General features: G+C 42.4%; 1 long non-coding RNA gene across 1 annotated transcript; it reads right to left on the reverse strand.

The window, feature by feature from the left end:
- Window positions 1–18167: 18167 nt before the first annotated feature.
- Window positions 18168–77359, reverse strand: LOC311517306. The gene is made up of 3 exons (XR_014710655.1): window positions 77238–77359; window positions 52761–52920; window positions 18168–18327 (listed from the first exon to the last, which is right to left on the reverse strand). It is a non-coding gene; the product is annotated as an uncharacterized lncRNA (long non-coding RNA).
- Window positions 77360–144179: the final 66820 nt, after the last annotated feature.

Below are 144179 nucleotides of genomic sequence, written 5' to 3' on the forward strand. Positions count from 1 at the left end.
TTTGTTTTAAACCTGCTGCCTATTAATTTCATTGGGGGGTGTCTAGTTCTCCTGGTAGGCGAAGGGGTAAATCACACTTCCGTGTTCACTTTTTATAAACCTCTAGCATATCCCGCCTTAGTTGTCTTTTTTTTCTAAGCTGAACAACCCCAGTCTTTTTACTCTCTTCTTGTCTAGAAGCTGTTCCAAGCCCCTAATAATTCTTGTCGCTCTTCTGTGTACTTTTTCCATTCTAATACATCTGTTTTGAGATGTGGTGACCAGAACTGCATGCAGCATTCAAGGTGAGGGCATACTATGGATTTGTATAGTGGCATTGTGATATTTACTGTCTTATTATCTATCCCTTTCCTAATGTTCTGTCAGCTTTTTTGACTGCTGATGCATATTGAGTGGATATTTTCAGAGAGCTATCCATAGTGACTCCAAAAAATCTCTCTTGAGTTGTATCAGCTAATTTACACCCCATCATTTTATATTATATAGTTAGGGTTATTCCTCCCCCCCGCTCACAAATGTGCATTACTTGGCACTTAACGTTGAATCTCATCTGCCCAGTCACCCAGTTTAGTCACTCTATGCAGCCAGCTTTGGACTTAGTTATCTTGAGTAATTTTGTATCTTCTGCAAGTTTTGCCACCTCACTGTTCATACTCTTTCCCAGATCACTGATGAATACATTGAACAGCATGGATCCCAGTATAGAAGCTTGGGGGACCCTGGTGTTCACCTCATTCCATTGTGAAAACTGATAATTTATACCTACCCTTTGTTTCTGGTCTTTTAACCAGTTACTGATTCATGAGAGTACCCTCCCTTTCATCCCTTGACTGCTTATTTTGCTTAAGAACCTTCATAAGGGTTGTCGAAGGCTTGCAGAAAGTCTAATTACACTATATCCACTGGATTAGCCTTGTGCACATGCTTGTTAACATCTGCAAAGAATTCGCGTAGTTTGGTGAGCCGTGAGTAAACTCATGACAGACTGCCATTAAAAATAATAATAATAAAAAAAAACCAAACACACACACAGAGTCGGAGCAAAACCAGGAAAAAAAATGAAGAGAAAGTATATAGGTCAAAGCCCAGGTGGCTAGCCTGAGCCACTACCGGTGCTTCAACATCCACACTGCTACTTCTAGCATGTCAGCTCGATGAGAGCTAGCGTGAGTTTGTCTACCCACACTGGGAATCCCACCTCCTATCTGCAGCGTAGACATATCCTTACCAGTTTGGCTTGTCAAAAGTGACCTCAACTGTTGGATGCCCATCTTCACGTGCCTTGAAAAAACCTGATCAGGTGGTGTGATTGCAGCCTGCATAAACATACTTCTGATCTAGCTAGGTCAAAGCTAGCTGAACTAGCTTGAGTAACAGCAGCACTGGGTGTCTAAGCATGCTGCAATTGTACCTCCCAACTGCACTGTAGACATACCCATACATAGGGTGACCAGATGTCCCATTTTTAAAGGGTCAATCCTGTTTTTTGTGACATTTTCTTTAGGCGCCTATTACCCTCCCCCCCACTGCCTGTCCCATTTTTTCCACCGTTGCTATCTGGTCACCCTCCCCATACAGTAACTGCTAAGCATCTACTCTCTGAAAATAAGGCCCTGCAAGCTGCCTCAGGTTGGGAACCCAAAATCACTAGTCATTTCAAATCTTCAGTATGTTTAAGTGAATATATTGCTCATGAGAGATTCCAGTTTGATATCTCTGTAGAATAAAGCCCACCATTCATCCTCCTAACTCACACTTCTGCTGTACAAGTTTCTTCACACTGCCCTGCCAAACCACCACAATGCTTTTCTACCCCCTTCCTGGTAGTTCGGTTTCCATGGGCCATGCAGTTGGCTTCTTCAGTGGGACTGCTAATTGTGGTGCATTCCTACCAGCTCATTCCATGTAGCACACCCAACATCTGATAGGAACAAGTTTAGCTCACAGCTTACCAGGGATGTAATTTTGAAACAATAACTAGAGGTAAAATTTTCCCAGATTCCATTGCCAACCTGCTGAGTCATCCTCTTTGCAATGGAAATGAACATTATTTATACAATACATCTGCACACCCACTGTTCATACTGTAATATAGGAATTCTCTTTTCCAACCATTGACTTGACACTATTTGAGCATATATTTCTCTGTGTGGGGGAAGAGGGCTCAGTGGAATCTCCAGCATGATCCAGAACTGAGCTGTGAGAGCAGGGTGAGGATGAGGGCTTGTGGGGGCAGAAACCTCCCAACCTAAGAACTGAAGAGGTCTAATGGAGGCAGCATGGTCTGGGTGTTAGGGCATTGGCCTGAGACCAGAAGTCCTGGTTCTCTGCCTGGATCTGCTGTGTGATTTGGACAAGTTACTTCACTTTTCTGCCCTTTTTTCTCCTCCCATCATTTGTCCTGTCTTTTTAGGTAGGAGCAGAGACTGTATCTCACTGTGTGTTTACACACTGCTCAGCACAATGGATCCACTGTAATACAAATAATAAATAATAATAATAAAGTATGTCATGTAGGACATTGGCCTTGAACATGTTGAAAAAAGTTTGCTCCAGTGTGTCTAAAATATGAGCAGTTTACCTATTCATAGGTTTTTCCTATAGTGCTTATCACTCTAACATCTGAAAGCCTCAAAAATATTTGTCCTAATACCACTTCTGTGAGGTAGGCAGTGTTATTACCCCATTTTACAGGCATGGGACTGCCTTCGGAGTTCACTTTTGTAACATCAGTGTTGCTATCTGTGTCTGAAGAGTGATGGCTATTCAGGAACAAAAAATAAAAAATGAAGGCATCCATAAATAGAGTCAAGTTACATTCTCCCTTCCCAAAGAAAAACATGTGGGGGACGGGAGGAAAGGTGCTTTGAAAACTGTATTGACAGAAAAAAATTGCCTGACACATTTAAGAGCAATGCCTCCCTTTTTTCCTGAGGTGATTTCTACTTGAAAACTTGATGCATATGCGTGGGCACATACTCCTTACTGACTCCTATAGAGCACACAATTCTCAGACAAACATCAGCTCCACAGCATTTGTACTGAAGGGTATGCCCCGGCACAGGGGTGGGAACTGGAACATGTTGCGTTCGCTCTGCTCCCCCGTCAGAGATTTAGAGACTTTTATGTCCATTCTTCCTCCCCTCTAGCTGCATGATGCAGAGAGGAGCAAAGGGAACAAAGAGCCTGTAAGGATGACAAAATAAAATATGGTGCCCATTCTCCCATTGAGGCACATCTGTCACGGGAGGAGCATACCCCGCTGCGGCTAACTGAGCAATTTGCCTCCGACAAGAAATGTTTTCCTGCTTAGGAAGTTAAGCTCATGGAACCTGATGTTGATCTTGCGCTGGCTTCACACTGTGCAACTGTGAGAATCCAGTCCAATATATTGAACGGTAAAATTATTTACGAACATGTCAGTTAAAATATATCACAAAACATTATATGCAGTATTTTATATTGCATTTTTAGAGGAGATCATTTCTGGCCTTCAAAGATAGGGGCTACCAAGATCATTTTCTGGAGACACCTCCGAAGGAGTTTTCGGTTAGTGATGGAAAGATTTAAGCAATTTTAGTCCATGCTGTTTAGTGAGTGCTGAGACATTTTGGGCACGGTAAGTCTAACTCAGACTTAACGCAATCTTCCAAACTAATGATAGCATCTAATTAAGATTTCCATCAAAACCATCAAATCTTAATTTAAAATAAATTGAAAGGCTTTAATATTACTTTATTAGATTTCCCTGCTAACTTAATTTTTAAATAAGGGATTTACAGAAGCATCTGAGTTGGTGAAGTGGATCAAGCTGAGATTTTTGAGTGCACTGATTCTGATATTAAACAACCCCCTCACCCTCAGTCTGGTGTTTTAATGAGTCCTTTAATTCCTGTTAGTGGTGCCGTACCTTCCTAAAGGCCAGCCATGCTCTCAAGTGGCTGTTTTCATAGTTTCCTCTACAGCCTTTAAGAACCTGATTAGACCTTCCATTGCCAGCTTTGCCTTCCTACTCCATCCTGTGCACCTGTCAGTCATCGAACCCAGGAATTAAACTTTCTGCTTGTTGGGGAAGACAATGCAGAGACACTGTATCTCAGTGGCATTTATATGATAACGGGAAAGTTGACCATTCTACCTCTCTTCCAGTTGCTATTCAAGTGCGCACTGCCCAGAGTTGTCATTAGCATTCTGACACTATTTTCAGAGCCCCCACCACACACTTAACCAACTTCTCTTCACAGTGATCATGCCATAGAACTCACCCATGGATTTGGTGAGTTGATCCAATGGAAATGCTTTCACTGAACCAGGGGATTTTGGATCAGGAAGAAATCCTGGGTTTCCAAATATGACTGGTTCATTCTATATGAAAGAAAACCAGCATGGTGGGATCTTTGGGCAGCCCACCCAACAGGCTCCTGTGCTGCTAGAGAAAAGCCCTCCTGCTGGCACCCATACTGTGTTATGCTAACTGGATTGTGGTTTCTTTCCATGAAGGAAGTATTGTCATAATAAACAGTGGTGTGGGGACTGTTATGCTTCGATATATGTGCGGGCTGGCAAGTTTCAAGATATTGTTTCTCAGTTTTCAAAAAGACTACTGTTAAAACCTTTTGCAAGTAGACATTTTATTTTTAATTTCTCATAAACAAAATATATTTTATTTTTGAGTTAACCCCCCTGCAACCCTTCCCCAACACAGCAACCAGGAAAAAAAACCTAGCACAACCCCCCCGCCCTCCCCTCATTTTCAACTGAAAACAAGCATGAACATTTTCAACCCAGACATGAATATTTGGAAAGTTATGCACCTGTGAAAAGAAGGTTAAAATGTAGATCAATCTGTAACCTTAGTTATAGCGGGTGCAACAGGTCACCTCATTTATTAGAGCAAGATGATTTATATGCTTTATTTTTGCAATAAATAAATCCCTCCTCCCTCCCCCCCCCAAAACAACAACAACCACCACCACCACAGATGGAAAGGAAAGTGCTCCTCCCCCTTGTGGAGAAGTAGGCCCTGATACTTCAATTGGCTCCTAGCAGGCCAACCTCTGCACCCACTCAGAGCCCCATTGATTCACTGGAGCCTGCTGCAGTATTATGCCCCTGTTATTTTAGAATTTGTCCTAGTTCATTTAGGTAGACAATGGGGATAATCTAGCAATCTGAGAAAGACACTGGAGTTTTTTAAGCTAAGGAAAAAAAAGTCACCACTTTTCCCTCTACGTGATTCCACTGAAGCTACTCATCAAAAGTGTTTATCTTGATATTGCTTGTGTTTGGCAATATACTGTATGCTAATTAGGGAGAAAACAAAACGGAAAGGACTTACAGTTTTCAGTCTATCCTAATGGTTTCTGATATCAATATTATCATAAAAACAAAATGGCTGAAAGCCCGCTAGGAAGGAGATTGGCATAATAGCTACAGGGATTTCTCTACAGAGGAGTCTGTGACAGGTTGCATCACAGAGACCCCTTTGGGACTGCTACCTGAGGTGCTGAGACTATCTCTGAACCCATTTTCCCTGCCAGCTTGGGATTTCAGTACCCTGTCTTGTTGAGCCAGACACACTAGCCTACTGCAAACACAGACCCAGGTCTGAACCACGTCCCTGAAAGCTGCAGACTTTAACTGAAAACCACTTAGCACGTATTCCTGACTCCAGCACCCAGTTCCCAATGGGATCCAAAACCCAAATAAATCCGTTTTACTCTGTATAAAGTTTATACAGGATAAACTCAAATTGTCCGCCCTCTGTAACACTGATAGAGAGATATGCACAGCTGTTTGCTCCCCCAGTTATTAATTGCTTACTCTTTTTGTAGGACATCAAGAAACCAGATCGTGATGATTGGGAGAATGGGTTGACAGCAATGGAGTGTGCCTTGCACCTGGAAAAGAATGTGAACCAGTCACTCCTTGATCTGCACAAGCTGGCAACTGAAAAGAATGACCCTCATTTGTGTGACTTCATTGAAACTTACTCTGGGTTAATTTATAAGCAAAAGTGATTTTATTAAATATAAAAAGTAGGATTTAAGTGGTTCCAAGTAATAACAGACAGAACAAAGTAAGTTACCAAGCAAAATAAAACAAAAACATGCAAGTCTAAGCCGAATACATCCAGCTTGGTCTACAACTCCTGCCTATGAATTTTTTCCTCTTTCTTGAGATGCAGGCTTCCGATAGCTTCTGTAGCTTTGACTTGAAGTAATCCCAAGCCCCCTCTGCCTTTAGATCCATAAGTTCTTCAGTCCAATCCACTTCCCTAACTAATTTCCTTAATTTTTGAAATTCAGCCCTTTTGAAATCAAAAACCCTAGTTGCAGATTTATTTTTGTTTATCCTTCTGTTCAGTTTGAACTGAATTAGCTCATGATCACTTGAACCAAGATTGTCCCCTACAACCGTTTCTTCTATGAGGTCCTCACTACTCACCAAAACCAAATCTAAAATGGCATCCTCTCTAGTCGGTTCAGCAACTACTTGATGAAGGAATCCATCAGCTATCGCATCTAGGAAAATCTGAGCCCTATTATTATTACTAGCACTTGTCCTCCAGTCTATATCTGGGAAGTTAAAGTTTCCCATGATCATGCAGTTTCCATTAGTATTTACTTCATTAAAAACATTAAAGAGGGCTCTATCCATATCCAAATTAGATCCTGGCGGTCTATAGCACACCCCAAGCACTATCACAGGGGAGGCTCTAGTAGTTTTCTTCCCCAATGTGATTTTTGCCCAGACAGACTCTGTCTTATACATTCCATCGCTTCTTAATTCTTTACATTCTACTTCATCATTGATATACAGTGCTACTCCCCCACCTTTACCTTGATTTCTGTCTTTCCTAAACAGCACATACCCTTCAATAGCTGTAGTCCAGTCATGACTAATATTCCACCTTGTTTATGTTATCCCTATAATATCCGGTTTCACTTTTCTGCATCAGTAGCTCTAGTTCTTCCATTTTGTTACCTAGGCTCCTCGCATTGGTGTACAAACATCTTAATTTTTGCTGTTTGGCCTCACTCACATTCTTTACCCAATTAGGAACGGACATTCTACAGCCAATATGACCTATTAGACTGGCATCCACACTACCCTTCCTCCTTATGTCCATTCTCCTACCCACGGCTGTATCCTTTCTTACTTTGTTTTCTTCCCTCTCAATGCTAAAATCTGGCATGGAGATTATCTGGACATCTCCCAACCATCTCCCCCAAATTCCTAGTTTAAAGCTCTCTTAATCTGTTGTGTCAGCCTCCATCCTAGAAGTCTATTTCCTTCCCTGCTCAGATGAAGTCCATCCAGAGAGAACTGTCCTCTGTCCATGAATGCCTCCCAGTGGCCATACATCCCAAAGCCCTCCTTATAGTACCACTGCCTGAGCCATCTGTTGATAGTCATAATCTTGTCACACCTTTGTTGCCCTTCTTCAGAGGGATTCTGCCTGTTCCTAGAGATCGCCTGAGCCTCGGATTCACTGAAAGTCCCAAGATTTTGGAGGCAGTGGTGAAGACCTCAAAAATCTCCCACAAACCTGAGGTTAGGCAACAAGACAATGATCCAATATGCCTCCCTCCTAGTACAATGTGAATTCATATTAAATCTCACCAAATATGGGAAACCTCCGTATCAGACTGTGGATGAAATGGTACTGAATGCAACAGGGTTGCCAGTCAAGGAGATCGAAGTCTTCGATTTAGCCACATAAGAATTACAGCACGTACAGCTGCAGAGCAAGGTGCTCCTTCATCACCCTTCCAATGTGTTTCAATCCCTGGTGTGGGGGTGGCAGACCCCAATATAATTGAAGTATTTGCTTTCATTCTAATGCATTGCCATTTAGAAATTAAACTGTCTTGTTTCCTAATTGGTTCACATAAACTCTGACATTCCTGAGTTAGCTCTTTAATTCTATTTATTCAGGGTCATGAAGCGTAGAGCCAATATTCAGAAACTTTTTTTTTTAAAAAGCTATTAAATAGAGTTTAAGCCTATGCTGTGGAGAACAGACTTGTCCCTCTGTTCCCTTGATTACCACTGCTTCACTGCCTGAAACAGCCTGGCCCATAAAACTCTGTGGGTTTCCCAGGCTACACCGATATGGAGACTAGTCCTGAATCTGAAGAGTTATTTGCCTGTTCATTACAGATGGTTAGATCCTAGACTAGTAGCACTGCCAACCCCAGGCACTCAAAGATTGTGAGTCAGCTCCAAAAATCATGAGATACCTTTAAAAATTTCATGGTTTTTAAGCCAAATAAACTTTAGGGTCTTTATTTGGCTTTTGGTGTTGGAGCCTTTAGGGTTCATGTTTTCCAGCTTTTCTCTGTAACCACAAAGGCTAGAAACTTACTGTATTTTTTTTAAATGAAAGCAGAGATTCTCACCATTTCACATGACTCTAAGAACTGGCGCTATCAAAGAAATACTAACTCCTGCGTGAGACGACAATGCAGGCCTAGGCACTATATAAATACTTACAGCCAATCCCTTCTCACAGCTGGAGTCTGTGGGCCAAATTCCATTCACTTACTTTGATGTAAATCAAGAGTGACTTCACTGATTGCAAGTTACTCTGGATTTACCCCTGCATAACAGAGAAGAATAGGAATCCAGGACTCTACCACTGTCAAGTGCCATTATGTGGCAATCAAGCTCAAAGAAGTGATGATCAACCTGGGGTCATAATGTGTAGGTGAATGGGACAATTATTTTCTATCTTCAGAAGATGTTTTAAAAGGCTGGTGGCCAAACAATATAGCTTTGATTAACCATTTTGTGCCTGGTAGCAAGGGATAAGAAGAAATGCACCACCCCAGTCTCAGGAGACTTCTCGCCTCCCACACAAGAGGGCTGATCCTAGTGAAGAATGTGGTGCCTCCCAAGATTATCTCAGATGGAAGTAAATTCTCTGAAGGTTTGAGACAGAACAAATGCCACTTTCCACAGTTTAAGGTAAATTATGCATTACTTTGCCACACATTGTACCAACAGGTGCAACATTAATGATAAGATGGCAACAACTTATATCTGCCCTTCAATGTGTGGATCCTGTAACATAAGCAAAACCAGTCTGGCTATTTCACAACCCACACCAAATATCACCGGGGAATAGAACTTCATCCCTTCAGCACCTAAAGAATAGGTCTCTACAACTTGAGTTAATGATATAATTCTGCTGGCTAGAAGCAGTAGTAAGGTCTTATTCTCTGTGGACTAACCATTGAAGATGAATGCAACACATCTAGGGCTGAATTGTAGCTTTGCAACAAGCCCTGTGGAAGGAACAGCATATACCTATATCTCCCCAGGAGCTGCTCAAGAAATGAATTGTGCCTCTCATAAATTCCTTCCCTGTTTCTTCCCTGCCTCAGGGAAAGAATAATTTGCTACTGGCCTAAATCAGCAGTAAATTGTAAAACCACTGGCCAATGAGACCTCCTCCCTGCCCCCTGCCTCAGTGGAAGGGAAGTAATAGGCACACAGCACCAGTTTATTCCTACATGTCCAGATACAAGGTCAGGCTAGCCTGCACAAGAGTGTAAATGTGATTCTTAAACCCATTTATACCCCTACATGGTTGTGCAGTCTAGGACTCAGTTTGCCCACAGCCAGGGAATTATAGCTATAGAGGCAGTTTTTCACAAATACCTTTGCCTGTTTCCCTTTGATAAATTGTAACTGGCTTGCACAGCTGCTTTCTTCACTACACAGCTGCCTGCTACATTGTCAGTGCACAGAGGTTTCTGTAGCTAGCATGGCTTGAGGGCTACAGTAACTGTGGCAGAAGAGGCCCACAGTAATCTCTCATGTGGCTCTGGTAACCTGCCAATTGAACATGGAGATCTTTATATTCTGGATCTTTTTTTTTTAATCTGATTTTCCCCTCAAACTGAATTTTTTAAAAACTTGAAAATTTAATGTCTTCCCCCTTTTTACAGATGTCAGCTCTACTGCCTATTCCAAGAACATGGAAGAATGTCTTGTTTTATCTTACCGCCAAGTACAGTGAGAGAGAATGAAAGTGTATTCAGCCTTGAGTAATCTGCAGACACTCTAAGAAGCTGTCTCTGTACCCGTTACTCAAGCAAACTCCCCATGAATTCCCATTGCAGAACTGGCCTCTAAATATATTGCAAGACTGAAGACAATGAAATCACAGTTTTGCATATGTAAACTATTTCAGTATTCATAAGGAGAGGTTTGCAGAGCCAGTTCTGTTATCTTGGATTCAGTGTGCAGTTTCATATGGTGGATTAAGTTTCCAGTAAGATCAAGACATTATTTTGTGTAAGGCATCTAGAAAAACAGTGCTTCTCCAAGCAATATGTTAGCAAGGCTTGCTAATTTATTTAGAAGTCATCTGCTTTGGGTGATTGTCTCAAGTGTAGAAATATTTTGAATAAAAATGCTGTAATTTAACTTTTATTTGTCACATTCGTGTATAGAATGCATTTCACAATTTTGAATGGGGTTTGAGGTGGGAGGGGTTATTTTTTTTGGTTTATTTTGTGTGCAGCTCAGTATTCAAAACTGAACCTTGCTGTGTAGAGAAACTGATGTAGGAGCGGTGATCTGAAACAGTTTGTCAAATGCTTAAAAAGTTATTCTAGTGAGAAAAAATATTTTGTGAAAGTGACATATTGGTATTGTTTTATATTAGAACATTGCAAACCCCATAAGTTCAGTTCAACATATACTGAAAAATATCAGCACCTGCACTATTTATTGAGAGCACAAAATACTGTCTAAGCAGTTCTCTGAACTTCATTGGTAGAAGTTGAACTATAACACCAGATTTTCAAAATGTGCATTAGGTTTACATCAAATGAACTGCATTTTCTAGCCCAAACCCAAGCATTCTAGTAGTAGCTCAAATCAAGATAGAAAGAAAGACCTACCATTACTCTACCTATGGACCTGAGTCACAAGTACACAAGCATGTGTCTAACTTTAACAACTCGTATTCTTACAGTTAGGCACATATTTAAAAGATCTGGGGAAAAATGATAAAGTGATTTTATGACAAATGTTTGAAATTTTCACATGATTTTGTTTAGAAGGATTCTCAAATCCATGTTTCAAAATTAATCGCTCATTTTTATGTTTGAATTCTTTATCAAAAAGATTGAAAACTTTACTGAAATGATTATAGAAATGTTTCATTTTCTGAAAACCTTGTTTTGGTAAATAAAAAAAAAGTAACCATTTTGATATTTTCAATCTATTTTAAAATAGCACACATTTTAGAAGAAAAGGAACAATTTTGACAATGCTGACAAATTTTGCAAAACATTTCATTTTAGAAAAAGACTTTGGTTAACCCCTGCTCCCCCTACCCCACACGCACACCTCTTTTTGCTGAAAAATTTTTGACCAGGTTTTGTGTTTATGCACCCTGCTGAATCAGGACTGTTATTAAGCTAAACTTGATGGAGATCTAGAAGTTTTGCCTTGATATCAAGAATTGGATTTAATTCTAGTCTCCTATTCAGGGAGAGAAAAATTTTGTCTATATGAAGGCCCCAGTCCTTCAAATGACTCTACATGGGCACAAAGGTTTCCCTGCAACCAGCTGTAGGATTCAAGCTATGGATTCTTCATACTGATACTTTTTGGATTGATAGAGCTTATGCCATATAACCATCTACAACTGTGAGTGACAGTGATCAACATTAACTCTGAAGTTAGAAATTCAAATAATATAAACAGTTATTTTGAGCCAGATCACTATTCCTACACTTGTGACCAGTTACTGAAACAAATAGCCCCAATGATATTAAGGGAGATAATCTACAGGGAGGAGAATCTACCTCCACAAACTAGCAGGCAAGTCCAAGGGCTGAAACAAAGGTCTCCTTTGTGACCAGTCATCTACTCATGCCAGTGAATATTATCAAACAGAATATGATCAGATTTCACTAGGAATTCACCCCAGTTATATGTCCCAAGTGCACAGCACTATGAAATGGACTGAGAACTCTTATTAAATGGTAGCCTCTTTTTGTGAATTCAGTAGATATACATGGAGTACCTCCATAAATACATAGCTACAATATATGTAATTAACAAAGCTGTGCCAGTTCTTGACCATATTCATTTGCTTGCATATCGTAGTCACCTCAATGTTTGTGTCTTCAGATTGGTTCTCAGGATTTGGCTCAGTCTGATTTATAGTTCTCCATGTATTATTAATAAGAGTAAATATTTTTGGAGAACAAAGACCTGTATATTTAGAGATAGGTAAACAGTTTATTAGATAATTTTCACCTCTTTATCTGTTTGCAAAGCATCCACTCATGGATTATTTAAAAATTAATAACCCATGAGTGGGGTTCCCAATACCTGTGGAAATTTTTGGCAGATATGAGTCCCAAGAAGTATACTTACAATTATTATAGGAGTTACAGCAGCAATTTGATTTTAAGCAGTTGGCTGGCTTGTTCATCCACTACAAGCAGTCAATTGTGTCATTGCTTAGTTCTTTTATACTTGTCAACCATATTCCTATAGTGAGTATTTATTTTTGCAATTACATTCATTTGGGAATGTTTCTTTGAATACGACTCTTGCATCAGCTTTCTATATCACCGGTAGTTTTTCAACTAAGGGTTTCTCAGAAGATATAGATATAATTCCCTATGTGATGGTGGCACAATCCTGGTTAAGTTTCCCCTTCTGGACACTCACCGAGCCGCTGTGTTTGGGTCCCAGTATGCTAGATCCATGTGCACTTAAGCTTCCCTTGGTCTGAATAGGCTTCAGCACTGTCTCTTTTTGCCTCTCTTGAACGCTTCCTGGGCACAGACTCTGTCTGTTACCCCTTCATAGAATTGTGACTTCTTGGTCCAGCTGCCCTAGGCTTCCAGGACCATTGCCCACCTCCAATACCCCACAGGGCTCCAACATTGTGGGTGCTCTGGTTTACACTTTACCTCTCCAGGGACTTGTGATAGTTGAAGCATGTAACACTCAGACTTTGCAAAAATTCCAAACGCAGTCATCTTTACTGTGGACAGCATCAGTCCATCAGCTTCTTCAGGATTTGGATTAGTGTCATTTCAGAATTCTGTGTCCCCTCTCCTGGATCTCTCTCCTCATGGTTTCTGCTCTGGAACATGCAGTCTCCTCCAGCCATCTTCCTTTGACTTTGGCTGGTCCCACAGTCAAATAAATCCTCCTCTCTCTCCAAATGCCTGTGCCTTTTTTCTCTCTCATTCAACCTGATGACTTCAAAGGCCAGCACTAACACCTCATCTCTTTGTTTCCCCTTTCTGTGGAAATTCCCCTCAGTTCAGACCACTTGGTTTCCCAGGTCACGCGAATTCCTTAGCATACCCATAGCCCTGTCAGAGCACAGTCACTAAGGTTAACGACTATTTGTTTCTCTATAGCTTCATGCAGACAGGGTGGGCAATAGGTATCAGGAACCTTGTCAGCCCATGACTGAATCACTACACATTGAGGCATTCAGTGACACAGCAATTTCATAAAATTAACCAGACTTTGTTAGTTATACATAGATGTATTCCCCGGGTCATCACAGATGGCACCTCCTCCAGCATTTGTTGTGAATTTTGCTTGTATAATTTCCCATTGGCACTTGTACTATTCAGTGGCTAGCATTACGTCTTCCAATACTCTGAAGAGATCTGTACACCTTACATTCTTATTTCTGCCCTGTAGTTCTGTAGAGAAAGGTATAATACATATTTGTTATTTATCTGATTATCTGTACTGAAGCTTCAACTCAGCAAGCCATACCTATTCAGCAAAGCACTTAAGAATATGATTAAATTCAAGGGTAGTTAAGCACATGTTTAAGTGATTTGCTAACCAGGGATGGATTTAATTCTGCTTAAAAGACATTGCTGAATTGGACCCATAAAGCACAATCCTCCCTCCCACGGAAGAGTGGAAGTTTTACCATTGATATCAGTGGGATTGGGTTCATGCTCATAGTCTAGTAGGGCTCATTTCTTTAGGGCAGAGGTTCTCAAACTGTGGTCCGTGAGCTCCATTCAGGTGTTCCACGGATAGTTCCCTCTAAGGTGTGTGCCTGAACCCCCTCCTTCCCACTCCCAGCTCGGGGGCTGCTGCGGCAGGGGAGAGAGGGAGAGACTCCTTCTCCTTCCCAGCCCCAACTTGGGGGCTGCCATAGTGTGGGAGAAAGGGCACATCCATCGCATTAGAAAGGTAAGACTATTGATATTAAAATATGAGTCGTGTGCTTTTATATGTAGAACAAAAAATGTTAAGTATTAAGGGTTTTTTTTAATATAGCGCTTTTAAACAAAGCACTTTACAATAGTTAGCTAATGGTACGAACAACATTTGGAAAGATCATTAGGTGGTCCACTGAGACCCTCAGCAATTTTCAAGTGTTCCATGAAAAAAAAGTTTGAGAACCGCTGCTTTAGGGCACTGAGAACTCTGGCTCTGATGCAGCAAAGTACTTAAGCATATGCTTAAATTTAAACACAAGTAGACTCATTGAAATCAATGGAACAGCTCACAAAGTTAAGCACATGCTTTGCTGGATCAGGGCCACAGCACTCGGCACTTTGCAGGATCAAGCCCCTATTGAAGATAGATTTTGTTTAAATGTTTTCCAATGCTTATGATTTTGTAAACTGTATTTTCTACAGAAAGATTAAAAAGTCTAGATTTTCTTAATGGAGGTTTTTAGCTGAGTTTTGTTAAATAAATATTTTCTCTATGTTAATCCTGTGTGTGTCCGCATTTCTTTCTTTTGTGAAATATAATATAATTAATAAAGATAATCTTTGAAATATCCAGCAAAAATACTAATTATTTTATCATATTTCACATCTATTCTCTTAATTCACTGAAAAGCCCCAATTTAGCAAACACTTAGATTCTGCACATCCCGTTACATTCAATGTATTTTAGGCATGTGCTGAAGTGCTGTGCCGAATGGGGCTGGTTTGCTGAATCAGGTCCCGAGTCACATGTGGCAGTGCTCTGTTTTGTATGAGCTTTCCACTTCTGCCATACTTCACCACACCCTGCTGCGTTTCCTGACCTTCAGCTCCTTTCACCCATTCCTTAGAACAAAAGCAGACATTGCACTCAGGTGAATGAGACTGTTATCATTAATGAATCCCACTGGAGAGAAAGGAGACATGGAATTCTGGACCGTTAGGCTTTTATACAGAGATGGAGCAAATTCATTTTTGTTGTAATTCCATAGATTTATGGAATCTGGCCCATCTCCATTGACTTCAATAGAGTTTCACTAGATAAGAATTTCACCCACATGGTTATTGTAAAAGCTCCAGAAGAGGGATCAGGCACCTTCCTCACAATTCCTGCTCTTTTATGACATTACTTTCAAATAATTCAGAAGTGTTGTAAACCACATTTTCCATTACAGTTCAAGACTAAGGCTAGGATTTCTGTGTAAAGTGGTAAGAATTCCATTTGTTCGGGCCTATCGGGCTAGAGAGTCTGGCAAGCTCATGGCAAACACTGTCACCTAAACTGTAACACTTAACTCCAGTGAAGTCCTTAGGACTTGACAAATTGTGGTAAATACATGGATCACTTCATCCATCTATAAAATGCAGCCACCTCTAAAGTAAAACTTGACTACAACCTTATAGTGCACAGCAACTCTCCATGATAGTTTAGGGCACTGAAGAACGCCAATACATCTAATGTAAATTTAGGAATGCAGAAAATAATTGTGCTAGAACTGTGGCCCTGTCACCACCAGACCTGGAAGAAGTGGCGTGTGATTATTAATGCAATTGTGATAGATATGGCAATTTCCTCTAATATCTTTGGGAAATCTTACTTAATGAATTTTAAGTACCTTTGGAGTCCAATGTATTAAATGCACAGGTTATGATTTATTGTGGGCCTGGATGATCAAAGGATTATATTGAACAACGTGGCAGACGAGAATGAACTTTTGGGACAATACATGTAAAGTAAATTTCCTGGAAAATATCTAGGGAAAGGTAAATGCAAATTCTCCCCATCCTGCCTCCCACCTTGAATTATGCAAAAACCCAGCCCTTTTAAGCTACACCCGAGCAGAGAATGATTATCTGCTGAGTACCTGTTCACAGGGTCCCAAGATCAAGGGCCCAAACGTATAAAGGAGTGACTCATAGATTCATGGGGGTGCTTGTTCTGAGCTAACAGCTGTTGTAAACTTGTAACTACAGAAGAGACCCCTTGGTAAGGTTTAAAGGATTGATCACTTACCAGAGCCTTTGCTGGAGTTGGGAGTGATCTCTGGTAAGCCTATTAGTATGCAGGTAGGTTATTTTATTGTTTTTAATATGGTTTCTCTGTAGTACAAGAATAAGTGCACTTGCTTAGAAAGGGCTGTGTGGTAATATCTAACTGTGGGCAACTGTGCTGTTTATAGCCTCTGAGGAGAAAGGAAAGCAGACCTTCTTAGGCAGTTTGACTTGCTGGGGAACTCACAGTATAGGCAAGGAAATGGGCAGCCTGGAAGAAGCCTGGTCAGGAGGGAGAGAGACATAGGTCTCCACCCAAGAGAGGTGATAGCTGGGGAGCCAGGTGTAGTTGCCCTGAACTGTCAGTAACTGTCTTACAAGGAGTAATAATACTCAGCTCATCTAAGGGTCCTTTTCATCAGTAGTGGTCAATATGCTTTGCAAAGGTGCATAAGTATTATTAGTGCCATTGACAACTGGGGGTCTAAGGCTCTGAGAGATTAAATGACTTCAAAGGTCACACAAGTCTCCTGAATCCCATTTTGGTGCCCTTTTCATTGGATTATTACAGTCAAATCTCCTGTTTCCTATCCTAAAACCTCGAGTAGCACAGTGAGCCCAGTAGGGTAGGCAGTAGTTCAATACTGACTCAGAAGCAAGAGTAGCATCTACTGAATCATCACACTACTTCCTGATTCTCCTAGGTGGCACTGGGAGAGCTCCCATTCATTTAGTGATCCAGCCTCACCTAATTTAGCTTGCAACTCTGAGAGAATAACCCCAAATGGCAAAGCCATAGCCTTAAATTTACTCAGATTCTCTGTTTAAATGTTAAATACCACATTTCCTGCTGCAGTGGTCTGCTATTTTTTTTTTTTTAAAACATAAGCCCAGTAGCCAAGTAACATTCCCAACAGCAATGATATGAAGGGATAATACTCAAAGCCCAGCAGCACAATATTCTGCCATTCCCTTCTCCCTAAATGAAGTTGTAGGACATTTGCCAAGGAAATACAATATGATGTAGAAGCATGAATAAAACAAAACTCAACCTGAAAGTTACGCACCGTGCCTTACATTTCTTTCCCCATCTCTTTATTCCTGTTCCTCTTCCTGTTTTCCCATCATCCTTTTATTCTTTTCACTTTCTATTTCCTTATCTTTCTCTTTATAACCTTTTCTCTGCCCCCCCCCCAACTATTCTGGTGTGGTTTTTACCTTCACACATTTTTCTCCTAGTTTGCATTCTAGAGAATATCTTTTTCCTTGTTCTACTGATCTCTTTTCTCTTCTTCCTTGATCTTCCTCATAAGAGACTTCTGGATTAGGCCTTTAAAAAGTACTTTGAGATCATTGGATGAAAAACTCTAAAACCAGTGAACTAGTGAAACTAAAATCAATGTAAATGATGAATAAAATGGGTGAAATTTTCAGAGCTGCACATGGATTTAGATATCCAATTACCATTATTTGCACTTGGGGATCCATATCCCTTAAAGTCACTGAAAATCTCAGTCAATATGTTCAACTGCTATGGCACTAAAGAAGTGTGATCATCTCTCAATAGTGGCTGAAAGGTAATGTATTGTATACATATGTACACGAGAAAAAGTCACAAGAATCTCACAGAAAGGGTTACAAGAATCTTTAATAATGGAAAGTGTTAGACAACCTAACGTGGGGAGTGCTACCATCTCTCCCTACATAACAGTGTATACTTGTTCTTTTTATTCCCTTCCACCCATTCTTTCACATTCTCATGTTTTTATTGAAAAAATTATGGAAAGTTACAAATTGAGAGTATCATGCTAGGTATTTAATACAAAGCACTATTAAAAAAGAAAAAGAAAGGCACTATGTAAATGCTATGTATTATCATGCTAATTATTTAGCACCTGTGAACCAGCGTTATAGTTATAGAGTGATCAGTTCACAGAATGTCCATTTGCCTCCTCTCACCTTGCCAGATATTCAGTGCACCAATGCTGCAGCTGATGCTACTCATCTCTCTAGGGATCGGAACAAAAGCCTTCTTCACTGGTCTTCTTGAGAGCACTCTTCACAAAGAGAGTTTAATAAATTCATCTGGCCCCAGCTGTTCATTTTAGAAACAAACAGAATAAAGAGCAGTTAGCAGAATACATTTCAGCACTGCAAGCAGAAGATTTTAAGAAACCTGACTTTTATATGTAAGGTCTTGGTATGGCAGTGGACTGGAATTCAAGAGAGCTAGATTAAATCCCCAACTCTACCAAAGACTGCTTTGCGTGATCTCCAATAAGACACTGGCCAACATTTTCCAGATTGGGATACAAAACCCTATTCAGGCACCTGCATATGACTGGCCTGATTTTTAAAAGTGTTAAGCACCTGTATTTCCTAGGATGCTAGGTGCTTCTGAAAAATCAGGCCACTTTTATTGATACAGATTTAGAAGCCTAACTTTAGGTACCCAAGTCTGACTATTTTGCATGTACTCTGTTTCCCACCCATAAAAGGGGAAGATAATTCTTTCCTGCCTCAGAGAGGTGGATGAGCACAAATTCATTAATGTTTTGGAGGAACTCAGGTACTAGAGCAATGTGGTCCATTAAGTATCTTGTTTGAGAAGTCATGAGCTACCTCCTGTATCCATTATTTTTGACACAGTATTTTTCTGCATGGTTTAGCATTGCAGACCTATTTATAGAAATCACAATCTAGTGTTCTCTTCTTTTTTTGTTTGTGAGGGGAGGGAGGTTTTTTTTTCTTAAAAAAGCAAACATTACCTTTCTTGTTTAGAAACGGTCTGTTTTCTATGCTATAGACAGTACTATGCTATAGATATTTATAGAAAAAAATACATTAAAATATTTTTTATTACTATACAAAAAGCTAGTACTGTCCCCTATATTGTCCTGGTCAGATGGGAAGGCAGATAAAATGCAAGGGATGTGGCTGAACTCAGCCGCAACTTTAACTCATCTGGGATCTGTCCAGGAATAAACCAGTACAGTGCAGGTCATCAATCCTTCCTCACTTGTTTCCATCTAGTGGAGGGTCTGCAGTCAGCCCTCTATTTCCCCATACCTGATCCCAGCCGACTGCTAAGACCCCACCGCTCTCCTCTTATATGAAGTGTGACCACTGTATGATTGAGATATGACCATGAATATCACTGTTATACAATTGCAACAAATCTTCTACAAAGTATGTTATATAAGGTATCAATGGAAAAGTTTATCTATCAAATATAATTATCTTGTTTATATGCATATATCATCTTTGTATCTAAAGTTATGAATATTGACTATGTACCTGTATTTCAAATGTGTCTGTTCCTGGAGTAACACCCACCAGGTAAAATCAATATTGAAGCCAGACGGCTTTACGTTGATGGCCCATCAAACACAATTGACTCTCATAATGGGCCATAGTAGAAACTCATTCCACCCCAATGGCTCTTCCTGCAGGCACCTTAGCCTCCGAGTGGCCAATGGCTTGCCCCTGTGACTCAGCAAGCCATGTAAGGGCATGTGACTTGCTCACATGACTCTGGACTCCTTCTTGTGCCTGTACTTTTCCACAAACTGTGCTGTGGGCTTTGTTTGGGACAGTAAACTTCCATCCACATGGCAGAGGACATAAAAGACCCTGGAAACATCTCCATCTTGCCTCTTTTCTGCTCTGACTCTCTGGACTATGGATTTACAACTGAAAAGAGCATATTGACTATGGACTGAAGGCACAGGTGCTGGCTTCCTCTTGGCCCTGGGGGTGCTCAAGCCCCGCCTCCATCCCAGGCCCCACTCCCACCCCGCCCTGCCCTCTCTGCAACCCCACCCTGCCTCTCCCCACCCAGTTCCACTCCCTCACCCAAGCGCACCCCATCCCTGCTCCTCCCCCACCCCCCACAGTGCCTCCTGCAAGCCATGGAACAGCGGATCACAGCAGGCAGGAGACAGTGGGAGGGAGGGGGAGGAGTTGATCAGTGGGGCCACTGGCAAACGGGAGGTGCTGGGGGGTTGGCAGGGAGCTGGTGGCTGATTTGTGCTAAGCACCCACACTTTTTTCCCCCTGGGTGCTCCAGCCCTGGAGAACCCACATAGTCAGTGCCTATGACTGAGGACCCTCCAATCTTTTGGAAGTTATCAGAGACTTTACAAGCCAGCAGTTTATTTCATCACTGCTTCAAACCTGATTCAAGAAATTTGCAATGATTGTATGTATATGATCTATTAACCATTTTAACGCTCTTCTTTTCTCTTATAAAAGAACCTTTAGATTTTAGTTACTAAAGAATTGGCAGCAGTGTGATTATTGGGTAAGATCTGAGTTATATATTGACTTGGATATGTGGCTGCTCTCTTGTCTCATGAAACTGGTTTTCAAGAACCACTCGTCATATAATCGAGAGTCGGGGGTCTGTGTGTGAAAGAAGGGCTGCAATGCCTAAGGAGACTGCATTTTTGACTTTTTGGGTATGTCTACACTATGGAATAAGGTCAAATTTATAGAAGTCGGTTTTTTAGAAATTGGTTTTATATATTCGAGTGTGTGTGTCCCCACAGAAAATGCTCTAAGTGCATTAAGTGCATTAACTCGGCGGAGCGCTTCCACAGTACCGAGGCTAGAGTCGACTTCCGGAGCATTGCACTGTGGATAGCTATCCCACAGTTCCTGCAGTCTCCACTGCCCATTGGAATTCTGGGTTGAGATCCCAGTGCCTGATGGGGCTAAAACATTGTCGCGGGTGGTTCTGGGTACATATCGTCAGGCCCCCGTTCCCTCCCTCCCTCCGTGAAAGCAAGGGCAGACAATCGTTTCGCGCCTTTTTTCCTGAGTTACCTGTGCAGACGCCATACCACGGCAAGCATGGAGCCCACTCAGGTAACTGTCACCCTATGTCTCCTGGGTGCTGGCAGACGCAGTACGGCATTGCTACACAGTAGCAGCAACCCATTGCCTTCTGGCAGCAGACTGTGCAGTAGGACTGGTAGCCATCCTCGTCGTGTCCGAGGTGCTCCCGACCATGTCGGCTGGGAGCGCCTGGGCAGACATGGGCGCTGGGACAAAATTTGGAGTGACTTGACCAGGTCATTCTCTTTAGTCCTGCAGTCAGTTCTATTGAACCGTCTTATGGTGAGCAGGCAGGCTATATGGATTGCTAGCAGTCGTACTGTACCATCTTCTGCCAGGCAGGCAAGAGATGAGGATTGCTAGCAGTCATATTGTACCATCTTCTGCCAAGCAGGCAAGAGATGAGGATGGCTAGCAGTCGTACTGTACCATCTTCTGCCGAGCAGCCATGAGATGTGGATGGCATGCAGTCCTTCTGCACCGTCTGCTGCCAGCCAAAGATGTAAAAGATAGATGGAACAAGAACAAGAAATAGACCAGATTTGTTTTGTACTCATTTGCCTCTTCCCCTGTCTAGGGGACTCATTCCTCTAGGTCACACTGCAGTCACTCACAGAGAAGGTGCAGTGAGGTAAATCTAGCCATGTATCAATCAGAGGACAGGCTAACCTCCTTGTTCCAATAAGAACAATAACTTAGGTGCACCATTTCTTATTGGAACCCTCCGTGAAGTCCTGCCTGAAATACTCCTTGATGTAAAGACACCCCCTTTGTTGATTTTAGCTCCCTGAAGCCAACCCTGTAAGCCGTGTCGTCAGTCACCCCTCCCTCCATCAGAGCAACGGCAGACAATCATTCCGCGCCTTTTTTCTGTGCGGACGCCATACCAAGGCAAGCATGGAGGCCGCTCAGCTCACTTTGGCAATTAGGAGCACATTAAACACCACACGCATTATCCAACAGTATATGCAGCACCAGAACCTGGCAAAGCGATACAGGGCGAGGAGGCGACGTCAGCGCGGTCACGTGAGTGATCAGGACATGGACACAGATTTCTCTGAAAGCATGGGCCCTGCCAATGCATGCATCATGGTGCTAATGGGGCAGGTTCATGCTGTGGAACACCGATTCTGGACTTGGGAAACAAGCACAGACTGGTGGGACCGCATAGTGTTGCAGGTCTGGGATGATTCCCAGTGGCTGCGAAACTTTCGCATGCGTAAGGACACTTCCATGGAACTTTGTGACTTGCTTTCCCCTGCCCTGAAGCATATGAATACCGAGATGAGAGCAGCCCTCACAGTTGAGAAGTGAGTGGCGATAGCCCTGTGGAAGCTTGCAACGCCAGACAGCTACCGGTCAGTTGGGAATCAATTTGGAGTGGACAAATCTACTGTTGGGGCTGCTGTGATGCAAGTAGCCCACGCAATCAAAGATCTGCTGATATCAAGGGTAGTGACCCTGGGAAATGTGCAGGTCATAGTGGATGGCTTTGCTGCAATGGGATTCCCTAACTGGTAGGGCCATAGACGGAACCCATATCCCTATCTTGGCACCGGAGCACCAAGCCGCCGAGTACATAAACCGCAAGGGGTACTTTTCGATAATGCTGCAAGCTCTGGTGGATCACAAGGGACGTTTCACCAACATCAACGTGGGATGGCCGGGAAAGGTACATGACGCTCGCATCTTCAGGAACTCTGGTCTGTTTCAAAAGCTGCAGGAAGGGACTTTATTCCCAGACCAGAAAATAACTGTTGGGGATGTTGAAATGCCTATATGTATCCTTGGGGACCTAGCCTACCCCTTAATGCCATGGCTCATGAAGTCGTACACAGGCAGCCTGGACCGTAGTCAGGAGCTGTTCAACTACAGGCTGAGCAAGTGCAGAATGGTGGTAGAATGTGCATTTGGACATTTAAAGGCGCGCTGGCGCAGTTTACTGACTCGCTTAGACCTCAGCGAAACCAATATTCCCACTGTTATTACAGCATGCTGTGTGCTCCACAATATCTGTGAGAGTAAGGTGGAGACGTTTATGGTGGGGTGGGAGGTTGAGGCAAATCGCCTGGCTGCTGGTTACGCACAGCCAGACAGCAGGGCGGTTAGAAGAGCACAGGAGGGCGCGGTACGCATCAGAGAAGCTTTGAAAACCAGTTTCATGACTGGCCAGGCTACGGTGTGAAAGTTCTGTTTGTTTCTCCTTGATGAAACCCCCCACCCCTTGGTTCACTCTACTTCCCTGTAAGCTAACCACCCGCCCCTCCTCCCTTCGATCACCGCTTGCAGAGGCAATAAAGTCATTGTTGCTTCACATTCATGCATTCTTTATTCATTCATCACACAACTAGGAGGATGACTACCAAGCTAGCCCAGGAGGGGTGGTGGAGGAGGGAAGGAAAATGCCACACAGCACTTTAAAAGTTTACAACTTTAAAATTTATTGAATGCCAGCCTTCTTTTTTTTGGGCAATCCTCTGTGGTGGAGTGGCTGGTTGGCCGGAGGCCCCCCCACCATGTTCTTGGGTGTCTGGGTGTGGAGGCTATGGAACTTGGGGAGGAGGGCGGTTGGTTACTCAGGGGCTGCAGTGGCAGTCTGTGCTCCAGCTGCCTTTGCTGCAGCTCAACCATACACTGGAGCATACTGGTTTGGTCCTCCAGCAGCCTCAGCATTGAATCCTGCCTCCTCTCATCACGCTGCCGCCACATTTGAGCTTCAGCCCTGTCTTCAGCCTGCCACTTACTCTCTTCAGCCCGCCACCTCTCCTCCCGGTCATTTTGTGCTTTCCTGCACTCTGACATTATTTGCCTCCACGCATTCGTCTGTGCTCTGTCAGTGTGGGAGGACAGCATGAGCTCAGAGAACATTTCATCGCGAGTGCGATTTTTTTTTTCTTTCTAAGCTTCACTAGCCTCTGGGAAGGAGAAGATCCTGTGATCATTGAAACACATGCAGCTGGTGGAGAAAAAAAAAGGGACAGCAGTATTTAAACAGACACATTTTATAAAACAGTCGCTACACTCTTTCAGGGTAAACCTTGCTGTTAACATTACATACATAGCACATGTGCTTTCGTTACAAGGTCACATTTTGCCTCCCCCCACCACGTGGCTACCCCCTCAACTCTCCCCCCTCCCTGTGGCTAACAGTGGGGAACATTTCTGTTTAGCCACAGGCAAACAGCCCAGCAGGAATGGGCTCCTCTGAGTGTCTCCTGAAGAAAAGCACTCTATTTCAACCAGGTGACCATGAATTATATTTCACTCTCCTGAGGATAACACAGAGAGATAAAGAACGGGTGTTGTTTGAACGCCAGCAAACATACACTGCAATGCTTTGTTGTACAATGATTCCCGAGTACGTGTTACTGGCCTGGAGTGGTAAAGTGTCCTACCATGAAGGACGCAATAAGGCTGCCCTCCCCAGAAACCTTTTGCAAAGGCTTTGGGAGTACATCCAGAAGAACTGCGAATGCCAGGGCAAAGTAATCCTTTCACATGCTTGCTTTTAAACCATGTATAGTATTTTAAAAGGTACACTCACCGGAGGTCCCTTCTCCGCCTGCTGGGTCCAGGAGGCAGCCTTGGGTGGGTTTGGGGGGTACTGGCTCCAGGTCCAGGGTGAGAAACAGTTCCTGGCTGTCGGGAAAACCGGTTTCTCCGCTTGCTTGCTGTGAGCTATCTTCTCCTTCGTCCCCAAAACCTGCTTCCGTATTGCCTCCATCTCCATTGAAGGAGTCAAACAACACAGCTGCGGTAGTGGTGGCTGAACCCCCTAAAATGGCATGCAGCTCATCATAGAAGCGGCATGTTTGGGGCTCTGACCCAGAGCGGCCGTTCGCCTCTCTGGTTTTCTGGTAGGCTTGCCTCAGCTCCCTCAGTTTCACGCGGCACTGCTTCGGGTCCCTGTTATGGCCTCTGTCCTTCATGCCCTGGGAGATTTTGACAAAGGTTTTGGCATTTCGAAAACTGGAACGGAGTTCTGATAGCATGGATTCCTCTCCCCATACAGCGATCAGATCCCGTACCTCCCGTTCAGTCCATGCTGGAGCTCTTTTGCGATTCTGGGACTCCATCATGGTCACCTCTGCTGATGAGCTCTGCATGGTCACCTGCAGCTTGCCACGCTGGCCAAACAGGAAATGAGATTCAAAAGTTCGCGATCTACCTGGCCAGTGCATCTGAGTTGAGAGTGTTGTCCAGAGCGGTCACAATGGAGCACTCTGGGATAGCTCCCGGAGGCCAATACCGTCGAATTGTGTCCACAATACCCCAAATTCAAGCCGGCAAGGCCGATTTAAGCGCTAATCCACTTGTCAGGGGTGGAGTAAGGAAATCGATTTTAAGAGCCCTTTAAGTCGAAATAAAGGGCTTCAGCGTGTGGATAGGTGCAGGTTTACATCGATTTAATGCTGCTAAATTCGACCTAAAGTCCTAGTGTAGACCAGGGCCTAGTTAACCAGTGTGGTGAGACAGATGTTTACTTTTGTTACTGGCTTGGTATATCTAATGGTAGAATAACTGCCAGTCTGGGGTGAGTCTATCCTATTTCTCAGCAGTTTGTCCTGAATCTGACATCCTTAGCTGTGACTCACTGAGAAATGGTGACAGAGGTCTAAGAGGGCTTTCTCCTTGCTGCACCAGATAGTAGAAGCCCTAACCCCATTCCCCAGGTTCATTAGAGAACATGGGCAGTGGGTGAACCACAGGCCAGGGGCTAGCCTCCTCAAGCCCATCCCTTCAGCCTGAGACACCACTCTTCCCACCCCCTTTCCCTGCCGAAGCCCAGAGGGCCGCCGTGGCTGCCAGTCCCCCGAGCCTCCCCCAGCCTCAGGCTGCCTGAGCACCTCCAGCCACGGAGCAGGAGTAATGCACAGGTGCTCCCCACCCAGCCCCAGAGAACCGGGTGGACGTCTACCAGTGCATGCTCCTCCCCAGCCCTGGAACACTGGGTGGTGCAGCCTCTGTGGCCCCAGGCCTGGAGCGCTGGGCAGCACAGGTCCAGCGTCGGGGGGCCTCCCCAACCCTGGGCAGGTCCAGCCCCCCCGGCAAGTCCCAGCCACCCTAGCTCCAGAGACCAGCCCCAACCCCAGCAGGTTTCCCAGAACTTGGAGCAGCCTGCCTCAGCTGGGGTAAGCAGGAGGTGGCCTTGGGGGCAGGTCCATGTGGGGCTGTTTGCGGAGGCACAGCCTTCCCCAGCCTATTATACATGCCACTCACATTGGAGGATGCCTTCCTCTATGTCTACTTTATCAGGGGCCTGGACACCTGCCACCATGAGGCACCAGCCATTAGCTTGGCTGCCTCTACCCCATCCCCAGCTGGGTTCCCATATAGTTAACTGTTCCTTCCCTAAAACTGGCCAAATTTGTTTGAAAGCTGTGCCCTACTATCCCTGAATACTTAGGGTATCCAATATGATATTTGTGTGGGTAATTACTGATCCCCCCTCCCCCATTTCTGATGATTCACAAATCTTCTGGCCTTGTCAACTTATGGAGGCCTCGCGGATCCCTGCCAAACCTTATACTGCAGTATTTCAGACCAGTTTACAATCTCTTTTGGGAAAAGGTCTGGAATCTCCCTTAAATCTCTGTCCTGAGGATTAAATAGACCCCTTATAATAGCCTAGATCATTGCTTAACAATGTAAGTTGTTCCAAGAGCATGACAGTCTGTATTACATAGTACTATACTGGGATATTTATACATAAAGATATTTTTCTTATTACAGAGGGTGCTAGCTGTGACCCCTATATTTAGGTTGCACACTTTCCATTATACAGGATTCTTGCTACTTTTTTCCCCTCTGCTTAGAGAAGCTCTTGGGGTGCTATTGTTTGCGGCAAGCCTTTGAAGTTTGGCAGGTAGAATGCCCTGCGGCTAGAGATGTGTCTTTTCTCTTTGTCTCATGAAATTCCATTCATATTTTGCTGAGATACCAACCATTATAAAAAACTAATTAAAAAAACCACCATTTCTCAAGGCCAGTTTTGCATGGCTCATCTCCTACTTCATCTCTTTAGAAGAGGCTAGCCCCACTCTCACTGCTTATCTGGATTGGTATTTGCACTTGGTGCCAGGACTGTTGTTGCGTCTGGTCTTGAACAGAACTGCAAGGGGATGCCTGAAGGTTGTTTGTAACTCTTCTTCCTTGTGCACCATTGCATGGTCGGACACAATCACAAGATATCTCCACTCCATCCCATAACAATCTATTCCCACACCTTATTGCAATAACAAAACAGGGAATGTTCTGTTTGACAACTTGGCTCCAGATAACATCTCTTATCCCACTACTTCAACCAATTCCCATTTCATCCAGCTATCTCTTCCTTAGGAAAAGTCTGGGTCAACAAATGGCTCTTGCAATGCGTTGTGAACGTCAGGAAATCTGGGCTCTGGTGGACCAAGAAGTGAAGAAAGTTCCAGAGCCAAGGGTCCTTCAGCAAGAACACACTGCCAGCAGCACCTTCTTTTGTATTCCTGGGATGCACTGCTAGCTTGAGTTCCTCAGAGAACGGTGATTTGTTAGGGAGGTTTCCAGGTAACTGCTCAATGGTTGTGGAGTTTCTTTCTCTCCATCCAGAAGTGGAACTCTGCTGGTTTGTTTTTACTTATGATGCCTGGTCTCATCAGCAACAAAACATTTAAGAATCTTTCTTGAAGAGCTAAGCACAAAAGGACAGACAGTTGCACTAAAGATTCATTGAAATGCTACAGGGAAACATTTTGTTTTGAACCAATTGCTTGGAGACAGCGAAGGGCATCTTTGCCTTCTCTGCCTGAAGTATAGTATCTTTCTCTGCTCTAAGTGACTGTTACTGACCGGGTTATTCAGTCCTGATGGATTTGAAATATGCTTTACAACTACAGAGAGCTGGAAGATGTTGTCAGTTGTTGCTAGATGCCAGCAAGTGAGCATCAAAAGTTAGTGGGCAAGAGATGGAGATTTCAGTTAATGTGACTAGGCAGCATAATGCACTTTTCCTAGGAAAGCTATTTTTGAAAATTTAAAATGTTCTCAAATATGGAAAAAGCTGACTTCCTCAATATTGATGGCATCTAATTTATTCAACAATGGATGCCACGAACACTTTAACAAATGGAAAGGTGCCAGGGTTAGCTTCCTAGCAGAGTATTATAAATTACCCCTGGGTAGCAACAATGCTGCTTAACAGATCTATTTAAAACAATACTTGAAGAGGAGTTTCTACCTGACACACGGCTAGCAGCCAATTTTTGGCAAGTCCCCAAAAATAGGAAGGGACAGAATTTAGTGTATTAAAAAATACCACTGACTGGTCCTTTGGAGACAGAAGGAAGCAGAACTCCGTGTGTTCACTTTCAAAAATTTTTAAGGTGCTCATTTGGCCCAAACCCAGAATTGTTTCATACACTTTCGTATGCTGGGTACTTGAGGTTTGCACAGCCTAAGCCAGGGGCAGGCAAACTTTTTGGCCTGAGGGCCACATCAGGGTTCCAAAATTGTATGGAGGGCTGGTTAGAGGAGGCTGTCTCCCCCCAAACGGCCAGGCGTGGCCCAGTCCCCGCCTCCTATCCAACCTCCCCCGCCACCTCCTCTTCTTGCCCCCTGATGGCTCCCCTGGGACTCCTGCCCCATCCAACCCCCCCTGCTCCCTGACCACCCCTGGACTCCTCACCCCTGACTGCCTCCTGCCACCCCATCCAACCCCCCCCCCCTCATTCCTGAGATGACCCTGGGGACCCCTGCCCCATCCAACCACCCCTGCTCCTGACTGCCCTCTGCTCCCCTATCCAACCCTCCCCTTCCTGACTGCCCCCCCAGGACCCTTGCCCCATCCTACCCCCATTTCCCACCCCCTGACCACCCCAACCCGTATCTACACCCCTGACCACCACCCTCAACTCCCCTGCCTTCTATCTAACCTCCCTGCCCCCTTATCGCGCAGCACAGAGCACCGGTGGCTGGCGTCACTATAGCCGTGCCGCCCCGAGCACCAGGTCAGGCCGCAGCTCTGCAACTACACTGCCCGGCCGCCCAGAGCATTGGGCCAGCGGCGCAGCACGCTGAGGCTACGGGGGAGGGGGGACTGCAGGGGAGGGGCCAGGGGCTAGGCTCCCAGGCCAGGAGCTGGGCAGTAGGGTCCCACAGACTGGATATGGCCCATGGGCCGTAGTTTACCCACCTCTGGCCTAAGCAGTGGTATCTGTACAAAGAAAAATGAGTCTCTCTCGAAGAAATTATGCAAAAAAAAAAATCAATCACATCTTTGATCAGGTTTCTGTTTGAAAGGCTTGTTTTAAAATATCCACAGCTTATCCATAAGGATATTTAGTTTCTCCCAGTGCCTTAAGATATCAAAGCAAACAGCAGAAGGAAGCTTTAGGCCCAACTCCTGCAATGTACAACACAGACCAACTTCAGTGGGGCTCTCTCTGGGCACACAAGTCATTCAGCACTCTATGCTGCAGGATGGAGGCCTTGAGGAGTTCTGAATATGGACCAAATTCTACAGTCAGTGTCACGGTGCAGGACTCACCCCTGCAGCACCTCCTGCGGGTCTCTCAGGGAATTAGCTCTTCCAGCCTCCAGAGTGCCCTCTGCAGGCCAGTGTCTTGCAGCTGCTGACCCCCCGTATCCCTGGGGTGCTGCCCCCTGGCAGTACCCCCACAGATCTGGGTCTCCCCCTCCCAGAGGAACCCCCACCCACTATCCCCACCTCACCTCAGTCTTTGGCTACTGCCAGTCACCACTGAACCCCCGCACGCTAGGGCAGACATAAGCATATAGACCAATCATCACAGACAAGGGGGGTTGGATCTGCTGCCTCTGACTACTCATGGGCTGCCCTGTTGCAACCCCAGTACCCGTCTGCCAGGTCTGCAGCCTGGGCCTTTTCCAGTCTGGAGCCTCCCAGCTCTTCTGGCCTTCCCCAGCCCTGCTTCACCTCAGGTACCCTAGTATGCTCCCCAGCAGCCAGGCCCATCTCTCTCAACACCTAGAAGAGACTCTATCTACTCCTGGTCCACTGCCCTTTTATAAGGCCCAGCTGAGCCTGTTTCCCCTAATCATCCTGGGAACTGCTTGCTCCCAGCCACAGCCCTCTCCCGGGCTGTTTTAAGCCCTTTAAGGCCAGAGCAGGTGACCACCCCGCTACAGTCAGACACACAACAATACATCTGAAGTAACACCCCTGCAATCATTTTAAAGGGTCAATATGTCATAATTGAGTTCTGGTAGTTGAGGAATCTGGTTTGAATAAAAGAGTGTTCAGAATTGCAGGGAAATGGATCAGATTGGTCTTTCCCCATCTCTTACAGATGATTCTCTCACACATACACATAACATCTTCTCCTAAATCATCTATGAAGACCCACCTCATTTATCATACATCAATAGAAAAGAGAATAAAGGAAAGCCGACTCCCATCTTGCCAGCTTCTCAGACGCTTCTCTTTAGAGAGGTTTCTGATGTAATTGATTTCTCTACCTTACAGTTTGCATTATCTGAACCAGCACCAGTTCTCTGTTTATTACTATTTTCTTCTTCCTCGGTCTCTCTTTTAAATTTGGTAGCTACTGGGAATAAACATGGTACCTTATAGCAGAATAGCTATGTGAAAAGAGATTCAACTTCTGTAGTGGTGCAAAACATATAGCAACATACGAGAATGCAGCCAGTCAGGAAATACACCCCTAGGTATCTATTCTAGATGGAATGGGTACAGTGTATCCTGATTTCAGACAGCTACCAAGACATGCACAATCAATCAGCAGTGACAAGCCAACACATGCTATTTTATCAACATTTAATTGATCACACAGCAAATGAGGCATCCTTGCCTTTCAAAATGTTATTTTTCCCCTTCCCCTTGCAGTATGTCAGACTGGTTTAAGTACCAGGATAAATGGATTTAGATGGGATTGTTTAGTAAAACATTTAGAAAACACAAGGGGCCAAATCCTGAAGTCATTATTCTGAGTTCACTCATGCCTTATTTTAAAGAAAACTGCTACTGTCTTCATGGAGAGATTGTTTCTGAGCAAGAGCTGGGTAAAAACTGAGTCTAGAAAAAGCAAGAGTGCAACAATGAATGTCTACAGCCAAATCCAGTGCCAGTTTATACCAGCTGAGAATTTAGCCCCTATTTTTTATACTCTGCATATTGAAAAGAATGAAGATACAGTGCAGTGGAAAGAATCCTTAAACAGCAGAAAGCAATCCTGAACACTAGGAGCTTGCATGTGGCTTTAAGCCACAACTTGCATTGGGGAGGAAGTAAAGACAGTATGGGCACCAACTAGTAAACTTGAGCTGGTCAAAACTTGGCAAATTCTGACATGTCAAAGAAGTTTAATTCTGAACTGGCACAAGAACTAGACATTTTGAAATTTCCCACTAAAAGGACACATTGAAAATAGTCATTTCCATTGGATTTTCCCAAAAGGAAATGGAGCAGCCAGCTATCCTGACTCTGGGGAACTCTCTGGGATGTCCCGTACTCCAAGGGACTTTCTGGGTTGCCCCAGATTCCCTGTAGAAGAGGGGTCAACACAAACATTCTTTGAGAATCAGAGGAGTCCTCCTGCTGTGGAGTGGGGAGCCTAGAAGACCTGAAAGCCCTGGCTGGAGCTGAGGCTCTCAGAGCTTCCAGGCTGTTGGACCCATGGCAGGGAGCCAGGAAATTCTAGGGTCACTAACTCAGAGATAGTCCATATGACAGGGCCGCCCTGTAGCTGCAGACCCTGGTGGCTGAGGCTACCAGTATCCTACAAAACAAGCTAGCAGAAGGGCAAAAAAGAGGGGAAAGGAAGACATGGGGAATTAGAGACCAGTCAGCCTAATTTAAAAACCCAGAAAGATATTTGATCAAAGTATAAACAATCTGTTTATTCAAACTTGGAGAATAATGGGGCAATAAGTAATAGCCAGAATGGATTTGTCATGAACAAATGCCAGACCAACCTTATTTTCTTCTTTGATGGAGTAGCTAGCCTAGTGGATGGGCAGGGGTGGGAGGGGGGAAGCAGTAGACATCATATATCTGGACTTTTTGATACAGTCCCAAATGACATTCTCATGAGCAACCTAGGGAAATGAAGTTTATATGAAATTAATATAAGGTGAGTGCACACTTTGTTAAAAGACCATAGTCAAAGAGTAGTTTTTAACAGTTCACTGTTATATTGGGAGAATGTATCTAGTGGGGTCCTGCAGGGGTCTGTCCTAGGTCCAGTAGCATTCAATGTTTTAATAGATAATAGAGTGAAGAGTAGGCTTATAAAATCTGTGGACAACACAAAGCTGTGAGAGTTGCAAGCACTCAGGATTAGAATTCAGAATGATCTTGATAAATTGGAGATTTGGTCTGAAATCAACAAGATAAAAACAATGAAGACAAGCGCAAACTATTACACTTAGGAAGACAATAAGCAAATATACAAATACAAAATGGGAAATAACTGGGCTGCAGAAAAAGGATCTGGGGGTTATAGTGGATCACAAATTAAATATGAGTCAACATGTGATGCAAAAAAGGCTCATATCATTCTGGGGTATATTAACAGGAGAGCCATATGTAAGACATGGCAGGTAACTGTCCTGCTCTATTCAGCACTGGTGAGGCTGCAGCTGGAGTATTGTGTCCTGTTTTGGGTACCACACTTTCGGAAAGATGTGGACAAATTGAAGAACGTCCAAGGAGAGCAGTCAAATGATAAAAGGTTTAGAAAATATGACTTATTAGGAAAGGTTGAACAGATTGGACATATTTCCTCTAGAGATGAGAAGGCTGATGGGGGACGGTGACAGCATATACCCTCCTATGTTTAGACCCTACACACTATTGTATGCCTTGTAAGGTATCGTTTGACATCTCATAATTTGCTTGTCAGTATTCTCCTGATAAAATGTGTGGCAACATTGTATATGAAGTTATACGATTCTACTGTATGATGTTAAGTATCAGAGGGGTAGCCATGTTAGTCTGGATCTGTAAAAGTGGCAAAGTGTCCTGTGGCACCTTATAGACTAACAGACGTATTGGAGCATAAGCTTTCGTGGGTGAATACCCACTTTGTTGGATGCATGAACACATGTTCCAAACCCCATAATCCTGCCCAACAAAAGTTGGCAAACAGGTCTGTCCTAAACAAAGGAATGTGTGCTCTGCTTAATTTGCATTTAAGCAGTAAACAGAGTCATCAAGAAGGAGGGGTAACAAAGGAAGCTTAAACAGGTAAGGAAAAAGCAGCAGGGAACATCTTTCTATTTAGACTTTTTGTGGCCTGGTGTCCAGCTGGAAATGTTTTTCAAGAGGGGGACTGAAACTATAAAAAGGGACAGACAAACAACCCAAGGCAATCCCCCCGCCCCTCCCTGCCCATCACATACACTGCACTTGAAGCAACAAAGGAAACCATCATTGGACTCTGGGAGAACGGATCCTGACTGACAGGGTTTGGCTAGTAAGACCGTTGAAAGCATATGGTGAGAAACTTTGCTTGAATCTAATCTAGAAGGTTAAGTTAGGTATTAGTAAACATCTTATCTTTATTTTTCTTGTAACTGTTTCTGACCTTTATGCCTCATTGCTTGTACTCACTTAAAATCTATTCTTTGTAGTTAATAAACTTGTTTCATTGTTTTATCTAATCCAGTGTGTTTAAATTGAAGTGTCTGGGAAACTTCATTTGTGGTGGCAAGTTGTGTACATATTATTCTTTTAAAAGAAATAACAGATTTAATAGAACTTGTATTGTCCAGGAGAGGACTGGGAAGTACAGGACATATATTTCTGGGGGGAAATCTAAGACTCAAGATGTGCTGGGGTCACCCTGAAGTACAACCAAGGCTGGTGAGAGGCAAAGTGAAGCTGGCAGGCTGCAGTTATAGACACTCAGGGTGTGGCTTGAATGCTGGAGGCTGTTTCTGAGTGGCCCTGGTGGGAGCTACTTCAGCAAGGCATTGTAAGGCACCCAAGGTTGCAGGGCAGGGGTGACACACCTGCTCATTAGTCTGGATTGCACCGTGGCATGTCACAGCAACATGATAAGAGTTTTCAAATATGTAAAAGATTGTTATAAAGAGGACTGTGATCAATTGCTCTCCACATCCAGCGAAGGCAGGAGAAGAAATAATTGGCTTAGTTTGCTGCAAGGGAGATTCAGGTTAGATATTAGGGAAAAATCTTTCTGACGATAAGAATAGTTAATTACTGGAACAGATTACCTAGGGAGGTTGAGGAATCTGCATCACTGGAGGATTTTTAGAACAGATTAGACAAACACCTGTCAGGGATGGTATGCTTTATCATACTTCAGTACAGTGGGATAGACTAAATAACCTCTTGAGGTACCTTCAAGCCCTACATTTTTATGACTATCCATCATGTCAAATTACGGCGCACAAGCACTTTGTCAGTCTGTCACTATGGCAGTCCTAGAGTCCTTAAGGATGGGGCAAGGGAAGTTTGACTGTAACAATAATTGTAGCATTCATTACTGTAAGTCAATTTGAGCCAGATTAAATGAAGTCCTGAATTCAGTGGAAGTTGAAGGTAATCACCACCTTCCAGGTTCAGGCTCTTAATTTTTATAGGGGTGAATGTTGCAACTGCTGTTGTCAGAGTACCACTGACAGCCCTGCCTCAAAACAGGATGTGAAACAGAGGCTGTTAATTTCTAAATTCTACCCAAATTGAAGTACTTCAATGAGTTCATTTAATATCCAAAGTTTTTTTCATCCACTAGGGCCAGATGGCCCTTAATATTTAAACAAGTGTGCATAAATGTACAATGCAATTCAGAGCTGCAACTCCTGGTTTATTTTTTGTCTTCCTCTTTCAACAAATTCAGTTCCTTTTCTTAAAACAAAACAAAACACACACAACCCTAAAGAATAAAGAGGGGATTGATTTTGTAATCAGTCCATGCTCCCTTCCTCTTCTTTCACTCTTGAAAATACATTGGTTGGTTTGTACTTAATTAAGTCTGTCCCCTTCCCACACACTGCCTCTCAGGTCACTATTCTGTCCTCCAGCTCATTTTGAACCACCCCTGTCTCCCCAAAATAATATATGTTCAGCTCACGCTCATGATGGAGTGATCTCAGTCTAAAAGCGACATTTAATTTCATCTGCACTGTAGAATCCAACTTGTGAAGTGTGCAATTTTCCACTCAACCACCTTTTAATGCTTCCTTTAGGCTTGTTCTTCATGGTAGACCCAACCGATGCATTTAAGCCCCGCGGAAACACCACGGCTATGCTAGACAAGACAACTCCCAAGCTACGAAGAAGCTGCTAGCTATACCTTATCTGTGTGAACAAATAGTTTGTTGCTATGATAATGTGTAGAATGCTCTTCCAGATTATTCAGACATTATTTAATCTTTGGCAGTATTTTGATTAAAATACAGAAGTAAACTGCATGTCCCTCTTCTGTTTCTTCATCATCATCATCTCTTTTTTGGTTAATTCTTGAAAATATCTATCTACAGATCACAGAGAGAGACATGAAGAAAAACATATTAAGTGTGCATGTTTAATAGATAAATACAATATATGCATTTGTTTATTAATACACAGTCTATATTAATTAACACTAAGGTTGCAATTTAAAGCATTCAAGAATCAGGAAATTAAAATATTGAGGTTCTCCTGTAACAATAGCTCAGGGGCATGCGCAGGAGTTTAAATTTGACCACTTGGTGGGGGCACAGAAGCTCGCTCTCCCCTCTCCCCATCCCTGGCCCCAGGAGTAGCTCACTGCCCCCTGTCTGCTCCCTGCCTTAGCCCCGGGAGGATCTTGCTGCCCCCCATCCCCACCCAGCCCCTGGGACGAGAGGACTCCCCCAGCCCCAGCTGAAGTGGGGAGAGAGCCGCATCCCCAGGGCAGGGGGAGTACTGCATCCCTTGCTGATTACTGGGAGGCGGGGGCGTGCTCCTACTTGCCCCCCTTGTGCATGCCCCTGCAATAGCTAGAATTATGGATTATTACCCATGTAGTTTATTGTATATCTTGAGCCACAGCAGATAAAATTCAGTCCCATTGTACCAGGTGCAACTGCCATTGACATCAATGTGAAATTGTCATTGAGTTCAATGAAAGGTGGATCAGGCTCTGCAACTGGTCATATGCACTCTATCATCATCTTATTTATATACAGGGCCAGTCAACAAAATTCACTGATTTCTACTACCGGAGAATCTGACCTATAATCTAATATTATATTATATATATATATAGGATAATGAAACAGCGTTCAGTTCCGTATATAAAGGACTCATAGCCTGATTCTGTTGCCACACAACAATGTAATTAAAGCCAAAGATATATGTAGCATTCATGCAAGGCTCATGCACTTGGCAACATTCAGGGCACACCCGGAGTGTTGTGTAGGAGCAGTGAACACACGGCTCCTCTCAAGGGCATGAACCTTGGAATCTCGCCCAGATGACATGAACCATGGGAAGCCTCCCAGGACTGGGCTCAAGGCCCGAGAGCAAGGAATGCGGTAGATAGATATTGGTAAATAAGAATATTAAACAAAGCCAGTGTATTCCTTTTATCTGTTGGAGTATGTAATGCGTGGGGGGAGAGAAAGAATAAAAGAGAGGGTGGAAAGCTAACAGGAAACCAGCCCGTTGGCAGACCAGCCTGCTTGCTTGCTTAAAGCCTTGTTCTGTCTTGTATTTGAACCGCAACAGATATATAACCAATAAGAAAATGTAAAGTAGAACAATACTATAGAAAGTACGATGGGGATGTGAAGCAAGACTGCAGTGAGCTGGGATACCGATGACCATCTGAAAGGAATTTTTAATGCAAAAATATGTCAGAATATTTAAAACATGACATGATCACAGCGTACAAAAAATTACAACTATAATGTTGCTGTGTTGTTATTAGTTATTGTACAGTTCCCAAAAGTGCTGAGCACTTAGCCGGATAGGAAGAAATAGTCCCTGTCCTGGATAGAGTACAGTCTAATTTGGCAGAGATGCACAAAGGATGGGGGTAAAGAGAAGCAGCAGATCAACAAAATTATCTCGGTGATGCTAGGTGCACTTCTTCCTAGGGATGCATAAATCCATCTTTCCTCTCTTGGCCCACACATTCCCCGGGCTAACTATCATTAGCAATTTTATTATTGCCAATATACAAAAAATCATGAGATTGGTATAATTTTTTTTTTAATCTCAAGATTTTTAAGCCCTTTGAGTTGGTATTTTTGTTGTTTGTTTTTGGTTTGGGGTTTTTTTTTTGCACCTACTTTTTTTCCTGAGCCTTTAGGTGACACTTGTGCCCCATTGTCCAACTTTTTGGGGACTAGGAACTTATTTTTAAAGAAAACTGAAAACAGAGATTTTGTTTCATAATTAATGATTCCAAGGGCTGGGGCTTTTAGAAAAACCCCGGAATGTCCAGAGAGTCACGATAAAATCACCCATGTTGGACAACACTGCCCTGTCCTCCTCCTTTTCACTTCCCATTCCCCCTACCTTTCTTCATCCATAAATACCTTCCCCCTTCCGAACTAGAGTTGCCAACTTTCTAATCGCACAAAATCCAACAGCCTAGCCCCACCCCTTCCCTGAGGCCCCACCCCTACCCCACCCCTTCCCGAGGCCCTGCCCCCCATTCATTACCCTTTCCTGAGGCCCTGCCACCCACTCACTCTCCCTTGGGGGCTCGCTCTCCCCCACCCTCACTCACTTTCACTGGGCTGGGACAGGGGGTTGGGGTGTGTGAGGGGTGAGGGCTCTAACTGGGGTTGCGGGCTCTGGGGTGGGGCCAGAAATGAGGGGTTCAGGGTGTGGGAGGGGTGCTGGGCGGAGGCAGGGAGTTGGGGTGCATGAGGGGGTGAGGGCTGCGGGGTTCAGGAGGGAGCTCCAGGCTGCGGGGTGGGACAGAGGGATTGAGAAGTGGGAGTGGGCTGCGGATTGAGGCAGGGGGTTGGGGTGTGGGATGGGGTACGGGCTCTCGGGTTGGGCCAGGGATGAGGGGTTTGGAGGGCAGGAAGGAGCTCTAGGCTGGAGGCGGGCAAGGGATTTAGAGTGCAGAGGGAGCTGTGGGTTGAGGGAAGGGGTTGGAATGCGGGAAGGGGTGAGGGTTATGGGCTGGGGCTGAAGGGCTTGGGGTGCAGGAGGGGTTTCCAGGCTGGGGGGGTCGGGCCGAGGGATTCAGAATGTGGGAGAGGACTGCAGGTTAAGGCAGGGGTGTGAGGTGCAGGTAGAGTTAAGGGGTCTGGGATGGGGCCGGGGATGAGGGGGTTGGTGTGCAGGAGGGGGCTCCAGGAAGGGGGTGGGGCCAAGGGATTCAGAGTGTGAGAGAGGGCTCCGAGTTGAGACAGGGGGTTGGGGTGCAGGAGGGGGTATGGGCTCTGGGGCGGGGCTGAGGATGAGGGGTTTGGGTTGTGGGAGGGGGCTCTGGGATGGGGCAAGGAGTTGGGATGTGGGGAGTGAGGGCTCCAGCTGGGGGTGCAGGCTCTGGGGTGGGGCCAGGCATGAGAAGGTTGGGGTGCAGGAGGAGGCTCTGGGTTTTGGTGGGGCTCAGGGCTGGGGCTTGGGGCCTGGACTTACCTCAGCAGATCCCAGTTATCAGTGTAGTGGGGCTAAGGCAGGCTCCCTGCCTGTCCTGGCCCCATGCTGCACCCCAGAAGCGGCCAGCAGGTCCAAATCCTAGGCGGCGGCGAGGGGGAGGGGGGAAGGAGTCTCCACACACTGCTCTTGCTTGCAGGCACCACCCCCCAGCTCTCCTTGGCTGCGCTTCCTGGCCAAGGAGAGTGCGGAGCCAGTGCTCGGGGTAGGGACAGTGCACAGAGTCCCGTGTCCCCTGAACCTAGGAGCTGGACCTGGTGGCTGCTTCTGGGGCACAGCACACTTCCAGGACAGGTTGGGACTTGCCTGCCTTAGCTCCGCAGCAGCGCCGACCAGACTTTTAACAGACCAGTTGGCAGTGCTGACCAGAGCCGCTAGGGTCTCTTTTCGACCAGGCATTCTGGTCGAAAACTGGACACCTGGCAATCCTATTTAGAACCCAGGGTAGAGAATTAGTGAGTTGGAACATTAGTCATATTAAATTGATGAGAAGGCACCCTTAAATGAACGAAGTCAGTGGCAAACTTGCCACTAATTTCAGTGAAGCCAGGATTTCACCCACTATTAATTTACTCCATGACTAGCCCCACTGGTTTCAGTGGGACATTTGGCTGAGCAAGGTACTACTCAATATGTATGTTACTAAAAGAGTGGAATTCTTATTTTCAAAGGAATGTTTTCTACAATTTTTTTTTTGTTCCTGTCACTCTGCTTGGCTTCTTTTCATTATGGTTTAATACCACAGGTGAATCCTGGCATCAGAATAGGTGACTCACATCTGCATAATGGAATTTGTACATTGTAGGAGTCATCAAATGGGCAATGAAGGAAGGTTCTCTCAAAGTTCAATGCAGTGACAAGTGATTGCTCTCTCTGGCAGTCTCATCAGTCCCAGGGTCTCTCTAATACTTATGGAGCTCCATCAGATAATTCTTGTTTTGAATCATCAGCAATAAACAAACGAACCTTCAAAATAGTCTTGGACTGTTCTTTCTTTTCAGCAAAGGCCAACACACTTTTTTTGTTGCATAAAGTGCCTTAGTTATCATTATTAGCATAATGGTTTAAATGTTTATTGGGTTATGGCCCTTCCTTAGCTATTAGTCTAGGGAAAACCTTATTAACTACTCTCTGCAGGGCAAGTTTGACCTGCAAAGCAACCTGTGCAGAATTTAAAAATACCAAGATATATTTTAATTTCAGCAGGTTTTGATGTTTTAAGTCACACTCAGAAATCCTGCACTTCATATGGATGAAAGCTGCTCAGTATCTAATGTGGGTAAGTGTCACTGATTGGCCATAAGGGCCTTATGTAGGTGCATTGTGTGGGGGGAAGGGAGTAAATGGCTTCCCTGTCAGGAACTCAGGTGGTTCTGAGAGTGGTCGCACAGCAACTCAAGGAGATCGATTTGGCCCAATAAACCCCCACTAAGAGACTGTGCTCCCTGATTGGACAGAATGGCCAACAGAATCCTATTTAAGCCTTGTAGCAACAGCAGTGACTGCTCAATGCGTTTCATACCCACAGCTGTGTCTAACCAGCTTCCTGTATTGGCCTTTGCTCTAACCCATGCCTTCAACTGTTCCAGCCCTAGTCCCCACTTTCCTTAGAACTCCTGGCTCCGACCATTGGCTTGTCTCATGACCACAACTCCAGTTCTGCCCTTTGGTTCTGTTCTGACCACTAGGTCAGACTCCTGTTCTGACCACTACTTCCCACAACCTACACCCCAGCGTGTCACAGTTTGACTTCGTCCCACAGCATGGAGCTTCACTCTGGAAGGGCCTCAACAGGAGCCCAACCCATCTTCTCATATGTTGTTGGGTCCTACAGGAACTGTAGGCTTAGGTCGCTGCGCTACATGACAGGAATGTATCCCTATAGGTCCAGGTAAAAGCCCCAGCATCGTCTTCTGTCCCCACAACTCTCGCATCCTTTCCATAAGCCCAAGCTCCCTTTACCTGATAAGTTCAGTGGGGATGGATCATGCCAAATTTTGCAGGTTCCTAAGCCAATGTCATCACCAATTTGCAGCCACAGTTGTACCCTACAGATCAGTCCAGAGTGGGATTAGTACTTAGTCTGCTCACTGTAGAGGTCTTTAAATGGGCATCCCCATTCCTGGAGGGGTCCAGTCCTTTCTTTGAACACTTAGAGAACTTTGAACAAGCAATAGTGGGCATCTTCGATTATCCTAACTGAGAATGTATCACAGAAGCTGCTCTCTATGCCCTCCAGCAGGTTCCCAGGTCTGCCACCAAATATGCAGCAGAATTTCCATGTCTGGCTGCAGAACCACTGGAATGAGGTCTGGCAGCAACGCTACTTCAGGCAGAGACTCAACAACTCTATTAAAGGTGAATTAGCATGGGTGGAACCTTGACCAAGCCTGGGAGCCTGTATTAGGATTGGTGATCGGGTACTGGAAAGAGCCCAAGAAAAACAACACGCCAGATAAACCTCACTGGCCAGAACTCTCATCTTCCAGGGCCCCAGTTGCCTCACTAGACTTCAAACTGATGAGCACAGCCCCACCTGTCTGCTGACTAAAAAGAATTGTTGTCAACATTGGAGTTGTGCCTTCATTGTGGGATGCCTGGGCACATTGCAGCAGAGTACCTGGCCAAGGTACAGCCCACCTCTGGATCAGGAAACACAAGAGCCCAGTCTGAAAGACTGCATTTCAAACCTGCATTTGGTCTACGTAATACCCCCACAATCTTCCAGCATTTCATGAATGACATCTACAGCAATATCCTCAAACAATTTATGATTATCTACTTTGACGATATTCTTATTTTTTCAGAGAATCAGGTACTCCATGACTACCACATGCACACAGTTCTTAATTGGCTTTGTCAAAATCAACTTTATGGGAAACCTGAGAAATGTGAATTTGACAAGGATACCATGGGAGTTTCTGGGCTATGTCATCTCTCTAGCAGGACTTGCCATGGACACCCACGAGATTGGTGAGGCTGGTGAGTCTTGCCCACATGCTCAGGGTTTAGCTGATTGCCATATTTGGGGTCGGGAAGGAATTTTCCACCAGGGCAGATTGGCAGATGCCCTGGGGGTTTTTCGCCTTCCTCTGCAGTGTGGGGCACGGGTCACTTGCTGCAGGATTCTCTGCACCTCGAAGTCTTTAAACCACAATTGAGAACTTCAATAGCTCAGACATAGGTTAGAGGTTTGTTACAGGAGTGGGTGGGTGAGATTCTGTGGCCTGCATTGTGCAGGTCAGACTAGGTGATCATAATGGTTCCTTCTGACCTTAAAGTCTATGATTCTATGATTAGAGCCATTACCAAGTTTTAAGGTTCCTTCCCCACTCTGAACTCTAGGGTACAGATGTGGGGACCTGCATGAAAGACCCCCTAAAGCTTATTTTTACCAGCTTAGGTTAAAAACTTCCCCAAGGTACAAACTTTGCCTGTCCTTCAACAGTATGCTGCCACCACCAAGCGTCTTACACAAAGACCAGGGAAGGAGCCCACTTGGAGACATCTCCCCCCAAACTATCCCCTCAAGCCCTACACCCCCTTTCCTGGGGAAGGCTTGATAAGAATCCTCACCAATTTGCACAGGTGAACACAGACCCAAATGCTTGGATCTTAAGAACAATGAAAAATCAATCAGGTTCTTAAAAGAAGAATTTTAATTAAAGAAAAGGTAAAAGAATTACCTTTGTAAAATCAGGATGGTAAACACCTTACAGGGTAATTAGATTTAAAACATAGAGAATCCCTCTAGGCAAAACCTTAAGTTACAAAAAGACACAAAAACAGGAATATATATTCCATCCAGCACAGCTTATTTTACCAGCCACTAAATGCAAGGAAATCTAACGCATTTCTAGCTAGATTACTTACCAACTAACAGTTGTAAGGCTGCATTCCTGATCTGTTCCTGGCAAAAGCATCACACAGACAGACAAACCCTTTGTTCCCCCCACCTCCAGATCTGAAAGTATTTTGTCTCCTCATTGGTCATTTTGGTCAGGTGCCATAGAGGTTATCTTAGCTTCTTAACCCTTTACAGGTGAAAGGGTTTTGCCTCTGGCCAGGAGGGATTTTATAGCACTGTATACAAAAAGGTGGTTACCCTTCCCTTTATATTTATGACACCAAGTGGAAAGCATCATCGAATATACATGGAGTGCAGCGGTTCTCAGATTTCCAAATTTTTACCTGCAATTCTTCTAAGGATTCTCTATTGCTCCTATAACAAGCCCTTCCTCAAGAAGAGAACTAATTTCACCTGGTTCACTGACATGCAGGCAGTTTTCAACAGCTTGAATTTATTTCTACCCCTGTTTTGACCCATCTGGACCTCCCAAATGCCTTCATAGTCAAAACCAACACCTCAGACTTTGCAATAGGCCTGGTTCTCTTGCAATTTACAGGCCCTCACCAGTTGCTTTGTCCTTGAGCCTTTTTTCTTGGAAACAGATTTCAAACTTATGATATATGGGACCAGGAGCTCCTAACCATCAAGGCTGCTTTTGAAGAGTGGCACCATCTTCTTGAGAGGGCCCACACCCTTATACAAGTCTGGACAGATCACAAGAATGTGGAGCATCTATAGACAACATGATCATTCAACCAGCATCAGATTTGCTGGGCCCTTTTCCTCTCCCAGTTTGACTTTACAGTTATGTACCATCCTGGAACTAAGAACTGAAAGGTGGATGCTTTGTCCCACAATGCTGAGGACTATGAAGTGGGATAGGAGGCTCATGCCACTGGTCTTAGTACTTCCCACTTTGTCCGTGGGACCAGCACTAGTCACGTGATGACCATTAGCTGTTCTTTCCTTCCAAGTGACCTTTTTGTGGTTCCAATCTTCCAGACTCTAAGTACTTCCCCAGATTCAAGTTTTCATTTGCAACAAGACTTCTTTTATCATGGAGATCATCTGCACATTCCCAAGGGCAACTCCTGGCTTTAGGTGCTAAGGTTGAGTTATGACTCATCCATGGCAGGACATTTCAGCCAATTCAAAATTTGGAACCAGATCACTCGATATTTCTGGTGGCCAACCCTACAAACTGATGTTATAAACTATGTTAGGTCATGCAATCTCTATGCCTGCATGGAGAAACCATGAGAAAATCTGCAGGCCTTCTTCACCCCACTCCTCGCCTCTGCTTCCTTTGGTCCACCCTCTCAATGGACTTTATAGTGAAGTTACTGTGCTCCCAAAGGCACTCAGTTATCCAGACTGTATTGAACCTCCTGACCAAGATGGCTTATGTAATTCCATGCTGCATCATGCCATCTGCCCATGAAAGCATGAAAACCTTCCTGGAGCACATTTTTCAGCACCACAACATGCCAATGTGTATCATTTCAGATCAAGGATCTCACTGTGTTTCTCAGTTCTGCCAGGAATTTCTTTGCCTTCTCAGTTTCTCATCTTGACAGTTTCTTTCTATCCACAGACTGATAGCCAATCTGAAAGAGTCAATCAAACCCTCAGGAAGTCTCTCTGTTGTTCTCTGAATTTCCATCAGGATGAATGGCTCCTATTTCTGTGTTTGGCTGAGTCTGTGTACAACTCAATCCACACTTCAACACAGCAGACCTCATTGTTCACAAATTTTGTTTTTCACCCTCACCGATTCCATCCAGATCTGTGTGAGGGCTCTGCCATCCCAGCAGCCATGGACCTAGTCCTCCACCTCTAGCAAATGCACCAGGAACTCATATTTGCCACTAAAGAAACTCACAAGTATTATGTAGAAAGAAAGTGACAGGCCACCCCTAACCTTGAAGCAGAGGATAAGGTTTAGCTCAACTCAGAACCTGAAAATGGACTGTCTTTTGGGTAAGTATAATCACCAATGCCCGAGTCCTTTTTGGATCACTGATCAAATTAACCAAGTTGCCTTCAAGTTTCAGTTCTCAGAATCCCTCAACATTCATCCCACTATTCATGTTTCTCTCCTCAAACTGTTCATTAACAATGCTTTCACCGACCAGATCCTCCTCCACTCCCACTAATTGTATATGGGCAGGAAGAATCTGAAGTCCATCAGGTGCTCAATACCCGATGCGCTGGAGCAATCTCCAGTATTTAACAGATGGGAAGGGTGTACAGGCCAGAGGAATGATCCTGGGAACCAGAAGAAACTGTTCATGCTCCTAATATCCTTCAGGAATTTCACCAAAGACACCCTGATCTACCCAGGACCATCGCTAGGAGGAGCTCTCAGGAATGGGGAACGGTATTCTCAGGAACAGAGCTGACTCTGGGTACAGTTGCTTAGCAACCCAGTGATCTTGCCTGGACCCAATAAACCCCCTCTAAGAGATTATGCTCCCTGATTGGACAGAAAATCCTACACCTCACTATTCAAGAGTTGCAGAAACAGCAGCATAGTAGCTGTTCAATGCGTTCCATGCCTGCTTCCTGTACTGGCCCTTGCTCCAACTCACACCTGCTCCTGTTCCAGCCCTAGTCTTTATCTGCCTTAGAACTCCTGGCTACAGCCACTGGCTTGTCTCCTGGCCACCACTCCAGTTCTCCCCACTGAGTCTGCTCCAACCACTAGGCAAGACTCCTATACCAAACACTAGAATCACCTACACCCTGCTGTGTGACCTGTGAAAGGGCTGGCAGAATGGTAGCCCTTGAGTGCAGGGACTTCCCCCTCTCAGCTCCCCTGGCGAGCAGAAGGTGGCTGGAGCCTTAGCATCATCTCCACATTAGCTGGTCACAGAGCTGGCTGGCTGTGCTGTGAGGGGACTGGGAGAAGGGCTGTGCTCTTTCAAGGGGAATAGCAATGTATATAAGGCCTCTGTGCATCAAGGAGTTTCAGAATGCCTTTGGGGCTGCACCTCAGGTGGTGGGACTCCACACAGTGTCACAGTGCAGGGCTGTGTCAAAATAGCACAAGTGAGCCCACATTAAAAGAAAATACATTCATCTCTTTTTGAGTAAAGTATTGTGTCATTTTAAATCAAATTCATGGCTCTCTTTTCCCCTACACCAGTGTAAATCCATAGTAACTCCACTGAAGTCAATGGGAGTCATGCCCATATAGCTAAGAGCAGAAGTGGGCCTTACATTTTGTATTTCAACTGCCTCATTCATAATGCAACGGTTGTGCTAGTCTGTGTAATTAGAACCATGGTGTGGCTTCACACTATGTACAGTATCCTATCGGGGCATGCATGTGTGTATGTAACTAAAGTATATCAGTGCCAGCATTGAGTGTAGATAAGCCTTATTCACCAGTGCCTCCCTCCATGCTCTGTATGCAATGCATTTGAGGGTGCTGTTGATAGCACATTAGTTTTTGGAGGTGTCATGTACACTCCCCAGTGCCAGAAGACCTCCTCTTCTAGTTAGCGGGAAAGGAGAGCAGAGTTTCACTGATGGGCTCAGATCATGCTTGGTGCATAAAAACATACTTACTGTGTTTCTTTTTAGAGGAATGGGATCTATAAAATGCAGTTATTGATTTAAATTAAATCAATGTCTGAATATGCTTCATGAAGATTTACAAGGGCCATGTCTTTGTAAGGTAGCAAAACCTGATTAAAACATTGTGTGACATTGTGAACTGAGACACTGAGACCAGATTTGTAAAAATATTTAGATACCTACAGATGCAAATACATGCCTAGTAGGATTTTCAAAAGCACTTAACTCCCATTGATTGAAAATTTCAAAACTCCTACTGCATCTTTAGGCATCTAAATATCTTTGAAAATTTGACCCTGAATATGGAATGTAGGGCCAAGACTCTAAACCAGATGGTCTCCTCTCACTTAGTGTTGATTATGTGGGATGAAGCAATGGGTGGCTAGGGCCTTTCCCTGCTCAGGATTGACCCTGAGTAGTTACTAGTTTCTTTCATATGATATACTTTAATATGTTGTAGCAATATGTGCTACATTCCATGGTATATATGCTTGGTAAGTGGCCATTCATTTATTAAGTGCTGCAAAATAATTTCTACCTCTGTCCAATAGAACACATTTTAAAAATTGATTTTACACAGCTACTGCATTTCTCACTTAAGCCCCTTTATTTCCTGCTCTCCATCTCAGTTTCATGCAGCCATGGAAAGTAGCAGCATTTCCCCGAAGTGCCAGTGTTTCATGGGAACGTCAGCACTTCCTGACTGGCCCAAGGAGAAACACTGGCAGTGTCTTGTTCAATGCACAGTATCAGGCAGCACTGAAATAGTTATTATCAGATATTATAGAAAATCTCTTAGTGAATTTCTAACATAGTAAAAAAAAAAAAAGAAGAAACCCTCACATGCAGTGGCAAACAACTTTTTAGCTGGAATTGAGAGAATGTGTCTTTAAAACACACACATACCCTTTTGAGGGGAAAAACAAACATTAAACAAGTAGCCCCAGATTGTCCCTGGCACTGACATGTGCATGCAAAGGAGGGAGGGAGCATGTACTATACACTTTGTACACACTGTGTCAGTCCCAGGGCCAATAGCATTTGCCAAGTTGAGGGAAGTACAGGGACAGGCAATGAGGAAGCTGGATTATAGGGCAATGCAACGTGCCAGAGAAGCACTATTCATCCCAGAGCTCCCACAATACCTCCTGCTCATGAGTATGGCTAAACTCTATACTCCAGCTCCTGGTGTTGGCTGAATTCTCAGGATCCATCAAAAGTCTTATATAAATCTAAACCGGGACAAAAATACTGTGAAAGGAAAGGCAGAATACCTTTCGATGGATTTATTTCCTGCATTTATTATGCCATGGTGAATCCACACATCAGAAAGCATGTGAACACAGAGTACATTTCCATAGAGATGGGCTCATTAACTATTACCAAGCCCAAATGGTACATGAAGTGCATTCTGAAAAAGAGAAGAAAGACTTGGCTATTGTCAAGAAATAAGCTGAAGGAGGAAAAAAAAAGATATTGCCTTATAGCTTAATAATATTCCTCTTTGTTCATTTATTAGCTGATACCCTTCCCTGAATCCAGCCATTTTTTTTTTTAAATTCTCAAAAGGTTCTCTTCAATTATCTAACTACCACTTTAAAAAGCAAACATCTCTCTCTACTTGTGTAGAAGGTATATTCTTTACTTGGAGCCCTCACTAATGTTCAGCTACAGTATCTTAGAGCAAATAAAATAAGATAAAATAAAATAAATCCATGTATTTCCTGCCAGTCCTTTCCCCTCACCTATTCAATAGGTTGAACAAAGATTGCACTATATGCATTCTTTATAGCTTGGGTAGATTAACAGCTTCTTGTTTGTTTGTGTTTCACAAAGCAAACATTGAAATCTGTGGTCAGGGCTGCGGTAGGGTGTTGCTCTTTTTCGATCTTACCATTTTGATATAATGCATAGATGGGTAGAAGTACATTTCATTGCATGTAGGATCTGTTGAGTCCATCAATATGCATTTTAGTAGGGTTCAATATGTTCATCTCTCTCCTCAACTGCAGCAGATATTGCGAGTGCTATGTGGGACGATACTACTGCAATCAAGATAAAGCTTCTGACCACAACTCCAGTTTAGTTGGTATTTCAAATCTAATAGGACATTGTGTTCTTTTAAGGCTCACATACAAGGGGAGCAAGAGGTTTCAGGAGACGACTTACACTCTGCACAAGCTACGCACTTTGCCAGAGCCTGCACCGTGGAAAGAGCCACCACCACAAGGCTGATAATCTCTATCCCCCACAAGTGGGCAGGGATTGAAAGGGCCCGCTTCCACTGCCCCAATGCACTGGCCTGAACCTCTGCTTTGGACCAGTGGAGGGAAATAGTCTGCACCAGCAAAAAAGGCTGGCACAGCTTACTTTTCTCCCCCACACTTCCCCAAACAAGGGGGAAGCACCAGATTGTGACTGTGGGTGATGAAGTTACATGCTACCCCTTACTTCAACAGGGCTGTAAAGTTACAAAGCAGCCCTTAGTACCTTATAAATATTAATTAAGCCTCCCATGTCTGTGAGGTATTACTACTCCTATTTACTTGGTAAACTGCAGACCAGTCTACACTAGAAGCACTACATGGGTGCAGCTGCACTGCTGTAGTGTGTCTGGTGAAGATGCTCTGTGCCGACAGGAGAGCTGTCTCCCATCTGCACAATTACTCCATTTCCATGAGAGGCAGAAGCTATGTCGGTGGGAGAGTGTCTCCCGCCGACATAGCACTGGTATGGACAGCTCTTAGGTCTCTGTACCTTGTGTCGCCCAGGGGGGTGCCTTTTCACACCCCTGAGTGATGTAAGTTATATCGACTTAAGTGATAGGGTAGGTCTGCCCTGAGTGTTTACCTCCCTACTCCAAACTGCCCTAACTCTGCCCTGATAGCAACTCTGGCCTGAAATCAATCAGGAAAATAGACTGCCTTGTCCATCCATGACAAACTGTTCTATTGTATCCAGGGCCACAGCAGCCAGAATGCCTGAACCGTCATCATAAGGGGGTAGAGCACTTATGGAAAACAAGAAAACATTCGTGTGATGACAAGCCACAGTGTACACTGGAGACTTACATGTACAAAACAAACTATAGAATCAGTGTTCTGTGGTACCATTCTGAGACTGTTCAGGAAAGGATACATGGGCAGTGGTGCATCTCTGTGGAGGCAATGTGATGGTTGTTGTGTGCCTTAGCTGAGAAGTACAACTATGTTTGTATATGTGGGCAACAAAATGATTATATTAAATTGCCCACAGATATTTTACTATATCATTGGTTATTAAACACCGGTGATTCATTCTTACCGTGACAAAAAGGTATGTATGTCTGTGTATGGGGGGAGGGATAACTCAGTGGTTTGAGCATTGGCCTACTAAACCCAGGGTTGTGAGTTCAATCCTTGAGGGGGCCACTTAGGGATCTGGGGCAAAAATTGGGGATTGGTCCTGCTTTGAGCAGGGGTTGGACTAGATGACCTCCTGAGGTCCCTTCCAACCCTGATATTCTATGATTCTGAGATATAAGCCCACACATTTTCCTCTTCTGTTACATTACATCATATTACATGGTAAGTCACATGATATAAGCCCCCATCCAGAATGCATTTTTCTTTTTCTCCAAGACGTGCTTCTCTGGGACAGATGGATATAAAGGTCAGATGCTAGATAGAAATACTGCTAGTTATTCACCCTGTGAATCATCACCTTTTGCCTCAATCATTTCACAATATATGGATCAAGCTTTAAGTTTTATGTGGAAAAAACATCCGCTCTCCGTGGGTGAAAGAACAGTAGAAAACAGGATACCACAGACCAGTAGCCAGCTCTGTTTGACCTACTAATATAAAATGTCAAAGATTAAGATTTCAGCCATTAAAGATTAATGTGTGATCAGCTACCAAATATGAAGCCCAATGTGGCATCAACTTGCAGCTCTGACTTCAAGATATTTCTGACCTACTTCCCAAACATTTTATAGTAGAAGGATAAGGCTAAAGATCTAGTGGGAATGCACTGTGCAATCGTGTAGGAGACCTGTGACTTCCTGTCCCAGTTTAACAAAGATTATGCAGAGAAAAGCAAAATTCAGCTTGTCTTAATTTCGGATCAGAGGTTAGCATTCTTTCCATCTACCATATACCATTCTTTCATTTACAGAAATGCAACACAAATTTTCTGTACTTCCTATGTGTGTTCACTTGCTACCCAGTTAACATCCTATTCCCCTGTAGTAGTTTTGTCCTCAGACCAATACACTTGAGCTTTTAATCTTTTCTACCTCATCTGTATTACACTAGAAAAAAACAAGGTGTGTTTTTAAACACACATTAGGTAACATGTTACAAACCTAGTGGTGACAGCATGTCATAGGTTTAACATGTGTTAGTGACTCAAGGAAACTCTACACCCACCCCAGGTTTCACCCCTCCCAGCTAACACATGAAAAATACAAATTGCTTTAACATATTAGCTAACATGCTAAAAACACTTTTCTTACCACTGAAGACAAGGCCTCAGTTCCTGATATTTATCCCCTCCAGGTCTGCCTAATGCCACTGGAGGATGAAGGAATGGAGTTGGGGAGCTCACCAGAAGGCCTTTTCGCTATCTGGGGGGACAGGGACTGTGATGCAACTTCCAACATAGAAGGCATAAAGCTTGGTAAATGCAGGATAGAGAATCTCAAGGGCTTCAAGAGAGGCATGGAGAAGCCTAGGGAGAAGTGCTGAAACATTTCTTAGGGCTTGATCCAAGTACCATTGAAGTTAATGGAAAACTCCTGTTGACTTCAATGGTAGTTGGACTGGTCTCGGCACTATTTTTCTTTGGCAGTCTCTAAACCAGTACAACCAAGGCACTGGAGCTAGCTGCACTATGCATTTCATATATCATTACTGGGCAGTCTAATTTCTTGCTGGGCTAGCCTGTCCCCCCAGCCCCTTCATTCAGTCTTTGAAAAAATATAAAAGGCCCTGATGCACAAAGTTGCTCTAATTATAAAAATGAAACCAAAGAAGGTTGCTAACATGCTTAGACTCTGGTGTGAAAGTCACCCTGGCATGCCTCTCTGCAGTCAGATCTGGAACTGCAGGTAAGTTCTGCTTTGATTTCCCTCCACCCAAACTATAAACACCTCCAGACTAGCTTTGGGAATTAAAGAGCTCCCTCCCCAGAGAGTTTCCTTTATTTAACAGAAAGTCTCCCACAGGCATACATGACACCTTTATATCTCAACTTCTTGGCTGAGGGACTCAGTCCCAGTCTGTCTATCACACGTCTTGATTTCATCTAGGTGCCTCATCTAGATGCTCTGACCTCGGGTCTTCTGATGCTACCTGCGTGGAGTCTTCCTCTGATGTTGGGATCTGTGGAGGTCTCTCAAAGATTCCTCCAAATACTAGGTGAGCACATTATAGCTATCTCACTAGAATCCTCCCCTTTTGTGAAGCTCTTCTTCCAGGTCACCTGACCTGGTCGGCACCTTAGGAGACTCTCTGACTTCAGAACTAGCATTCTTCTTAACCCAGATTTCCTGTTTGGCTCAGGATCTCTGGGATCTTCCCTAGTCTAGAGCTTCCGTTCTTCTCAGAATTCTCCCTCTAACTGAGATCTGTAGCCTTTTATCATGCCCAGCTGCTTCCTAGCCTAATTAACTACCTCCCAGTTACTCAATGAGTTAATAACTCCCAGGTGGAGCTGAGTTGGCTCATTCCCCCAGTTGAGCCTGTCAGAGAGAGGCTGGGCTCCTGACACCTTCACAGAATCAGCTACCCTTTGACAGAGTAAATTAAGAAATGATACTCAGAATAACAGTGATGCATAAATTGTTTTCCAATGACAATTTACAGAGGCATGCTGTGTACAGTACACTATTTAATTGAATGCAGAATAGCTAATTCTAGAATTGTAATCACATATTGGTCCTATTTTTCTGTTCCTACTCACACACTAGCAACATAATGGCTCAATCCAGAGAATTCTGGTCCCGATGCAGCAAAGAATGTGAGCATATGCTTAATTTCAACTAAGTATGTAGTTCCCTTGAAATCAATAGGTCTACACACATGCTTACATTTAAGCACATACTTAAGTACTTTGCTGAATCTAGACTCAGCACCTTGCAAGATTGTGTTCTTAGATAGCTAAACTATTTCTGAATATTTTCTTAATGGTTTCTAATTAATTTGGCAGCTCTCTGTTCACTCTCTTGGTAACAATTACTTTATTACACATGCCCAGTAGCTTTGAATAAAATGGTCAAGTGCGGAGGATGTAATTGTCACTTGATGCATTTCACAGTACAATGCCTTATTTTATACTTTTTGCCTTTTATATAATTTGGTGCCCATTCTCACATTAAACAAATGTGGACTATGTTCTTTTTCGGTTGCAATCAGTAGGTCCAAATGGCAAATGAATGCTTTTCCTGCTTCAGTGTTTAAAGTAATGTCATCTGTGGACATCTGTTTTTGGAAATGAAGATGCCCTTTAAGTATAAGATTTTCAGATGTACTCAGCGTTGTCTTAACTCAATTCACCCTGAAAAATCTCAGCTGCAAAAGAAAAGCTGCAGTGATTTTTACCACTGCCTTAAATGGGTATAGAAAAAATAATAATTTAGTGTTATCCTAGAAATAAATATTGCACCCCAACATAATTATGATGCACCTACCAGAAGCAAAATGGCAAAGAATAAAGTGATAGATATTGCCATTGCTGTATCTAAATTTCAGCTCCATTAATACAGCCCCAGGTTCCTCTGATACCTTCTGTCAGATGTGTGCAGTTCTCAACTCAGTCCTCTCTGAACGATGGTTCTTTGGTTCCATCACCTGCAAGGAAAGGATGGAAAGAATGATAAGCACAAAGAGAAGCATTTATTTGGAAACTCCTCCTCTCACACTCAGCCATTCAAAGGACAGGTTCTATCTGTTGTTTCCTTAACTCCATTGGATTGGACCAGATGTCTCAAGATGCCTGCAGAATCCAGGATTTAAGAGGTTGGGTCTTTAGCAGTCACACACATGGGACATTTTAGGCTTCCATGTTTATTAGAATATTGTTTTTAAAGAAGACCAAAAAGTCATTGCTCCTCAACGGGACCCTCTGCTCATGCTCTCTGTTCTGTGGAGGCCTGGTTCTAAGTAAGCCTCCAGATCCACACCAAGGGCACAGGAAAGGCAGTGATGCAATGTTTCTTCTGAGCGTGGACAGTGATATGGCAATCAAAGAACAAGTAATGTGAGCAAGCAACACCTGTTTTGTCAGAAACTGAACTGCTGAAGGCAAAGCTGAAAAAAACCCCCATCAAATTATGAGAAACATAAAATAACATATATGGTTGATTTTGTGCCATTTTATCTCTGATCTGTGAAATTCTTAAAATGTTTGCTTCCACCCTGAGATGTGGCAAACGCAAATATAAAGATCTTACAGGCAACATTAAGACATAACAAAACCACTAGCCATTAAATTGGTACCTTCGGGCTCAAATCCTGAAGTCCTCATTCAATTTAATTTCTACTCAGTCCTTACTAACCAAAGCTGCCACTGGCCAAATCTTGAGAGGTGCTGAGCACCCACAATTCCCATTTAAGTCAATGAGAGTTTTGCTTGAGAAAGGACTGAGTGAAAATTGAGTAAAGTCCAAGACTTTGTTTATTCTATTAAATAAATGCATGCCCCCAATGATGCCTTCCAACAATTAGTCTTTCTGCTTGATTATGGAACTTTTGCCACTCTGTTACTGTATCTTGCCATTAGATACCCAGATCCATTTGACCCCACATTAATTGTTTTGCTTCTCTCTCACTGGAACCTTGCGTATAGTTCCAACAGGCAAAGGCATCAATAATGTTACATGTGACAACCTAGTTTTCCTCTCAGGAGGGCAATGGAAAAGGGAGTCTGTTCTCTTACAGACCACAGATTTGTTATTTTGGAAATCACAGGCAGCGAAGCCTAACATCGTGCTCTCAATTAATACATCACAGTTGGTTGATAGCCTTGTAAACAAGGCAGTCTAGTGGACAGAGTAGCTCCCTGAGAACAATTTAGAAAGCAGGTTGTTAGAAATGGTGGGGTAGAAAGGCACAGGCTGTCACAGTGACCGTATTCGATATGCTGACAGTTTGAAAACTGTTGCTGAAAGTGTGATGGATTAACTGTTTTGTTACTGCTCTGCAATTGCTACACTGGACACAGTGACCTGAGGAGTCAATTTCATACAAACGACTTCACTTCATTATCTTTTGGATACCTCTGTGTAACTCTCCTAAATTCTAGTGGGAACTGCACATGCAGAAACAGCATACATCTTTCAGAAGCATGCAATAAATTGCTGTCTACATTAAAGGCCACATCAAATATTATTTTTTATAGTTCTATAACGTCTTTCATTCTGAAGGAATCCACAGTTCTTTACAAACCATGGGCCTGATTCTGATCTCACATACTCTGTTTCTACCAGTAGTATCACCCTAGAACAGATTTTCAAGTGTTCAGCATCCAAAACTGGACCCCGATTTGCAAAAGAGCTGAGTTCAAATGTAGGCACCTAAATAAGGACCAGACTCCAAGGTGCTGGACTCTTTTTAGAAATTTCACCACCTGCTTTGATGCCCAAATGGGAGCTGAGCTCTTTTGAAGCTCTGATCCTTACTGACTTCAATCGAGTTATCACTGCAAGGGAGATTAGAGTCTATGTGTCGATATATACTCTCCATCCCAAAAGAATAGTAATGGGGTGTGTGGGAATGTACACACACAACTAAAATGCAGCATCTTTGTAACAGAGACTGGTAACTAACCAGCAGACAGTGTGCTCCACAGTATTATAGGAGAGGAAAAGAGTCAAATCTCTATTCCTATGAAAAACAGCATGGCAGCATTGAACATTGAAGGACTTTTTAGTATAATCAGACAGAGATTTCACACAGTAAACTGCCTGGTATCTACCTTTAGGATCCCTGAAAGGAAGGAAAGTAATCTACCCTGCTGGGTTATAAACATAGTTAGAAACATAGGAACTGTCACACTGGATCAGACCCAAGGTCCCTCTAGTCCAGTATGCTAGCACCAACAGTGGAGCACCAGATGATTCAGAGGAAAGTGTAAGAATCCCACAGTGGGCAGATGTGGGATAATCTGCTCCCTGCATAGGTTACTTCTGTTCCCTGATAGATAGAGTTTGGCTTAAGCCATAAAGCACAAAGTTTAATAACCCTTACCAATTTTTTGTTTTCATTAAAGCAGAAAACTCTATTCTTCATATCCCTACAAATATTGCATCCTGTTTTGAATCTTGTTAAATCCTTAGCCTCAATGACCTCCTGGGGCAATGGGTTCCATGTTAAGGGTTATGCAGTTTTGAATTTATTTACAAAATGTTTTATCAGTGAAACACCTGGTGAGATTAGATGGGGATTTGGATCTAGCTTCGTTTTCAATTACAGACATATAGGGCTCAATTCAATTCAGGCATAGTTCAGTGATGGATTTCTCTCTTATATTAGAGCATCATCAGATCCATGCACTGATGGATAATTATCAGCTATATCTTTAGATAATTCCAGTCCATTCTGAGAAAAGAAGCGAAACTTCATCCTATCCCCTTCTTTAGGCAGATACTTCCATCAGCTGACATTCATAAAAGAGTCAGGAAAACTCAGACTCAGATAATAGATACCAGGAATCAGTCAGCACATAGCTAGACTCACAATGGCATCAGGACACAACTGTTCCCTGCACAATTTAGGGCTCCCATCACCTACCCTCCCTGGGCGCTGGGTTGCAATGCCCCTCTGTGGGTTAGTGGAATCTTTTCCCAGTGAAAGAGCCTTCACACAGTGTCCTTAAACATGTACATGTATTTATTAGAAATTAATTCATCAGCCGAATATACATGCCAAGCATCTAATGCTCAACACTCCCAATAAAGCAGACTGACTTCTTTTGATGACCAGTCAGGATCATGACTGATCTGGGGCTCCACAGTATGGTCCTGCAGGGATTAAGAGTTCTGGCAGCTCTGGTCTTGAGCTGTGTTCCAGAGTTATGTTCCAAAGAGCTTGTCTTTTGACCCTCATTATATAGCTGAAATGAGGGTTTCTCTTATTTATGCCTTCACCAATTATTTTAATTAAAGCATGACTATAAAATAAATTTCACCAAGCATAAACCCCAGTGAGCTAAAACCATTTTCCTAGCAACAGCAAAACCTTTTAATTTCTACTTATCAGCAAAAGCAACTTTTAACAAAAACTCACACAGACACTAGTAAGAAACTTTCAGAAACTCAAGGTTAGCTTGCGTATTCTATTGCGAATATGGACCTTCTATTCCCATGAACCTGTGATTTTACTGTATCTGTCCCTGTTAGTAATGCTACATCTGATACTTCTCTAGCTGGCTAAGCCTAAGCCAAAGCCAAATTCTCTTGACTCTATAGTTTTGTTTCAAACTTAGGGTGACTGAGCATACAAAATGGCTGTGGGTTATGCCAAGTCCAAACACAAGATGGCCATGGAGCATGTGAAGTCCAGGCCTCTCATTACACAATCATGCTTATCTTAAAAAATAAATAAATAAATAAAAATCATGCATTAGATTTACTTGATTTTTAACATTCTTGGCTGGGTGTCTCTAATTTGCTAAATTGATTAGTCATAATTACTCCTGTACCTTCTAGGTATGACTGCTTGCTGCTAAGAGGATTGTCTGGCTGGGAACACATGAACCATGTGTGCTATACGTTATGTTTGTTGAAACTTTAAACAAAAGCTGAGCTAGATTTTAGACAGGTAAAAGTTTTGCCTCTGCCACTAATTTGGTGTGTGATCTAGGGCAAGTCACTTACATCCTTTGCGCCCCGCCCCCAAGTCTGCAAATTCTGGGGATCACAACTATGTCACAATACAGAGTACCAATTTATGTTAATTTTTGTTGTGAGTTCTATGATGTGAACACCTCTGTACTAGGGAACAAACTGACACCACCAGCTGTGCTTTAGAAGTGTGTAGCCAGTAATGACTTCAGTCCCTACATGTTCTCAACAACACATACTATAACTAGGTCACATAAGATTTGCTTAAAGTTCCACAGAATCCCAAAGGTTACTATATACAATACTGGGTAAATAAGGACTTAATAGGGAAGCAGATCAACACCACACGGAGGAATCATTTTAGATGTCCATGACCAGGGAGAATGGGAATGGAACAGGAATACACACATGATCAAACAACAGCACTTTAAGAGTTTAAATGAGATTAGATTGGATGTTGCGATTACTGCTGACATGTAAACTCAGTGATGTAAGCAGAAAAAATACACCTTTGGGAAAAGCATCCAGCTATTCACAGAAGGATAATAAGAAAGGACTGGGCCAGTTTGTGGATAATACAAACCAAATAGATAATACTTTCAAGCTGAATGCTCTTGCTTCAGTTTTGTAAACTGAAGCTTTGCTTAGGCATTTTCTTACCATAAAAGTGATTAGTATTTGAGCCAGGGATCCATAAAAATCTAAAACTGTGCAGATCAATTTGTAAGGTAATTAAGTGTTTTCTCCAGGATTCTATGATAGCTATATAAATGCTAAGTGATGTTGTTATTATTACACATAGGCGCAACACATAACTTTGACCATTTTATCTGTACTCTGCCTACTAATCCATTTTATCCAGGAATACTTCTAATTTCTAAAACTCTGAACAGTTTCAAACAACTACTATAAAAAAACCACAAATGAAATGAATGCTTCCTGTCCCCAAATGCTGAATTTCTAACTGAAAATTACAGTGGTTGGAGACTGAAAGACTCCATTCAGTCCTGGAGAAGAGTCAGATTAGTGGATTCCCTCCCCCCCCACACACACACACATACACAGTTGCTGTTTTACTTTTTCAGTGGATAAAACAAGAAAAAAGTAAAAATAGTGAAGAAAATACGTGCCAGCATGCGGGGTGGGGTTCCTCACCCAAATGAAAAAAAATTCTTAGGACAAAAAAAAACCCCTGTAATTTCTTTTGAAATTTTTAATTACATACTTAATATTTTTGGCCACTAATAACGAACTCTTAAAAATGCCTAAAGTGCTCCAAAATGCTTCCAAACTCACCTTTCTCTAAAATAAGTGGACTGTAGAATACATAATGTAGTGGTATAATTGGAAATGACTTGCATGCCTCATTAGCTTATAACACATAGTAACACCCAGGTATTCTGTCTGTGATGTAGCAGTAGGAGTGAGGATGGAAGGCCCACAAAGGTACAGGACTGTGAAACAGGTATGGCAAGGATGGCCACACTGTGGCTTACGAGCTACATGCAGCTCCTTAAAGTGCAGCTCACGGAGCCCTCTGCCCTCTCCCCACATTCTCTACCTACCAGACTGGGGGAGGTGAGCTTGGGACCTCTGCTTTCAAGCAGGCTGGTGGAGTAGGGACTTCTTCCCAATGGGGATGGGGGTCTCGGAACTCCAGCCCTGTGGGGCACACCTGCTGGGGCTTGAGGCTTCAGCAGGAAAGGGGCTGAAGCCCCGAGTCCTGGCAGGTGTGCCCTGGCTCTCGAACTTCTGAAGATTGTCATATGTGACTTGGAGGGTCAGCAAGTTTGGCCACCCCTGAGATATGGTCATGGCAGGAGTTGAGACTCTGTGCTTTTGGTGAGATGCAGGGAGAGACCTTGAGTGGATTGTTTATGATGTTTGTGTAGCTAGAGATCTGAACATCTCTAGTGCTATTGCACAATGATTTCAAGAGATGGAGAACAATATAATTAACTGAAACTGCAGTAAGTTGGCATTTAGCTGAGATGCTGTGGCTAACTCTACGCTTGGGAAATTTTAAAAGAATCAGGTTGTAAAACCAAACTAATTCTTCAGGGTAATTCCTTCCTTGAGAATGTAATAAATACAAATACAATTCTTCAGGGTAATTCCTTCCTTGAGAATGTAATAAACACAAAGGGCAGGAGATTTTTCAAAACAGATTGCATTCTTATATTTGCAATCTCCTATACTGGCACACATGTTCCCTCCGGCATGCTACAGTCGTATTACAATGCTGTATGACAGAGCATGATGGATGAGCCTCAGAGAGTTCAGAGGCTTGGTTCAGATATGCTCAGATGCGCATTGGAAGCTTAAAAAAAATCTTTGATCAAGAAGCTGGACTGATAACACATTTTCTCATAAGATTTCCAGTATATACAAGACAAGAATAAATGGGCTTAAATTGCAGCAAGGGTGGTTTAGGTTGAACATTAGGAAAAACTTCTTAACTGTCAGGATGGTTAAGCACTGGAATAAATTGCCCAGGGAGGTTATGCAATCTCTGTCATTGTGGGTTTTTAAGAGCAGGTTAGACAAACACCTGTCAGGGATCATCTACATAATACTTAGCTCTGCCATGAGTGCAGGGGACTGGACTAGATGAGCACTCCAGATCCCTTCCAGTCCGATGAGTCTATGTCCCAGATTTGGATGGACTGAAAATTTCTCAGTTATTGCATTTCATGCGTTAAGTGCTGAGAAATGCAAATTCAATTAATTTGACTTTCAGATATTCAGGTCCAGATTAAGTTTTCCACAAAGGATATTGTCAGGTTTTATGGAATCAAGACCAATTTGTATCATTACATTCTGTTCTTGGAGGCACATGTATAGTTCCTATTGAATTTCAGGGGAAGCGGTCTTCTCCACCAGAAGGTGAAATTGTTATTTCAATGATCTCTCTAAACAGAATGGTAAGAATATGAAAAAATATTTTTAGACTTAAATTATTTGCATCCTTTAATAAGCTGATAATTTAGAATAACTGATCTCTTTGGAAATATTTATCAGGCCAGGTTTTAAGTTAACACTCATGGGAAATTTGTAAAATGATTCAGTTTCCATGAGCATTTAAACCGACCTTCATTTGAACAAAGTATTTGCTAAATAGTATAGCAGTGTTAGTGTCCACTTGGGAGCAAGCTAAGATTATCTAATTACTTGAGCTAGTAACCTAAACCAGATTTGAGTCCTTGGAGATCAAAGTGACTCAAAGTCACACAATGATTTTTTTGAAGAAATGATTTAAATTGTGAGCAACTATTTTAGGTCACTGTTGGAAAGCTAAATTTTAAATTAAAAATATTATTGGTAATCCCCTCTACAATGCATATTTTTAATTTGTAAAAAAACAAAGAAGAAAAAAGAAAAAAGCCTCTAATTGGAAACTTATGCAAATGCTGTGCTCTTTGCTTTTAAAACAGATTTTACTATTTTTGATGGGTAATTAACACTAACAGTTTGATACATTTGTAAAAGATAACATGTTAAACTTTTTAACTTCCCAGTTGTCCTTTTGTGCTGAGGGTAAATGTGAAATATAAACACACATGAAGCTTCCTTTCATCTCAAAATAAAGAGTATTACTGTTTTTCAAAAGGATCAATGTTACTTCATTGCTGATATAATCCAGTTAATTTGCAAGAAATATTGAAAAACAGAACAAACACATAAACCTTAAGATATCATGTACCTCCATCTTTCAAGGTCTAACTATACACGCAGCAAGGGCCAGATATTGCTTCTATTATTCAGGCAGATAGCTCCACTGAATTTCATCAGAACTACTGCCTAAAGTCAAAGCAGGATTTAGCCTTAAATACACACCGGTAACCTTTGGAGGTTGATCTTAAGGGTGTGTCTATATTTCAATCACAGGGTGTGGTTGCAACCTGATTCTTGACCAATAAGCACCTGTCCCACCTTCCTCTCTCCCATATGCCCACTCCACCCCCCATAAGGTAGGTCTACACTGCGATCAGAGGTGTCAGTGCAGCACTTGTAGACATCCCCAAGCTAGCTTTCATCTAATTCGCTTGGGCCCAGTAGCTCTGCAGGTAATTAACCAGGATTCTGGGTGGTACTGTAGGAGTGAAGTTGTGAAAGGACAGGCTGTACAATCCTGTCCAGGATGCTGAGTGTATACATGAATGGCTACCATATGCTGCCCCTTGCGTGGCTTCACTGCGATTGTTACTTGAACTAGTTAGATCAAATATCTTATGTGGGGTGGAATGGGCATGGGGGAGAGAAAAAGAAGGTATAACAGAGAGGTTGGTGCTTATTGGTCAAGCATCAGGTCTGAAATCCTTAACCTCCCAGTTTTCCTGCTGCAGGATACTGAGCAACTCCCTCTGACTTCAAAGGAAAGAGAAAAGCAGCAGCAGCTTTTCTGTAGTTTTATGGCAAGATGTTCTATTGCCGTCACTCTTGTCTTTAATATGATTTGAACAAATCATGGATGTCGTCTTCTGATCTCTGAGCATGAAGCTATAAATAAAGTAAGAGTGAGATTCCCTTTCCACCGCCCTTTTCATGAAGATCAGTTTTAGGGTCTTACTTTTAATACAATCGAAGGATGCGTTCGTATGAAATTATCACAAAAATAGAAGGGGCGGGGAGCAAGGGGTTTTCTAAATCCACATAAGGCATTGGTGTGAAATGTAATTTTTCCACTGTGTTTACAGCACGCCTGGTGAGAAATAAAACTCATTCTCACTGAATCAGCAGCAGGCATTTCAGAGCTTCTTGATTCAGCTCCAGCAGGTAAATAAGCATTTCTTAGCTGAAACTCTTATGCTGCTACTTTAAGGACCAACGCCTCAATCCTGCAACTGACTCCACACAGGCAATTCTCTGTTCTCAAACTGCATTCAAGAAAATAGGGTTCCATGGAAGCTGAGGAGTTGACATATATAAGGCCAGTTGCAGGATCAGGGTCTAGTTCTCTCTCTTGTGAATTGATTTTTGCATAAACGAGCAATACGTTAGAAAATGTAAATTTCAGTTTTTATTTCAACTAGTTGAAATTGCATAGATTCATTATAGATGGATACATTCTTTGCAACACTCATGCAGCCATATTAATTTCAAAGGAGCTGCAGAGTGTAAGACAGCACAGAATTTGACACAGTGGAATTCCATGGATATAACTGAGGGGACATTTAGGCTCTCAGTGCTCTCTGTTTTCTTGAAGGGGAGAGGAAGAGGAATTTTGTTTTACTTTGTGCACCTCTTCTATTCTATATATGTTCTTAAACCATCCTCATGGCTGTAGTATCCAAGTGCCTTCCAGTAACACTAAGTGACATGACTAACATCTGTCACATGGGGTTTGTTTTTAATCCTAACCTCTCCCTGGGCATGGGATGGGAGAAGGGGAGGGGAACAGTGTGTTCAGTGTAGCATTTTGTTTTGGTATGTTTTTTAAATACTTATGTGTTCATATCAGAGAAAGCAAGGTCAAGGAAATGTGTCTTGCACTTGGAGTGGAAGGTGATGAAGGTTTGTGATGGTCCTTAATTCTTGGGGAAGTTCATTTCACAGTCTTACAGCAGCTTCTGTGAATGCTCTATTTCCAGAAAAGATGAGCTTCACCCTTGTGGCATATCTCTACTGTGTATACATACAATATATGACAATACTTTTTTATTATATATGGAATGTAGTTAAGGTTGCACAGAGTAAATATTTCTAAACTACCACTATGGAAAAAATGGAAATATATTAGATTCATAATTGGACCTTTGGATGAACAGATTATGAATACAAAAGTATCATTGCACCCCCTTCCAATTACATTTTTAGCTGCTCATGTAGAGTACAACTGTGACAACGGATGGCTTGTGAGCAATGCAATTTGTTCGGGTTGTTGTGTTTGAAACTCTCAGGTTAAAATCTAAACTTTCTTTGTTCCATCTTGGGAGTTTCTCACAATTTTTCAGTTGACGTGACAGCTATCAGGTTTGTTCTGTGGAACCCATGGAATCGTAGATGCCACTTTGGATTTGAACTCGAAAAAATGTGTCACTTTGGCCATTATTAAACCTTGAAACGCTTGTGTTGGATTATGGACAGATCTCCCCCACTCTCAAGAAGAAGAGGCAAAAATCAACCACTTCCATGACATCCTCTAAAGCCAACGGAGGGTTCTCTACACATCATCATTTAGCGAGGAAGGGACTTGAAGGTCTGAAGACAGGGATGGGTGGGCCAGGATTACACATCACCCCACACTGGTTTTATGGAAATTCCCAAACAATTTACAAGTATATTTGGCCCACCATGTCCGGTAAACTGTTGAAAATTCACAGTTCCAAGGAAAGTCTAAAAGTGGACACAGATGACATAGCTAAGGTGTAAGTACCATCTTAAATATAAAGCATTCACCCATATAGGTGTAATGTGAAATACTAGGAATCTAGTTCAAGCATCTCAGCTGCCTTCCTAAAATTCTATTTCCACTCGCCCTATAACAAAGGACACAGATTAGTATCAGTACACATCTTATATTTTCCTCATTGTGTTTCCATTCCCCACCCAGATTCCCTATGTCGTGGGATGTAAATTTTACTGCTCTTGTTATATTTCCACTAATGTCCTTCAAAGAACTGGACAGCATTTAAGTCACTCAGAGAAAGGGTAACAGACCGTGGTTTTTTTAGGCTCTCCTGTGAGTTTGGAATGGTGTCCAGAAGCACTGCCCTAGTAGAGGCTACAACAGGCATTGTCCTCAGATACAGAACAAGGCACCGTTACTCTGCAACTCTTCCAAATGTATTTTTGAAGTCACTGGGACTGCTCACATTTCTAAAGATACCCACATGCTAATGTACTTTGTTGAACTGGGGTCTTAATGTATTTGACTATGCTGGTGCTATAGGTACCCTAGCTGTGGATGGCATAACAGGGTAGCCATTTACACAAAGCAGAAATATCAGAGATTTGGGCTGACTGTAGTGAAAATATATTCATAATATTTGTACAAAGCATGTAGACCAAAATTTTTTGCATAGCAATAACCCCAGTCTTCACAATAATAAAACACAGCCAAGACTTATATCACTCAAAGAGGCAATAGTGACTGACAAATGATTGCCACATTTTTCTTTTCTGGGGGGTGCTAAAATCTCCTTTCACTCTTCTCTATTGCTCAAAGTAGCATTGTTGAGTTCTCTATCTAATTTAGGGCTCAGTCCAATCAAGTGACTTGACTGCATTGTTAGACTGAGTCTTAAAATTGTAAGATCTTCTGGGCAATGACCTTAATTTTTATATGGGTAAAACCCCATGTACACCAATGGTGTAATACGAATGCCTATAAAAACCTCGTCAACAGTTAGGCAGCTGCTGTGCCAAGCTAGTGTTATCATGTTGACCAATATTGTCTCATTATTTCCTAGTGTCCGCTCCTCAAGTCTGTGTGTAAATACCTGTTGTCTCGTTTTATCCTTAGATTCATACATTCCAGGGTCAAAAGAGACCACAGTGATCATATAATCTGACTTCCTGAATAACACAGGTCATAGCACTTACCCAAAATAATTCATTTTTTTACTACTGTATATCTTTCAGAAAAAAAAATCTTGATTTAAAATTGGGAGTGATAGCTCATCTACCACAATCCTTGGTAAATTGTTCCAACAGTTAATTACTCTCACTGTTAAAAATGTACACCTTATTTCCTATCTGAATTTGTCTAATTTCAACTTCCAGTCATTGGATCTTGTTATACCTTTGTCTGCTGGATTGAAGAGTTCATTATTAAATATTTTTTTCTCAAGTAGGTACTTACAGACTGAGATCAGATCACCCCTAAACCTTCTCTTTGTTAAAACAGACTAAGCTGCTTAAGTCTATCACCATAAGGCATGTTTTTCAATCCTTTAATCATTCTTGTGACTTTTCTCAGAACCCTCTCCAATTTTTCAACATCCTTCTTGAATTGTGGACACCAGAACTGGACACAGTATTCTGGCATCAGTGACACCAGTGCTAAATGCAGAGGTAAAATATCATCTATGCTCCTAGTCAAGATCCTGTTTATGATTATTGACCAGGACCCCCAAGTCTTTTCAAAGTCACTGCTTCTTAGGATAGAGACCCCCATCCTGTAAGTATGGCCTAAATTCTTTGTTCCTAGAGGTTCAGAGTAACAGCCGTGTTAGTCTGTATTCGCAAAAAGGAGTACTTGTGGCACCTTAGAGACTAACCAATTTATTTGAGCATAAGCTTTCGTGAGCTACAGCTCACTTCATCGGATGCATACTGTGGAAAGTATAGAAGATCTTTTTATACACACAAACCATGAAAAAATGGGTGTTTTCCACTACAAAAGGTTTTCTCTCCCCCCATCCTACTCTCCTGCTGGTAATAGCTTATCTAAAGTGATCACTCTCCTTACATTGCGTATGATAATCAAGGTGGGCCATTTCCAGCACAAATCCAGGTTTTCTTCTCCCGCCCCTTTTTCTTTTAGAAAGGGGGGAGGGAAGAGAAAACCTGGATTTGTGCTGGAAATGGCCCACCTTGATTATCATACGCAATGTAAGGAGAGTGATCACTTTAGATAAGCTATTACCAGCAGGAGAGTGCGGAGGAGGGAGAGAAAACCTTTTGTAGTGGTAAACACCCATTTTTTCATGGTTTGTGTGTATAAAAAGATCTTCTGTACTTTCCACAGTACGCATCCGATGAAGTGAGCTGTAGCTCACGAAAACTTATGCTCAAATAAATTGGTTAGTCTCTAAGGTGCCACAAGTACTCCTTTTCTTTTTGTTCCTAGAGATATACATTTACATTTGGCCATACTAAACATGTTATTTGCTTATGCCCAGATTACCATGAGATTTTCTTACCAAGATTGTAGTCTCTTTGTGGCATGGACCATTTTTTTGTTCTGTGTCTTCACAGCTATGTTAAGTGTCTACCCCACCCAAAGCCTGACTACACAGAAAGGGCCATCTAAGCCCATGATAGGCTGCATCTGAAGGGAAGTCAGGGCTGATAGCTCTAAATGATGTTGAAACCCAGTTAGGCTGGGGCCAGCTGAGTTGGTATAAAACCAGGAAGTGATGAATGAAAAGGGGATGCAGGAAGTCACTCCTTAAAGAAGAGACAAGGATGGGATCTGGAAAAGAGTAAGCCTTGGGATCCTGCCTGGGAATACAGACACTGGCAAGAATCTAAGAGGGGGTGAAATAGCCACAGGGAGCAGATGAAGCTCCAGTGATAACCCAGAGGGGGCCAGATCTAGAGAAGAAAGGTAGGAAGGATCCCAAAGAAACAGCAACAGGGTCTGGGATTGCATAGACCATGGTTGATAGACATAGGGTTCCTGGACTGGAAGCTGGAGTTGGGGGCGGGCCCAGGTTCCCCTACCAGCCACCAGGGAAGTGGCACAATTGGGGCAGTGGATTGGTAGATTGCATGAGATAGTTCATACAGCGGGATTTTGATACCCCTTAAAGGAAAAATGACACTGAGCTGGCTGAAGGGCCATGCCACAAAGAGGGAGTAACCTGAGTCTGGAGAGAGAGAGAGACACCCTGGGGTGAGCAACTGATAGAGGGGCGTCAGACCAGTTAAAAGCTAATCTCTAGATGAGCAACAAGGAGGCACCCCAGTGGTGAGTGTACCCCATGACAACGGTGACTAACATAATGGGGGCCTAGTCCATCACTCTGACTCTTAGGCACTACTACAACACATAATAATTAATAAAGTCTTTCAAAATTAATCTATCTACAGAAGAAGGGTTTTTTTGCAAGTCTCTATGCTAAAGACTAATACATTAACAATGAGTTATGAGTGAAGCTGGTAATTTATAAAGTCTACCAGAGTAAGTGTTTTAAGGTAACCAAATAGTTACAGTTGAACTCAAATCATCTCTAGAGTAGCCAGATAAATAGTAACGTTCTTAAAGAGAAGGGCTGTCTGCTCATAAATTGTCACTGATGGTTTTGCAGAGTGGAGAACTGTACAATTTCGAATTTATTTAAGCAGTGTACAATTGGGCAAAGTTATATTTAGCACAGTTGAAAATGTAGCGAAGTTGGTGAGGAATCATTTGACATAAATAGAAGTAGGAATCACAGCTACAGATGGTTGCAGTTGTAAACACAGCAGAGACCATAAATTACACTCCAAATAAAGAGGCTTTGTAGAACACATCTAGATAACTATAAAAGCTGAGACACAAAGCACTGAATAGTGGGCTTAATTGCAGACCCTGGAGTGCTCCCTGTATGACCTCTGATAACCTCGTTTCTAGTCTGATACCCTTTTTCATCTCTACAATGCTTCATGCAAGGCTGCCCAAGTAGGCTTGCAGTGTTCAGCTGATTAAGTAAATCATAGTGTACAGATCGCTGCAGCTGGTTTCCTCAGCCACCTGACCTACTTAAGGCTTATCAATTTATAAAGAAGAGGGAGAAATAAATACAAGATGAAAAAAGAGGTGTCTAGAGGCACTGAGTTCTAACTTCCCAAGTGACCGCAAGTTTGTGTGGGTCTATTTCTTTCATTCTAATACACACCTGTTGAAAAAGAAAGACAACTCAGCATGGTAATGTAGAAACATTAAACTCACACACTGGATGTAAAGCATCAATTCAGGAAAGCATTTAGGCCTATGCTTAAGTCCATCCCTGTTCAGTAAAGTTATATACCTACCTGCTTTGCTGAATAGGAGCGGGGCTGCTGAATTAAGGCCTTTCCTCAAGATGCCCTAAGAGAGTCTTTGATCCTGGTTTAGTTTCTTCATCTCACAAGAAAAGCAGCACATAAAGATGCATGACTGTCTAGTTTTGCCTTAAGGAAACAAGTAAACATCATTTAAAGAGTCTTGTGCACTTCCAGCACCAAGGGAAATGGATTGTATTTCATACAAGTCACTTCCAGCAATCTTTAATGCTTTCATATCAACCTGGAGAAAGCTACAGAGCTTGTGGGAATGGCCACAGTTATGGCCGCTATTCCTAGAAGGGACAAGGTGCACATAGGGTTCCCTAAATCCAAAGCTGTCTGCGAGGTGGTATCAGGAAATCAACCAAGGAAGATGCAGCACCTCCATCTGCTATGTGGTTGGCACAAATCACACCATATAAAGTGCTTTTACTTAAAGCACTCACTTTATTAGTCCCCAGCACTCTCACCAGAATGCCTTTACTCAAAGTCTCGGCTTTATTTAGTCTCAAGCACATACAAACACAACGGGCTATAGAGCACTCCCAAACAATAGTTACTCAGGTCTGGAGTGGTCAAATGACCAGGTTCAAGTGGCCAGCTATCTGCTTGTTGCTGGGGATTCCAAGAGATTAATTGATCTTCGACTATTAATGGTAGATATGCCCAATGGCCTGTGATAGGATGTTAGATGGGGTGGGATCTGAGTTATCACAGAGAATTCTTTCCTGGGTGTCTGACTGGTGAGTCCTGCCCACATGCTCAGGGTTTAGCTGATCGCCATATTTGAGGTCGGGAAGGAATTTTCTGCCAGGGCAGATTGGCAGAGGCCCTGGGTTTTTTTTGCCTTCCTCTGCAGTGTGGGGCACGGGTCACTTGCTGGAGGATTCTCTGCACCTTGAAGTCTTTAAACCACGATTTGAGGACTTCAGTAGCTCAGACATAAGTTAGGGGTTTGTTACAGGAGTTGGTGGGTAAGATTCCGTGGCCTGCGTTGTGCAGGAGGTCAGACTAGATGATCATAATGGTCCCTTCTGACCTTAAAATCTATGATTCAATATCCAAAAGGGCAAATCAAAATTCCTCAGTACCCTCTACCCCTTATATGTTCGTAACTGCTACAATTACATTGACATGTCCATCAAACAAAAACCAGTAAACAAGCACTTTTAAGCTGTTAGTTATGCAGATGTGTTTTTGCAAAGTTTGCAGTCTCTTGGACCCTCACACCCCCCCCCTCAGAAGTCAAATATAGATCAACTTTGTTTTTTCACAGATGCTTACCCCAGCATATCAGGGAGGATGCAGTCAGGCCCACTCCTCGCGATCACCCCTCCCTGCCAGCTTTGCCTTTGTTCTGCTAAGGCTGGTGCAAAGGCCTTACAACAGGTGCTACTCTTGGCAATAAACAAAATCATCAATATTCCAGTCCAATCACTGGAAGTGGCTTGGGCACTGGTTGCTAAAAAATGCCCCTCATCACACACACCCTTTTTCATTATTTGTCGTCTTTGATCATGTGTTTGGGGTTTTTCTTTAGTGTTTCTAGCCTGGTTGTGAACAAAACTTTCTAAAAGTAAAACCATGTAGTGCTGAAAATGTGCAACAGCAGAGCCATGAACTTCCATGTTCATTCCAATCAATGCTCAGGCCTAATTACGATAATATAAATATCAACATTATGAGCATTCTCTAATAACCGTGATGGGGGATATTCCAAAAGGCACAGAAGGGTAGTTAAGCACCCAAAACTCATTAATGGAAGTTAAGTGCCTATCTGCCCTTTGTGGCTCTGGAAATCAGCCCATATCAGATATATCCAGTCTGAGTGGGTATTTCACTCAATTGAAAGGATCTTCTTCATGAATAAATAACAAGTGGTTTAGTAATGCTATTGGCATACTGGGCCCTCCACATTTAACATTGTCCTTCTCCATCAAATCCATCCTTAACATCCATCGTTTATGGCCTCTTCTCTTCACATCTTTAATTATTCAATCATCTTTAAGGTGATCAGGGGACTTTGAAAAATAGGAACATTGGATGTGGGATGTCTCTGAGGAAAGGAACATGCTATGTATGCTTGTAAAGTGACACTTATATTAGGTGGCTATATAAATGTTCTGAATTAATAATAATAATAATAATAAACATCAGGTAAGGCTCAATAGACTAATACCTAAATTCACTAAAGCCATTGGTTCATATTTCATTTAACAGGAAGTCTCCTGCCAAGTATCACATAATATTTCTTCATTTAGAATGCCCATCACTCTCCTGCAACCCTGCTAAAGCCTCACATATTATTGGGGTTGCAGGGAGTCAGGAAGGCTTCCAGCACAAATCCTCTTCTACCTGCTACATGCCACGGTGACGGCTGTTCCCACTTGAGAGCAGATGGCAGGACTAAGCCAGAACTAGTTGTCTTGATTGCTCACCTCCAAACTTTCAGCAGTAGTAGCATCAATGTCTCACTTAGCTAGAGGAAAACAGCCAGGACTGTGGGATGGGATGCGGAGAGACAGCAGTCTCTGTGTGTGGAGAAGGCTCAATGGAGAAAAGAGACTATTCAAGTGGGGAAAGAGAAACAGGTTTTGGGAGGACAAGGGACTGAAAACACTGAAAATGGAGGGGAGCAATGGGGAAGAGTCTTGACTAGGTATGGGGGAGAAGTCGAAAAATGGGATGAGAAAAGAAAGGATAGGGATTGGGAATGTTATCTTGCTTGACTACAGAGGGTGCATTGTAAAGATGTTTGTCCCCAAGACATATAAAAGCACAGGTCAGTGTACCATGGAGCAGAAGAGAGAGGTGAGGGCAAGACAGGTGAGGACTGGAGCTGGGTTCTGTATAATTTTCATCAGCCTTGGTGGTTTTGTTGGACACATCCTAAAAGCCATCACTTTGACTGGTGTCCTTGATGGCCATATCAGCAAAGAGGCCAAGGACTGGATGTGCCATCCATACAGACCTGTTATCTCATCCCTAAAGATACTCCATTCAGATCAGGGTTGAAGCACATATCAGTGGAATAGTGTGGAGAAAAAATATGTACTGCAGCAGTCCCGTGCTAAGCCTCTTTTAGGGGGTAGGGAGATAACCTCAATATTCAGAACTGTCAGTTGAGCAACTTCTTGGAGTGTCATCCTCAGGTGGTGTAGGTCAGTGCAACTCTATTGACTTCAGGGGAGCTATGCTGACTGCCATCATACCAAGATCTGGTCCCACATTCATTTCTGTGTGGGGATGAATAACCTCCTTAAAATATTTCACTGAGCCTTTATTATGATGATGAATCTACATCAACTCCCAGCGCTGGGAAATGATTCTTTCTCTCTCTCCCCCCCCCCACACACACACTCTCCCCCCGCCCCAATGCAAGGGGAAATAGATTTTTAGGGCCCAAATGCAATCACCTTGCTCACAGGAGAAATCCAACTGACTTCAAGTAAGGTGATCACAGTTTCACCCTTCCTCCCTTACTCATTTCTCCTCAGTGTAAGCTCTTTGGGGCTGGAGCTGTCTTTTTGTTCTGTGAGCATAAACTACTTAGCAGGAGGAGATCCTGGTCCATGACTGGGGCTCCTATGTGCTATGGGCTTGTAAATAATAATAATTTAGTATAAGGCTTTTTCTCCCCTTTTGTTTTGACAAGACAAGACATGAAGGGGTAGGTCCTCAAATGGTGTAAATTGTCAGAGCTCAGCTGAGGATCTGCCTAAAGCATTACCCCCAGTCAGCCTGCCTTCAATCTGCTTTTCTCCTTTCACCCCTCTCCTCTCTTCTTAACAAGCTACACTGTGTTTCTTTAACCAGCCTCCAAAATGGGGAGTCAAAAATTAGGCTTACAATAACTAGACAGGATTGAGTGATGCACTGAAAATGGCTATGGTGGGAAAAGGAGGAAGAACACATCTAAAGAAAGACCAAGAAAGGTAGACAAACAAAACAACCTATCCCCCAAAATTTGATCAGCAGTCTTGTTTTGCATCACCTCAAACACATAGCTTGCTTTTTGCCTTGGCATTTGGCTGGTTATGTGAACATGAAAATCAAACTTATACAAAATACATTTGACTGTAGTGATTCAAGTCTTATCATTCAGATGACGTTTACAATAAATGCTGATGAAGATACATATCCTAGAGGCAAATTCACCAGTAACACCCATTTTAGTTTGAAAAGCTATTTTGTGACATTCTGCGCTGTATACCTGACTAATCCCAGGGGCTGAATAATTCATGTCCATTATAAAATGGACCCTTTCAAATTCCCAGAGTTTTGCACAGGCATCAGCCATCACAGCAGCTTTAGAGATCATTTTGCTAAACTAGAAATAATTTGGTGTCCTGTTTTAAAAGTATGGTATTTTCATTTGTATCACAGTGGTAATGACTCCTTCTATTGAAACCTATTATTACGTCTCAAGAGCCTTCCAAGATAAACCGAAGAAATGCTGGAAATAACTAACTTAATTGGTCAAAGGGGGAAGGTTTTCAGTCATTTCAACTTCATCTCTGCAGCACTAAAAATATATGTATTCATCCTGCAGCAATGAACTGCAAGGTATTAACCAGAGGACTGCTAATCTACCATTTAGAGAGTTTGTGGGCATCCATCAGTAATATTATTCTTCAATTGGAAGCTGTGATAGATGGAGATAAATTAGCATAAGTAAAATGAATATGGATAATTGCAAGGCGAAAAATAGATTAATTTAAAATTCCTTTGCTTAGCATGAGAGACTCAGATAAATTAGATCTAGGAAAGACCTGTTAGATCATGCAATTCATTTTCCTTCTGTGAAGTATATTCTCAAATGATTTGTCCAGCCAAGTTTTTAATGACGCAAACGGTGAGACTTCTACCCCAATCTTCTCATTTGGAAATATTTCCTAATCTTGTACCTAAATTATCTTTAGCTTGATTTTGTCCCGCTACTCCTGCTTGTCCCCCTGTCTACCAGCCTTAGAAATCTTCTCCTTTCCTGGGGCCAGATTGTGATAGCCTCTCCCATGCTGAATAGCACCTTACTTCACATGCAGTAACTCTGAAATCAATAATGCTACTCCTGGGGGAAGCCACAACTCCATGTTCGTAAGGGTGGTAGAATCTGTCTCCCGGATGTTCACACAGACTGCAAACACCTGTCGAGATTTACCTCATCTCTCTCGGTTCCCTCAATCATTGTTCAGCCAAGCTATAATCACTTCTTTTCATCTTTCCATATAAGATCGCTCAGTCCCTTCAACATTTAAATGTCATTGATAAAAAACAAACACATTATTTTGAGGTAAACATTTTAAAAACAAACAGGAGGTAGGATTTTCAGCGTTAGGCCAATGAGGAGTGCTTTTCAGAATCCTACCCTAGCTGTTAAAAACTGCAACAAAGGAAAAAGCTACATCTCCTGGGTTAAGTACCTACCAACCCTTCTGCTTCCCATCGTCTCATTTTTTCTGCTCCTGATATAATGTAAAGTACAGGGATACTAGCTGACAATAACACTCTACACTTACAGGACTGATGCACCTCTTATATTGTATATAAAAAATAAATAATTAAAAAAATCCCCCAAAAATTCAGCCAGTGGCAGACACTTTCCAGGAAAAATTTTAGCCTAGATGTTTATAATTTTGTCAGAATTTTAACTAACAGAAAACAGGATCTTACAATGGGACCTGTCGGTCCACCCTCATAATAAATGGAACTACCAGTCCCACCTATAATACAATGTTATTATGGATATCCTTGCTAATGTGGAGTAATTACGTGAATATGGGCAATATTTGATATTTACATCCACAAAGCAGTCAAATCAATAGGGCTGTAAAGAAGGTAGATGATTTAATTGTCTAAAGAATATCATGAACATCAGAATAATATCTGCTGGTTTTTATGCAACCCAAATCACTGACCAAGCTCTATGCTAAGTTTTATTTTAATCTGAAATCAGTCAATAAGTTTTCCAGACATAGCAGTTGATATATCACATCAGCCTGCAAATAATCTGCTACATCTGGCAAAGATGGCTTTGACTGAGAATTAAATGTCATTTCCTATTAATAGAGTATCTGTTGTGACTCAGATTAATAATGCACCATAGTGGTCACGAAACATATTCATTAAAGCTTTTGTTCAGTTGATTAGTTGAAAGCCTGTTTTGACTTCTTAATTATCATCACTAAAGACTTTTGGTAAGAATAAAGTAACGTACAGTTAATGTCTCCTGCATTCAGTTGCCTAGCAGTATTGTTATGTGCTGGTAGCACACTCAATTCTTAGGCAAGTTTGATGGTATTAACATTTTTTCCTATGAATACATTTTTCCTTCAAATATCATGTTTCCTTTTAGCAGGCATATCTGAACATGTATTCTGATCCAAAACAAATGTAGCTGTAGATTTTATGCTGTTGGACAACTGTTCTCTCAGAACTGGATTCAGGCTACTTATAGTTCAGAATAGTCTTTAAGGGTATTCCTCTAGCCGTGGACCCAAACTACTCACAGCCTGTCTCAAACTCAGCTGGAAGGACTCCCTGTGATATGGGAAGGTTAAAGGAAAACCCTGACGGAAAAATACTTTTAACATTCTCTACCATCCTTATAACCACTTGGCCATCCACCTACATAACAGAGGTTGGCTCACTGATAATCCTGTCTTCATCAGGATGCAGGTTTTACCAAACTTGAGAGGCAGAAAGGTGTACAAAAAAATGTGTGGGAGCACAGTTGGTACCTAGGTACCTAATGGTCCCATTAAATCCTTAAAACCTACAACCTCTCAAACAGTAATGTGCAGCTAGTCCTCTGTCATTATTTCTCCTTGGCAATAGGGATCTTAACAGACCTTTAGAGAATTCACCTCTTAGCTCTTCTGTGTTGTACACTCCACCATTGTTCTCTCTTGCTATTTGTGGCTGGATTGATATTCTGTAATATGAAGTCTTCCAGTTAACACTCTCTGTGGTTCTTTGATAAGTTTCTGGAAGCTTGGTTTCACTTGCATCATGATTTTCCAAGCTGTTACTTCAACTCACTGAAAAACTCCTATTCAATGTTTCATTTTTATTTGCTCATTTTCCCCTCAGAGACTAAAAATGAAGATATTTTGACAAACTGGGTGAGGCCAGCTGGTTTAAACATTGACTGATGTATCAAAGCTCAAAGCTAACAGGTCAAATGTGTAGGCATAGCAACAGGTGATAATAAGGGCTCCATGGCCCTTATTCTGAAAAGAACTTATACACATGAAGAAGAAAGTAAATAGCTCCATTGACTTCAGTAGGAGTGGTCACATAAAGTTATACATGTGCTTAAGTACTTTATAGAATTGGGGGTCTATCTGAGCTGCATCTGTTTTCATTGGTCACTGTCCAAGCAAATCTAGATAGGCTCACTCAGGCTCAATTGTTAGAAATAGCAAGACTGGATTTGATTTATGCAACACCTCTATTAAACAGTGTATACTTTCTTTTAACTGAAAATGGGGATGCTAATCCAGTGTGATAAAACACTCTGGATGTTGATACAAAGGGAGAATTTAGGCTTATTCCATACCTTTAAAAATGAGCCAACTTCTTTAAATTAAGCAGGATTTCTTCAGAATTTTTAATTAATATATTGAGCAATATTTTTATTTTAGAAAACCTGATTTAATTATTTGATGCAAAATTCACATTATCTGCAGATTTTTTTGCTTCCCCACAGAAAAATGACTTCTCAGGGGAAGCAAAGAGAAGCTGCAAGAGTGGTCGCTCGCTCCTCCCCAGCAGCCTGGAGCAGCTGGTGGAGATGTAAATCAGCACGGGGAGGGGGATGCGAGCGAGTGAAGGAGAGAGACTCTGTCCCTCTGATTCACTATTCAATGCACCTGGGGTGGAGGGGCAGGACTTCAGGATGTTTGGGGGTAAGGGTGTGAAAGGCTCTGTCCCTTCAGGCAGAGAATAATATAGCAACCTGCCTGCTTAATTGTTCCCATTGTTGTTGCTGAATGGTTCCCATTCTTAGTGATCATAAAACAGATATAAAAGTTTTAAGGCTTCTTTATATTGCCAGAGTGTTGTAAAGGAGACTTATTCTAAACAACAGTATGGACTTACAAATGCTTATGGTGCTTTAGTGATTAGAACTGGTCTACATTTTTTTACTGAAAAATTTCCCTATTGAAATATGCTCCACGAACTGTTTACTACTGACCTTTCTGAGACGGTCAGTAGCCAATAAAAATTGTGAGTTTGATTCCCCAGCCCTCACTTGCTCTTCCATTGCCTATGATGTAAAACTGAACATATGGCTGCATATATTTAGTGACCAATTTCTTGAAACAAAGAGTCAAACCTAGCTACATTATTATTAGACAAAAAGAGAGTCTAGGCATTTCCTTCAATGCTCCCCACTCCCATTCTCCATCCATTGTATTGTAGTTTCAATAAATTACCAAATTAATTGAAACTGGTGTGATTATATTACATTATTTTCACAAATAAAATATGCATAAATTGAAAATACTGTGCACAGAATTTTTAATTTTTTTTTTAGTTCAGAATTCAAGTTTTTGGCACAGAATTCCCCCCAGGAGTACTACATCGCAAGAGAACTGGCAAATGGAGAGATGTGGCAGAACAGTTTTTAAATGACAGCTGTGACACTATTGTTTTGAGCTGAAAAGCACAGAGGAGAAAAACACTCCTGTTATAGCTGTGGTACATTTGAAATTATGGAATAAATTAGATTAGCAAATCTGAAATGGAGACTGTGCCAGCCTGTTATGGGACCCCCAAAATTCACTTCATCCATGAAGCCCTATCCCCCTCTCAGTTTAAAACTACCACCAAAAATAAAAGGAGTACTTGTGGCACCTTAGAGACTAACCAATTTATTTGAGCATGAGCTTTCGTGAGCTACAGCTCACTTAGCTCATGCTCAAATAAATTGGTTAGTCTCTAAGGTGCCACAAGTACTCCTTTTCTTTTTGCGAATACAGACTAACACGGCTGTTACTCTGAAACCTACCACCAAAAATGTAGTCTCAGACCTCTAGACTTCACACAGTATTTTTATCCAATTGTTGTCTTACTGTTTGATCATTAGCTAATCAGTGCAAAAAGACTGTGCCTATTTATGTGTCTTGTATAGCACCAAATTGGGACCTATCAGATAATAAATAATGATGTAATTAAGATGTAAAATTTCTGTGGCGAGTGGTTAGCATCTACTATGGAATATGAAAAACAGAAAAGTTCAATAGTAGCTTATTGAGCCAAATTCTGTGCTGGTGTAGCTCCAGTTAAGTTAATGAAATTACATTAGCAGGGAATTTGCTTGTAAGCTCTTTGGGTCAGAGATTTTTTTTTTTTGTTCTGTGTTTGTATAGTGGGTAGCACAACGAGCTACTGGTCTAGGCAATACTGCAGTACTAATAAATAAGCAAAATTAGATTTAGTATTGCTATTTTCCTTTAAGAAAGAGAGGGAAAATGATAATATCTGTGTTCTGTGAAAACAGTTGCACTTTGTACTACTACTTTGTCAAATCTTTAATGACTTTATGCTTTTTTCAGCAGTGTTTCACTCTCTAGCTGACAAGAGTGTGTATGCTTTGGGAATGGATGTATTTTTAATACCTACCTTTTTTCTTTTCTAATGTTATCCGGTAGCGTGTCTGTGTATTTTGCACAAATATTTTCAATCTCCTCCATACCTTTATAACAGAGCTGTGTGAATAACTGATTTTTCAGTTCAGTGGCTGTACAAAGAAAAACAAACAAAAAAAAACCACAAGTCATTTCAGGTTGACCCAAAACAATTTTATTTTGAATTTTTTGGTGAACTGAAAGGTAGAAAACATTGTTTGAAATAGAACAAAATGCTTCATTTGATCTGAAAAAAATCCATTTAATTTGAGCTTTTTTCATCTTTTATTTGTTGTTAATACAGTTGAAGTATATATCCAACTGATAAGTCATTTCATACTGAAAAATCAAAAGGTTACATTTAGAAAATGTCAGAACAAAATTTTGATTTTTTTCAGGTTTTTTTTTTAAACCAGAACAATTCAGGGAATTCTACATGTATTTGTGAAATCTTTCAGTTGATACAAATCTACAGTTCTCGGGCCGGGGGGAGGGGAGGAGACGAGACTTTGAGCTGAAACATTTCTCCCAGCTCTATTCTAGAACTTCACCACACTTTAAATTCCTTTTCTCCATAAAGTACTTAGACCTTTCTTTTGGAATGCCAATAGACATATTTCTAGATACCTTGGAAAAAGAGCAGGAAACAAAATTTTTGGAGATTTTTTTCCTTGTTTTTTTGTTTTGCTTGGTTTTTATTCAAAATTTTATCCAACTTTGCAAAATTTAACAAAAAACTTGGGGGAGAGGAATCTGTCAAAGTTTTTTCTGATTTTTTCCCCAAATTTGAATCACTCAAAGAATGATTGGGATTCTGAAGTTGATGGGCAAGGATCCACTGGTATTAATAGCATTATATTGTAGGATATTTCACATATTACGGTCTAACTCAGAATGTTACTGAAGAAAAGGAATAACCAAGTGATCTTTTCAGAGAGCAAAAGATTCTGGAAGTGAGCCACTGTGTAGGTAAATAGTGTACGTGGAAGTTTTTGTTTTGTGGAACATTGGTTCACCTTCTTTGGAGAGAGGGGGCTGTACAGTGCGGATGGCCTCCATCTCAGTAGATGGGGAAACAATCTTTTCAGGGACAGCCTGGCTAGGGTAGTCAGAAAGGCATGAAATAAATATCAAAAGGGGACGGTAAAAAGAGGGAAGCTGTGAGCACTCATTTAACACAAAATTGAGATATTGAGAACAAAGATAATCAAGAAACCAGAGGACATGACGACAATAAATTATTTAATTGCCTGTACAACAATGCTAGGTGCCTGGGTAACAAACAAGTGGAATTGGAATTGATTAGCATAAATTCAAACTAGTTGGTATTATTGAAACCTGATGGGATAATTTGCATGACTGGAATGTTAAAATCTATGGTTTAATCTATTTAGGAAGGATTGAGTAGGCACAAGAGGAGGAGGAGTGGAGCTCTATGTCAAAGATGGCATTACCTGCTTCCGAGTCACTGACAACTGAGAAGAAAATTATCTTGAATGTTTATGGAACAATGTCCTAACAGAGAAAGCCAAAAAGACAAAGTATTAGTTGATGCCTGCTGCAGAGCGCCAAATCACACTAGGGAGCAGGATGACTGGCTCCTTAAGCACATACCTATAATGTGTAAGAAAAAAAGCTTCATGAGCATGGGGAGTCTTCAGTCTGAGTGACATATGCCGCATGCTGCCAGCACTAGAAACACCCTCTGAATTTCTAGATATTAGAGATGACAATTTCCTCATTCAAGAAGTGGGCATCCAACATTGAAAATTTTGTTTTAGACCTCATCTTGCCAGATAAGTAAAGTTTATCACAGAACTAAAACTTAATGATAGCTTAGGTGCAAGTGATCAGGACTTGATCATATTTGTTACTCGCAAACTGAAAAAAGACCAAAACCTGTAATCTATATACTAGTATTTTAAAGGGACCATATTCATTCAGTGGGAAACAATTATGAGCCAAATTAGTTGGGAGGTAGAATTTAAACAGAAAAAATATGAATACTAATTGGAAATTCTTTTGAGAAGAGGTTACTAGATGCCTAAAAAGCCACAATCAAGAAAGAAGGTTGTACTAGTTAATGCCCCCCCACCACCACCACCACACACACTGTCATTTAGAGGGGAAGTGAAGGCAACCTGATAGGGAAGCTAAAGGACACAAGGAGAAATCTATGGATAGCAGAGTTAAGGCCAATAAGAAGGGTTTTTGAAGTATATTAGAACATAAAGAAGCCTAACAATGGTATTGGTCTATAAGTAGTTGGAAATGTTAGAAATGTCAATAATAAAGCAGAAAAGATGGAAGTGTTCAAAAATATTTCAGTTCTGCATAAGGAAAAAAGAAGAGATTGTGTACTCATATCATGATGATGATGAAGAAACACTTTCCATTCCAGTAGTAACTCAGGATAATGTTAAACAGCAGTTACTAAAATTAGACATGTTTTAAATTAGCAGGTCTGGATAACTTGCACCCAAGAGTTTAGAAAACTGGCTGAGGAGCTTGCTGGAAAATTAATGTTGATAATCAATAACTCTTGGAACATCTGGGAAGTTCCAGAAGACTGGAAGAAAGCTAACATTATGTCACTATTTAAAAAGGGTAAATGGGATGACCTAGGCAATTATAGGTCTGTCAGCCTGACATTGAACCCAGACAAGATAATGTAATGGCTGATATGAGACTCAATTAATAAAGAATTAAGGGATGATAATATAATTAATGCCAATTAACATTGGTTTATGGAAAATAGATCCTGTCAAACTATTTTTTTTTTACAAGATTACAAGTTTGGTTGATAAAGGGAACAGTGTTGATTAAATAGATTTCTGTAAGGCATTTGACTTGTTACCACAGGATATTTTGATTTAAAAACTATGAAGCGTAACATGGCAAACAATGGGTCTCAAAATATAACTGTAAATAGCGAATCCTGATTGAATGGTGATCCCTGGTTACATAAACAGGGGAATCTATAGTAGAAGTAGGGCAGTTATATTACATCTGTATTTCAAACTGGTGCTATTGCTGCTAGAATACTGTATCCAGTTCTAGTTTCCACAATTCAAGAAGGATATTGATAAACTGGAGAGGGTTTGGAGAAGAGCCACAAGAACGATTAAAGGTTTGGAACACGCCTGAGAGTGAGACTCAAAAAACTCAATCTAAATATCTTAACAAAAAGAAGGTTAAAGGGCAATTTGATCACAGTCTGTAAGTACCAACATGGGGACAAATATTTAATAATGCGCTCTTCAATCTCGCAGACAAAGGTATAACAAGATCCAGTGGCTGTAAGTTGGAGCTAAACAAATTTAGACTAGAAATAAGATGTAATTTTTTTTAACAGGGGGGGCAATTAACCATTGGAACCATTGGTTGTGAGGAATTCTCTCTCACTAGCAATTTTTAAAGCAAGATTGGATTTTTCTTCCAAAAGATCTGCTGTAGTGAAAAAAGGAATTATTTGGGGGAAGTTCTATGGCCTGTGTTATATAGGAGGTCAGACCTAGATGATCACAGTGGTGTCGCCGAGCCTTGGAAAAAAAATTACGAATATTTAACCAAGCTCTGTTAGAAACCTTCAAATGTAAAGATAACAAAGGAACTGCAGTTACCTACCTTCCTCAAATGGAGGCCAGCAGAGCCTTAATTAATCAAGCAATTTAAAAAAAAACATGCTTTCAGATATTGAGATGACAAGGGCTACCAAAGTGTACAGAATTATTATTGTTATTATTATTTAACTGATTATTATTGGTCTCAGTGTTTTTTCTGCCTTTCCTACTTCTTGCCCTGGATCTCACACCATATGTTTAGCAATGATAACCCCCAATCAATAAATGGAGTTATTTCCCAAGGTATGTTGATTAGGCTGCTTGACAAGGCGAGCTTGTCAACAGCTTCCAGGACTAGAGGCACAGCCCAAGGCAGGGGAGAGTCAGGCTAAATAGACAGTCCCTGCCATCCTCTCTCAAGCCAGTCATGGCTATGAGCCACCCGGGGCAATCCCTGGAGAAGCTGCCTGCTCCCCAAACCCTCCCCCTTTGGGTCCCACCAAGAACCCCATGGCGACCTCCACAGCCCAGTTTTTCTGCGTGTAATGGGTTGGTTTACTTCCTAGGCTGTGGTGGCGATGAGTCTGATTCTACCCAGAGCTACCTATGTCTGTCTGTCTAACTGTAATTTATCTGTCCACACACCTCGCCCCATGTACGCTTTTGAGGCCAGACTATACCAATAAAAGCGTGACCTGGGGCAAAAAAAGAAAAAGAAAAAAAAAAGAAAGAAAGGTAAGAATTAATTTTATTACCCTTGTGCCTCTCTCTTCCAATTGATTTAGGAGGAGATTCAGCAACAGAAGGCTGAGCAACTTCCTCAAGGCTGATCATACTGAAAACTCCTTTCTCTTTCAAATGATAGTTGCTTCAGTAATCTCCACCTATTGCAGTGATTGTTCAGATTATCAGGAATTTGTTCCCGCCCCGCCACATGAAAGTTGGTCACGTCAGTCAGGCTTATTCTATTGGTTGGAAGTAAAGCAGTAGCAGGTTAAAGAGCTTAAGAGGACTAAAAATAGAAAGGACTTGGTGGCTGAAAAATGCCCCTCCTGATATGCAATTTAGGGCACAGTGGATTCGAGCAACCTCAGGCTGGGCAGTTTGGCAACTCCACAGTGAGATAGGAGCACAGTTCTTGTGCTCTTTAGAGAAAATGCTAATATTTGTTATATGAATAACTTTGGATAACCTGATTCTGAGAGCTTTTTACATGACGAAATATGAAAATAAGTCCAAATGGACTTACTAGGATGATTTTAATTCCATTAGCCTTCATATAATATGCAGCTGGCTTATTTTATAGCAAAAAGAAAAGGAGTACTTGTGGCACCTTAGAGACTAACCAATTTATTTGAGCATGAGCTTTCGTGAGCTACAGCTCACTTTATTGGATGCATACTGTGGAAAGTGTACAAGATCTTTTTATACACACAAAGCATGAAAAAATACATCCCCCCACCCCACTCTCCTGCTGGTAATAGCTTATCTAAAGTGATCACTCTCCTTACAATGTGTATGATAATCAAGGTGGGCCATTTCAGCAGCAGAGTGGGTTTGTGGGGGGTGGGGAGGAGAGAGAAAACCTGCATTTGTGCTGGAAATGGCCCAACTTGATTATCATACACATTATAAGGAGAGTGATCACTTTAGATAAGCTATTACCAGCAGGAGAGTGGGGTGGGGGGAGGTATTTTTTCATGCTTTGTGTGTATAAAAAGATCTTCTACACTTTCCACAGTATGCATCCAATGAAGTGAGGTAGCTCACGAAAGCTTATGCTCAAATAAATTGGTTAGTCTCTAAGGTGCCACAAGTACTCCTTTTCTTTTTGCGAATAAAGACTAACACGGCTGTTACTCTGAAACCTATTTTTATAGCAGTTACTATTCAAAATAGAAAATACTTCCAAATTTGAACTTGGTTTTAATTAAAAAAATACTTTTATATGTCTCAAGCCCATCATATTGCAGTGAATAGTTAACCTGCATACTCTTCTCAGACACAGTCATTATTTCCTCCTTGCTCCACTATCTTTCTAAATTAATATTACATGCTTGCTAATGATGTAGTTATGGCAGAAGGAAATCTGTTTGGTTTTAGCTGGCATTTTTCTGTCACTACTCTTTGCTGGAAACTGCCTAAAAGAAAGATATCTTAAACTGCTAGGAGATCAAATAAGTAGACTAAAGTGCCACCAAGAGGTGATACAATAATGTTTTGTGCTTAGCAATAGTAATAAATTATGTTGAAGCACTATACAGATTTATGGCAGATTTCTAGAATGCATAATAGAGTAATGAATCTCTCAAGAAACACGCCTGACAACTCGATGTGACAGCAAAACGTCAATTTTTGTCATTTTTAATATCACAGCTGCATCTTTTAGAAGTAAAAAGAAATTCTGAAGCCTGAAACTAAGCAAACACACGTTTAACTTCAACAGAGGTATAGTTTCTCAGGTACTGGTCTCTAAAACAAGTATGCTGCAATTTACCCCATACCTCTTTGATCCAACAGGTGAGAAAGGACCATATACAATTTAGCTTTAGAAGATCATAGCTATGTTTCCCCCCTGATTTGACTATTTTTCTTAAAACAGTTACATTATAAAGATATTATAAAGAATACTATAATAAAACATTTGACAAGAGATAGAAAAATTACAAAACCTGTTTGTAAGAATAACTCAGAGTGGTCTTGTGCTTAATGTACTGGATGGGGTCTCAAGAAACATGGGTTTAGTTCCCATAGCTCTGCCATGCACTTCTTCTAGGGCCTTGGGAAAGTCACTTAATCCCTCTGTGCCACAGTTCGCCATCTGTAACATGAGGTTATTATTACTTCCTTTCTCTTACCCTTGGTCTGTTTTGTCTCTTTAGACTGTAAGCCTGTAAGCCCTTTGTCACGGTTCCTCCCCCACTCTGAACTCTAGGGTACAGATGTGGGGACCTGCATGAAAAACCTCCTAAGCTTATCTTTACCAGCTTAGGTCAAAACTTCCCCAAGGTACAAAATATTACACCTCGGACTGGCCGCTACCACCACCAAACTAATACTGGTTACTGGGGAAGAGCTGTTTGGATGCGTCCTTCCCCCCAAAATACTTCCCAAAACCTTGCACCCCACTTCCTGGACAAGGTTTGGTAAAAAGCCTCACCAATTTGCCTAGGTGACTACAGATCCAGACCCTTGGATCTTAAGAACAATGAACAATCCTCCCAACACTTGCACCCCCCCTTTCCTGGGAAATGTTGGATAAAAAGCCTCACCAATTTGCATAGGTGACCACAGACCCAAACCCTTGGATCTGAGAACAATGAAAAAGCATTCAGTGTTTTACAAGAAGACTTTTAATAAAAAATAGAAGTAAATAGAAATAAAGAAATCCCCCCCTGTAAAATCAGGATGGTAGATATCTTACAGGGTAATTAGATTCAAAAACATAGAGAACTCCTCTAGGCAAAACCTTAAGTTACAAAAAAGATACACAGACAGAAATAGTTATTCTATTCAGCACAATTCTTTTCTCAGCCATTTAAAGAAATCATAATCTAACACATACCTAGCTAGATTACTTACTAAAAGTTCTAAGACTCCATTCCTGTTCTGTACCTGGCAAGCGCAGCATACAGACAGACACAGACCCTTTGTTTCTCTCCCTCCTCCCAGCTTTTGAAAGTATCTTGTCTCCTCATTGGTCATTTTGGTCAGGTGCCAGCGAGGTTACCTTTAGCTTCTTAACCCTTTACAGGTGAGAGGAGCTTTCCCCTGGCCAGGAGGGATTTCAAAGGGGTTTACCCTTCCCTTTATATTTATGACACGCCCCCCAAATCTCAGCTAGGGTGAAACACTGGCTGGGATTTCTTCCTGGAGCTCTAGGAAAACAGAGTTAATAAGACACATGCATCTCTAAATATACTACCAAGTACATAAAGACTAACAATATTTTCCACATCTCAAGGACGATTTTAACCAGTTGATTCTGGGAAACTTTCACGGGAGAGTGCATCAGCCACTTTGTTAGAAGCTCCTGAGATGTGTTGGATGTCGAAATCAAAATCTTGGAGAGCTAAACTCCACCGAAGAAGTTTTTTGTTAGTTTCTTTGACGGTGTGAAGCCACTTTAGTGCAGCATGGTCGGTTTGCAGGTGGAAACGCCGTCCCCAAACATATGGGCGTAGCTTTTCCAGAGCGTAGACAATGGCATAACATTCTTTTTCAGTGACTGACCAGTTGCTTTCCCTCTCAGACAGTTTTTTGCTGAGAAACACTACAGGGTGGAATTCTTGATCAAGTCCTTTCTGCATTAAAACTGCTCCCACACCACGCTCGGATGCATCTGTGGTTACTAGGAACGGTTTGTCAAAGTCTGGGGCCCTTAGTACAGGGTCAGACATGAGTGTCGCTTTAAGCTTGTTAAAGGCCTTCTGACACTTTCCGGTCCACTGAACAGCATTTGGCTGTTTCTTTTTGGTTAGGTCTGTCAGTGGGGCAGCGATTTGGCTGTAGTGCGGTACAAATCGTCTGTAATAACCGGCCAAGCCTAAGAAGGATTGAACCTGTTTCTTTGACTTTGGGACAGGCCACTTTTGGATAGCATCCACTTTGGCCTGTAGGGGGCCGATAGTTCCTTGACCCACCTGGTGTCCAAGGTAAGTTACTCTGTTTAGGCCTATTTGACACTTCTTAGCCTTAACAGTTAGTCCTGCCTCCCTTATGCGCTCAAGGACTTTTTGTAGATGTTCCAGGTGGTCTGCCCAAGAATCCGAAAATATGGCCACATCGTCAAGGTAGGCGACTGCATATTCTCCTAATCCCGCTAGGAGACCGTCTACAAGTCTTTGGAAAGTGGTGGGTGCATTTCGCAGCCCGAAAGGGAGTACATTAAATTCATACAGCCCGAGATGTGTGATGAAGGCTGACCTTTCCTTGGCAGATTCATCTAGCGGTACCTGCCAGTACCCCTTGGTTAAGTCCAAGGTAGAGATGAACTGGGCCCGTCCCAGTTTCTCTAATAGTTCATCAGTGCGTGGCATTGGATAGTTGTCTGGGCGAGTTACAGCATTTAGCTTACGGTAGTCCACGCAAAAACGTATTTCCCCATCTGGTTTGGGAACTAGAACCACTGGAGATGCCCATGCACTTTCAGAGGGGCGGATTACACCCATCTGTAACATATCCTGGATCTCCCGTTCTATAGCAGTTTTAGCTTGAGGAGACACCCGGTAAGGGTGGACCCTAATTGGGTGAGCATTACCTGTGTCAATGGAGTGGTATGCCCGTTCAGTCAGTCCTGGGGTGGCTGAGAACGTTGGCGCGTAGCTAGTGCACAGCTCCTGGATCTGCTGTCGCTGCATATGCCCAAGGGTCATGGAGAGGTTCACCTCTTCCACACCACCAGCACCTTTCCCTTCGTAATAGACACCTTCAGGCCACTCAGCGTCGTCTCCTCCCTGGGCTGTAAACTGACAAACCTTTAATTCTCTGGAATAAAAGGGCTTTAGAGAATTAATATGATACACCTTAGGCTTTCGGTTGGAGGTGGGGAATGCTATGAGATAATTAACAGCTCCCAGGCGCTCCTGGACCACGAATGGCCCTTCCCACGATGCTTCCATTTTATGGGCCTGGAGCGCCTTTAAGACCATGACCTGGTCTCCTACTTTGAAGGAACGCTCTCTGGCATGTTTATCATACCAGGCTTTTTGCTCTTTTTGAGCATCCTGTAAGTTTTCTCTAGCAAGGGCTAAAGAGGTTCGGAGGGTGTTTTGTAGGTTGGTTACAAAGTCCAGAATGTTAGTTCCTGGAGAAGGTGTAAATCCCTCCCATTGCTGCTTCACCAACTGCAATGGCCCCTTAACCTCACGGCCATATACAAGTTCAAATGGGGAAAACCCTAAACTGGGATGTGGTACAGCTCTGTAGGCAAAGAGCAACTGCTGCAATACTAGGTCCCAATCATTGGAGTGCTCATTTACGAATTTACGTATCATGGCCCCCAAAGTTCCATTAAACTTCTCCACCATGCCATTTGTTTGATGATGGTAAGGAGTGGCAACCAAGTGATTTACCCCATGAGCTTCCCAAAGGTTTTTCATAGTTCCTGCCAGGAAATTAGTCCCTGCATCTGTGAGGATGTCGGAGGGCCAACCTACCCTGGCAAAAATGTCTGCTAGTGCCTGGCACACACTTTTAGCCCTGGTGTTGCTTAGAGCTACTGCTTCCGGCCATCGGGTGGCAAAATCCATGAAAGTCAGTATGTACTGCTTTCCTCTGGGTGTCTTTTTCGGAAAAGGACCCAGAATATCCACAGCTACTCGCTGAAATGGAACTTCAATGATGGGGAGTGGCTGGAGAGGAGCTTTGACCTGGTCTTGGGGTTTTCCCACTCTTTGGCACACCTCACAAGACTGGACATAGGTAGAAACATCCTTGCCCATTCCCTCCCAGTGGAATGACCCCCCGAAACGGTCTTTGGTCCTGTTCACCCCAGCATGGCCACTAGGGTGATCATGGGCTAAGCTCAAGAGCTTGGCCCGGTATTTAGTTGGAACTACCAACTGTCTCTGAGGATGCCAGTCTTCCTGGTGTCCCCCAGAAAGAGTTTCCTTGTATAAAAGTCCTCTTTCTACAACAAACCTGGATCGATTAGAAGAGCTGAGAGGCAGTGGGTTGTTCCGTGCCGCCGTCCACGCTCTCTGGAGGCTTTCATCTGCTTCCTGTTCGGTCTGGAACTGTTCCCTTGATGCTGGAGACATCAGTTCCTCATTGGATTGGGGACCTAGGCTTGGTCCCTCTGGAAGCGATATAGGGGATGGAGCTGTTTCTGTTGACTGTGAACCGCTCTCCACTGGTGCACTATGTTGGGATTCAGGCTCCGGCTGAGCCTCTTGTGTAGGGTTATCGGCTGCTGCCAGTTCAGGTTCGGTGGGGCCCTCTGGTGTTGAGGTTGCAAGTACTGGATTCAGTGCTGGCACGGGGTCTGGTGTTGGTTGTTTGGCTGGTTCCGGTTCTGGGACTGGCTCCGTCTGGGTCTCTGGGACTGGATCCACTACTGCTGTTGCAGACATTGGCCTGGGGTCCAGGTCCATCACCTCTGACCGGGCCCTGATAGGAGTTTCCGGAACAGAGCTAGGCCTCACGGCTTGTTTAGCCTGGCTGCGGGTGACCATTCCCACCCTCTTGGCCTGCTTCACGTGATTGGCCAAGTCTTCCCCCAACAGCATGGGGATGGGATAATCATCATAGACTGCAAAAGTCCACATTCCTGACCAGCCCTTGTACTGGACAGGCAACTTGGCTGTAGGCAAATTGAAAGAGTTGGACTTGAAGGGTTGAATCGTCACTTGGATCTCTGGGTTGATTAAATTGGGGTCCACTAAGGAAGCATGGATAGCTGACACTTGTGCTCCGGTGTCCCTCCACGCGGTGACCTTCTTCCCGCCCACACTCACAGTTTCCCTCCGCTCCAAGGGTATCTGGGAGGTATCTGGGCCTGTGGACCTCTGGTGTGATTCCGGTGCAATGAACTGTAATCTGTTGGGGTTCTTGGGGCAGTTGGCCTTTACATGCCCCAGCTCGTTACATTTAAAACATCGTCCAGCTGACGGGTCACCGGGGCGAGGTGGGTTGCTGGAGAACGGGGTGGTGGGACGATAAGGGGTCTGGAGGGTTCTTTGGGAGGTAGGTGGGGCTTTGGGCGGCCCCCGGTAATAGGGTGTGGTCTGGGGTGGTCCCTTCTGGTCTCCGCTCCAACTGCGACCAGTTTTCTTCTTCTCTGCCACCTCCACCCATCTGGCTCCAATCTCTCCTGCCTCGATTACAGTTTTGGGTTTCCCATCTAGGATGTATCTTTCTATTTCCTCAGGAACACCCTCTAAGAATTGTTCCATTTGCATTAGGAAGGGCAAATTTACTGGAGATTCAACACTTGCTCCTGATATCCAGGCATCCCAATGTTTCACAATGTGGTAGGTATGTCGGGTAAATGACATGTCTGGTTTCCACCTTAGGGCTCGGAACCTCCGACAAGACTGCTCGGGTGTTACCCCCATTCTGACTCTCGCCTTGGATTTAAACAGTTCATACTTGTTCATGTGTTCTTTAGGCATTTCAGCTGCCACCTCAGCTAAGGGTCCACTGAGCTGCGGCCTCAGCTCTACCATGTATTGGTCAGTAGAGATGTTGTACCCAAGGCAGGCCCTTTCGAAGTTTTCTAAGAAGGCCTCAGTATCATCACCTGCCTTGTAGGTGGGGAACTTTCTGGGATGGGAAGTGGTACCTGGAGAAGGATTGCTAGGGTTTGTTGGTATATTCTGCTGGGCCTTTATCCTCTCCATCTCCTCCACATGCTTCCTTGCCTCCATTTCCCTCTTGTGGGCAGCCTCCTGTACCTCCTTCTCCAGCCGCATGAGTTCTATCTGTCTTTCATGTTCCCTTTGTTTTTCCTCAGCCTGAAATTTGGCTAATTCCAGCTGTAGTCGAGCCGAGGATTTGGCCATTCTAACCTCTCTGTTTTTAACTAACTTTACACCCGAGGTTTAGAAATAAACAAACAAAACTTGGCTGTAAAATTTTGCTGTGCTGGAATAGAATACCTATTCTCTGATAGTGATTGTCAGCCTACAGAAAAAGACAATTCCCTTGTCTCTGCTCTGGGCCCAAATTAAAGCAAAAAACCTCCAACTACTTGGAAACCTGCTTACCCAGCCCAAAGAAAAAAAAATTTCTTTTCAAACCTGTGCTCCTTGTAAAACAAAAAAAAAATCAGAATCCTAAAAAAAACCCTGCCACTTTTGTCTCCAGGCAAATGGGTAGAGCACACACCCCCTATTTACTTTTAGGAAGAAAAGAAAAAAAAAACCTCTGGGTTGGAAGACTGTGAATTTCCCTGCAGGAGTTAAGTACCCTGCCTCCAGGCAAAGAAAACCTGCAATTCACAAGATAATCCCCTTTTGTCTCTGCTTGGCCACAAAGCAGAGAGAAACCAAGCTGCTTTCAGTTTCAAAGCTGCTTCCTGGACTTCCTAAAAATTCCTTTTTAAAATCTGTATTTCTAGTTCAAAAAATCTCAACTGGATCTCAAAATGATTTCAGGTTAATCCCACCACTGTGCCACCATGTCACGGTTCCTCCCCCACTCTGAACTCTAGGGTACAGATGTGGGGACCTGCATGAAAAACCTCCTAAGCTTATCTTTACCAGCTTAGGTCAAAACTTCCCCAAGGTACAAAATATTACACCTTGGACTGGCCGCTACCACCACCAAACTAATACTGGTTACTGGGGAAGAGCTGTTTGGACGCGTCCTTCCCCCCAAAATACTTCCCAAAACCTTGCACCCCACTTCCTGGACAAGGTTTGGTAAAAAGCCTCACCAATTTGCCTAGGTGACTACAGATCCAGACCCTTGGATCTTAAGAACAATGAACAATCCTCCCAACACTTGCACCCCCCCTTTCCTGGGAAATGTTGGATAAAAAGCCTCACCAATTTGCATAGGTGACCACAGACCCAAACCCTTGGATCTGAGAACAATGAAAAAGCATTCAGTGTTTTACAAGAAGACTTTTAATAAAAAATAGAAGTAAATAGAAATAAAGAAATCCCCCCTGTAAAATCAGGATGGTAGATATCTTACAGGGTAATTAGATTCAAAAACATAGAGAACTCCTCTAGGCAAAACCTTAAGTTACAAAAAAGATACACAGACAGAAATAGTTATTCTATTCAGCACAATTCTTTTCTCAGCCATTTAAAGAAATCATAATCTAACACATACCTAGCTAGATTACTTACTAAAAGTTCTAAGACTCCATTCCTGTTCTGTCCCTGGCAAGCGCAGCATACAGACAGACACAGACCCTTTGTTTCTCTCCCTCCTCCCAGCTTTTGAAAGTATCTTGTCTCCTCATTGGTCATTTTGGTCAGATGCCAGCGAGGTTACCTTTAGCTTCTTAACCCTTTACAGGTGAGAGGAGCTTTCCCCTGGCCAGGAGGGATTTCAAAGGGGTTTACCCTTCCCTTTATATTTATGACACCCTTCAAGGCAGGAACTGTTTCTAATAATGTGTTTATACTCTCCTAGCACAATGGAGCCCCCAATTTCAGTTGGAGCCTGAGATACACCTAACAATGCTTAGCTCATAGATGATGCTCTACAGATATTAATTGCATTGGCTGTCGTTAAAGTCACACATTAATAGTTGAAATAATGCATAATTTTGCTATATAACAGTTTCCGTTACAGAATAGGAAACTGCTGTGCTGTTTCACATTTTTCTGTGGTAACTCTTGACTTTTAAAAGGGTTGCCACTGTCATTCTCATTCCCACAACATCCCACAACAGCTATTCGCGTAGCTGAAGTAGAAGTATCTTAGTTCAACTTACCTGGCCATCCTCATGGCGGTGAGTCGACCACGGCGGCTCCCCCGTCAACTCCACTTACCCCTCCTGCTGAGGTGGAGTACAGGCGTTGATTTGGAATTGATTTATCGCATCTAGACGAGACACGATAAATTGATCCCCGATAGATCCGGCGGGTAGTGAAGACGAAAGGTGAAGCATGTCCTCATATCAGCAAAGAAATTTAGTGGCAGAGGCCGCAGCTACTCACTGCCAACCATGTTCACACTGATGGAGAAAGCAGCAAATGTCCTGAGTTGTTATGGCCCAGTAGGAGCCCAAGCAGTGAAGGAAAACAACAACCCATGCTCTGCCTCCCTCCCCCACCCCTAAACTGCCACTGTCCCTTCTCCGTCCTCCATTCAACCCTAGTGTGATTTACCATCATCTACCTGCAGGACACTCATCTCCAGGGCAAGCGAGTGTGGACTTGTCAGCTTCAGGGTCAAGCAGCTGGGGAGCTGGATTCCTAGCCTCTTGAAGTGCTGTTTCCACAGAGATAAACACCGTGCAGACAGGAGAAAGGTAGAGGACAGGAGAGTGGCCATCGCCAAAAGCCCTCTTTCCCCATAACAATGCCAGTCTTTCACCCAGCAACCCCTGCACTAAGCAACTTTTCCACCCTAAAGCATCACCAGGAGAACTACCTGAAGAAAAGGGACCAAAGAGGACTTCCGCTAGTGCTGCCATTACCTGCCCGTACAATGAAGTGGATCACATTTTTATGAATGATGTAATCACCACACGAAAAAATGCTGTGGTGGATAGTTTTCCACAAAGCACCCCCGCCAACACAGCAAGCACCCAAGACCCCATAGAAAGCTCCCATGACATATGTATACTATGGGGTCCAACCAAAAGGAGATTTTTCTGGGGAGCCAAGGACTGTGTGGCATAATAGTTTTAGAGACCACACAAAAACATGATGCAGGCAGCCACCCTGAAAATGCTGTGGATGAAAGCTCTATCAGTAAGTATTATGCAGTTGTATTACAATATAATGGCACAGGGGATTTAAACACCTTTCTTTTCCCACATACCATTTCTCTGCCACCATGCTGGACAGAGCTAGGAGTCTCTCTCCTTCTGCTTCACTTTTAAGCCTCTTCTCCCTCAGAGTGCTCCAAATGGCATCCACACTGGCGAATTAAAGCTATACATTTCTATTTCCTTGCAGCATCAAACCCAAAACCATTGGTCACGCATGCTCCCTCCATAACCCTCACCTCTTCCTGAGCTGCCTCCCGCTTACTATCCTGCAATCTATAGAGAACACAGCATATTGGGACCCGCATTTCAATCACCCTAATTACAGGCTTCTCCCACAATCAATCAATCCCTGGGAGTGGGAGAAGGAGAACGTTCTCAAGTGTATCACCTACCGGAGCTTGTGAGCACCCCTTAGTCTGGGCATGCCACAGTACCATTGATCTTAAATTTCCACTTTGCTCTTAGTTAATTTTTTTAAACCAAGTAGTCTAATTTGTTACCTATATTATTTAACTAATACAGCTTTTGTGATACAGCTGGGCTGAAAATTTCATTAAAGGGCAGCTCAAGCCATCAATAGCATAACTTCCCTCCATTGTATCAATTCCTAATAAAATCAATACACAATCACCTGTCACTTATTTCAATGGTTACAGCACACATTACCCACAACTACCTCCAAACCTCAAAGAAGGCACATAATGAATCCCGGACCTTATTTCCCTGACCAGTTGGGGCATTTTTCAGAGGCACCCTCTCTGGCTGTTCATGACATCTGGAAAATCTCTCCACTTCCTGCTTCCACCCACCATCCAGGCACTCTCCCTTACTCTTACAGATGATGTGCAAACCAAAGCAAGTATCTATCACACAAGTCATCTTATGCTGAGGCATGAGGCACCACCCCACCTTCCCTTCATCCTTCCAAACACACACTCCACTGCCATTTGCAGCTACTCAGAGTAGAATTAAACCACTTTTTTTCTCCTGTGCAAGTGTCATTAAAGGCTTTATAAGCCAGGAAAGCAGAGGTAAGCTCAGTCTCCTAGAATGATAGCTGAAATCTTAACTCCATTAACATTCATTGTGGTCTGGAGAGAAAAAAATCCCTTGCTCTTTCCAGCAAATAGTCCTGAGTTTCTAAAGATCTTGAAGTCATGGACATTTCCAGACCACCCCACATTAACATTGGTGAACCCATCAGAGTGATCATCCAGGTCTTTCAGGACAATGGAAAAGTTTCCCTTCCAGTTGTTAAAATCTTTGGCTTGGGTTGCAGAGTGGGACAAAGAATAGGCACACATGTCCCACCAATAGCCCCTATACAGTTCAGGACCCTCATCCTTAGAAAGGCATCAATAATTTCCTGTGCATTGCCAAGCTTTATAACCCAGCACTGCTGCACTCCCTTAATAGCATCACAAACCTTCATGATGACAGCCCCTACAGTTAATCTGCCAGTACCAAACAGGCTAGCTACTGACTACTAGCAATTGGGTGTGGGAAACTTCCATATGGTGATGGCCACACACTTTTCCATGCTGAGGGGAACTCGCATCTTGGTGTGCTAACACTGCAGCTATAGGGTCAGCTCTACGTAGATCTCTAGGAAAGCTAACATGGGCATCTTGAAATTCTGCCACCACTGCTGGTCATCCCAGTTCTGCATTGCTATGTCCCAGCACTCACTGCTAGCTGACCAAGCCCAAGACTTCACACTACTCAGATAAATGCCCTGCAGAAGTGACTGCTTGATTTCATCCTCCTGTTTCTCCCACCCCTGAAGCCTTGTCACTAAGACATCCAAATCCCTATGAAGCAGCCGAGCCAAGTCCATCTGGCTGCACAACTGCCAATATATGTGCAGTTTGTATTAAAGACGGTCATGATCATGGAGCTCAGTAGCATGTCCTCCATGATGCCTGACAGCAGATCAAAAATAGCACTTGCAACACACAGATGCATTTGGCATGCTAGGAAAGTAATCATAGGGTTTTTTTAGTTTGATCCCAAGTCCCAAAATGCCCACTGGTTCCCTATGAGAAAGATCACAGGCATAGATCTGAGTGGTGGAATATTGCACCATCAGAATGTTCCCAAAATGCTGCACAGCTCATTCCAACAACTGCAGAACTGTGTGGACACAACGTTTCAAAAGGAAAGTACCTTAAGGCAGCATAGCAAAGCAGTTTTCTATTGGTACAGGAAACTATACTGTGAAATATTTAACCCAGCTTGTATTTACAGTGATTTCTAGTCCATATTTGACTTAAACGTGTGTACTGTCCAAGCCAAATCTTGCTCATCATCTTCACTGTAATAAATGTTGTGCAGTTGTCTTGGAAAGGATAGGGTAAAGTGCCAATGGGAGTGTTTCACAAAAATTTAGGCTTCCAATGGCAAATCTTGGTGGAGACAGTTACAGTTGTGGTGAAAATTGCATTTTTCTTCATAATGATATGATGTTGTTAATGTGTGACAACTCTGTTCTACTGAGAGATGGTTCATCTAGTGTTCTGCAAATGTTTAAGACTGTCAGTGCAGCAGTTATTATAAAAAAGTGGGGCACTCCTGTCAACATTTTTTTAAAAAGAGACTTATTTCTTTTACCCAGGAACATTTTTCAGTGATTAAAGTGCTCTCAAAAATACACAGATCTTTCTAAACAGTGCACCACTTTTTGCGTTTCTAAAAGCAGCCCACTGTTTCACTCCTACAATGGTTTTAGGGTCCTATCCATAGCAAAGACCTGATGCAATCAGTGCATCCAAATAAGATGGGTTTAAAAAAGTTCTTTAACTATGCTACACAGAGCTAGCCTAAATATATTTTATATTTGGATCAACTAACTGGCCAACAGCCAAATTATAATTGAGAGAGATTGGGTTATTTTCTTTTAAAAGCGAGGACAGGAAAAGACTATTTTCACTCCATCTTGATTTCAATTCAGGCTCACACTCAGCTTCTTTACAAGTGGGAAAGAAATTTGTTAGGTAAGAATTAATCAGGGCTATACTACTGAAAAGTACAATGCAGACTAAAAATGACTAAGGTTTGTTACTTATGCAATATATTTCCTTTTTCATTTAATTTTGGGTTGGGGGGGGGGGAATTTAACCTGTTCATTAGATACTATGTGATTAGCATAACATTAGTCAAAAGAGAGGAAAAAGAAGTCCACATTGAAGTAAATAAGAGCAGTAGGATGTCAGCACTTCTGAAAATTACACCACCATTTATTTAGGTGCCTAAATATGGATTGAGGAGCTAACATTAGACATCAAAATTTGAAAATATTGGCCCCAAGCTCAGCTATAGTTACGGCAAATTCAATCCCAGTGTAATGTCGCTGAAGTCAATAGAATTGCACCATGGATTAATTTTGGATAACATTATCTGTCTTTTCAAATAGAACATTCTCTGAAATATGAAAAATGTACTCTACACGGCACATACTGGTTCAATCATCATAACAACAATACATCTAATTATTCCCTTATGGTAAGCTACTGTTGCATCCAATTTGCAGAGAGAAGTTCTCTTTTCAGTGAACTCTATTCTGGTGAAACAGCCCTTTGGTATTTCAACTTCTTATTTAAGAAACTCCCTGCTTGTCTTATCTGAATGTTAAATAAGAAAACCCATTGAAATGGAAACAATCCTTAATATCTGATTATGTGAAATATACTCAAACATTCATGCTACATTTGTAGCCCACCACTAATTAATAACCATATCTGATTATTTAGACCCTGTTCTGAATGCTCAAAGCCCTGCTCCCCTCTACCCCAATGTAAAAATGTTTACATATTTGTAACCTGAATCCTAATTCAGTTTGATGGAAATTAGACAAGAAAGTTCTTTTGCCATGTTGTTAGCTTGTGTCACTAGGTAAGGCAGCAGGATGGCATTAAATGAGAGCAAAGAAATAAAAATAGCATGAGAAAGCAAACATTCAACAAAGACGGAGATAAAAAGAGACAAGCTTTGCTCAGCAAGCTTTATCAAATGAATTTCATGTTTAGCCGAATAGTGCTCAAAGGCAAACCAAATTCCCATGGAACTGTTTCCTTAGTCCTGTCTCATGCTTCCTTGCTAATAATTAATAGCCTGAAACAATGCCGAAAAAATTATCTTGGTCTCCCAATACACACAAGATTACTGAAGCTCAGCAAAGGTCTATTTTTATTGTTATCAGGTACTAAAATGAGCAGATATGAAAAAGAGAAATGTATATTTTATTTGCCACATACTTACAGATATAGTTTTCATTTTGGACCATATTTATTTTGTTTAGGGAATTACTTTTCTTAGAGTCTGAAGACCCAGCCAGTATATTATAATGTCATTAAGACAAATTGAATGATACATCAATTAGAATCAGTGATGGAAGGAGAATTGAGGAGGAAAACATCCAATCACAAACGTTACCTACATAGAAATGGTTGCTGTTGCAGTCTTTCCAAGGACATGCAATATTCACCCTAGGAACATCCATCTGTTAGCATAATGGCCAATAAGCAGTTTATGTATGAAAAAATATGGGGTGGTATGGGCTAACCCTTATGAATCGTATGGCCGTATATCTGGCTACTGTACATGCACCATTAGTCAGCTTCACATACATTAGGCCAACTTGCTTTCACTAGAGCTATACTGACTGACACGAGCTAAAAGTCGGGCTCATTATGCCTTCTCTTGAACTGTAAAGACGAAATATATCTAGCTCCCACTGGTAGCATTGCACCACCAGACTTCCAGTGCACCTCTCTAACCCCACATTCTCAATGCATTTCAAGCTCCTTGAACCATAACGGAACCTAAAGCATATATCACATCATAAACACATGCATTCATAAGACAAGGCACTGGACAAGACAGTTACATAACATAAGGAAGATGTTAAAGAAGCTGTGAGAATGTTCTTATGAATGAAGAGTAGAGAGTGAAGATCTTTTGAGAGGAACAGAGGCACCAGCAAAGTGCCCTAGAACAGTGGTAACTGCTGGTGAAATAGAGAGAGTCCCGTCAGTTGAAGAAAGGACCAGCGCAAGAGCAGCACAGAAGGAAAATCACTTCATGGGATTGTGAGTTCCATTCTCTGCAAATACTATGGATCCATGGGGTTGAGTGGCTGGACTTCCTCCTCTAGAGAGGAAAATATGAGGACTCTGAGTTTGACCTCAAGGACCTCCCATGGGACCCTCCCAGAAGATCTCTCTACATCTCCAAAGACAGAGAACATCTTTAAAAAAAATACTCAGGGACCAGTGTGGGTCTCAAACTTCCCCCTCTCCCCTCTCATTTTTATGGCAATTATCTAGTCTTGGTATTTGTATAGTGCCACCCAAGCACTGGTAATTATACTTAGAGATGCCAATTGAGATTTAAGTTAGCAAAATCATCCTTATGTGTATATATCCAACAGGGTCCACAAACAAAAGGATTAAAAAAATCCTCGGGGGGGGGGGGGGGGAGATTCTGGGAATTACATCCCCCTATTAATATTGTCAAGACAATTAATGTATTTTTGTGAACTCTAGCAAATCCTTTATTGGAGACCTTTCTTCAGTAACGATCTTATTCAAACAACAACTAGATCTCTAACTCACAGACTCTCCTACACGTGGCGTGCAGTTGAAAACAAAACACACCCACCCACTTGCACTTTAATCATACTGCCAGCATAAACTCTGGACAATGGAAACAGCAGCTCTTCACTAGAAACAGGAGCAAATCCTCTTAATGTTGCATATGGCCCTTTAATCTACGTGCTCTGTACAGAGGGCTAACGCTCTAGTGCTCACCCCACACGAATCAGCTCCAGTTCTGTAACTGACCTCATTTGGCATCTGGCAGAAGCTAAAAGCAATAGCATCCAGCTGTTCACTTTTAGTCAAAATGTACACGTGCATAAATAAAACATAAACGTTTGACTTTAGCCCTTGGGAAACGTAATACTCCTCGGTGGCTAAAATGAAGTTGTTAGGTTTGGGTTTTTTTATGGTCTTTTGAAGGAACGTCCTCAGTTCCACGTGCATTATCTTTTCATGGAGAACTCTGGCTGTGTCTTCTACCTCAATGCTGTTTCATACGGTGAGCTCTTCCACCCTAAGAAAAAGCACCTTGCTCAGTGTGACGGAGAGGTGTCAGTGTCACTCACTGCACAGGACTGCGAGCATAGCACTCAGCAAGCTGTTTACCAGAGGTTACAAATGGAAAACTAGCTCCTTTAAGCTCTCTTATAAAAGCTGAGGGTCCTTTGCCCTTGCTAGGAGTGAGAAGTACCTCCCTTCATTGACTTCAGCGGAGCAAGGTGATAATGACAAGGAGGAAGAATCTGCCATCGTCATTCATGTTGAGGAATGCCTCACTCTAACCACAGTCCCATTGATTTCAATAGGGAATAAGGTGCCAATCACTGGGGGAAATGGTGGTAGACTCTGGTCCCAGACGATTAGAAAAGAAATAGGAAGTTATAGCAGTGGGTAACTGCTCCTCGGTGTATTTTTTCACTCCTTTAGTCACTATATGATGCATCAGTTTAAATGATCAGACATAGGATATTACTACCAAAATGATAAAGAGTGGAGAACCCTGACTTACCTAAAGCTCCTTTGTAGCCACTGAATATAGTCTTACAAATACTTTTCCTTTTCAGGTAGTTGGATGAGTTGCAGAAAAGATCACAAATACAGCTGGTCAGAATGTTTTCAAAGTTCTTTTTTGGTTTTTGTTGTTTTTTCTTGAGTTGGTTTTAATGAATTTTTTTAAAGACCTAAGTTCAGGGGGGAAAAAAACATCTTCTTTGACATTTTCCAAAGTTTTGATGAAATTAAGCAACCATTTTCATTGTCTTCCAAATAAAAAAACATTTCAGTTTTTGATTTTCAGATATTTCCCCCTTTCACACACCCACTTTCACCCTCGCCTTCTGCCTCCTTCTCCCCCCCAAAAAGTGGGGCAAAAGGGAAACAGAGGAGACTACTGAAAAAAGAAATATTAAAAACCTGGAGGGGATGTTAAACTCAAACTAATTTTGTGATTAATCAAAATTCAGAAAATTCCATGAAATTTCAAAGTAATTTTTGTTTAGTATTTTCCTTGAAAATTTGAGAGACTTAACCTTTTGCAACCCGTTCTAATCAGATCAGATCAGATGCTAATGTCTTAGGAGATCATTTCTACACTTTGCTGTAACTGTCTTAGCCCCAAATGAGTTTTTATGGGTGTGTCTACATTTTTTATGCTTATTTGCTTACCTATATGCAAGACTAGTAGTGGGCAAAATACAAGGAAACAGCGTGTGACACCCTTACTCCAGCCATGTTTTGGTGGGGCTACTTGTGGAGTAAAATGCTGCTCATGGTAATTAAGGAGTGGCAGAATCTAGCTCTCCAATGACAGCAAGAGGTTTATGCTTTCCCTAATGTTTAAATCAGAAGAGAACTCTCAAGGTGCAAGTCACTCAAAACCTTTGCAAACCTCAGTGAACCTGTTGGTGGAGGTAGGACACGTTGTGTGTCTGGAATAAAGCCTGAATGTCACTTGGGGCCAAGTTCCAGTGAAAAAAAGGCTTTCCACAACTCTGCATTGTATTTAACCCTGTGGGTTCCACAGGGCTCTATGGGCCTAATCTAAAGTTCACTGAAGTCAATGGAAAGATTCCATTAATTTCAATGTGTTTTGGATCAGGCTGTTTGTGCATCACACATCTAAAATGCACTGAAATGGTTCTCCCTCCCCCACTTATATTGTTCTTTAAGAAGGAAAATATTCATCTGCTCAAACATCCCTAGAAATACAACAAAAACAATACTTGAATGTATAACCAGTTCACTTGAGAATGAAAGCATTACGGATACTCTACTGGACACCTCTCAGTCATATTCCACCCCCTCCTCCTCCCCACACTGTTCTTATTTGGGATGCAAGTGGCAATGTTGCTGGAAGCTCCCGGTCGGAGGGAAATGAACCACTATTGGTGAAAATAAAACTTCTTTCAGATTTGTCATGATATGCCCAAAGATTCATTTAAAAAACAAAAATTACTCCATGCAACTAGATGGGACTAGGCCCAAGAAAATAAATAGCAGCCATTCCCTCCACTGAAGTGTGTTTAGAGGAGGATTCTCTTAGGGGAGGATCTGTGGGGCTCTCACATGTGCTACAAGCATAAAATGAAACTCTGCAGACCTTCTCTGTCCATACTGAGAAGAAAATAAGCCTCCAGAGGAGAAGGAGGGAGCTCACTGATGTAGATGAGGAAGATTATGAGGATGGAGCATGTAGATAAGAACATAAGAATGCCCATAATGGGTCAGACCAATGGTCCACCTAGCCAAGGCTTGTGTGGTGCAGTTGGGCCACTGGAAACATGATTAAGGCTCTTCTGCCCCTCTCAAACAATCCACATCACTGCCCTCTGCAGCAGAGTGGTGGCAGCCTCCACTAAACAACCCCATTGTAGGATTATGGTATGAACGTGTCTGCACAAGCCCCTCCACACTTTTGACTAGGTCTTTGACTCTCTGATATTTGTTATTCATGATATACAACTGTTCACATAGGTCACATAGCACTGCTTTTGTTCCCAGGCTACATGAATGAAACTTGCGACCAGGAGGAAAGAAATCAGAGATTTGAAAAGGGATGCTCCAAACTTTCCAGCACGAGCCATTGTATGAACACATACTCACTCAAGTATTGACAAGACCTTCAGGTTCTGAGAACATACATTCACTCTATGTGCATCTGTAGAAGACAGGCAAAAAGGGCCTTGAATACTGTGAAAGCTATTTCATGGCTTTGATTGAAATGAGTGTTCCTAAATACTTTTCAGAGTAACAACCGTGTTAGTCTGTATTCGCAAAAAGAAAAGGAGTACTTGTGGCACCTTAGAGACTAACCAATTTATTTGAGCATAAGCTTTCGTGAGCTACAGCATCCGATGAAGTGAGCTGTAGCTCACGAAAGCTTATGCTCAAATAAATTGGTTAGTCTCTAAGGTGCCACAAGTACTCCTTTTCTTTTTTCTAAATACTTTCTTGCCATATTAACTGAACTCTACTAACCCTGTAACAACAACAGGCTACCATAAAAAAAATTGCATTCAGTCATCTTATAATAGTATAGCGTTTTCTTTGGCTCTCTCTCTTTCCAACCAATTCACAATTTTCACTTTCTTTATTAATGAAATGGTCATACTCCATAAGCAGTGATTACATTAGACCAATATTCGCCATTTCAATCAAAGATGATTGAATTAAAGACTAAAATCCCTCTTTTCTCTTTTGATTTTGTCATGGTGTCTAGGTAAAGTTTCATTGTCGATATTATAAGTGATGTCTTTAAGTTTGGTATATTAAGGGTGTGTGTCTATGTTTGGCTTGACGTATTGCTGCAGAGGGGAACTTAGTTTCAGAAATGTTACTTTATGTATTCATACACTAGAAAGGTATCTTAAATGCAGATAAATTAGTTATCTGTTTTTTATTTTTATATTCTGTATGCATAAAACAATCTAATAAAATTTGAATCATAGAAAAGATAGTACAAATAATTTAGTTCTTTAGGTTCTGATCAAATTAAATGGAGAATCAAATTAACCAGTGACTGAAGTAAGGATGTCATTTTGGGGGAATCACTTTCAATAAAACAAAAGATGATAAATTGCCACTGTTAGCTTAACTCAATTTATCCATGCTGTTTTGGTACATTTTGTTAATTGTAGTGTGGCTAACATAGTATAAAATATTCAGTTATATTTTCATTACCCATGGCGACTGCAGATATTTGATTCAGGCCCATTTTCATGTTCCAACTCTATTACAGATGCTGTGCAGTGGGTTGTATATCTCAGAGCCAGAAATAAAGTTACAATGAAAGACAGGCACACTGAGCACACAGACACCTGGGGAGTGGTTTCCCTAGCAACAGGGAGCAGAAGAGCACTCACAACTTTCTCTCCTCTTGTGAAATTATTGGTGGCTTGTCAGAGGAGTCCATAGAGAAGACGCCTATTTAAAAATGTTGAAGTCAACAAGTGTCTAATTCACATTAAAAAAGACTACTGTTAAAATGGAGCCCGTGTCCATGTCAGCCACCGAAATCACAGGCTGTGATTTTAAAGAAGATCCCTTCCTGTGAATATCAGGCCTCTTTATAGAATCTTAAGGTGAGCATTCAAAACTAGAAGCAGGAAGGGTCACTGTTGAAAACCTGGGCCTTTCAAATTTGTGAAGCTTCTTTCAAGGAAGATAATTCTGGATTTTCAAAAACACTGATATAATGTGAAAATGAAGTATTTTCTCTTTTGCTCTCCAGGGTCCATATCGCACCAGTGCCTCTGCACTCACAGAGGCCCAGTGACTTCAGTCGGCATGGCTCTATCTACTTATATGGATCTCATTGCCATTGTGTCTCAGTGTCTTACACTCTGCAATGGATTTCTCCTCAGAGCACTTCTGGAAGATAGGGAAGTACTGGCCTGGAAATTCTGTGCGTAAAATGCATACAAAAATAAAATGAGAGAACTAGTGCTGCATTTTTGTCAGCATTTTCCACTGTAAAACATATAAGTGACCTGTAGTATCTTTCCCATATCTGTTTTCTCCTGTTATTGATTACAGGTAAAAAACCTACAAGTACTGGCATATGGCAGCATTATCCCTCAGAGAAAATTTCAGTGATCATTCCGAAGATGAGCTCTCCCCTGTTGCCACAACAAACTCAAAATCCTTGTTTATTTGCCTCTAAAAACGTATCTGTGTATTGTGTAAGTCAGTGGAGTGCCACTGACTCCAAATGGAGTTATACCAAGTTACATCAACTGAGGATCTGTTCCCATGTCTAGAAAAATTTAATCTGCTTTATAGGATACTTCAGTGCAAAGTTGTATCTTCACATTATTAAGCATGTTCAGCAGGGAAAGTGCAAGGAAGAGGTTCCACTACCAGGCATTGTGCCTGAGACAGGCTCATCTGAACATGGGCCAGACCAGCCCCTGCCATTTTCCAGGCTACAGCACACACTGTTCCCTGCCACTATTCCATTGACTGAGCTCGTACAGACTATGGCCTTACCCACTCCTGTCCTCTTCCTGTCCATCCCTTCAATGGTGTGCTAATCTCTCCTACTCCTTGCACACTGGGGCTGTGCCTGTGCCTGGCCCTGGCACGTGGGTGCAGTACCACCTCTTCCCTCTTTATCCATGTGTATGGTGAGGCACAATGGAGCTCATCTCTCTTCTGATATGAATTGCTGATTTGGTTACACTCATCTCCTTTCCGAGGGGCAGACAGCAAAGAACAAGTAGCAGAAACTAAAACAATTGCTGTGATTGGATCCTCATTTAGTTCTGGATTCTGCTACTTTCAACATGGAAGTCAGTGACATTCAAGGCAATTATCTCCTCAGTATTTAATGCTCTCTGATTGTGGCACTCCATTTGCAGGGCTGGTCTCCGACAGATGGTGTCTCCATTTCAGTGTTGTCCCCAAAGAGATTTTAAAACCAAATGAGCAGCTTTCCGCGAAGATAATAATGGTAAAGAATAAAAAACGTTGATTATTCATGCAATTTAGACAATGTGACGCTACAGCCAATAGCAGTCAATATTCTCTGGGACTTAATGCTGGTCCTTGAAATCCAGGAGCATCAGCTTTACTTTAAGGGAGCAGGAAAATGCCCAAAGGTAATAAATCTCATTGTTACTCATACTGTAGGTATGCTCAGTTTGCTGGCCTATATGAAGTCAATCAGATCTTAATGGAGGAGCGTCTCAGCTCATATAATCCAGCATTACAATGCCCCACTGCCAGTCTCAACAGAGAAACCAAGGGTTAAGAGGCCTGTCATAGGGTGGCTGATCCCACTAAATGAAAAAGTCCAGCTACCCTGTTACTGAATAGGTTCTCCTGTTTGGCTAATTAAGAGGGCAGGGCAGCAGTTGCAGCCTATAAAGGACCAAGGAAAAGCTGAGAGTGGGGACCCAGTGAGACAGAGCTGTCTGAGAGAGTGCATCAGGAGATGAGGCAGGTGAGAGCAGCCAGCACCAGAAGGAGTTATCTAGGGGAAGGCCGATGGCGGGAGAGCACCAAGACCCCTCACCCCCACCCCCAAGCCAGAGAGCCAGAGCTGGAGGGCTGAAGGAGGAGCAGCAGCAGTGGGAGTTGTCTGCTGGCTCTAAGCTGGAGGACAAAGCCAAGGGTGAGAGAAGGCTGCAGGTAGGAGAGCAGTGGAGGAGCTTACCTGCTGTTAGCTCCACACCCCAGAGCTGGACGCAGGGAAAGAGTAAGAGGGGCCAGGGGAATGAGGGATGCTCCCCAGGAGGGTGAACTCTCACCAGAGCAGCTGTGGGGTTCCAACTAGGAAGACTGGGGCTGTACTCCAGCTGAAAGGGCTAGGGGGACTGTTGAGGCAGAGGGACAGAGGAGGACTTAGGTGTGGTGGAATGTGCTGGCATGTGGTGTCATGTCATGGGACTTTATGGACTATATGCACTGAGGTGATAAATGGGCTATATTGGGAACTTTTGTTAAGGACTGATTTGCACAATGGTTTCAATAATAAATCGGCTCCAAAGAAGGGTATCATTGAAGCAAGAGAGCCAGAGATAGAGTTCTTACCTGAGAGGGGAAACTGAGGTTGGTATACTAGCTGTGCTGTGGCCTGCTGCAAGAGGGAGCTCCAGTTAGAGTGACCCCTCCCGAGCTAAGACAGATTGATGGCACAATTGGGGGAAAGTTATCCACAGATATAGCACAAACATGACAAATATTGCATAGGTTATGTGAGATCATGTGACAACACACATCCAGTTATACCCTAATGCAAATTGAATAAATCCTAACTTCTTTACGGCCTCTTCAATAGGACTTCAGGATCTTCGTCCTGTGCAAACAAACCTCACACATCACATTAATAGAGCAGAATCTAATTAAACAGTACCTTGATAAAGACTGTAGCAGTCAGCTGATTTCAACAAATCTAAGCTAATTCTTGCTGTTGTACTGGCCAACAGTTATGAGACATCACTAACCCTGGGAACCAGTCACAGGTTTCATTAATTCTTGTGCTATTGATAATAGGTGTACTACAGATTCTGTGATGGAAGAGGTCAAATTAAAGAGTATATGGGGGGGGGGGGGCATTTGCTTGTACCTTGAAGGAAATCCTCTCCTCTCCATGTATTCTGAAGCCATTCCTGTCACAGATAACTTTTATCCATGGCTCACTTGTGTACGTATTTGTTTTCAGCCTCTGTTAGTGTAAATGAGTCAAATGCAGCAAGAGACAGTAGTGAGTTGTACTGACAATAATCTGGCAAATCAGTCATGTATGAGTAGGTTTAGGAGTCTCCTGGGAATCAGATGAGTCGATGTCCCATATAAACAACTAGGAACATTCCTGAAGTTTAGAGGTTGAGTGGTTTGCATTGGCTATGTGTATTGTCACAGGACTCAGGATCAGATATGCCAGTTATTTGCCAGGGCCACAGTCTCTGAGGTAGTCATTTTGAATGAAAAAGTTACTTCATTTAAGCTACAGAAGCATCTATCCACATATCTGTTATTAGTATCATTGACTTGTGTCTAAAATTTTACGCTCCTTTTAGACTGTCAGCTATTTAGGGCAGGGATAATGTCTTCCTAGGTATTTGTACAATAATCAGCACAATAGGGGCCTTATTCCAATTAGGGCCATTGAGTGCTTCAGCAATACATATAAATAACATTCATGTACTGAGCTGCATATGCAATAAACAGCCAGTTTTTTTTTTATGGACTCTGTTGTCATATCTATTGCAACATCAAGATTGATTTCCTGAAGCCCCACCCTTAAAAGGAAAAGCAACAATATGCAGCTCCTATTAAAGACAATGTGTGATGTGTGCATCCAATTTAATCCAAAGAGAAATGCAATACAACTGCCTTGCCTGAATGCAAACCATACACGACAACTTGATAAATAGAAATAATACACTAAGGTCCATAGAGATCCAATACTTTTAATAGTGTAACTGCAATAAAGCAAAAACCAAAGCAAGGCCCTCTAAAGGGTACAATATCTTCAAATTGGGCAAAAACCTAAATGTTCCACCTACTAACGTGGTTGCAGTATTTTACATTTGAAGTAGGAGTTACTTGTTTAAGCAAAACCAAAAAAACAAGTGTTGCATATTACTTTGCTAAAAGTCAGAGAGAGCCACACACAATAAATAAAATAATCAAGCTTGAAGGGCCAGTTCAGTGTGATAGATTGCACTAACCCAACTGGCTAATTTATACACTTTCCAGGATTTTCTCACCTTCTTTAGTGGCGCTAGCAATGGAACAAAATTGGACCCTTAGGCAGTTCTAATAGTTTAGGACCAGATTGTGAACTCTTTCTTCACACTGGTATATAGATATTCCCACACATAGCCCCACTGAAGTCCAGAGAGTCCGATTTTTAGCGTATCCATTGAAGCAACCACTCACCAAGAGTTTCTGTTTATTAGAGAGTAAAGAGCTTCCTAAGTGCTTTAATAAGCCTCTGAACCACGGGAGTAAGCAGACACAAGTGAATACATTTCAAATGCCGAGCAGGAATAAATGAATGAATAAACACTCCCAAACTCTTTTCCAACCTCAAACCCCTGAGACTGGACAATCTAAAGAATTTAAACTAAGTATTTTATGAGCGAGGGACATTTCCACTGATTCCAAAGAAAAGTAAAATGTCATCAGCCGAGAGTGATTCTAGCATCTATCCAGTACATCCTGTAAAGGCTCAACATTTTACACCTCCAAAATGTTATTCTTTTGTTGAGACTAATCCTGTGAAAATGCCTTTGACCAAAACATTAGAACATGTGGATTTGGGGCACACCTCTGAAAATTAGTCCTTACTAAAAACTTCAATTATCTGATAAAGCTCAACTCAGTCTGTCTTTTTTATAGTAGAAGCAGTATAGCAGTTCACACTAAGCCAAAACAAACAGTATTAATCCATATGAGAAACTGAAAGAATGGCTTTTACGGATCAGGCAACTCAATTTAACCAAGAACAGCTCTTAATGTTCAATTCAGTTCATATAGTGGAAATTGTGTGTCACAATTCAACAGGGAACAGGGGAGTTGGAGGAAAAAGTCACATGGGTGCAATCTTCTTTATGGTAACTCTTATCTCTATGAATTAGAGAAAATAGTGGTAATCCAGGATGACTGTAAAAATAAAATCAGTTGAAAAAAACAACCTCTATCAGATGTTATAAAAGGAATCTCCTCTTTCAAAATCCTTTCTGGGGCCTTTCAGTTGGTAAACGGACAATGTAGAAGCCACTCAACTGGGATCAGTGCAGGAATCACCTGATAACCTATTCTCCCTCCTTTGTTTTAAAAGACATTTAGCCACCTTTTATTAACTATCTTGCAATTAATTTGAAGTTCAGTGGGAAATAAAAGTGGATAGCTAGTAAAACAGGCACCCATATGATGGAGCTCAAACATGTCAGCATGACTCCATGATAGGTCACATTATTCCCCAACTAATCCATTGTTCTACACTGCAAGAGTAAAAAAAAATATATTTTCATCATCATATCTGACATGAAACCTGTATTCCATTTTCTTTGGCAATTCATCTTGGATAACTGGTATAAAGAAAAGCATAAATCATGAGAACTGAGTTATGTCTCTAAATCATTTAAATATCCTCTGTTGTATTCAATATGAAGCCTTAATTAAATTGATCCAGAGTCAATTGGCAGTATCCAATTTTAACATGGTTATTTAAAACTCCAATGACAAGAAAAAGGGAATAAATGACACAGGAAGTTGTTAAAAATAAAATGGATGGATAGAAAGGAGGATAAATTTGTGTGCTATCATGCTGCTTGGTGTAGCATGTGTTTTTTCTTCCCATATTCCCCACCAGCAAATGTTCCACTCAAAGACCTAGTATGATCTTTTCTCTGGGATGAGAACTATGCATTCTCAGTGTCTGGTGGTATTTTTCCCCCTACAAAGCGAAATGAATACATAAAAAACAGTTACTTACCTTCTTGTAACTGTTGTTCACATCCATTCTACATTAGGTGTGCGCACGGCGCATGCACGAGTGTCGGAAACTTTTTCCCTTAGCGGCTCTGTCGGGCCGGCGGGGGGCCCTCTGAGTGGCGCCACTGAGCTATGCATATATACCCCTGCCGCCTGACCCCCTCCGGTTCCTTCTTGCCAGCGACTCCGACAGAGGGGTAGGAGGGTGGGTGGTGGAATGGACGTGAACACCACATCTCAAAGAACAACAGTTACGAAAAGGTAAGTAACCGTTTTTCTTCTTCGAGTGCTTGTTCACGTCCATTCCACAATAGGTGAATCACAAGCTTACCTCTGGAGGAGGGTACGAGTCACGGAACAACTGATTGGAGGACCACTCTGCCAACTGCCGCACCCCCTCTGGCCTGCTGGTTGACCACGTAGTGGGTCATGAAGGTGTGCACTGAGGACCAGGTGGCTGCTCTGCAGATCTCCTGGATTGGGACCTGTGCCAGGAAAGACATGGAAGTCGCTTGCCCCCTGGTGAGTGGGCCGTGAGCGCCGGGGCCGGAACACCTGCACGCTCATAGCACACCCGGATGCAGCTTGTAATCCAAGACGAGATCCGTTGCGCCAACACCGGGAGGCCTTTCATCCTCTTGGCTACGGCCATAAACAGCTGCATGGATTTACGAAAGGGCTTGGTGTGCTCCAAATAGAACGCTAATGCTCTATGGACATCCAGGGTGTGTAGGCTGCGGTGACTCGGGTCCGTATGGGGTTTTGGAAAAAACACCAGCAGACAAATGTCCTGGCCCAAATGGAATTGCAAGAGCACCTTAGGGAGGAACTTGGGGTGCGGTTGGAGCTCCACCTTATCTTTGTATACGGTGGCTCAGAGGTGAGAGCCCTCAGCTCAGACACCCTTCTGGCCAAAGTAACGGCCGCCAGAAATGCCACCTTCCAGGAAAGGTGGACGAGGGAGCAGGTAGCGAGGGGCTCAAAAGGGGGTCCCATGAGCTTAGAGAGGACCAAGTTAAGGTTCCAAGGAGGGAATGGGGGGCGTGAGTGTGGAAACATCCTCTCCAATCCTTTAAGGAACTGTCCCACCACTGGTTGGGAAAACACCAAGCCCCCGAAAACCCCGGATGGAAGGCGGAGATGACCGCCAGGTGTACTGAGTGAGGACGGGGCCAGCCCCTGCTGCTTGAGGTGCAGGAGGTACTCTATGATGGTTTGCACTGGGGCCTGGCACGGCTGCACCTGTCGGGGCTCACACCAACACGAGAACCTTTTCCACTTGGCCACATAGGTAGCCCTGGTAGAGGACTTCCTACTACCAAGCAGGATCAGCTGCACAAGAAAGGAGCAATGGCTCTCCAAGGTATTTAGCCACAGAGCTTCCACACCATCAGGTGTAGTGATTGCAGGTCAGGGTGGAGAAGCCGTCCTGCATAATGAGGTCCCGGTGAAGGACCGCCACTGCCCTGTCCCTGCGTACCTTGAGCAGGACCTTTTGTACCAAGCGGAGTGGGGGAAAAGCATACATCAAGCCCCCTCCCCACGGGATCGCAAATGCATCTGCGACTGAGCCCAGGCTGTGGCCCTGGAATGAGCAGAACCACGGGCACTGAGCATTGACCCTGGTGGCAAATAGGTCTACCCAGGGACACCCCTCACCTGCAGAAGAGCGAAAGCATGATGTCCGCTCTGAGCGTCCACTCGTGCATGCGATATGACCTGCTGAGGTAGTCCGCCAGCTCGTTTCGCATCCCCGGGAGATATGACGCCTCGAGGTGAATGCCATGGGCTACACAAAAGTCCCAGAGGAGGAGAGCTTCATGATAGAGCAGCGAGGAACGGGCCCCGCCCTGCCTGTTTATATAAAACATGGCAGTAGTGTTGTCCGTCAGAACTGTCACACTGTGACCACTCAGAGTGGCGTGAAAGGTCAGGCAGGCTAGACGAACTGTCCTGAATTCCTTCACATTGATATGAAGCGACCACTCTGCTCCAGACCACAAGCCCTGAGGTCCCCCAGGTGAGCTCCCCCGTCCATCCGCGGTCTGACACGTCCGTCACCAGCATCAGGTCTGGTTGTGGGGTGGCAAAGGGGATGTCTTCTCAAACCACAGGCTGGGACTGCCACCACAGCAGGGAGTCCAGCACATCCCTTGGGGCTGTCACTACCAAATCCAGGGGGTCCCTGCCTGGGTGGTACACCTGAGTGAGCCACACCTGCAGAGTCCCGAGTCTCAGTCTGGCATGCCTGACCACTTGCATTCATGCTGCCATGTGGCCCAGCAGCTGCAGGCAGCACCTGGCCGTTGTCATTGGAAACTGGCACAGAGAGGTCACCGCTTGCTGGAAGCGCCTGGAATTGGGATACTGGAAGGCTTGTCCTGGCCTGCACTGCGTCCAGGACCGCCCCTATGAATTCCACTCTCTGCGTGGGCATGAGAGTGGACTTGGGGATGTTGACCAGGAGCCCCAGCTCGTGGAACAATCTCAGGGCCACCTCCATGTGGCCCTGCACTTCCGCTTCAGATCGACCCGCCAGGAGCCAGCCGTCGAGGTACAGGTAAACCCGGATCCTCTGCTTCTGTAAGAAGGCTGCCACCACCACCATGCATTTCATGAACACCCGTGGGACCACGGCTAGACCGAATGGGAGAACCACAAACTGGTAATGTTCTTGGCCCACAGTGAACCACAGGAACCGCCGATGTGCTGGTTCGATGGAGATGTGAAAGTACGCATCCTTCATGTCGAGGACAGCGTACCAGCCCCCCGGATCCAGGGAAGGGATGATGGTGCCCAGAGAGACCATGCGGAACCAGGCCTTGACCAGGAACTCGTTGAGCCCACGCAGGTCTCAAATGGGACGAAGGCCCCCTTTCGCCTTGGGGATGAGGAAGTACCAGGAGTAGAAACCTTTCCCCTTTAGGCCGTGCGGCACCGCCTCTACCGCCCCCACCTCTAGCAGCACGTGAACCTCCTTCTCTAGGAGATGCTCAAGAAAAGGATCCCTGAAGAGAGATGGGGAAGAGGGGTGGGAGGGAGGAAGGGAAGAGAATTGCAGAGAGTACGTGTACCATACCGTGCATAAGACCCAACGGCCCGACGTAATGCTGGACCATGCATGGGACAAACGGGATAGGCGGTTCAGGAAACAAAAGGACGGATCCGGTGACTGGTCTGGTATGCTGTCCTCAAGCACACCTTCAAAAGCCTGGGTTAGTGCCTGGCTGGGATTTGTGCTGACCTTGGTTATGACCCGGCGCATTATTGTTATTATTGCGCCGTCGTCTGTTATCCCCGCCTCGCCTACAGTCAGGCTCATGCCTATGACAAGGCTGGTACTGTTGCTGAGGGGGAGGCTGCAGCATAAAGGGCTTCCTCTGCATCACTGGGGTGTGCATACCCAGCGACTTAAGTGTAGCCCTTGAGTCCTTGAGGCTATGCAGCCTCATGTCTGTCTGGTCCGAAAAGAACCCGGACCCTTCAAAGGGGAGGTCCTGAAGCGTACTCTGGACCTCAGGCAGCAGGCCTGACTCCTGGAGCCATGCCGAGTGCTTCATGACCACGCCTGACACAACTGTTCTGGCTGCCGCGTCTGCTGAATCCAGGGAGGCCTAGAGAGAGGTCTTAGCTATTGCCTTGCCCTCGTCCACCAGGGCCATAAACTCCTGTTGGGAACCTTGCAGGAGGTTGTCCTTAAACTTCCCCACCACTGCCCAGGAGTTAAAATTATGCCAGTTGAGGATGGCCTGCTGGTTCACAATCCTCAACTGAAGGCCCCTGATGAGTACACCTTTCTGCCAAAAAGGTCCAGGCGTTTTGCCTCCTTGGCCTTAGGGGCCTGGACCTGTTGTCCATGGTGTTCCCTTTCGTTCAGCACCGAGATCACCAGGGAGCATGGACTTGGGGGGCAGAACAAGAATTCGTAGCCCTTTGATGGGGCAAAGTATTTGCACTCCACACCTTTGGCTGTTGGAGCGCTGGAGGCCAGGGTCTGCCATGCAGTCTTATAATTCGATTGGATGGTCTTAATGAGCGGGAGCGCTATTCTATATGGACCTTCTGGGCTCAAAATGTCCACCATGGCGTCCTCCTGTTCAACCGTCTCCTCGGCCTGCAACCCCAAGTTCTTGGCGACCCTATGCAGTAGCTTCTGGTGGGCTCTGTGGTTTATGGGTGGAGGGCCGGACACCGCTGTCCCCACCACCGCCTCATCTGGGGATGATGAGGTTAGCAGCTGCTCAACCCCCTCTGGCTGGTCCTCCTGCTCCCCTTCTCCCATGGGAGGGGCCTCCAGCTCGGGCCAGGGCAGGAGACCTCGGGACAGCACCGGACTCAGTGCTGGTCTCTCCGGTTTATCCTGGAGGCCTGGATACTGTAGCTTCCGGCACCGTTGGGCGTTGGTGTGGGGACTGGGACCGCTGCACCAAGTAGCTTGGACGGGGCCCCTTGGCGCTGCTGATTGGCCCTTCTGGACTCCTTGGGCCTATGACCTGGCAGCCCCCATTGTGGGTGCCAACACGTCTGAGGGTCCCTGCTGTCTGGAGCACAGTGAGAGTAACTGTAACGGCCGGAGTCGGCGCCGGACTGCAGTGATGCCAACCACGAAGGCCACGGCAGTGCCAACAATCTGTGCTGGTGGGAGGTTGATGGGCGGCTCCTAACCGAATGGGAGAGGGACCGGTACCGATATCCCTGGGACCGGGATCTGGATCAGGACTGGGACTGGCACCGGCGTTCCCAGTACCGGGATCAGTATCCGCAGGAGTCCTCCGGCGAGGGCCGTCTTGACTCCTCCCAGTGCCGGTTTCTAATCGGTGCCAGAGAGCATCGTGCCTCTTCCGTTAATTCCTCACGCCGACCCCACTCCCGGTACTGCAACTTCCTTCTGAGCTGCAGGTAACTGGGAGTCCACAGACGCAGAGCTCGACTGGGACCAACTCCGGGAGCGATGCCAGGAGGGTGTCCTTGAACGGCACACCATTGCCGGCTTACCCCTTGACGGCACGCTTGACGGCTCCAGGGCACTACGCATTGAGGAAGCCAGAGCAGACGTCGGGCACTCTGGGCCCAGTGGCTGCAATGCAGCTTCCATCATCAAGTGCTTCAAACGAAAGTCTTTCTTTCTTTCTTTGTTCTTGGCTTGAACGCCTTGCAAATCTTACACCCCTCAGTTTGATGCTCTTCCCCCAGGCAACGTAGACACGAGCCGTGAGGGTCACTAACTGGCATAGGCTTGCGGCACGTGGCACAAGCCTTAAACCCGTGGGCCTGAGGCATCCCCGCGGCCCAGGGCGGGTGCTGGAAACCTCCAAGCACCTAATCCAGGGGTCCTCAATGCGGTGCCTGTGGGTGCAATGGTGCCCGCCAGGGCAGTTGTGTGCACCCGCAGGACACTGTGCCGCCAAAATGCCGCTGCTGAGCGCAGCTGCCGGAGAACCGCTCGCCGAAATGCTGCTGAGAATCGTTGCCGTTTCTTGGCGGCATTTCGGCGGTGACGCTTCTTGCCACTGACACTTCTCAGAGGCATTTTGGCGGCAGAGTGTCCGGCACCCACCACAGTCTTCTGGGAATAGGAATACGCTAGTCCCACAGAAAGGTTGGGGACCACTGACCTAATTGCTTAAGTGTCCACACCAAAGGTATGCTAACTGATAACAGCTATCTATGAGAAAGGCTAAGGGACTGCTCTCATACAAGAGAGAGAAAGGTTGTTCCAACGCCCCCACGGATGGTAAGAAGGAACTGGAGGGGGTCAGGTGGCAGGAGTATAAATGCACTGCGCTGTGGCACCACTCAGGGGGCCCCCCGACGGGAGGCGCTAAGGGGAAAAGTTTCTGATGCTTGTGCACGTGGTGCGTGCACACCTAATGGGGAATGGGCGTGAACAAGTGCTTGAAGAAGAATGAGCATTCAATAACATATGCAGAACCCTACACTGCTGAGGTGTCAAATTTGTATCCCTGTCATTTATCGAGAGAATACTCGGGCCTGCGCTATGCTGGAGGTCAGACTAGATCTTAATGAAACCTTTCTGGTCTTAAAATATATGAATCTATGAACAAGTTAGTATTTGACTGGCATCCTTGTTTTCCCCACTGACCCTCATTTGGTAAAACAGCACGGTAATTCAAGACCCTACCCACTCTCACTGAGCAGTTCATGGAATACATTTTTAATTAATTGTATATTGCTTTTAAAACTTGAGACAATATAGCGGCAGTCATCAATGCACAAAGGGAGGTTCTACCTAGTGTATTAGACAGGAAAGGGAATCTTATGGTAAAGGCTCAAGACTAGGAGTCAGGAGAGATGAGTTCTCTCTCTTGTTCTGGCACAAACTTCCTATATCACCTTAAGAAAGCCACTTAGCCTCTTGATGCCCCATTTCCCAGCTGTAAAACGAGGATTGTGATACACACAGGGGAGCTGTTAATTAGTAATTAATATTGGAGAGCATTTTGTGCTCCTTTAATGGAAATTGTTCCATTAATGAAATTATATTATTGTTATATACATATTACTTTGTTTTGTTTTGCTTTGCATGACAGTAGACAAGGTTTAATAAAAATGCATCACAACTGTTGTAACAGTGATACAAAACTGAAACACCATGTGAACCTGTTAAGGATAAGAGCAGTACAGATGCTGGAAGGGGATGTGATACAGCAATTGCTTTCTGAGACTCTTCAGATTTTCTCTCTATGAAATAACAGGGGCTTTCCTTGCCAAACTAGTGCAACATTATGTAATCAGTGATAAACTTCTGAGTTCCATTCACAGCTACTGTGGGAACCTGTGTGCTATTTCTGGGTAATGCTCTAGTTCAAGAGAATTTTTTTAATTTAATTTTGAAAATGTTACTCTGCACCTTCATTTTAAAGGAATACTGGGTGGATAAGGTATTTTTTTATGAAACAGTATAAACCTTTCATCTCTCCCCCAAGCCCCCCAAAAATTACACAGGTTTTAAAATTATTCTGCTAACAGCAACCATAGTCCATCTCGTTATGACATTTTTGATTTATAAAAGATACAATTCCTTATTTTAATTTTAATGTGTGAAAATGACGAACTTGACTACATATATCAATCTCACTTTTATTGAATAACTTTCATACTGTTCCTTAGGGCTTTTCATCCTTTATTTTACGATTTAAAAAATAAATAAGATTTGATTAGTAGTTCTTGTCTCCTCAAATGATGTACCTAAAGGGCTGGCCCACAACATTTTGGCACCTGAGGCAGGGAAGCTCAAATGACGTCCCCATGCCCCATCACTTGGGCCAAAACTTTGAAAGGTCTCAATTCTGCCTTCTTCCTGTTCTACTCCTCTCACAGTACTGCTCTGCTACGTACCCAAATAAAGGAGAACTAACAACTTAAAATGCCCTGTTGAAAAATTTTAAGTAACAACTTTCAAATGCCTGAACAGCAAATGCAACTTTTCTTGTCTGCATAGTAAACACTGGCATTTTTACCTGTTTGAATAATCAAAGTGTTGCTTTCCGTGTCTTCTTGCTTACAAAGATTTGAACTTCCTGCTGAAGGTCCACAGTCTGGGCCAGCTCATGCTCCACTGAGATGGTTGCAAGGCCGACCAGCCTCTCCTGAGTCATTGTGGAGCGTAGATGTGTTTTTATTAACTGCAGCTTGGAGAAGCTGTGTTCTCCACTGGCAACTGTTACAGGAATGGTTAGAAGAAGTATGCACAGAGCAACAAAAGCATTCGGAAAGATGATGGTCATCTTATTTGTGCACATATATTCCAGAACAGCCTTTGGAGTTGATCCTGCTGAAATGCATCTTGAAAGGTCTTTCAGTTCATCACCTAAATCATTCACATCAATATCGCGCATGTCATCATTGGTCAACACTGTCTCTAGTGCCCTGCATTGCTGGTGTAGGTCTTCTTCAGGTATAGTGAGGAGTTTTGGAATATCATACAACATCCCAAATATACCTGTGTTCCTTGAGCTGCATGAAACGTTCAACTGACCGTATTGCACAATCTAACACCTGGTTAAAGAATTCAACTTTGAATTGTTGTTTGGGGTCTCTTATGGGATTATCCTGTGCCTTGTAATTAAAATGTCATCTTCTTCGGTGACTCCTATTCTTGAATGGGTGGGAAAATAGTTTCAGTGTGAAGTTCCTTTGCCAACTTCTGGGCACTCTTCAGAATGTTTTGAAATCCTTCATCTGACCAGTAAGACTGTAGGGATGATTGCTTCGTCCAGTTGTTCCATTGCTCCAGATATATCAAGGTCAACACCTTGGAGTCTCTTGCTTACACCATTTATTTCAAACAGTTTGTCATGTCACAACACTAAGCCACACAGAAATTTGAAGTTATGTATGTTTCTGGTGTTTCCATTTCCCTCTGCCACTGTTCTCCCATGAACAGTTCCTGTCATAGCAGTATCCTCCACAATGGCAACATCTATCTTCCCAGTTTGGGGTCTGATAGGCTTTATCACCTCCACTTGACTTTCCCATCATGTTGCACTCAGTAGTTTCAGTGTCAGAGAGGATGTTCCCAGATGTTGCTTCAAAATTTGCCATCAATGAGTTGATGCAGAGAAAAATAGATAGATGGTTTGAATTACATTAAAAAATTCAGCAGCCTCACTAGAAGCTGATGGTGCATCACTGACCACCACGTTCAATGAATGAAAACTGCGTGGGACAAAAAAAAAAAAAAAACTCGAGGGTTTAAACTCTCAGATCCATGTCTGCACTCCTGTGTATTTTCCTCTCATGTTGGCACCATTATCATAGCCCTGACCTCTCATGTCAGCTATCGCAATTCCTGTATCTTCCAGCTTTTTAAGAAGCACATTTGTCATACCAGGTCCTGTAGTATCATCAATGTCAATGAATTCTAAAAAATGCTCTCTGACAGTCACCGTTGCAGGGACATTTTTACTAGGTTCTGTTGTTGTTACAAAATGCACCAGTAAAGTCATTTGTTCTGTACGACTGATGTCAGGTGTGCAGTCCAGAATAACAGAATAATATCTTGCTGACTTCAGATCTGCCACAATTTTCTGTGACTTTTGTTGCCAGTAACAGTATGATCTCATTTTTAATGGTTTTTCCAAAGTAGTGGTGTGTGTACATTTCTTGGGTGGTGACTCTTCTTAGATGCTCCTGGGAATACAGAATCAAACTCAGCCATCAGCTCCACAGTTTTAAGGAAGTTTCCATTGTTTGGCATGTACAGCTGATCTGAAATGCCATGCAGTGCTAGGTTTTGGGTAGCAAGTGTTCTCACAATGGCAATGAGCCTTTTCAGAACATTTTGCCAGTAAAGAGACACTGATGCAATCTTCTCTTGATGTGGATCATCTATGGTGGCCTTTAACCTTAGTCTCATCTCAAGCTCTTTCCATCTATGGAACACTCTCTGGTGATTTGCTGCCTTCTCATGGCATGCCAGATTTCTAGCCAGATTTTCCCAGTCCTTTGTTGCTGTAGAACCCAATGTGGCTGGAACATTAGACGGGAAGAGAGTTTGCAACAAAAACAGTATGCAGCATTCTGAGTTTTTGAGTACATAAGCCATGGCCTCTCTTCTTTTTCACCATTGGGGATTTCACACCAGTAATGTGTTGGATGGAAACTTCTATTTTCATTGTCTTTGGGGAATATGAAGTTTTTCACTTGCTGTGGCCCATGCAGTACAAGGAAGTCGCTCAGGCTACTGCTCAAGTGGGTCCACAGTCCTGGATCATCTAGACTTAAGGAACTAAACTCAGCAGCAGCTGTTTCTTGAGCCTCCACCACACTCTTCTCTGATCTACACTATTCTTCAGGAATGTGCCTGGTTACATCCATTTGAGATGGAAATATGGATGCTGCAGTAGCTGCCAGGTCACCTGTACTCTGACTAACTGGAAGATCAGGCATCTCCCCACCATGCACATCCTCACTAGGGCCGGAAGGCTCACTGAGAACACTTGTGTCTATGTATCTCAGAAGAGCTCCTTCCTGCTTAGATAGAAAAGCTTCCTTTGCTTTCTTTCTTTTTCTGAATGCTGCCCCAGAGGGGCGTTTTCATCTTTCACTCATGACTGCTATTCTGCGCCAGCTATAGTGGCTCTCAACACTCAATTGAAGGGGACAAATAAGCAGGCTGGTAGCAGGGCCTGAGTGAGGGAAGATATCAGAGTCTTAAGGGCCTAACTGGCTCCTACTACTTCAGTGGACTGACCGTTATCCTCAAGTGGGTTCAGGGAAGCAGCAGGAAACAGGAAGTTCCCTGAGAAGCTGGTGTTAAATCAGTCCAGGTTCCTGGGGGTGCTAGAGAGGTACATAAGAGGCTCCTTCTCCTCTCTCTCCCTGCAGCTCCTGCTGTTTTCTATTATTCCCTCTCACCTTTTCTCCTGCCTGCCTGCCATGTCTCTTGTGCCCTCCTTCCTCCAGCACAGCACTCCACCATCTCTGTGTGTCTAGAGCAGAGAGAATACATATGCACCACAGCAGACACTCTGGGTCCTAGTGGCACCCCTCCACAGTCTGGCACCTGAGCCAGCAACCTCAGTTTGCCTCATGGTAAGGCCAGCCCAGCGTACCTGTCAAAGGTGAGCATGTATGCAGTGATCAAAAGCTCTTGCTAATACAGAAAACGATTTTTGGAAACAATTGTACAATCAATGAGTATACATGATTCAATCAGCATATTGCAGAACTACATTCCCTCAGCAAACTGGTAGACAGAATATTATTAAAATGAGAGCATATTTCACTGCCATTTACTTCTGATATAAAGGACCCTTAAGGGGGAAAAAAAACCATCAAAACAAAGCATTTCCTTCCTGCTTGCTAGAGAGCTTTCTTTATGCTGCAGGTCTGTTTTACAACTGACTATGGGCCAAACCATGGCATTTAGATGCTGGCCTATACTGAGGACAGTGGTTACTTCAGGAGGGATTGTGCTTTTAGGATGATGGAGTCTGTTCTCCACATGCCACTGCAAAGTGGAGGTGCAGCCATGGCTCTGCATCCTTCTGCCACCTCTAAAGTGATGTACAACCAAAGGGTGCAGTGAGGGAGCAGGTTTTGTACTTCCCTGAATAGAAAGGTACACAGATGGGGCTCCTAGCATGTTCCACACAAGCAGCCAAGCTAGGAGCAGTGCCCATCTGGTTCTGTCATGAAAACCAACCATGTATTTAAAACATCATCTAAACTTGGTTAGATAAGATCTCTAATACCACAGTAATTACCAGACTGTTACAGACTCTGTGTGTGCATGCACATACACTCTTACACTTTTAAATACATATTCTCTTCATGTTGGGTTCTGGTATTTTACACACAGCAACAGCCATGTAATTAAAGTCTTTTACACAAAACTGACTCCTGGTATAATTTGGACTTTTCATTGCACTCTAGTTTCCTCAAATCTGTATAGCAGTGAAGAACCACCAGTCAGTTTAGCCATGTCAGGTCAGCACTGAGGGGAAGACTGAACTCCAGCTTCCAACCTTGGGAGTGCAGCGAAGAGACCATCCAAGCCATGTGGCATGACAGAGGAAGCTGCATTCCATGTTCCAGCCCTTACCACAGTAAAGATGTAGGCAGACTAGTTCTAAACAGAGTCTACTAATTGGAGCATGGGCCTTTTACGGGTGGGCAACATCCTCCAGGAGCTAGCCAGTAGCCAATCTAAACATACCTTTTATCTAAAGATTTTTGGATGTCCCTGAAAAGTTTATATAAATGGCGCTGAACTACATCTTAGGTCTGTAGTTTCATGGTTTGGTTTGTTCACAGTGCTGAACAACAGCACATGCTCTTAGATTGTAGGATCCTTGGGGGCAGGTCTTTTCATTCTGTTTGCACAAAACCTACCACAAAGAGATCCTGGTCCATGACCAGGGTCCATAGGTGCTGAATAATAAAGCACCATACTAGCAGGTCTAGATAACTTCTTCGGGAAAAAATAATCTTCACCAAACACATATCTCCAGCCACTCCTTGAACAAGCCTTTTAGAAAGCTAAAACATGGTTCAATTCTCTTTTTCCCCTTCTCTCCCATAATTCACTGTGTTTCCTGGTTCTAGAAGTGGAATTGGTGAAACTACTCAAAAAGGGCTGTTCTTGAGATAGTTCCAAACCCGAAAGGACAAGTACCAAAAAGCCTGTCCCCAGGAGATCTTCAGACCAGTTACAGAAACACACGTATTTCAGAAAGTTCAGAAAAGTATCTGAATTGTTGTTTCTTGTTCTCCCCCTAACCAAGGGGGAGATATTGAAAAGCAAAAATGGCAATCATGCATCCAGCTCCCACTGAAAGTCAGTGGGAGCCAGACACCTAATTGCCATTTGTTCCTTTGAAAAAAATCTCTCCAAGCTTCTCCTGTTATTCTGAAACTGCTGGAGTTAATGAACTGAATTTGTGAGTTTCCAAGGAGTATCATCTTGAATCATGTGTGTTGTTTTAGCTAATTGGGACTATGTTTTTTTTCCTGACTGCCAGCATCCAATGGAAATACTGCATCCTCATGACACTGAAAGTCATCGAGGATATTGACTACAGAGTCTTATATTTAGCGTTATCTCCAGGAAGGCATTTTTAATATAATTCCCAGATTGTCTTCCATTCTACAGAATATAATTCTTCATTGTCTTCTCTTCTTCACAATCCTTTTTCTTTCTGGAACACTGAAATAATTTTGGAGTTGTTGCCAACAGCTATTGGAAAATATTTGGGCATGTCCATCTTTTTCCCTCTGCATGTTTTTTTCCCCCCCTTTTCATACAATAACTTAGAATCCCTTCTACTTTCCCCAGTCTTCTTTACTCCAAACAATAGCTAGGTGGCAGGAGATAGCCTGATGCTGCACTATTACTCCACAAGATCACTCGATAATGAGAAATGGGTCCAAACCAAACTCCTAACTTCAAGCATTCCCAAACTTTGGAAAACTTCCTGGCTTAAGATCATATCTATTCACTAGCTAGTATTGTTTTTTAAAATACTATGCCGCTGGTCCTCTTCCTATTGAAGTCAATGGGAGATTTGCCACTAAATTTAAACGGAATCCTATCAGGCTCTCTCTGAACAATTCCATCACTTGCAATGCAAGTGGGCCATTGCTTTATCCCCAGTAATGAATGGGAGTCATCAGTAAAAGCCACAGCACAGATAGAGTTAAAAATAATCATTAAATAGCCTCACACACATTCAGGGTGAATTCCAAGCCTCATTGAAGTCAATGACAGAGCTCCCTTACACTCCAGTGGGGCAGGATTTTATTCTCAAGGTATAGGTGTTCAAGACTGTCTTGAGCTTGACTATCCTGTAAAAGTACCTGCTTTATTGCTTTTGAGCTCCCAGTGGAGTTATGTGCTTGAGAAACAGAATTTTACTTAAACAAGACAAAGCACTTTTGATTAATAGGAGCATAAATAGGTATCAAACTGGTAAAAATATGTTTTGTTTAATCCTATAATTCACACACTAAAACATTCTGTTTGAAATGTTATTTAGAAATAATCTAGCTGATACATTATCTTTGCCAAGATTTAGCTCAGATCCAGTTTTTACAGCAGAGCTATATCCCCTTGGAATAAAGGATTTATTGTGGACGTGCCAACAAAACCTTAAGCTACACTATCTTTGTGCAACTGCACTGCTATAATAAGACTTTATTTGATTTTCTCAAGAGCTCTAATAAGATTAAGGCATAATCATAAATTCCCCAGTGACAAAAGATAAACTACTCCTCATTGATCTTTCAGAAACCAGACCAATTTCTTGATACTAACCAGTCATATTTACTGCAGCGGCAGGTATATTAGCGTTCCAATAACAATGTCAATAACACTCCGGGCCTGATTTTTATACAGAGAGACCCTATTGGCCTCTCCAGAAGCCCAGATAAATGGCTAGCCCTTAAGGGGGAGAATACCTAAGAATTAGCTAGTTTCTTGAGGGTTATCACACAGGTTTTGTTTTGTTTTCCATTGATTTATATAAGCCTTTCTAATTGGCTTATTGGCTTTTGCTAAAAGCTGGTCTCAAAGCTAAAGCAATTGATTGAGGTTTTTTTTTTATCCTAACATTCAAAACAACATCATATTACTTCAGAGTTCTTTTGCAGAACCTTTTAATAAATGTAATCAATCCTCGCAAATGCACTAACTGATCACGTAGACACAGTATCATTATAATTAGATTAGATTAACTGTATATACCCATGTACAGGTACTGAATATACTACTTCAGCCTGTCTCTTTCTAGTGAGTTACAAGTGCACTGGGCTAATTTGTATTATTTGTTTTATGGTTGCATTTAAAAGACCCTGTCAAGCTCAGGGCCCCATTGTGCTTACAAACACATAGTAAGAGAGATCTCTCTACACTAGACACCTTCCAACCTAAACAAACAAGACAAAGAATGGGAGAAAGGGATTATTATCCCTATTGTACAATTGGGGAACAAAGCACAAGACAGACTGAATGAAATTTTCAAAAGCACCAAAGTGATGAAGGAGCTTTGAATGAGACTTGTGCACCCATGTCATTGAGTCATTCTGAGAATCCAACTGTAAGTAACTCACCCAATATCAACCAGGAAGTCTGTGGAAGAGCCAGGAATTGCACTCATATTTTCCGAGTCTCACTCAGTACCTTAATCACAAAGGTCCTCCCTCTCAGTGAGGAGCATCTTAATATCATTAACGGAGGTGCAAATCTGCAATAAAGTCATAGACCAAGAAGATGGCCCATTCTCTTATCTGTGTAGTGGGTCGCATATTCAACCCTTCAGTGGTGTTACACCAGCGATGAATTTGGCCTTGTGACTTATTTCTAGATAAATTCTGAAAACCTATCAATATTGATACCATTCTGAAGTGGTTCAGACAATAAAGAAGAACTCATGGTCTTATTCTGAGAACAGACCTTTTTAAGGGTTGGTTTGCATACAGTGTATTACTTCTAAACACAACTACAAGAAAGATGTTCAAAAGTAGGTCAAGAATCTAATGAGTGAGCTAAATTTATTGCCAAGCCAACAAGCACTGTAGAAAAATATCATTCCATTAACAGTGGGACACTTCTCTTCATATTGTTAACTGTTGTGCAGTATTGCCATACCCTGTTAAACAACTGTCATGTGCCATCCCAAGGGTTTCTGCATTTCAGTGGGTGAAATGATTACTTTAGGCAGTGCAATTTCATTACCCAAAGGATCTGGGGAAATGCAAAACCTTCTGATAATCGGGGTTTATGGTGATCAGGGAAAGCATTCTTTAAAATCTGCATTCATGAACCACATGACCAGTTTTCCAAAGGCCTGTCAGATTAATATGGAGGGCTGCTGGATAAGAGAATCATTGGGGCTGGAGGGATGCTTCTACACACTCCGTGCGTGCTGCTCCTAAGCACTTGGGAGTGGTTCTTCTGTTTATAGGTGCTTTGGAGTGCTGAGGTTATGAAGGATGCGTCTGCAGTACTCCTCAGCTCACATCAAGCAGAACTTCATCTTTCAATTCTAGCGCCTCTGGTGTTGCAGCATTTATAGGACACTCTCCCTGTTATCTGAAAGAAGGTCATGTGCCCAGACATATTCAGGGAAAGCAACCATCTTTTAGATCATAGGAGGTTTCTGATATAGTAACTGAGGTTCAGATAAGTAAAGCTAAACTACATATGTTTGTAAGGTAAATTGTGAAGTTTGAATGCAATGGGAATTGAGGGCCCTGTTCTAGTCTTAGATTTGGTCCTAATGCAAGCTTGAAGGCTTTACATAAAAAGCTCTCATTGACTTCAATGGGAGCTTTGCCACAGTTAGGATTGGCTGTGCCAAAACTTCAGGAATGGGCCTATAGAAAAGGCATACCCTGAAATAATAATAGTTCACAAAGGGCTTTATATTTCCAAAGAGCTCTACAGACATTAACTTATTTAAAAGTATCAGGGGGTAGCCATGTTAGTCTGGATCTGTAAAAGCAGCAAAGAGTCCTGTGGCACCTTATAGACTAACACACGTATTGGAGCATAAGCTTTCATGGGTGAATGCATCCGACAAAGTGGGTATTCACCCATGAAAGCTTATGCTCTGATACGTCTGTTATTTAAAGTAATTTCATTATAAGATTATTCCAATGTACAGCAGAGATTTTTTTAATTTCAAGGTTGAGGTTAATTTTCTGCACCAAAACAATTTACTTCTAAACTAAATCTAAAAAACACTTTAAAATCTCATTTCAGATTAATAATAAATAATAATAATAAGCTTTACATTTTTAAAAAACTTTCCACACTATCAAAATTAACTGGCAGACTGGGGATGGATTATCCCTCTTCTTAAGACAGTGACGTAAATTATGCCATCGGTTTTGAGGTCAAATCATGTCATCAGTTTTAAAGCAGAATTCTCTGCTGAAATCAGTGAAGAGTTCTGCTTAAAAATTGATGGCACAATATGGCCCATGAGAGAAACTCTGCTCCTTTTACTATTGTAAACCACTGTGAGACAGAGAAATCTCTAAATTCATTTTGAGATGCTTTATGTGACCATTTAATAGCTCTTCAATGTTAGTGTATGAAATATGCAGTCAATTCAGTTCCCTGACTTATGATTCACCTCTTCTGTTGAAGGAAAGACAGCTGAACTGCCTAAACTTTGTAAGTGGTGTAGGCTAGTACACAAGTCATACCTTAAAATGATAAAAGAATGCATATGTACTGTGAGAATGGAGATTTTCTCATGTATAGTGAAAATTCCAGGTAGATCCAGAAAGTTGTCTCATTGTGGTACCATCTAGTAAATTACTGATATAGTACCCATCTCTGAAGCAACATATTCTGAATGGATCTTTAGTGTTAAATAATTACACATGGTGTTTAGTTTATGAACAAAAGTTCCTTAATTCATTGTCAATTTTTTGTATATTCAGTGGCACCAGGAAGAGATTTTCATTCCTAAATTCTATTCTATGCTGCAGTTCAAGACATCAGTAGGTTAATCAAAGGCCTCGTATGAAAAAATAAGGATACACTAAGAGAATTCCCAAGAGCAGTGTCAAGAATTAGTATATGAAAACTAAACCACAATGATTCCACTTGTCTACTACAAGTGGTATTTTTAAATGAGACATTTCAGCTATTACCAGAACACACCATTACATTACGAGAGTTCCATCTATAACAACATATCTTTTTTCATTGTGAATTCTGAGCCATTTTTCACCCCCTATGAAGGGGCAGATGTTGCTGAAAAGGAGGCACAGAGGGAAGACTCTCTCCTGTCAGGTGCTGCTGCTCCACCTACTGGTACTAGGCTAGGAGTCCAAGAAGCTCACCAGTAAGGAGCTTCCTTTTTCTAGTAAGGCCACAAGCCAACAGCTAGAAGCTAATCCAAAACCCACTGAAATCCAATACATTATGAAGATAAGGCCAAAGCCAAGGAGAGGATGGGAAAATGCACTTCCTTTTAATCCCACTACAAACACACATGGAGACAAGAGCAGTTGCTTGTCCTCCTGGCAGTTGTTTTTAGCATATTAAAATGTTACTGATGTACTGAAGAAGCTGAATGGTACATCTTTGAGTAGTCACTGTCTACATTCTGAAAATTACAGCTTTTTGCTGGTATGAGGCTCTACTTGCTAGCATATGTTCCTGAGGTTAGGATTGGGAAAAACCAGAATCGGTAATGCATGTATAATACCGGTTTCTGGCAGAAGCTATGAAACTTGCATAGTAATGTTGCTCAATTTGCACTAGGTCTCTCAGCCAACTGTTAGTGATGTTATTCATCACTAAAACAAGAGCATCTTTTATTCCCTACTGATTCATTTGATAGATTGGTTGACAAACAGCTGACTCTGTGTGAGAGGGTTGACAAACAGGTTACTCAGAGTGGATGTTGGTCAAGACTGGATGTTGGTCAAGACAACTAGGCCCCAGTTCAGCAAGTGCTTAAGTTTAAGCAAATTCAAGTCCTGTTAACTTCAAAAGCATGTACTTAAGTGGTTTGTTGAACAGGGATGGGATTACTCATATGCTTAAAGGGAAGCATGTACTTCAGTTCCTTCAAGGAATGGTGCCTTATTACTGTATAGCATAAAACAATTACTCGGTATCAAAGTAACAGAATTCAGTGAGCCACATTATTTGCTGTTTACTATTGGTACAACTCCACTGAATCAGTATTAACAAATAGTTACCCCACAAGAGCATCTGAGATATTGACTCCTATTCTTAATATAGGGAAATAGTAAGGCATCTCACATGGGTAAGTATTCTTCATTCTTTCACACCATCAGTTCCCAGCTTATCGACCAAAGCAGTAAACTCAACATTATGGTCATTGGGCTCATGTGGCCACATTGTTAAAATGTGCAAGAGCACAAATTCAGCCTCCTATTACGTTGTTACATCATTGAGGTCAAAGAAGCTAGTTCAAATTTACACCAGTGTTAACAGAGGGTGAAATATGTTCTACCATGTGAACCTTAAATTTTAATTTCCTACCAAAGGTGTTTGCAATTGCAACCTAAATATTTAAGTTTTTTTTTTATTTGTGTTCAAATTGAAGCAAGAATGGGATTGCTCCTTAAGTGTGATAGCCATGAGATTTTTTTTTCTTTCAACTTCATCTTAATTGCCTAGTCAAAGAAACTTTGGCTTTGATAGAGATAAATCCCCTGCTGTTTGCCTTACCCTAGGATATGTATTTGAAATAAATCATTGTTATACTATATAAAGTACATTGGTCATACTTTTCATGCATGTCTCCAACATCTTGTTAGTGCAGATTTACCATAAATCTAGTAAAACTGTATTTTTTTTGGTTTATTACTTATTTACTACTTATTTACTTTATTACCTACTAAGAATATTGCTTATACTGTATTCTACTGAGAATTTACTTTTGGATAATGTACCTGTTCCACAAAGTATTTTAAATGTTTCCTCAAGCAGGTTACAAAAGGGAAACAATGTTTAATTTTAAAATTGAAATTTAATCCAAAGGTTTCTCAGAATTCTCTTTGGAGTTTTGAAACAGGCAAACCGACAGTTGTGTGTAGCACTTATTACGTAATTCTCATATGGTAAATGCCTGCAGTATTAAGATCAGTGAATTCTCCTGAGCAAAGGCTGGCAATGTATGCTAAAATGTGCCCTAGGGGTAGATTTTTCAAAAAGCGTAAATGGTATTTAGGCACTTAAACTCCATTGAAAATCAACAGGTATTAAGTGCCAAAGCACCCATTTTTGCCTTCGAAAAATCCACTGAATTCTTGTCATTTTTCTATGAGAAATAATATTATTGAAAGATGAAATAAGCCACCAAACATATGCACTCAGTGTCCAAGGCTTCAAAGAGAGGGTTCCAGAGATAAATGAATATGCTGCATCTATTATCAGACACAATGAAAGTTCTGAGATCTCCAATGCTTCAAACTTAGCTACACAGCAATACAACTGTATGGGACAGCACTTACCTGCTGCTCTTGTAGACTATCATGTCCAAACTAAAGAAATGTTCAAACCAACAGCCAGATCCAAATATCACATCCAAAGCAATGTGTTCTTACCTAGGTAACGGGGCCCTACACCTGAACACCTCTTGAGCTGTGTGGAAATTCATACACAAATGATGTAGCTCAGGCCCATCACCATTTCATTCAGTGACAGTAAAATACTACAACAGGGAGTAACACTGGGTAAATGAATTATGAATCCATACTGACATCTTGTGGTCTGAGACCATGTATTGTTTTCTAAGCATTTTCAAACCAACATGGCCACAATTTAAGGGAAATAAAACTGAACAAAAATTTACAGTAGTAAATGGAAGGGGGTAGAGTCACCTAGGCCCTAATCCTTCAATTGACAGCATACTGGCCTCCTGCCTGCACCTAATACACAATCTTGACAGGGCACCCTCAGACACAATGAATTATAGGACTAGGGCCTTAGTCATTCAGTGATGTACCAAAAATATTTATTGAAATAATTCATTTAAGATTTTACACTTAACATTTTTTTGTTCTGTTTGTGCAGCACCTAGTTCATGACTGGGGCTCCTGGGCTATACGGTAATGAATATACCAATAAAGAAAGGATAAACTTTATCATTCAAATTCATGAGATGAATTTTTCTCCCTGCAATAATCAGCTCTTTCTTTCCAACTTTTATTCTTTCCTCCACAAAAAATCCCAAATTTCATAATGCAGGAAGTGATTCAGCAAAGTATTTAAGCACACAAATATCTTCAAGCACATGGGCAGTCCCACCGAAGTCAATGGTCCTATGCATGTGTACAGTGAAGCACATGTGTAAATATTAGTAGGATCAGGGTTCAGTGGCCTGAATCCCACTCTGTTGCACTAGCACAGATAGGGAGGAACTCTATTGACTTAAATACATTCACAGGATTATTAATGAGATTTTCATTTTCCTTGTGATTTCTTAGAAACCATTTTTTTTTAAAAAAAAGTAACTCCTATAAATGTTCATGGAAAAGGAATCAGAAAAGAGCTGTGACCAGAAAACAGAATTTGGGTCTTTTATGAAAAGGAGGAGTTTCATCAACTATCGGACAGATCCAAAGCCCACTGAAGTCAATAGGAGACTTTCCACTGACTTCATTGATCTTTGGATTGGATCCTATGTCATTTTTAGCCATGCTGAAGTTATTAAGAAGGCAGAAGTGTCACATTGATGACTTTCTCTGCTACTCCCTGCCATATAACATATATGCCAGAGAAAAGTTCCTTTCTTCTTGGAGGACCCATAATTCCTATGCTTGCTGGTATCAGCTCATCTTGGTGTTCTTCTGTTACTATCGGAGACAAAAAAAGTCTCCACATAGAAGACTTTTGCTGCAAAAGCCGTGAATCTAAATTGAATAATGACTTAAGGATTTGGACCAGGAAGAGTTTTGCCTCAGTTAAAGAATGAGGAAGGATGGCAACATTTACTCTTAGCTTATTTATTATCTCATAGGAAAATTAAATTTTATTATATTAAACAGAGTAAACATTCTCTCTACAGGGGAAAATATAATGTAGCACTCATCTTCCACATACTGCAATTACAGCTGACAGGAACCTTCCTTCTGCGTCATCTGAAAGGACAGATTTAGCTTGTGTATATAGCAAACTACAAATGAATAATGAAAGTTTTCACTTATAAATGGATGAAATCACATTTTCTATTTATAGCTATACAAAGAAAAATAAGAACTAAATTCTGTTCTGTCATAGATAACCAGATTTATACCAGACTCTACTTTGCCCATGAAAGCAACTTCATCCAATAGATCTAGATTAATAATACCCCAAAAGCCCCTGCTGCAATTAATGTACTGTGGCTCCCAACTATAGGAGTACAGTTTGAAACAGGATATCAGTAGCACACACTACAGAACTTTTCATGTGAGCCAGCAGGGTCCACACTAGCCAATTACTGTACCACACACTAGTGAGGACTAAAACCTACATACCTCTGGTGCAGACTAAAGCCATGTAGATAAGCCCCAAGTGTGTTTCAGGAACATTAGGTTAGTCACTAATGGACTTCAGAGTCTTCTACCCCTCTTCAGGTTTCAGAGTAACAGCCGTGTTAGTCTGTATTCGCAAAAAGAAAAGGAGTACTTGTGGCACCTTAGAGACTAACCAATTTATTTGAGCATAAGCTTTTGTGAGCTACAGCTCACTTCATCGGATGCATACTGTGGAAAATACAGAAGATGTTTTTATACACACAAACCATGAAAAAATGGGTGTTTATCACTACAAAAGGTTTTCTCTCCCCCCACCCTACTCTCCTGCTGGTAATAGCTTATCTAAAGTGATCACTCTCCTTACAATGTGTATGATAATCAAGGTGGGCCATTTCTAATAACTCAACCATTCCCAGTCTCTATTCAAGCCTAAGTTAATTGTACCCAATTTGCAAATTAATTCCAATTCAGCAGTCCCTCGTTGGAGTCTGTTTTCGAAGTTTCTGAACCCCTCAGACAGAGACAAACACCTACAAGATCTCTATCAAGCATTCTTACAACTACAATACCCACCTGCAGAAGTGAAGAAACAGATTGATAGAGCCAGAAGAGTTCCCAGAAGTCACCTACTACAGGACAGGCCTAACAAAGAAAATACTCACCAGCAACCACATACCACACAACAGAATCACTAACCCAGGAACCTATCCTTGCAACAAAGCCCGTTGCCAACTGTGCCCACATATCTATTCAGGGGACACCATCACAGGGCCTAATAACATCAGCCACACTATCAAAGGCTCGTTCATCTGCACATCCACCAATGTGATATATGCCATCATGTGCCAGCAATGCCCCTCTGCCATGTACATTGGGCAAACTGGACAGTCTCTACGTAAAAGAATAAATGGACACAAATCAGACGTCAAGAATTATAACATTCAAAAACCAGTCGGAGAACACTTCAATCTCTCTGGTCACTCAATTTCTGATCTCAAAGTGACTATCCTTCAAGGGGAAATAGGTTTCGAAGTTTTTTTTGTTGTTTATTCCTTCCCCCCACTGTTCCTCAGACGTTCTTGTTAAACCCTGGATTTGTGCTGGAAATGGCCCACCTTGATTATCATACACATTGTAAGGAGAGTGATCACTTTAGATAAGCTATTACCAGCAGGAGAGTAGGGTAGGGGGAGAGAAAACCTTTTGTAGTGAAAAAAACCCATTTTTTCATGGTTTGTGTGTATAAAAACATCTTCTGTATTTTCCACAGTATGCATCCGATGAAGTGAGCTGTAGCTCACAAAAGCTTATGCTCAAATAAATTGGTTAGTCTCTAAGGTGCCACAAGTACTCCTTTTCTTTTTATCCCTCTTCAGTTATAGGAGGCTATATATCGTATTGAAAGTACAGGAATATAATTGGTCTTCTTTTCCTCCACCCCCCCCCCCACCCACTTAGTCTTTATTTGGTTAGTCATTGTATTGTTGTGAATGTGATTATTTGTATATGTAGCATTTGGCAGCTCAATTTCAAAGCATTAAATGGGGACAGCTTCATGCATAGCAGCAGGTGCAAGTAGGGCTTGCAGTCACATTATTCTTGCAAAGGAAGTGCAAGTAGACTGAGCTTAGAAAAACATCATGTTGCATTGTGGGGTTGAGCCAAGGAACTGGGCCTTCCATGGCATTTTCCAAGGACTGTTCATTAATCTTAGAGCATCAAATATTTTCACTACAAAATGTGTCCACAAGTGCCTGGACTGGAAGAACAACCAACACCAGCTGTTTCAGGCTGCCTCATTAGAGCAGCCATTTTAGGTCAAGTTAAACAGTCACTTGATCATTGTTGCCTGCTCAGCACAGCAGCAGCAACAAGGCAGAGCTAATGGTGTGGTCAATTGCAGCTTCAAAAGGAGGGCGGGGGGAGAGAAGAAACCCTGTTGCAGAACCTAACTATATCACTACAACAGGACTACTAGACCACAGGTTAACTTCCTTGATATCCCACAGAAGCAAGTCTCACTAAGGTACAGGTGAGACAGAAGGCAAACACAGTGCAGTGATTCACTAAACTTTATTTAGGGTCCCACTGCCCCAGGATGGTTAGAATTCTGAATGCCGCCTTGACTGCTGAGAAAGTGGCCTGTCATAGTCTGCATTTTTCAATGTCCTAGAGCCAATGACCATTTCAAGGTATAGTAGCTCATGAGCCACCAGGGAGAGGGACTCGTACTCTCCACTACTGGAAAGCTGGTGGTTCCTGAACTATCAGAACTTATGTCACAGTATTCTGATCTAACCACATGACTTTCATAGAAACCAATGAGCATCAAAGAGCGGTCATGTCATACAAAGTTATTTTTATTTTATTAAAATGTCAACTAATCTCACTTATTTATTGTAATCTGAATTATGACAAGCATGGGTTACAGTTTTCAAAAGGTGAAAGGTTAGCAGTTGTGCACAGCACTATATACTACATGCGCTAGAAACAAATAGAGGGATTCTGAAAAACAGTAAGCCAACTGCGCACTTTCAATGAAAAGAAAATGCAGACCTTTGATAGAGGTAAGGCAAAAACTAAATGGCCACGTAGACTGAGATGTTCTCTAACACTTAGAGGTAAGACTTGCCAAATCAACACTGAGGTATGTTAACAGTGTTGGTGGAAACTTGCCCAGCTGTTGCTGACCCAGCTGAGCACAGAGAGGATTTTTAATCTGCAGCACCTTTCACAAGCAATGCATTCGGTTAAAAGAATTCTAAAAAACTGCAACAGGTTGATTAACATTGAACACAGAGGAAAAAAGAAAACTTTCTGAAATGAAAGATCAAGACAAGTGTTGGTATATGGTGTATATCTTTTGATGCACTCCCAGCTTATGAAATCTGCCAATAACTTGGATCGTAAACACCAATACCATGCACACAGGTGTGGCTTTAAAAAGAAGTCTAAGTGCACTTTGGATTTATTTTTGTTAAATGTTAATTATGATCATTGGTTGTTTAAAATATCTAAAGATAGTCTTCCAGAAACTTTCAAGGAATTCAGCACAATCTTTAAGAGGCAATAAAAAGCTTACTTGGTCATTCAAAACCATGAGCTTTATGAAAGGTTCTGCTTTCCAAAATATTACCATGACTAGTTCAAGCACAGAAGGCCTAGTTCTCTTCACTTCGCATGAAACTTGATAGCTACTGTGACGGGTCCCTCCCATCTCTTTGGGGTACCACCTGGAACTGGGGTACCACTGAGCCCACCTGACCCATCAGCCTGGGTCCCTTTACACTATATTGCTGAGGCAAGCCAGCCAAGCCCTCCCCCAGGCTTCAGACTGCACTTTACCAGCACACGTACAGGTAAGGACACACCCAGCTGCAGCTACACACACAGGATGATGCAATCAGCTCTGCATGGGAAAGCTCAGCTAAGGAACTGCCCAGTTACTCAATTCCATTCCTCCCTGGAGTGTAAACCCAAAATTATACCATCTTGCACTGCACAGAGAACAGTACTGCCCCAAGTTATGATTTACACACACACACTAGTTTTAGACAAAACCAAACCAAGTTTATTAACTACAAAAGATAGATTTTAAAGTGATAAGGCATAGCAAACAGATCAAAGCAGATTACCTAGCAAATAAAACAAACACGAAATCTAAGCTTAATATACTAAAGAAACTGGTTATAAGTAGCAAATTCTCACCCTACATGTTGTTTTAGGCAGATTGCAGAGGTTCTTGAAGGCAAGCTGCACTTGCTTATAGCTTAAAACTCCAGATATTTCTTTCACAGGCCAGACACCCTCTATCCTCAGCTCAGCCCTTCTCCCCTAGTCCAGTTTTTTCATTCTCAGGTGTTTCCAGCCATCCTCTTTCTTGGGTGGGGAGTCAATGAAGAACGACCCCTGATGATGTCACTCCCCTGCCTTAAATAGTTTTTGCATATGGCAGGAATCCTTTGTCTCTCAGTTTGATCCCCACCCCTGGTCAATGGAAACACACTAGTATCACGGAGTCCAGTACCAGGAGACTTGGTCACATGTCCCTGCAGCCATAACTCAGAGGCTGTTTGCAGTGTCCCCAGGAAGGCTTCCCAGGAAGGTGGGAGATTAGCATCTTCAAAGACCTATTGTTTTCCCTAATGTCCCTTCCCAACCGGACATTCAGACTGATTGCATTCTCTCCAGTGGGCTTTTCCCAGGTGTAAATACATTTGTAATAGATGCATAGACAATATTCCTAACTTCAGATACAAAAATGATACATGCATATGTAACCCACACACCTTCTGGATATGGTGTTCTGTCCCACCTAGTGACACTGAGACCACTTAGAAAGAGTTAAATGAGTCTGCTCTACAGCCTTAGCTAACAGCCAGTTGGCTTTTAGCTCATGCGTACAGGCTCATATACTAAGCTCCAGAGGTCCCCGGTTCGATACCCCCCGCTGCTGACCAGGGGTCTGTCAGTGCTACACATACAAATAGGATAATCATATTCAGTAAATCATAACCTTTCCAATGATATCTCACATGACTCATCTTGAATACATCTTAGTTATGCCATAATTATTTCATAACCATCTCTCTATGAAGAAAATGGGGGCATAATGTCACATACTGAAATACCAGAACAAAACTATGAGCCCGATCCTCAGCTCATACTAGTAAATCAAGTTCTCAATAGAACTACTTTGATTTAAAATAGCTGAGAAGCTGGCTTTAAATATCTGAAATCATAAAATAAAACGATTACAGAAATCTAATAACTATTTAAAATCCCAAATAAAAGCTTACATCAAAACCAGCATTCAGAAGAACCCGTGGATAGCCATTGTAGTATGAGATAACACATTTGTTTCCCTTTAGCAAGATCCATTTCTCAAGCTTTTCCCATTATGCATCATTATGTAATATTTCATTTCAGTGAACTACGTTAATAAAAAGGCCTAAGTAAAGGCATTAAATCTTAGTATCCAAATATAATATTTCATATACATGACAAATGTTCAGCTAAATTAAAGTCTCTCAAGAGTGAAATATATATTTTGTAGTAAAATATCACATAAATCCTACGCATAAAAATGTTAAGTCTTACGTGAAACTGTAGGTGCAAATGGTTGTTATATATGCTCAAATTTCATTACGATTAGTTTGTTACATTGGGTATTCCCACATCAGATTAATTGGATATTTTCACAAACTTAAATATTTCGCCTATGGGTCAGGTTCTCTGTTTTAGCCAAGCTGTAAGAACCCCAGTACCAAGGGATGTGGGGCAAAGGTGATTTCAAACCATCTTTGCAGCCCCCTGATCCTGGAACTGATCGGGAACTGATGCAGGTAAAGTAACCTGCAGATAGACTTTGCTGTGCTCCATTACTTCCAGAGAAATCTGTGCAAATTAGTAAAGCTGGTCAGGTATTTTGACAAAACCTTTTTTGAATTTTCTGTTTTTCCATTCCAAAAATGGAACAAGTTTCTCCCCAGAATTTCAGACTTTCCCACCTGATGGAAATTCTGACTTTTGACTGGCTGCAATCCTCACATAAAACTGGTTATATTTCTCTTCTCAGCAAATACCATAGATACTTTTTTAAAGAAATGACTATGTAAGCACCAGAAGAAATACATTCTTTGCATATATGTAACTATTCTCACTATAAAAATAATTATATTTACTGTGAAAATGCTCATATTCATTGTACAGTATTTTAAACTTGGCAACTCAGGAAACAGAAGGAAAGTAAATAAGCATAGATAGTAGATCATCAGATTCTGTAATCTAACAGTAGATGGAAATCCACTGCTGTTCCATTTCTCCCTAGTTTGGTGCTTGATTTTCAGATCCAGTTTATCAAATTGAACAGTACAGGAACACCTCAGAAAATGTGGACAAGTAAAGGGCCTTTTAGACTCTTCATATCACAGCCATGGATATCAATAAATTCCCAAACCAAAAGAACATGTTATAATGAGGCTAAAGTTGAGTATGTATCAGTAACTAAGTTCAAATCATTCCAGAAAAGTTGTAATTATCCCAAAATGAAGCATTATAAACCCAGGAAATTCAAAGTTAATTATACTTCAAAGAAATCAAAACATGGAAATGCACAGTTAAGGAACCCAAACAATCATATTGCATGGTCCTGTTGTCATGCCATGCAATAAGCATATGATTATGATTAAGGGACGTTAGTGTTTGTGGTCCCAGAGGAGACAATCACATTCAATGACTTTTCCCCTCATGGCACCACTTTAAGGCAGAGTGAACAGTTAACGGTGATGCTCAATTTACTGACGGACCCAGTTTTTAATAATTTTAACTTATTAGCTAGTTAATAGATTTATTTGTAAAATTCTCAATAATTCTCATTGTATACTCAAAGAGCAAGTGTTGTAAGTCTGGAGAAGGTGCACCTCTCTAGGCTTCCTCTCTTTATACTAACCACCCAGCTGGGCTTTTTCTTTAATTAGGTCTGGCCCACCCTCCAGGTGAAACCAGGATGTTTATTAGCTTGAGTCCCACATAAACTCTTTCACCCCCTGTGTGGGGTACATGCCATTATATCCAGATACTCAGCTGGTGAAAACTGGTGTGGCTCTATTGAATGCAATTTTGTGTTTACAAATCACGTAGGTTGCTTTTGAAAATTTCACCCTCATGTGCCTAAATCTGGGCCTAGTTTTAGACACTTTGTAAAGTTATAGCCCTTATTTTTATTAGGTAGAATTACCCCCCCACCCCACCCCTAAAGGGGGCTCCCACTAGGCCAATGCACCACTTAAACTCCACTGAAGCCGATTTGAGGTCTTATATAGGATTGAAGTGGTGTAGAGACCTTGTGTGTTTTCTTTGCAAAGGTGAATGTCACCAGCTATGAATAGCAATGATTTTAATCTATAGAGCCTGGATGGTTTTTCTCTTTTTGATTTTTTCATCATCTCTATTAAGGGAGAGATTTTTAAAGGCTCAGATAGGAAGGCACCCAGCTTCCATGGATTTGAATGCCTAATTTCCCTTGTGCCTTTGGAAAATATTCCCCTAAGCGTTCACCTTTTGAAATGCCAATAGGGCTTTTCCCCCGCGATAATCTTACTTGAGTGATGAAAAGGAGAGTTTATATAGTTATTACTCTGAAATGGTGAGGTTAAGTGATAATTCAATTAAAATGAACGTTAATTAGGCAGCAATGCATTACCTCAATATTACATAGTTACCAGGAGAAGAAATATGATGTTTCTGCTATAAGAGAAATCCGGGATAATCTCAAAGAGTGATGTAAATAAATATGTATATTTGACAGAATTAGGTAATGTTATTTCAACTTTAACTTTTCTTTTCCTGTTTCTGAAATGCTAATTACAATAAGAATCACTATTGCCAAGAAAAAAAGAATAGGTTAAGGTAAACTGGAGGTCAAGTATGATGGGATTTTATTTCCAGAATCTTGGATAGGGTGTTAAAACTTTCAGCAATGGAAACTAACAGGGATATTTGAGCACATGAAAGAATCTCTTAAAATAGGGCATCTTTGTTACTGAAAATTTAGAACTACGTTAAGGACTGAATTCAGTTCTGAGTTAAGACAATGGAGTCTCCTTCCTCAAATTAGATTTGAAGGTCATCTTCTTTCTCAGGCATTTGAAAATGGAGGGCAAGGGAACATGTGGAGAGGGAAGCTTTGACAGTAGAGATAAGGAATTATTAGAAAGGGAGAGGGATGTGTTATTATTTATTATTGATATTGCAGGAATGCCTAGGAGCCCCAGCTATTGATGGGGGTGCCCTGTGCTGGCACTGGACAAAACACATTACTAAATGTATGGTAGTGATCAAATTGCTTCATTTAATGTGAACTTTTAAGGTATGTCAAGGACACCTAGATCATATAGATACCTCTTTTTAAAATGAAATTGGAGAGGTCAGAAAGAAGCTATATGGGAACATGTGGATTTTCAAACAGGGCTGTCCCAGGACTAGGAGGGATTGTCCTGGGTCCCCCATATGGGAGGTCCGCCAAACATGACAGAGGGATGGGCAGGCCAAATTTGAGTGAACACTATTGAGACCTAGCACAGGGGGTCTCACCACTATGCAAGTTTGCCTCCTGCCATCAATAATGCACGAACCTACCCTGTCTGGGCCCAAATCCCACTATTGCCACCACGTGCATGCTGGGCCCAAGGCAACCAGTCCAAGAGTCTGCAGGTAGGAGTGTGATTGTGTGTGTGCGCTAGAGGATACCACCCCCCACTGGCAGTAGGGCTGGTGCTTAGGGAGACACGGGACAGGGAGCAGCATAACCCTGTGGGGCGGGCAATGACCCCACTGGCCTCGGCCCTCTCTTTTCTCCTCCTGCTCCATACCTTTCCCTCTCCTTAAACTTTTTCATCTCCATGATAATTTTTGTTTGAAAAAGAGTGGGGAGGGGGTTGCTCAGTTTCAGATTTTGCCCCAAGCTCCAAAAACTTCTGTGAGGCCCCGTTTACAGATGGCTGAAACATCTCCACAAATAACAGAGTAGGAAAATTGATATCAGAACTTCCATTTTCCAAAAATAAACTAAAATAAAATATGGCTGAATATAAATGGCCCTCTTAACACAGGGAAATTGTTTAGCTTGCATAAAAACTATAAGCAAGGTCAGAGGCTGAGCTGATGTGAATTAGCAAAGCTCCATTAAAGTCACTAAATACTATAGTCAATTTAAATCAATCGAGGATCAAGACTTTGATATGGGAGGAACTGCAGAATGACAGTGCTTACTCATAGCCAGGCAGTGGCAGTAGAGGCTTAGAGAACCAGAGTGTCTTAATAGACTATGCAATCGAAATACTCCAATTGTTTAAGACTGCCAGGTGTTCAATAAATGTACATATATCATGTACAATCACTTCTCTAAAGATATCCAATTTGATAATTTTTGCTGATATTTACTGCAAACAGAGGAGGCCACATTCATCCCAATTGGAACTCCACTGATCTTGGAGGAGTTCAAGTAATGGTGACTTTGTCCCCAAATGTCTATTCAAACTTAAAGTTCTTATTCAAAATGGTACTGGGAAAGGTCCACCAACTAGTACCTAACATAAAAAAAAGAGCATCTTATTATTTATACCACCTAAAGTGTCCAATGCACTTTACAGACAAATCACAGGACAAGTTCCGAGATCCAAAATAAAATACATTACAGGGAAAAAAAAAAGCTTTATGGAAAGAAGGGCAGGAAAGAAAAGATGTGCCAAAATATACAGGCCATGGAAAGAAGAAAGGAGGGCAGAACAAAACCAAAGAAGAAATAGTGTGCTGTCTCATAGAAAGTTTAGTGTAAAAAATTACATTAAATAACCCAATAAAAACTGAATAAATGGAGTTGTCATAAATATAAAGGGAAGGGTAAACACCTTTAAATCCCTCCTGGCCAGAGGAAAAACCCTTTCACCTGTAAAGGGTTAAGAAGCTAGGATAATCTTGCTGGCACCTGACCAAAATGACCAATGAGGAGACAAGATACTTTCAAAGCTGGAGGCATGGGAGAAAGAAAGGTTCTCTCTGTGTGTTGCTTTTGCCGGGACCAGAGTAGGAATGCAGGTCAGAACTCCTGTAAAGGGCTAATAAGCAATCTCGTTAGATATGCGTGAGATTCTGTTTTGTTTAAATGGCTGATAAAATAAGTTGTGCTTAATGGAATGTAGATTCCTGGTTTCGTGTCTTTTTGTAACTTAAGGTTTTGCCTAGAGGGATTCTCTGTGTTTTGAATCTGATTACCCTGTAAGGTATTTACCATCCTGATTTTACAGAGGTGATTCTTTTACTTTTTCTTCAATTAAAATTCTTCTTTTAAGAACCTGATTGCTTTTTCATTGTTCTTAAGATCCAAGGGTTTGGGTCTGTGCTCACCTATGCAAATTGGTGAGGATTTTTATCAAGCCCTCCCCAGAAAAGGGGGTGTAGGGTTTGGGAGGATTTGTGGGGGGAAAGACGTTTCCAAGAGGGCTCTTTCCCTGTTATATATTGGTTAGACGCTTGGTGGTGGCAGCAATAAAGTCCAGGGGCAAAAGGTAAAATAGTTTGTACCTTGGGGAAGTTTTAACCTAAGCTGGTAAAAATAAGCTTAGGGGGTTTTTCATGCAGGTCCCCACATCTGTACCCTAGAGTTCAGAGTAGGGAAGGAACCTTGACAGGAGATACAGGATGGATGGATGCGGTGCTCATACTGAAGTTCACCTAAGGCAGAAAAATCCCTGGGGCAGGCCCTGTGCGTACAGTGAAGCTTGCCTTGGTGGCCTAGGACTAACCTGCAGGGGAATCTTGGAACCTAAACCACAAGGATTTTCAGATCAGTGCTGCAGTACATAAATATGAAAGATGTCCTGGGTTTTATATTGGTGAGATATTAGGACAAACAAAGGAAGAAGGCAGGCAAAAAATACCACTGAAGTCAACAGAATACTACCCCCTGCCTATCTCCTGGACTCAAGCATGTTGTGAGGATTCATTCATAGAATACCAAGGTTGGAAGGGACCTCAGGAGGTCATTTAGTCCAACGCCCTGCTCAAAGCAAGGCCAATCCCCAATTTTTGCCCCGGATCCCTAAATGACCCCCTCAAGAATTGAACTCACAAGCCTGGGTTTAGCAGGCCAATGCTCAAACCACTGAGCTATCCCTCCCCTGAGTTAGCCCTCCTTAGAGCAGCAAAGTTTCTAGGGCATGCTCGGAGCCTCACATCTGCTGAGGAATTTGGATGCAGTTTCACAGGGAGAATTAGAAAGGATGCATCTACAGTAGGGAAACTGGGACTCATAAGACAGCTACAAAGGCTCATGTTCTCCCTACAACTTCACGGTAAATTCTGGGGCCCAGTTTTCCCAGAATAGACAAGGCCAATACATTTAGGCTCCTATTCAAAACCCATTTTCCTGTCAAAAGAAAATGGCAGAATGATAAAAGTAGTTTATGAATTGTTGTTGTCTTTTATTATCTTGATCACTTTTCCACTGTCCTTGTCCTGAGTTCCCCAGACCTAATAAAGCCCCATTTACTGTTTTATTACTTTAGGAATTGTAATAGCTATTTTATATTTCTGTGCTCTAACTGACACTCTTCTGTATGAAATTGGGGGTTGAATATTTTCCTGAAGGACAGGCCCTCTTGTGAGCTCTGCACAAGGTTACATTTCTACAATGGGGATAATTTCAGGATTAATGAGGATAACTTATCTGCAATGAACAATTCAACCATCTCTATGTACATTCACCGAAATCAGGGTTGAATCCTGAATCAAATGAGGTCTAAATCCAAAGTGTTTGTATAATATTTAACCAGCTTTACTGCTCCATCCACTCTCACATTACAGAATAAGTAGCCTCTTTACCAGAAACTATTACATCATCCTACAGGGAGTATACATGGTGATACGGTGGCCTAGGACTAACTTGCAGGGGAACCTTAGGACCTAAAAAGGAATGTGCAGATCAGTGCTGCAGTACATGAATATGAAAGGCACCCTTGGTTTTATATTGGTGAGATATTAGGACAAAGAAAAGGAAGAAGGCAGGCAAAAATATCACTGAAGTCAACAGTATACTGCCCCCCGCCTACCTCCTTGCCTCAAGCATGTTGTGAGAATTCATTCGCTAATGTAAAGCACTATATAAGAACTAGGGCTGTCAAGTGATTAAAAAAATCAATCACAATCAAAGGTGGGATTGAAAAAGTAGTCATGATTAATCACAGTTTTAAATCGCACTGTTAAACAATAATGGAATACCAACTTAAATTCAGCAAGGAAGCATTTCCTCTGGAATGGTGATCGAAGCATGAAGGTGCACACAAATGTTTAGCATATCTGGCACGTAAATACCTTGCAATGCTGGCTACAAGAGTGCCATGCGAACACCTGTTCTGACTTTCAGGTGAGCTTACAAATAAGAAGTGGGCAGCATTATCTCCCATAAATGTAAATAAAAGTGTTGGTATTAGCAATTGGCTGAACAAGAAGTAGGACTGAGCAGACTTGCAGGCTCTAAAGTTTTACTTTGTTTTTGAGTGCAGTTATGTAAAAAAAAAATCTACTTTTGTAAATTGCACTTTCACGATAAAGAGATGGCACTATAGTGCTTGTACGGGGTGAATGGAGAAATACTATTTCTTTTGTTTATCCTTTTTACAGTGCAAATATTTGTAATAAAAAATATTGAGTACTGTACACTTAGTATTCTGTGTTGTAATCAAAATCAATGTATTTGAAAATGTAGAAAAACATCCAAAATATTTATAATAAATTTAAATTGGTATTCTATTATTGTTTAACACTGATTAATCACAACTTTTTATCTAGTTAATTTGTTTTGCGTTAATTACTCACGTTAACTGTGATTAATTGACAGTCCTAATAAGAACCAGATATTGTTACTGATAAGAGAGTACACACTGACATGACAGTTATGTAACACATATTGCACACTTTAGCATTGATTGTATAGAATGTGCTTTCTAGATTCACACAAATAAGCTCAAATTGTAGCCATCCAACAGACAAAAAAATTATATATGCAACTAGATGAAATAAGCCATGCCTGAAAGAGAATATGATCAATTCAAGTGTCATCCCAAAAGGTAAAAACTAATTTCTACAAAACATTAAAATACCCCAGAGATGGTTCATGCTGAAAGATGCTGAAAATAAGCCCCCCAAAAGTACAATTCTAATTGGCAGGGAACTTAGCAAAAGTAACATAAGATTACATGGATGAGGCAGTTTTCAGACTTTGGGAGTAGATCTCCAGACATCTCAGCAGAGGCTGTGCACAAGGGGGGGGCGGGGGGAAGAGAGAGAGAGAGAAAAAAAAATCACAACATTTAGATTTGCTTTCAGTTCATGAAAGTAAAAGATAGAAATAAAACAGACACAATGAAAAGGCTTCTTCAACAAAGTAAAAGAAATAAATAAATCATACAAGAGTGGTTTAGTTCTTGTAAAACATACATTCTTCCTTATGTGCTCTGGACTGGATTGTCAATTTAAGCATCCAATTATCTCCCATGTCCTAACTAGCCATGACAATTTCTAGTGTTGATTTTTTTAGACTAATACCATGTCTGTTAAAAAAAAAAAACTGACAGAAAAGCTGCAAATATGAGCCACAATTTTAGGTTACGTTTGTGTTTAGTTCTGGGAAGCCCTTCATGAAAACTTCTGCGGGCACCTCAGCAAAGCTCCTCTAACCCACAAAGAATGTTTGAGGTGCTGGGTTAAAGAATGGTAGTTCACAAGTATTTGTTACTACTGGGGTACTCAGCAGATGGGGGGAAACCAGGGCATTGGTACGAGGGATTTGGGGGAAGAGGTGAAGAAAAGTTTTGGCAGTTGGTGGGGAGTGTTGTATCAAGGCTGCCTGTTACTGTGTGGTGGGGACATAAGGGTTGGTCACAGTAGGCTGAGATGCCAGGGACTTCTAAAAAAACAAAAACAAAAACCACTTATGAACAGGTGTCAACAGAGCATGGCCCCCATGCCTATGTACAACCCTGTATTTAATTATGCCTCAAAATGCATTAAACAAGCCCTTCCAACATTATGAGTTCAATATTGTCTACATAACAGGTTGACAAGTCCACATTGCAAATGATAGGGCTGAATCCAGCCCTGAATTACACCCTGCATCCCTATTTAAGACAATGGAACCATCTGAGGTGTAAGTCATCACAGAACTGGGCACAAATGTCCTAAAACTCCCCATTAACTTAATGACCCGATATGCAAGATATACAAACACAAATCTGTAGCAGGCTGAAATGCTTTATGGCATGTTCAATCCCAATAAATCTTTCCTGCCAGAATTCTAAGTAGGGGATTATAGTGGAAACATTGACATAACCACAGCTATGCGAGCACCACTTGAATAAAAGCTAAATGAAAAACACATGTAGAAATGCTGTATTGGCAGCAAGTACTCTGCAGTAATGCAGCTCTGCTTTATCTATCACAGGATTGGACTCAGACTTTAAGGTCAGAAAGGACCATCGTGATCATCTAGTCTGACCTCCTGCATATTGCAGGCCACAGAACCTCACCCATCCATACCTGTAATAGACCTCAAAACTCTGGCTGAGTTACTGAAGTCCTCAAATCATGAAGGGCTTAAAGACTTCAAGTTACAGAGAATTCACCATTTACACTAGTTTAAACTCAAATAATAAAAGTCCATAACTTCAAAACTAAAGCACAACTCTGAGAAGTGCTGAGTTCCCTTAACTCCTACTGACTGCAAAGGGGGTTGAGGATGCTCAGTGCTTCAGAGGATTTGGTCAGAGCTCAGTTTATTCTCTTGGCTACATTGCCTAAATCTGCCTGGAACTAGAGGGAAGATGATGAAAGAGCTGTGATCAGGATGTTGGATGTTTTCTGTTCTGCGTCCTGCAACACTGCTATTTCAGTGCAGTCTG

Source organism: Lepidochelys olivacea (assembly GCF_965140295.1).
Source record: "Lepidochelys olivacea isolate rLepOli2 genome assembly, chromosome: 2".
NCBI classification, from domain to species: Eukaryota; Metazoa; Chordata; order Testudines; family Cheloniidae; genus Lepidochelys; species Lepidochelys olivacea.